Genomic DNA, 121896 nt, shown 5'->3' with positions numbered 1-121896 from the left:
AGTGGGGTGACTAGTTGGACGGGCTCTGGATGGACTCCTGATAAAAAGGCAGTACCCGGTAATTTGACAAATACCAGCATCCAGCGCGGCACGCTAGGTGGAGCCATTACCAATAGACGTAACCCTCTTATGCTCTCCATGCACGTTGACTGCACTCAACCCTCTGTAGAGTATTTTACTCTTGCAGTATGGCAGTCAGGAACAGACACATGGGGACCAATAAAAGTTAATTTTCAAACACCGTCTGTGCACCAGGACAACACAATTACCGTCCCACCGACAGTTAGGCCAAAAAATAAACCCCACGTGATGGAACTTGATTATTCCACATTGAAACCTATAGAGGTAATCCAAATGGCCACAGGATATACCAAAGATAACCTTTGGCTTCAGTGGATAACACAAACAGCAAAAGAACAAAGCAAAGCTGAGTGTGTGGCCTGTGCCTCGGCCCGACCACATCTTACCACCGATCCCGCCCCTCTGTATCCAGAGGACACGTGGGGTTACAATTGTATGATACAACTAACTAAAGAGGCCACAACAGCTAACTGCACCACACTAGCCAGCATTTTTCCTCCCATCCCCAATAACACCAAAACAGGACCATTTACCCCACCCGAAAAAGAATGGCACTTATACTTGTTTTAATTTTACTGCTCAAAACCCTAAAATCAATGTGGGACAGATCCCCTTAGATTGGTGTAATAGGACCGCTTCAGGCGGGGGCATTGGACGTTGGGCAAGGTCAGGACCCTACTATTATTGCGGAGACCATAGACTGCTCACTAATATCCCACAAAGGACAGTAGAATTGTGTGCCATGGTTAGGCTACAGGCACCACTGGTCCTGATAGGACCTAATCTAACATCTGCTATGACCACTCATGATAAGACCAGGGCGTTAACACGTAGAAGAAGAAGGCACATCATGAAAAGGAGCGCAGGAACCTTTGACCTGAGTCAGGGCTCCCCCACTTACATTGATGCCATAGGACTACCTCGGGGAGTGCCAAATGAATATAAAATCGCAGATCAAGTCTCAGCAGGTTCTGAAAATATCCCCATAATTGCAGCCTTTTTCCCGGTGACCCCAAATAAGAATGTTGACAGCATCAACTACATCCATTATAATGTTTTACGTCTAGCTAATCTAACAAGAGATGCAGTAGAAGGTCTGTGTGAACAATTGGCACCAACCTCCCTCATGGCTGTGCAAAACCGAATGGCATTAGATATGTTGTTAGCACAGAAAGGGGGCGTCTGTGCGATGTTTGGAGATATGTGTTGCACTTTTATTCCTAACAACACTGCACCGGATGGTTCAGTGTCAAAGGCTTTAGAGGGACTTAAGACCCTCTCCGCAACCATGCATGAACATTCTGGAATTGATAATCCCTTTGAAGATTGGATGACGGGCATGTTTGGACAATGGAAGGGTTTGATATTGTCTTTGTTCATTTCTATTGCTGTGTTTGTAGCTATTATGGTGACGTGTGGGTGTTGCTGCGTGCCATGTATCTGATCTCTGGTTGTAAGATTTATCACCTCCGCTATTGAAGGGAAGGCTTCTCAGCATCCCACCATGATGCCACTGTTAGAGGTAGACGTTGATGATGAGGAGCAGGAAGGCATGCTGAAGATTTAAAGTTGCTTCCAATATAATCTGTGGGCATTTTAAGGTGAAGTCTTATTGACTTCAAAAAGGGGAAATGTTGGAAAATATTTAAAATACTTAATAGGGTCTGCATTGCTATGCTCAAGTTAAGTTTAATAATGTGTGAAATGAAATGTACTGTGTAACTTAGTGGATTGCTCAAAACAGGTGTGTGTGTGTGTCTGACTTGGCTGTGGTCAGCCCGGCACCAGTGAAGATATTTCTGTACATGTCTCAGATAACAGCCAAACGTAGAATAACAGGAATGTTGTGAAGGTCTGAACAGACAGCTGAATGCCAGGTGTAAGAGTTCAACCAGACACTCAGCTAAAAATATGTGTTTTTTCTTTGTAATTGTACACGCCTTGCTTTTAAATAAAAACCCTGTCTTTGGGGAGGAAAAGTCAGAAGTGCTCTGGTGACTCAGCTGACACGTCTCCCCGGCCGCACGAAAGAAACTGTGTTTCCATTTATTATTTAGTTTTACTAAAACAGTATAGCATAGGACTTAGCTTTACCAAAACAAACGAGCACGCAGGAGTTTCTGGGAATAACTCCATCAGTCCCCGGACCCAGGAGTTGGTCCCCTTCCCTCCAGGGGTGGAGACAGGCAGACCGCCCCAGCACCTGAACCTGGTCCGAGCTTGCCCAGGCTCGTGCCTGAACCTGAGCGACCCTGGCCCGGACCCCAACCACCCGCCCTGACCCCAGTCCCCAATGACCTCCATCCTTATCTGGAGAGGGGGCCGTGTACAAAAAATGGGTCTACATGGTCCAAACTAGCCCGCTTACCAGAGCCGCCACAGAATGAAATAGTCCCAACTCCACAATGAATTCTGATCCAAACCCCATGAGCACCCAACACCCAATGAACCCCAACACGAATATTCCCACAGGGCCACCCCCAACCAGGACACAGATATCGAACACATGCCCCCGAACCCAAACGCCATGAATCCCGTCTCTACAGCACATGGGCACACCCCTATAGATGAGCTTCATCCCCGAAAAGCTGTCGAAGCGACACCCACACAGTGCAAGCTCCACACACAGCCCTTCTCCAAGCACCCCCGCCGCTTCCTGCCCCCACACAGAGGGCCGGGCCGATATGGCAAGGCAAGGGCCGGTGCAACGCTACCCCAGCTCCAGCCCACAGGCGCAACTGGGCTGACACCACCGAGCACCACGCCTACAACGGAACCCCTGACCCCACACCAAGATGGGACAAACTCACCGTGCCGCTGGCCAGGGACCTCTTGTGGCATTTTTTATGGCTACCAGCACATATTGGGATACATGGAAAGGAGATGGCAGACAAAACAGCAAAGGACGCTACAAAGCATAGTAATACTGATATAGAAATTAATAGTAGAGCGGAAATTAAAAGCAGCATCAAAGAGCAAAAAGGGCAAAGGTTTTATAAGATACAGAGCAATGTGGGGGAGATGGGGGGGATGCTTATTTTGTTTTAATCTTGAGAAGATTAAAACAAAATACAAATGAACAGAGGTCTTAGGAAACAAGAAACCTATTAATTGTTACCTATTAATATTACAGTTTCTTCGGAATTCTGGCTTAATTGAGAGGATTTCGTTTATTAAAGTATTTATTTATTATTTTTTGTTATTTGTTTTTAAATCCTGATCCACACTCCTTACAGTTGCTGGCGGTAATGCACTATTAAGTTATTTGTCAACCGAAAATGAACAACACAAGAAGAAGAAGTAGCGCTGTGATTGGATGACCGCCGGTCTGTTTCAAACATGGCGGAACCAACAGCGCCGGAACCGCAGAGTAAAGCATATTTTCAGAAAGAGCGAAAAAAATACACCCCGGAGGAAGAGACCAGGCTGGAAAGGCAGCATTTCTGGAGAATAATCGATGCCTTCAGGTTTTATAGGTACAATAAATGTATTTTGCAAAGTACAAGACGAGACGGGTGTAGTATTATGTGTCGATACATCATAATGTTAATCTTGGCGTTTTGCTAACAATAAAAGACTCGGGAACCACACAGAAACCGTTGTGCTACATTTACATCGCAGTTTAGATTCTGAGCACTTGGCGTTGTGTTTTTGTTGTTCTCCCACCAGGTCTCATGTCCAGGAGCAGGTCAAGCGGGCTGAGCGTCAGTTTCAGAGCCTCTCACAAAGACACAAAAGACTGCTGCCCGGTGTTATATCCAACCTGGACCGGGTCAGACGGTGCGCCGAACACAACCAAGAGGTTCTGGACGCAATCGTTCACAACGGACTTCACATGTTCGAGAACGTGGAGTATGGGGAAAGGGTAAGCTATAACAATCAGGATTGTTAAATTGAGGATTCTCAGAAAACGGTCGATCTAAGAGCAGCAGTCTTGTGGATTTTAAAAACTGCGGTCACGCCAGCCAACACCAGCTCTCTTAAAGATTAGCTTCGCACATTACGGTAATGGAGCAGAAAGGACCCGATCCTGGCAACGGTTGAGAAAATAAGAGGAAAACAGAAAAGTAACCTACAGAACATTTATATTAATTACATTTTTACAACTTTCACATTTATGTTTTATATAAAAGAAAAAATATTTAATATTTTATTGTACAGTTATGGAGAAAGAACGGATCAAAGTACCTCAAAATGTTCAACCATTATATGCATATGTCCCACTTTCAGGAATTTATTTCTGCAAAACCATGAGAGGTGACAACACAATCTCTTTAGATTATAGTAAAGGGTCATCTATACTATAACCAGAATAAATATTTCATAATTTTACTGTACAGTTATGGAGAAAGAACGGATCAAAATATCTCAAAATGCTCAACCATTATATGCATATGTCCCACTTTCAGGAATTTATTTCTGCAGAACCATGAGAGGTGACAACACAATCTCTTTAGATTATAGTAAAGGGTCATCTATACTATAACCAGAATAAATATTTCATAATTTTACTGTACAGTTTTCGAGAAATACACAACTTAAAGTACCTCAAAATGCTCAACCATTATATGCATTTGTCCCACTTTCAGGAATTTATTTCTCCAAACCATAAGAGGTGACAACACAATCTCTTTAGATTATGTTAGAGGGTCATCTATACTATAACCAGAATAAGTATTTCATAATTTTACTGTAGATTTCTGGAGAAATACACAACTACCCCAACAAAGTACCACAAACGCTTCTTTGTGGTGAGGTCGATGAGGTCCAACATCTGAAACAGTGGCGGTCAGTGGATTACTGGAGGTCCAGGACGACTGAACACGCTCTTCTCTATGTATGCTGTGGGAAGTGGTGGAGGGTCTGGACAGCTTAAAGTGCAAGAGCATCCACATCTGCTGCTAAAATCTCTGCAGACCCCACACAACCTGCACATAAACTGTTCAGAACTTTACTTTCAGGCCACCGCTACAGAGCACTGTTCACTAAAACCAGCCGCCACAGAGACAGTTTCTTCCCCCAGGCTGTTTCTCTGTTGAACATTTAATAGAGTACAGAACAACAGCATACAGATGCTGCAAATGCACCTTTTTATTATATATGTGTATATTGTACATTGTAAATTTGTATATTCTGTAATGCAAAAACAAAACCAAAGAGCAAAGTGTACCGGAGTCAAATTCCTTGTTTGTATGTACGAACTTGGCAATAAAGCTGATTCTGATTCTGATCTAGTCTGACCTCTCCTGGACTGGACACGCCCCTCGCCTGTTGAAGAAGGTACAACAACGGGTCTTCTTCTTCATCAGGAAATGAAAACAGACTGTTCTCTGTCCTCAGCTGCTTACAAATGTCTACAGGTGAAAAGCACTCTGTGTCTCAGCATGACAGTGTGGTGTGGGAACTGCACAGGAGAGGAAGGAAGTATCACGGGTGGTGAGGACAACACACAGGATTATGGGATGCCACCTGCCCGACATGGACTCTGTTTTATACTACACAATTTCCGCGGAAGGCCAGGCGCATCGCAGAAGACCCCTCCCCTCCAATGCTACAAGCTGGTTGTCCCACTTCCATCAGGAAAATTGAACAGCTGCATTAAATACAGACCAAACACCCTTAAAACAGTTTCATTCACAAAACTATGAAGGCAATTGCCCCTCTGGAGACAATCAATAGTCCAACCATGTCCAATGTTCATTGCTACGGCACGAGCTACACTTTATGCAAATGGATCTTGCTTGTTTTACTGCTGCTTTGTGCTCCAACATTTCTCTCATGTTCCTTAAATTCATATCTTAGGCTGTTTTGACCCATTACTTTTTTATTGTTTTTAATCTTTGACTTTTAAAGATGCTTATTCCTTTGTTAAATGTTCTCAATTTGAGTTTTGTTTTTACATTGCTTTCTAAAGACTCTAAGAACTCCATAAAAGCTCCTTCTATTTTAGTGGGTTTTTTTTGGTTATCAAAAATAAGCTTTTGTTCCATGTTTATGATTTTATTTGTCAAAACCTTTAAGAGGGTTAGTGTTATTCTTTTAGTGGTTTACTTTTTAAATTGTGTAGTATAAACAGAGTCCATGTCGGGCAGGTGGCATCCCATAATCCTGTGTGTTGTCCTCACCACCCGTGATACTTCCTTTCTCTCTTGTGCAGTTCCCACACCACACTGTCATGCTGAGACACAGAGTGCTTTCTACCTGTAGACATTTGTAAACAGCTGAGGACAGAGAACAGTCTGTTTTCATTTCCTGATGAAGAAGAGCCGTTGTTGTACCTTCTTCAACAGGCGAGGGGCGTTTCCAGTCCAGGAGAGGTCAGAGGAGATGTGGATGCTCTTGCACTTTAAGCTGTCCAGACCCTCCACCACTTCCCACAGCATACATAGAGAAGAGCGTGTTCAGTCGTCCTGGACCTCCAGTAATCCACTGACCACCACTGTTTCAGATGTTGGACCTCATCGACCTCACCAAAAAGAAGCGTTTGTGGTACTTTGTTGAGGTAGTTGTGTATTTCTCCAAAACTGTACAGTGCAATTATGAAATATTTATTCTGGTTATAGTATAGATGACCTTTTACTATAATCTGAGGAGATTGTGTTGTCACCTCTCATGGTTTTAGAGAAATAAATTCTTGAAAGTGGGACATATGCATATAATGGTTGAGCATTTTGAGGTACTTTGATCCGTTATTTCTCCAAAACTGTACAGTAAAATATAAAATATGTATTCTTTTATATAAAACATGTATGTGAAAGTTGTGAAAATGTAATTAATATAAATGTTCTGTAGGTTACTTTTCTGTTTTCCTCTTATTTTCTCAACCGTTGCCAGGATCGGGTCCTTTCTGCTCCATTACCGTAATGTGCGGAGCTAATCTTTAAGAGAGCTGGTGTTGGCTGGCGTGACCGCGTATTTCTAAGACTTGTCGGCTCACTTGACCGCAGTTTTTAAACATAGTGGTCAAACACCAGTCTTGAAGCTCCATTGAGGAGATAGGTGTGTTTGATGTTCCCTGACTCACAAATCGCGAGCACATTTTTTTTTTGCGCTTGTTCATACAATTGAACCTGAGTGCACTTTTATCACTTTACGTTCAACAAACAGACAAAAACTAAACTTGAATGTGTCTCATTGTGTGACAGTATGGCTTGATTGTAATACAGCAGGATCCCCCCCAACCATCCCCTATATTTTCACATTTTTTCTGGTCTCAAATTTACTTCAAAGTGACATTAGAAAGGTCTTAAAAAGTCTGAAATTTAAGTTGTTGAAACCTGCAGATACCCTGGTTGCATCTGGGCCAGTATCAACAAGTGGGAATAGCGAATTTAAGGCAGAAAAGCACAAAAGAGGACATGACAAACACTGCTAGATTTGTCACATTGATATATTTAAGATAACTGAATAATGAGCAGCCAACGATCTGTTTTTGTGTGTGTGTAGTTTACATGTCTGGTAGAATTTACATATGAACAAGTTTACAACACTTCTAAAAGATTGTAGCTTGTTTTGTTGTGATTGAAGGTTTAGGCAGTGTATGAAGGGTTACATAAATTCTTGTTTTATTCACATCATTAGTATTTATTTTAAGTAAATAAACGATTGTCTTAACTTTGCAAATTCATCTTCCTCTTTTAATAATAATAATATAAATGTTATTGATCTCACAATGGAGAAATTGTACTCTGTATTTAACCCACCCCTCAGGGAGCAGTGGGCTGCCATTGTGCAGTGCCTGGGGGAGCATTCAGGGGCTAAGGGTTTGCCCAGGGACCCAGAGTGGCAGGCTGTGGGATTCAAACCAGGGTACTGCTATTTTGGATATTAGGCTCTGATCAATCAAAAATAAGTTCCATCACAAACTAGTAATTGTTACAATCTTATATGTCAACTCTGTACATGCACACATTGCCCTTTGGGACTTTTAAAGTGGTAATCTTCTAAATTGCTGTCAAGTAACTAAATTGCCAAAGGGTTTAGAATGACCAATCACAAACAGCATTTTGGGGAAGAAATTGTTGTTTGTTTGAGGGCAGGCGCTATAATTATCTGGATGGAGATTTGTTGGGGCAGAGTGAGAAATAGAGGAAATGCTTCAGTCTCACTCAAGAAGATTGAGTGTTGAACTGTTAATCAAAGAGCACTCAGAGTTTACACAGTCACACACTGCTTATTGTCTCTTTCTGACATGTCGTCGTATGTCCAATGTTCTCTTCCCTTAAAGTTTTCTGCGGCCATTTCCCCCTCATTTTACCAGGAGGATCCGAGGAAGGCGCGCACATCCTCGACGTTTGACATGGACAAACTGAAATCCACCATAAAGCAGTTTGTCAGAGACTGGAGTGAAGCAGGACAGCCTGAGAGGGAATCTTGCTACAAACCCATAATCCAAGAGATCCAGAGGCTCTTCCCAAGTGACCAATAGTAGGATTTTTACCTGCTCACTTTTCTAGTTGCCATTTCAGCTAGGGCACACCAATTTAACTTTAGTGTAATTTAGTTTTCACAGACCATGTTTTAAAAAAACATGTCAGTGTTTTCTGTGTGATGTGTGCATTTTGTGCCCTTATTATATCAGTGATGTGTCTAAGGTGAGCGTGCTGGTTCCTGGTGCTGGGCTTGGTCGACTTGCCTGGGAGATAGCTCGGCTGGGGTACGCGTGCCAGGGCAACGAATGGAGCTTCTTCATGCTTTTCTCTTCAAACTTTGTTCTCAACAGGTAACACACAAAAATGCATTCAGCCTTCTTTGACTTCAGCAAACATCATTGGACTGTTATACATTCCTTGCATTTATTTCTGCACGGAGTTTTGCCTGTCTTCAGCAGGCATTTGGCAAGAGGCGAGGTAGACCCTAGATATTTCACCAGGGCTACACAGAGACAAACAAGACAAATAACCATGTGTGCAGACACTAAGACTCATTAGGGCAATTTAGTGAGACCAATTAACCTAAAATGGATATTCTTTGAACTGGGAGGAAGCCAGATTAACCGGAGAAAACACTTAAACTCCATGCTGAAAGACCCCAGGCTGCATGGAAACAGTGCTAACAATGGCACCAGCATGTAGCACTTTCAATAGTTGGCTAAAACCTTTTGTCAATCACCGTTACAAAGCTCACTGTACTCTGGAAGAAGGTTGGCTAGGTGCAAAAGCAATAAACAAACATACAAAAGCTCTGATTTAAGTTAACAGAGTTATATTTTACTTAAGTAAATTTAAAAAGCTTATTAAGTGCAGTTATCTTATTTTTTGTTATTTACGTATGTCTTAAATTTAAATGATCCTAAACCTAAAAAGCTGTAAAAAGTCTTACATTTAACTTACAGAAACCTTGATTATTGCTATATCCAGCATTTACTGACAAGTTTACACTTTTTCATTCAGATGTGAGGAAGAGAATGCTCTCACCCTGTATCCCTGGATCCACCAGTTCAGCAACAACAAGAAATCTTCCGACCAAACGCGACCAATCAGATTCCCCGACGTTAACCCTCAGAGTCTGCCGCTGAATACAGATTTCTCCATGGTGGCAGGGGACTTTATGGAGGTTTACAGTGAATCAGGTATGCTAAAGCTAACAGGGATTGAGTTTGATTTCAACATCTATTTGGTTTGCAAGGCGTATTCCAGTAGAGTTTCTCTTACATCCAACTGTTTACCTGGATCAATCAAAAGTGAATTTCTTTCATGGTTAGTAAATATTGGGAAAATATGTATCTAAGTTGTACAGGTCATCACCTTGTGACATCATGTGTTCCTCTCAGAGTGCTGGGACTGTGTGGCAACCTGCTTCTTTATTGACACTGCTAATAATGTCTTGGAGTATGTGGATACAATCTGGAATATTCTTAAGCCTGGAGGAGTATGGATCAACCTCGGTGAGTCTAGTTTGGAAAAGAAAACATCGGTAGACTTGAACCATTCAGAAACGCTAGATTTTATGTTTAATGAGCATATTTATAACATCTCAACCTAAATTAGCAACTGTAAAACCTGGTAAAATACCAACATTTGTTAAACAAAATCAATGCCATAATACAAGAGCAGTGTTTGAAAAACAATGGGAAGATTTTAGCGAAACAGAGAAGTATCACTGTATTAAAGGAGGATTTGAAGAATCTTGGTTTGACGGAGTACATGTTAGCGATATGGTGAGATTTAGGCAGATCATCATCTGCAGCGATCCCTGAAGGGAACAGCCGATAGAAAATGAGGAGTTTTTTTGTTATCCTGATATAGAATTTAATAAAATCCAAACAGGATGCACTTGCTTTTGCTATATCTGTATGTCTGTTTTAAAAAATGCCTGTTTAAATAAAGACCTTTACTCTCACTGCTTGTTTCAAGTAATTCAAGTTGAACTTAAATCTGTGACTCTTACTAACAAATTGTTGTAAAAATTAATTTGTTTTCGTTTCTTTTGTCTTTAAGGCCCGCTGCTCTATCACTTTGAGAGTATAGCCAACGAGCTCTCTATTGAACTTAGCTATGAAGACATTCGGACAGCGATGATAAAATATGGGTTCCTCTTTGAGGTAAATTCACATTATTTTAATTTGATGACATTCTGCTTGTCTTCAAATTCATCATTAGAGTAGAAAAGCAGTGTTATTTCTGTTACAGGTGGAGAAAGAGTCGATGCAGACAACCTACACTGAGAATGCGTGCTCTATGCTAAGATACGTTTACGATTGTGTCTTCTTTGTCGCTCGAAAACCTTCAGAGTTGCAGTTTAATGGTCAAGAAGATGAAAAACACCAACACAATTCTCCACCAGCTGCTAAGTCATCCAGGCGAGAGGGCAGCAACAGACTAACGTGACACGAAATCCTCGTATAAACACGGCTAACTTAGAGACGTTTAACCACCAAGACACAAGAAATGTGGACTTATTTTTATTGTTCTCCTTAAAACAGCCTTTTAAATTGATTCTCTCTTTAAAAAGTGCTTAACGGGGTTTTTGGAGAACTCAAGCACATAAATACAGCAGAAAACAAGGGTTGTGTGAAGCAGGCATGGGCGGGTATGTTATTCTCATGCCATGATAACCTTGAGCAAAAAAACATGGTTTTTACCATATCAGAATATTGACACAGAAATTGAAAACAGAAATGCATCACACAAATTTTCCTTTTTATTTTAAACAGCCAAATTAGTCTTTCTTGTAAATGATGGAAAGGTCTAGTGGCATTTGAGGCAGCAGGTGGGAGAGACACTGTACAGCAGTATAGGAAAACTCTGCTCATTCTGGCACTATTCAGGCATCTCATTCAAAGAAGACGCCTGTTAAGTGACTGATCATTTTAGCGGTTTTTGAAACCATAATTTGATACCACGAACTTTGATACTAGTAACAGGCTCCTGCATAGTATCAGGAATTGTGGGACTGCGGTATCAGCTTTAAAATGTCTGATCTTAGCATTTTTTGATTTTGAAGTTGGAGGTAATTGAGTTACCAGAAGCTACAAATGTTTGTTTTTATTGGTTTGTGAGTTGCGAGCCATATGGAGTTGACTGTGTTTGGCTATTATGCCTCAGTCTTAATTTACTTCACTGACTTCCTTTGCCACAGTTTGTAAGCATTCACTTGTGCCTCTGTAACTGAATTATACATGATTGAAACATTTATTTTTACTTTCATGCGCTTATTTGCATTGGTCACTGTCACCTTTATTTTCTTTGAAATAAAGCCAGTCATTTTGGAAAAAAAAAGAAAAAGGTCTGAACACTTTTTGGACGTTACATCAAGCCAGTGGCGCCGGATTCGTTTCACTCTGTCAGGAGTATGTAGGCTACCTTGACTGTCAAGTGCTCAATGCTCAGTTTTGTCACAAGGCAGTGTTGGTGTGTAACCCAGTGTTCTTACACGGCAGATGATGTGTAAAGAAAATGATTCAAGTAATGAAGTTAACAACAAATGTTGCTTTTAGAGGGTGGCAGGAGTGGTACATCTTCAAAGTTTGCCTGAAGAAGTTAATATTTTGGGTTTTGAGGGAGTTTTTGTCTTAGCCATGGCAATAACCAGGACAATTACTTTAAGGCGCAAAACGGCAGGCTTTTGACCACGATGCAGGTAGTTTTAGGTTGGATATTAGTTGTGAGTGAACAACTGATTTTATGTGATCAGCTAATTTAGGATGTTATTAAATACAGCGCACAGTCTGCTGTGATTCAGAAAGCTGACACGTTTTTTCTTTTCTTACAGCCTTCAGGCATGGTTTCTGATTTGTAAATAGTAAAATTATATTTGGGTTTGACCCGCTCTTACTCCTGGAGAACCTTCGCCACCTGCCCCGCAGATAAGAACACTTAAAGACTTTCCAAAGAAGACACAGCCCTGGTATATATATATATATATATATATATACCAGGAGAAGCCCCAAAGAAGCGTACCACCCAGACTGTTGCATGCCCAGAGTGAAGCATGGGGGTGGATCAGTGATGGTTTGGGCTGCCATATCATGACATTCCCTTGGCCATCTAGCAATACTTGTGCTAGATGGGCGTGTCACTGCCAAGGACTACCGAACCATTCTTGAGGACCATGTGCATCCAATGGTTCAAACATTGTATCCTGAAGGCGGTGCCGTGTATCAGGATGACAATGCACCAATACACACATCAAGACTGGTGAAAGATTGGTTTGATGAACATGAAAGTGAAGTTGAACATCTCCCATGGCCTGCACAGTCACCAGATCTAAATATTATTGAGCCACTTTGGGGTGTTTTGGAGGAGCGAGTCAGGAAACGTTTTCCTCCACCAGTATCACGTAGTGACCTGGCCACTATCCTGCAAGAAGAATGGCTTAAAATCCCTCTGACCACTGTGCAAGACTTGTATATGTCATTCCCAAGACGAATTGACACTGTATTGGCTGCAAAAGGAGGCCCTACACCATACTAATAAATTATTGTGGTCTAAAACCAGGTGTTTCAGTTTCATTGTCCAACCCCTGTATATATCAGCTTGGATTTGAATATTTGTACATCTGACACGAGAGGATTCAGGGCTTCACCAGTCATGGACCACAACGTAGGTCACTGAACTGAGATCAACTATAGGCTTGGAAATATCAAATATTATTGTACGTGCATGTTTTAGGCCTTTTAAAGGAGAGACTGTGGACAGTAGCATCACTTTTTGCATTTGACATTCAGAGATGGTTTGGAATCAAATCAAATTTTTAATACAATAAACTTACATCTGTTAATAGTCAAAACCATTTAAAGCTGATTAAAGAAATTTTTCACAATTTGCATCTATAAATGCTAAGTATTTAGCAACTTTTATTTTTGTCTTGCCCTTCGTACTCGTGTCCTTGGGCAAGGATCTGGTGGCGCCGATTGTATGGCAGCCTCGCTATTGTCAGTGTTTCTACACTGCTAGCTTAACACTGAATGTGTGTATCAATGGGTGGATGACTGTAGTGTAAAGGGCTTTGGAGTCTCTGGGGACTTGATAAAGCACTATACAAGTGCAGGCCATTTACCACCATTGCACTGATTTGCTGTACTAAATTGTATTTCTCAAAGATTGAAAAACGTATTTAGCAGCTTTATTAAAAGCAAGCGGAGCAATATAAATCTGCCCGCCAAAGGAAGAGGAAGGTCAGGGAGGTTGGTTGAACCCGGAAAAGGATTGGTTGGAGGCAGGATCTTGGCGCGAAACTTCGATCTGAAAACGTTGGTCTACTAAGAACCCCACAGTGGTAGAAATTATTTACTTTTGGAAGTGGCAGTAAAAGGCATAAACTGGTATGTGAATGGTTCAGAATGGATACACCGGAGGATAATATGGACTTTGATGAATGGACGCCAGTAAGTAGAGGGAGAGGACGCGGAAGAGGTAAAGCAGAAGAAGGAAAAATGTTAGACAGCCAAAGGAATAAAAGAGAGTTGGAAGAAAACAGTTCTGAAGAAGAGAGAGAAGTTAGGAGGAAAATCGGAAGGGAAGAATGTAAAATAATATTAAAGATAAAAAATGAAGAAGAAAAAGAGAACCTGAGTCCTATTTCACTATCTAGAGAAATTAAAAAAAAGATAGGAGATGTTGAAATGGTGAAGGTCTTGAGAGATGGAAATATACTGGTGGTGTGTAAAACTGAAGAACAAAGAAGAAAGGCTTTACAAGTGGAAAACATTTGCAAGAAAACAGTGACAGAGAGGAAGATTATAGGAGAAGATAAAATCATTCGGGGGGTAATTTATGACATTCCTATGGAAGAAGATATAGACAAGTTAAAAAAAAGCATTGTTGGTGCAAAGGTAAAAAATCTCAAAAGACTGACAAAAAATGTAAATGGTGAAAGAGTAGGAAGCCTGTCAATTTTAATAGATTTTGAAGAAAAGGTGTTGCCACAAAATGTTAAAATAGGATATCTGAGTTTTTCTGTGAGGCCTTTCATTCCTCCACCACTAAGATGTTTTAAATGTCAGAGATATGGTCACATAGCAGCTGTCTGTAAAGGAAAACAAAGATGTCCAAAGTGTGGAGAAGATCACAGAATTGAAGATTGTGGGGAAGAAGTGCAGGAAAAATGTTGCAATTGTGGAGGGCAACATAGAGTTACATTCGGGGGATGTGAGGTAAGGAAGAAAGCAAAAGAAATCCAACAAATTAAAATGACTAAAAACATAAGCTATGCCGAAGCAGTCAAAAATGTACAGAAAGAAAGATCAAGGGATGAAGGTCAAATTAGGATTCAAGATTATCAACAAAGAAAAGTAGAATCAGAGGAAAATGTTACAATGTCTGTGGAAAAACTGATATTATTCATAGCTTATGTCATTAACTGCACTGAACAGGCTAAACACAAAACAGAAAAGATTAAAATAATAGTCAGAGGAGCAGAAAAGTTCTTAGGGTTTAAAGAAGGATCTTGGGAAAACATTAATAAAAAGTTGGAAACAGATGGAAGGCAAGGAGGAACCCCAGCTGATAGAAATATATGATAATATTACAGTGGAATGAAAGAAGTTTAATCGCTATTGGACAGGAATTTAAAGGGTATATAGATGGAATTGAAGAAAAACCAGAAATTATATGTATACAGGAGACATGGTTAAAGCCAAACCTAGATTTTGTGTTTAAAGGGTATAATAGTATCAGAAGGGATAGAATAGAAGGAAGTGGAGGAGGATGTGGAATATTTATAAAAGAAGGGATACAATATCAGATATTAGGAAAAGGCAAAGAGTTAGAATATATAGTAGTTGAAATTTACAATAAAAAGGAAAAGTGTAAAATAATAAATTTTTATAATCCATGTAAAATATTATCATTTGAGTTGATGGATGAATTAATGGGATACTTAGAAGGAAAAGTAATCTGGTGTGGAGATTTTAATGCTAACAGCACATTATGGGGAAAATGTAATGATACAAATTGACAAGTTATTGAAGAAATAATGGAAATAAAAAATTTGGTATGTATAAATGATGGAAAAGGAACAAGAATTAATGTAAAAACAGGTACAGAGTCTGTGATTGATTTAACAATAGTATCAAATTGTTTAGCTAATAACTGTGAGTGGGACATTGACAAAGATACAACAGTAGGCAGTGATCATTACCCCATTAAAATCATAACAGGAATATTAATAAATAACAGGAATACAGGATTATATAAAAGATGGAACTTTAATAAGGCTGATTGGGAAAAATTTAAATATTTAAGTCAAAAGAAATTGGAAGAAATAGATGAGTCAATTGATATAAATAGTTTAAATATAAATATCTGTAAAAAAATATTACAGGCTGCGGAAGAATCAATAAAAAAAGGAGGAAGAAAGAACGATAAAAAAATTGTGCCATGGTGGACAAAAGAATGTAGTGAAGTAATAAAATTAAGAAATAAAGCATTTAAAATGTTAAAAAGTAACCCAATTTATCAGAATTTAATTGAGTACAAAAGAAAGCAGGCAAAGGTAAGAAAGATCATTAAACATACAAAAAGAGAATATTGGAGAAACTTTTGTAATACCGTAGGGAGAGAAACAAAAATTGATCAAATTTGGAAAACGATTAAAAGAATGAAGGGTATTAGAAAAGAATATGGATATCCTATATTAAAAATAGATAATATAACTATAACGGAAGATAAAGAAAAAGCAGAAATATTAGCTAAAACATTTAGTAAAATTCATAGTTCAAATAATATTAGTGAAGAGGGAAAGAAAGGTAGGGAAATCACAAAGATGAAATATAAAGAATTAATGCAAAATAATGTAGATACAAATAAATTAATAAATGAACCATTTACACAAGGAGAATTGAACTTTGTAACCAGGAAAACAAAAAATACATCACCTGGAAAAGATCAAATTTACTATACGATGATAGAACATCTTAATGACAAAGCAAAAGACAAAATATTAGAATTATACAATAAAGTCTGGGAGGAGGGAGAGCTGCCACAGAGCTGGAAGGAAGCAATAATTATTCCAATAGCTAAACCAGGAAAAGATAACACAAAACCAGAAAATTATAGACCAATCGCATTAACATCAAATATTTGTAAAATAATGGAAAAAATGATTAATAATAGATTAACATATTATTTAAATATTAATGGATATATATCTAGAAATAAAAATGGGTTTAGAAAAGGGAGAAGCAAAAATGACTCTGCATTATGTTTAGAATATGAAATTAGGAGAGCACAAATAAACAAAGAAAATGTAGTAGCTGTATTTTTTGATATAGAAAAAGCATATGACATGATGTGGGTTGAAGGATTATTAATTAAATTAAATAAAATGGGTATTACTGGAAAAATGTTTAACTGGATTAAAGATTTTTTATCAAATAGAACAATACAAGTAAGAATTGGTCAAGAATTGTCAGGTAAATATATAATAGATAATGGTACTCCTCAAGGAAGTATTATAAGTCCGTTATTGTTTTCTATAATGATAAATGATGTATTTAAAAATATTGGTAAGGACGTCGGTTGCTCACTATTTGCAGATGATGGAGCTATATGGAAAAGGGGTCGTAATATCAAATTTATTGAAAAGAAAATACAGGATGAGATTATTAGAATAGAACAATGGGCAAATCAATGGGGATTTAAATTCTCAGTGGAAAAAACAAAACTAATGGTGTTTACACAGAAACGGAAAAGAGAAAATATCAAACTAAAATTATACAATCAAGTTTTAGAACAAGTAAAAAATATAAAATTTTTAGGTATATGGTTTGATGAAAAAATTATATGGAAAGTACATATAGAAAAAATCATAGATAAATGCAAAAGAATATTAAACATTATGAGATGTATGGCTGGTATTGATTGGGGAGCAGATCGAACATCATTAAAAAGAATTTATACAGGATTAATTAGATCAAATATTGATTATGGAAGTATAATTTATGGATCAGCAGCAAACACTCATCTTATAAAATTAGACAATATACAACATCAAGCTTTAAGAATTTGTACAGGAGCAATCAGAACCAGTCCAATAGCAGCACTTCAGGTAGAGATGGGAGAGATGCCATTAGATTTAAGAAGGAAACAGTTAGCAATAAATTACTGGATAAACTTACAAAGCAATAATCCGGATCATCCCACACGTGATATTTTAAAACCATGCTGGGAAAAAGAAAAAAAACAAGTTAAGAGTTTTGGTTGGATTATCAATAATATAGCAGAAAAATTTCAAATATATGAAAAAGAAATAAGTTTAATGTTGCCTTTGCCAGTAGTGCCACCGTGGCTGTTACCAGAAGCAGTGGTGGATATGGCGTTGATGGAAAAGAAAAAGGATCCAAAATGTAGATTAGATTCAAGTATAATACAAGAATATATAAACAATTACTATCATTATGTCCAGATTTACACAGACGCATCAAAAACAGATGAAAAAATAGGAGTAGCATTTGTAATACCAGAATTTAAAATAAAAGTAGGAAAAAGAATTACAGATGGATTATCAGTATATTCAGGAGAATTATTAGCAATATTGTTAGCAGTGCAGTGGGTGGAGGATATAAAACCATTAAAAACAATCATTTGTTCAGACTCAAGTTCAGCATTATTAAGTTTAAAACATAATCATTCAGAGGGTAGACCAGACATTTTGTTGGAAATAAAACTTACTTTATTTAGAATACAAAGAATGGGATTAATATTAGTGTTTTTATGGGTACCGGTACACGTAGGAGTTGGAGGGAATGAGAAGGCGGACAGGATAGCAAAGAAGGCAACACAAAACAACATTAGCTTTATAATAAATATTAGTAGGTCAGAGGCAAGAAATATAATTAAACAGAGAATCAGGAAAGAGTGGCAAAAAAGGTGGGATGAAGAAAAGAAAGGAAGATGGTTTTACAGAATCAACAAGATAGTAGGAGAAGTAAGAACAGGAAGAAGGAGTAGAAAAGAGGAAAGATTAATTACAAGATTAAGACTAGGACATACAGGACTTAATTCTACATTGTTCAAGATAAAGAAACATAATACAGGAAAATGTGATTATTGTGGAGAGGAGGAAACAATAGAACATGTAATATTGAAGTGTCAGAAATATGAACAAGAAAGAACAATTTTAAGGAGAGAATTTGTAGGTATTAAAGAAAATTTTATATTGAGAGATACTTTGCAAAGAAGTTTAGGTAGCAAACATATTCAAATTATAATTAGATTTTTCAAAAGCACTAAATTAATAAATAAAATTTGATTGTTGTAATAGTAAATAAGATTTAAAACCATGAAGAACCACACTCCATACCAGTTGGTGGCGGTAATGCACATCTTCAAGTTATTTGCCAACTGCCAAAAAACAACACAGAAGAAGAAGAAGAAGAGGAAGGTCAGTGGGCGGGCATTAACCAGCAAAGCTGTCCTCTGATTGGTCTTTTTCACTTCCGCTGTTGAATAACACTACCGGTGCAGTGTTTTTGCTAGCTGGTCTTGCACGCATTTGTGTAAAACATTTAAAAGGAAGGTGACTTTGCTTTGCTACTTTGTACCACCGGTCCTCTGATGACTTTTTGATGGCCAAAAGACGTGCTGAAGAAACTGTGTTCCTCGACTCTCCCAGTAAAAGAAAATACTTACCTCCGCTCTGCGGTGTTGACATGCAGCTGGAGAGCATGGCCCAAGCCGGGGGTGTGAGCCCCCAGTCCCTGCTGACTTTGTTGGGGAGTCGCTGCAGAAAAAGGCCTTGTTGTTTCGAGAACGAAGAAGCAGATTTTGGTCCAAAGATTTTACTCTCGGGATCTGGAAAGCATGCAAAGGATGTTTTGAAGGAGACGTCTTCTGGAAGTTTCCAGGACGAGAGGATGTCCTGCTCACTTTCAAGAAATAAGCGACCCCGAGAGGACAGTGTTGGTTCAGACTCTGTTACACCGACAGGAAATGCTAAAGTATGTCAACATTGCTTGTTACTTCATTAGAAAGCATGTGGTGATGCAGTAAGGGTAAATATCCGCTAGATGTCACAATTTGCTCAGTCTTGAATACCGAAATCAACTATAATGGCCAAGTTTGGGTTTATAAACAGGGAATTTGACTTCGGTTTCCATCGCCACAGTGCGTAAAAAAAAAAAACAAACGTACAAAATAAGGACAAGGAGCAATATGCATGTGTGTGTGTCCGTTTAAAAAATAAATACAAAAAGAGGGAAGGCCGGTTGTGATGGGGCAGCATGCTTATGTTTCCAGTAGAGTAGCTGCTACCCAGGTTGTGAGGTGATCACTGTTCAACAGAAAGACATCCTGGGGAAAGAAATTGTCTCTGTGGCGGAATACTGTTTACTCAACAGTTTGTGTCACCAAATCTGGGGCAATATGAATGGGATGTTTTGACAGGTGAATGTTATCAGTAGCTCAGTTTAAAAATGTCAAGCTTGTATATTACACAGATTCAGTACAGTGTTTTCATTTGATTTTAAAGAACCCCAACAACCTGTTTCTCAAAATAAAATTACAATTACAGTATAGGAGAAATAAAAAAGCTTTAATTTAATGCAGAAATATGTTTTCTGCACAATCATGGGGAAGACTGCTCACTCAACTGTTGTCCAGCAGACTGTCAATAATGACACATTTTCCAGAGATCCATTAATATGCTGTATCCAAGCATATTAATTGCAGTTCATGCTTCCTTCTCCTGACAAGCTGTATGGAGATGCTGATTTCATTTTCCATCATGACTTTGCAGTTGCCCACACTGACAAAACTACCAAAACCAGCTGTTATCACCATGGTTTCAGTGCCCACGATTAGCCTGCAAACCAGCCTGACGAAAACACCATAGAGAAACTTTGGAGTATTGTCAAAAATAAGATGAGAGACACCAGAGCCAACAATACAGACGAGCTGAAGTCCGCTATTAAAGCAACCTGGGCTTCTTAAAGACCTCAGCAGAGCTACAGGTTTATCGCCTCCATGCCAGTCTGAATTGATGCAGTAATTCATGCAAAAGGAGCCCACACCAATTAATGTGTGCATATAATGTATTCAAAATCCTTTTCTGTTGGTCTTTGCAACGTGGTAACTTTGGAAGAAATGGAACATGTTGTTCATTAGCTGTAAAACAGTCAGAAAAATAAACGGAGATAAACATTTGAAATTGATCACTCTTTGTAATGAAGATAGTTTCACTTTTAAAATAAATTGATGAATGAGATTAACTTTCAATGATTTTCTAATTTATTAAGATTAATGTTAATCAGGTTTTCTTGCATATTTGGTTTTACAAAGTGGTTCAATCTGAGGTGTTCTGGATGCTCACTTGCCTTTTTTTTTTTTTCTTCCTTTCAGACAGTAGAGGACTCGCCTGATGAAGATGACACTTTTAACTCCTTTCAGTACTGGAGGGTCCCCTTACCTGAACTTGACCTTTCACTGGTAGAAGACGCTAGGGACCATTCCCAAACAAAAGACAAGTCCAAAGAAAATTACACAACTGCGGATGCAATGGAGAGCTGAAGATGTTGAACGCTTTAGGTCTTTTACTACCTGAGCAAAGTATGATGCTGTTAAGCATATAGATGTGTCAGAACACATTTAGGTGTAAAGGAGATTAAAGGTGTCTCCTACAGTGAAACAGTCTCTTGCATGGTGTAGGGTCTCAGTGACTTTAGGAGAACCTTTGTGAAGCAGCTCTTGGCCCTCCTGAACCTTTAGGTACAACAGGTTTATAAAAGCTGTGCCAGACTGTTCTTTATTTACACATACTCCCCTTTTTGTTGCATAATCTGTTCTGCCAATCTGCAGCAGAACCTGTGAAAAAGTTAGCTTGAGCATCAAATAAGAGCTGTCTCACCAATCAATGCATCACTCTTGAGTGGGTTCTGGACATTTTGCCTCTTTGCCATTTTTTTTTGGCTTTGCAGCTTTGGTCGTATCATACCCAACTATATACCCATAAAAAAACATCTCTCTGCAGGGGGGTCGCTCAGAGTTTCCTCTATATGGGGATCTGAACCACAGTCAGTGGTAACAGGGGTGATAAAGTCTTAAGTAAAAAAAACAATACAGATAAATTTAATATGTGAGATTTTAGTAATTGATTATAAAGAAAATTTTGATATACATGTGAACAGTTTTTTTTATTGGTGAAGAAAAGAGATAGGTTGGGATTAGGTGTGGCCAGTGAACGGATTCAAGATATACTGAGATTTTGAGACGTTATGTCAAAACAGCTCACATTTTCTCTCCTATGGTCATTATGATATGCTTGAGAAAGTGCCATACTAACTAGCAGTATGCAACATAGGCTTAGGTCACATTACTCCTCAGCCTGTTGCTGCACACTGACCACCAGATGGCTGAAACTAGCCTACTACCTACAGGGTGAAAAAACAGCCGGGGTGTTTAGAAATATTTAGAATCCCAAACTGCAAGGACAGACATGGTGTGGAAACGTCCCGCCCATCAATCTTGTTAAGGAATTTTAAACTTGCAGTACAGTCGGGTCAGTTAGAAGCTGTTTTAAATAAGCTACTAGATCATTCTTTACATTTTAGTTTTTAATAATAAGATGTAAAGAAGACATCTTATTTTTACCCGAGGTCAAACTGTGAGAATCTAGTTTAAATAGTCCTAAAGTTCCCTGAGTTGTTGACAAAGGATCTCACTTTTCAATGCTGAATTTAGGAACTTGTGTATAACTTACTGAAGGATGCAGTGCAGGACTGGGTTGTCAGTCCTTGTTGTAAATAAAAACTATTTTCAGTGCCCAAGTGAATTTATTTTTCTGTGACTGGGGTATAAGATGCAGGGTTTTGACCGGAAGCACGCTTGTTGATGTACAGCTGGTCTCTGCGCCTGCAGTCGGTCCTCTGCTGCTGCGAAGCATGTTTGTGGTCTGAAAGGGGACAGAGCTGCTCTGCTCCGGAGGTGAAACGGGGCTGGCCGTGCAGGAAGGAGGAGACCTCAAGGATTCTTGGAAAAGCTCGGTGCCCTTTGGACCTGCAGCTGAATAAGCCCAGCCGACAAGGGTAATGATAAAGAGGTGGGATGTGAAAGAAGGTCTCCGTTTGACTTAAGCATTTTGTTTATGTTTTACCCGCAGAGCGCAGCAATGGTAAGTTATGCAGAGGAAACTAAATCAACCTATGAAATTCTGCTTTCTGCAGCTGGAGTCCAGAAAAAGCAGTTTAGAACCCGTTCAAGGTCTGACCCAGTTGGTTTCGTTAGTGGATAGCTTTCGTTATTTCAGCTAAGTTTAACCTGTTGGCTAAACATGGTAAAATGAGATGGGATTTGCAGTCTTAGGGAACTTGTAAAGTCAAATCTTTGTTAGACCTTGTGTTTATTTTCAAACTACATGTTTGGCTGCAGAAAGAGGCTTAAGGGTAAAGTTGTAATCTTTCACATCAATGAACCACTGAAAATATATTGACACGTTTAATGATGTTTTATAAAAATTGTTAAAAGTAAAAAAAACATTTATACAATACATTTTGTAAACATACTAAGGTCATGCTTTATAGCGAGGGCATCAGTTTGTTTTATCATCCATTAGACCAGGGATCTGTAACCTTTTCAATCAATTTCTTCTCTCAGTTCAGCAACATAAAACCCGTTTAGAGCCACAAAACAACTTATAAGTATTTATAAATATCTACTAATGGAGGTTTGTTGTCATGTTTAAAGAACCACCATTTTATTTCTGTACTAAGGTTTTACAATAAAAAATAAAAATCTAACTTTTGCAAAAAGAGAATGGATACATTTTCTTCTATGGGATATTTGTAGAAAATAATATAAATATATATATATTTTTTCCAAACAAATGGCAAAAAATATTGATCTAAAACAATATTACTGGTACTTTCAGTGTCATTCTGTTGTGGAAATTCAAAGCAATTGTTCCAAGAAAAAATCTGAAATACTGCTAAAACCTGCTGTTGTTATATCCATTAGTTGGTTATAGCCAAAATTATTAAAAGCCATTGTGGAAGGTCCTAAGAGCCACTTGCTGCTCCGGAGCCGCATGTTGTAGACCCCTGCCTTGGACCATCTCCTGATGAAGAAAAAAAGTACAATTCAGGAATAAAATCTAATTCTAATAAAGGTAAAACGATAACCACACAGAGAAAAGCTGTAGAGTATAGTGTGAAATAAACATGGGTCAGTTTTGGTTCTGATCCCTGTTTGAGCCATTTTCATAACCTTCATATGGCTTAAATGGCTTTTAATGAGATCCCAGAGAAGGTACCAGAGTGACTGTACTGGCTGTATGGCGCTTAGAGTAGTGAAGTATCAGCTGATAATATGTGCATTTTGTGCTTGAGATTTCTATTTTATTTTCCATTTCATTCTCTAAATAGTAAAACAATGTAAAAATAGTTTCAGTTAAAAATAAAATGATAGTAATTTCTTCTGTTGTTTGATTCTATTGAAAAAGACTACTGTCAAAGATTATTTATACCCTTCTTAATAATGTTGCACAAGAGAAGTCCTTCAGTACAGGGACTCCCGAGACCAGAAGGTGTCAGCAGCCGGCATTGAGGTGAGAACAGGGAGGAAGTGGAAAGCAGAAAGAACGGTGGAGGTGGCAGATTCATGCCTTAGGCAGAAGGAGCTGGTTGGGACTTTGGCCATCTGGAGAGCTGTTTTTTTTTTTTTTTTTTCCAAAGTCCCAAGCGGGCGAAGCCCGTGGGAAAGCGAGACATAAGCAAATGCAGGAGGAGGACAGCTCAGGTGTTGAGGAAGAGCAAGTGAGCAGAACAGTGGGGCTCAGGCAGTACAAGGCATAGATGAAATGGGGAAGTACCCTAGAGGGAAAGGTCACCTGGGGAAGCAGCTGAAGTTGCCACAGTTTTGCAGGACGTTCACTCTGCAAAGTCTGTAGTCAACTGGACCTGACATGAGTGGCTGAGAAGAGGGTCACGCGATCTGTATGTGAAGCCGCAGAGAAGGCCACAAGGTTGCTGTGGATAAAGAAGGCTGATCCATGGGTGGTTGCTGCTGGGATGCAAGCAGTGGTCTAATCAACCTCAGCTGGGTCACCTGGGTGAGAGTTTCTGATATTGAAAGACCCAAAACCACCCAAAAGACCCAAAATCACTGGATGTATCCTGCACACAACTGAAAAAAAAATTCACATTATAGCAATCAAACTTCCTCATTTCTGTGCAGCTTTTTGCATGTTTCCACTGGTATTTTGACGATTTATCTCTTACCTTTGAGGTTGGAAGGCCTCCTCATCATCACCCTAATTTTTAGCTCACACAAATGCAGTCATCTGTGTACAGGGAGAAGAGGAGTGGGGATAGAACACACCCCTGGGGGGCACCAGTACTTATTGATCTGCTGCGGGAGAAGATACTACCCAGTCTCACCTGCAGCTGCCGGTCCGTCAGGAAGCTGTTGATCCACTGACAGGTGGAGGCTGGGACGTTGAGCTGGGTGAGCTTCTGGTGGAGGATGTCTGGTATGATAGTGTTGAAGGCCGAGCTGAAGTCTATAAACAGGATCCTGGCGTACGTCCCTGGACGGTCGAGGTCTTGCAGGATAAAGTGTAGACCTAAGATAACAGCATCATCTGCCGACCTGTTTGCTCGGTAAGCAAACTGCAGGAGGTCCAGCAGGGGCCTGTGATGTCTTTCAGGTGCTTCAACACCAGCCGCTCAAAGGATTTTGTGACCTCAGACATCAGGGCTACAGACCCGTAGTCATTTAATCCTAGGATGGTGGGTTTCTTGGGAACCGGGATGATGGTGGATCATTTGAAGCAGGAGGGGACCTCACACGTCTGCAGTGACTTGTTGAAGATCCTTGGGAAGATCAGAGCGAGTTGATTTGCACAGGCTTTCAGGCATGATGGGGAGATGTTATCAGATCCTCCAGCTTTCTTTGTTTTCATGCGCTGAACGAGCCTATTTACATCTTCCTCAGAGATCTTTAGTGCAGGCAGAGGATCTGATGGTGCGGGGTTGGTTGCTTTATGGGAGGAATTTGTTCCTGAATTGGATGTGGAGGAGATGATTTGAGGTGTGAATGGCTTCTTGTCATGTCTGCAGTAGAAGCCATTCAGACGGTTCGCCAGGAGACGACTCTGTTCAGGATGGGTGGGGGGGCTCCTATAGGCAGTCAGGTTTCTCAGACCGGTCCATACAGCTGAAGTGTCACCAGTAGAAAGGTTGTTCTTAAGCTTCTCACTGTAGCTTCTCTCAGCTGCTTTGATCTCTTTTGTTAGTTTGTTCCTGGCCTGCCTGTACCGCGCCCAATCTCCACTGCTGTGAGCTTCTTCCTTTTCCCTGCGCAGGTTCCTGAGGTGTGGAGTAAACCATGGCTTGTTGTTCCCAAAGGTGCAGAAGGTCTTGGTCTGCACACACATGTCCTCAAAGAAACTGATGTATGATGTCACCACATCAGTTTGTTGGTTTAAGTCAGTGGCTTAAGTTTCAAAAACAGTCCAGTCTGTGCATTCAAAGCAGGCCTGTAGCATCTGCTTTGATTCCTCAGTCCACTTCTTAACAGTGTGAACCGTGGGTTTGGAAGCTCTTAGTCTCTGTCTGTAGGTTGGGATGAGGTGGATTAGATAATGATCCGAAAAACCCAGAGCAGTCCTGGTAACAGCATGATATGAGTCCTTTAAAGCTGTGTAACAATGGTCCAGTGTGTTTTTGTCTCTGGTGGGACACTTAATATGTTGTCTGTATTTGGGGAGTTCATTGGAGAGGTTTGCTCTGTTAAAATCTACCAGTATTATGATGAAAGAGTCCGTGTATTTTTTCTCCACGTCTGTAATCAGCTCAGCGAGATGTTTTTCAGTGGCAGAAGTGCAGCCATGCGGTGGAAAATATGAACCGATTATTATAAACAAGGAAAACTCTCTCGGTGAATAAAACGGTTTACAGATTATGGAAAATGACTCCAGATCAGGACTAAATGTTTTCTCCAGCACTTTTACGTCTCTGCACCAACCTTCATTTATATAAAAGCAGATTCCGTCTCCTCTCCTCTTCCCCGATAGCTTCGTGCTGCGATCTGCTCTGAACAGCTGGAAGCCCGGCATCAGCAGTGCGTGGTCCGTGGAGGTCCGTGTTTTTACTGGTGAGAAGAAGCAGCTCGTCAATCTTGTTACTTAGAGAGCGGACATTTGCCAGATGGATTGAAGGCAGTGGTGTGCGAAGTCCTCTTTGGCGAAGCTTTACCAGCGTACCAGCGCGCTTTCCCTGCCGACGTTTTTGTCGCAGTATCCCATAGAGTGCTGCGGCTCTGCTCGTCAGGAGTTCGGTGAAGCTCGGATTGATGAATGATAGTGAAAAAATCCTGAGAGAGGACTCTCTGATGTTGAGAAGTTCCTCTCTGCTGAATGAGACCACAGTGCTGTGGCTCGAGAAACATAAAAACACACAAAATACACAAAGAAAGAGAGAGCGAAGCTCCGAGGCTGCCATCGTCGTCGCCATCTTGATGTACGTGTGTACATCATGTGTAGATGTGTATGTTGAAGACTCCTCGTACTTGTCGTCTTCCGCTTCATCTGAAACCAGGTCGTGGGGGCAACAGACTCAGTAGAGACACCCAGATGTCCCTCTCCCCAGACACCTCCTCCAGCTCTTTCGGGGGGAGCTCAAGGCCTGCTGAGAGACATAGTCCCTCCAGCGTGTCCCCAGCCTCCCTTTTCCGGTTGAGAACCATGGGCTCGGACTTGGAGGAGCGATTTTCATCCCAGCTGCTTCCCAGTCATCTGCGGACCACCCCAGTGCATGCTGTAGGTCTTGGCTAGAGGGGGCCAGCAGGACCATGTCATCTGCAAAAGAAGAGACAAAATCCACTGGTCCCCAGCCAGACCTCCTCCGGCCCTTGGCTGCTCCTCGAAATCCTGTCCATAAAAGTTATGAACAGGACCGGTGACATAGGGCAGCCCTGCCGTAGTCCAACATGCACCGGGAACAGGTCTGACTTAGTGCTGGCAATGCTGACCAAACTCCTACTCTGCTTGTACAGAGACCAGATGGCCCCTAAAAAAGGGACCCCGACTCCGTACTCCTGGCGCATCCCCAGAGGGCACAACGAGGGACAGTATGTGCTTGGACCTGCCAAATCTGTCTGGCTTTCTCATCTTCCAGCGGATGCAACTCACCACCAGGTGTGTCTAAGACATGTAGCCGAAGGTCTGAAGACACGACAACAAAGTTGATCATCGACCTCCTGCCTAGGGTGTCCTGGTGCCAAGTGCACTGACAAATACCCTTAAGCTTGAACATGGTGTTCATTATGGACAATGTGTGACTAGAACAGAGGTCCAATAATGAAACACCACTCTGATTCAGATCGGGGAGGTCATTCCTCCTGATCACGTCTCTTCAGGTGTCATTGTCGTTTCCCACATGGGCGTTGAAGTCCCCTGGCAGAATAATGGAGTCCCCATAGGGGCACTATGCAGCACCCCTGACAGGGATAGCAAGAAGGCTGGGTACTCCGCACTACCGCTCAGCCCGTAGGCCGAAACGACAATCAGAGACCTGTCCCCAACCCAAAGGCGCAGGGATGCGCGCCTCTCATCCGCTGAGGTAAACGAGATGGCTGAGCTGGGGGGCAACAAGCAAACCTGACACCAGCCCGCAGCATCTCCCTGCAGACCACTCCAGAGTAGAAGAAAGTCCAGTCTCTCTCTCTCTCTTGGAGATGGGTTCCTCAGCCCACGCTGTATGTGGAGGTGCGCCCGACTATTTGATATCTCTCGAACTCTCGCACAAACTCAGGCTCCTTCGCCCCCAGCAAGGTGACATTCCACGTTCCTAAAGTCAGCCTAAGCATCCAGAGATCGGGCCGTCGAGGTCTCCACCTTCGTCTGCTGTTTATACTCTTTGCATCAGTCCCTCATGGTTCCCCCTGCAGGTGATGGGCCCACTGGGGGATGGCCTCTCATCTCTCGTTCGGGGTTGGCCCTACCGGGTCCTGCAAGGAGCAATCCCATCACCAGGCGCTCTCTGACAAGTCCCGACCCCAGGCCCGGCTCCATGGTGGGACCCTGGCTCCGCCTTACCGGGCGAAATCATGTGCCTTGGTTGTGTGGTCCGCATGAAGGTGTCTTGAACCGCTCTTTGTCTGACCCGTCACCCAGAGCCTGTTTGCCATTGGACATCCTACCAGGGGCATTTAAGCCCCAGACAACATAGCCTCTAGGATCATTTGAGCACTCAAACCCCTCTACTTCATGCATTTCTAGTTCATGCAATATTTGCTCCAAATGGTTGAGAATTTGTTTGCTTTTGCTGAATTGTATCCTCAAATTCCGATTTAATATAAAGAGCTGTGGTTTTATCTTGAGCACATTGATACAAATCCCTGGTCTAAATCATTTAGTGCTTCAGTGAATTCTTTGAGTTCTCTTGTGATGTTAGTATATGTAAAACTGCAGCCTGTGGTTAACTACTAAGGTTTTTTTTATCTATTGGAGAATCTTTCTCTGAGTCACAGCCACGCTTCAGGGCTTGCTAAGTAAGACTCTGTTTTGGGTGAGTGTAAACCAGCTTCCCAGCCATGTGGCCTAATCTCAGGAAGGGGATATTTGTGTTTCCTCCAAACACAGCTCTGCTGCTTGCGGCTATTGTTATCTGTCGGGAAACAGGGCAAAAGCTTTTAAAAAACAAAGTATAGTAAGGGGTTACTGCTCACATGCCTTCAGTTTTTCACTGTTGGTAGGAGTGAAGCTGAGAAAACTGCCGGTGAAGGACCTAAAGCTTGACTTCAGCATGTAGACTTCTGCTTTGTCACAATGAACTTCATTAAAAAGGTTTTTGTTTTGTTTTTTCCTAAAGAGAGAAGCTTGTTTTCTCTTGGAATCAGTTAATGAGGAAAGATGAGAATGCTGCTACAGACCTTTTATATGTTTTATATTAACTTGATTGAATATTTTCTAATTTCAGAAAGGAAAATCTTGGATCGAGGAGACCTTCTTCAGAAGGGAGTGCATAAAGTTCATTCCTTCCTCTTGGGACCAGCACAGGTGAACAATGAACCGGGTGTTTCATGATTCCTAGAAGACTGTATGTAGTTTAATGTTTCCAGCGGTGGCTGGAAATAAAAATGTTCTCAGAACAGAACCATTTGGCAGTCAGTCCGTTTTTTCCGGGAACCATGTTGATTCTTTAATAACGTGTCATTTCCTGTTTCTCTCAGATGCATTCCAGTATGTCAAGTGTGCCAAAGCCTGATCAGGTATTATTTATGAATTGTTGTTATTTTCTATGTCTGTTGTCACACACTGACATCACCACCTTACTGTCTACATGTCAATGACATTCTTGTTTATTGTTGTGTAGAATTCGCTGTCTTCTTTTTATCTTTACTATTTCCCCTGTTTGGTTTCTTTGTTCTGCTCCCACATTGTTTCCCGTTCACTGGTGCTCTATTTTTAAAATGCCCAAACTGCAGTTAGTCAGTAAGTTATTAACTGTACAAGAGATGTGTAAATGAATGAGAGAATGGGTGTGTTTGAAAAAAATTGTTAGCAACATGATAAACATAATGAAACAGAAATATGTAGACTCAAGGACGAAGGGAGGGGAAGAGGAAGGGTGGGAGATAGGAAAGGGGGAGGACGTGTTGCAGTCTAGCTTAGTCAGTTGGGCTTTTAAAATTATATGCAAACAATCCTTCTTCATTCTGGCACAATTTCAATGAAATAATATAGACAAAGAAAAGATTGGTTGAGAACAGCAATATGTAAATTAAATTATACATTTTGGGAAGCAGCCTAAATAAAATAAACAATTAGAAAACCTTGAACATTTCAGGGTATGAATCCCCAAAACAGTACATAATTTTTTCTTGTTAGGTTCCAGTAAAACCTTGAAACTAGCATTTAAATTCGTAAGCTCTGTCTAGGTATACTATTTTTATAGCTTTAGCTACACAATATATCAAAAATATATCATCATCACATTATTGGTGTGGACAGTATCAGTGTTGCAACATGTTGTTTCGAATGATGCATGTAATAATATATTCAGCCTGTCGGCTGGAGTCTCAATGGTGTAGATGACCACACCTGACAAAGATGTCCAAGTGTTGGAAACATGATATGACCGATGAGAAACAAACGGGTGGTGAAGAAAGGGGAATGTATATCAACTTATATCATCATTACATGCCCAGAAATAATATTGCAGTCGCATGGTTTCCTGATATTGTGTAGCACCATTGTTTTATGTTTCTGATCCAAGCTATTATACTGTTTAATTTATGGTTATTCTAAGAAGTGCACATTCTTTCCAAACCTAGCTTTAAGCCTCAGAGAAAAATCTAGTTACTTATCAGATTTTAAGACAAGGTGAATATAAACAAGAACATGTGACATTACAATGTAATTTAACAAAAAGTAACCTGCAAAACCTAATCGTCAGGACAACCTCTGCATGTCTAAGATCACTGTGGCTTTGGTTTGTAAAGTTACATAAACATCAAGTCTTGTGTCACTCCGCCCTTTGACCCAGTCACACCTTTGGTACCCATAAAAAATCATTACTTATCTATGTACCTGAAGCAACATGTGTCAGTTATATTATCCATATAAGTATATTTATGGAATATGGAGATAATCTTAAAACATTTCAAATCCCAAGTATATTTAAATTCAATGTTTTTTGAAAACTTTGTTACACTCCATTTCCTTTTATTTTGGTACTGACCCCTGATTGAACTAATTAACTCTTACTATGACCCGGGTTAAGCTCATTACCAAGTGGTCTACTGCTGTTAGATTGTTTTTGTGAAAAAAAAACATGTATGTAAACGACCAAATCTGTGAAAGGGGTTGAAGATAAATGCTTGTTTTTCAGTCACAGGAAATTGGCACTTTGCATAAACCACAACACTCTCTTGGAATATCAAACTAATTCAAATTGAAATATTTTCCATCTTTCTAGAAGCTGAAGATCATCTCAGAATGGCACACAATGCAACAGAATAATGATCTCAGCCACAGAAGCAAATCTGCAAAAGAATGGTTGAGAAATAAAGAAATCAAATTGTAGCAATGGCCCAGTCAAAGTCCAGACCCTTCAAGTGATTTTAAATACTATGGAGACCTTAAGAGTTGTCCACTTAATTTAGTGAACAGAGGCAATGTTGTAAGGAAGACTGGGCCGGATCTCCTCAACAACAATGTGAAGAACTGATACAATTATTCAGAAGAAGTTAGTTACCTTCATACTTAACTACCGAGAGAAAACAACTGTTATGCGATGGTTTAGGTGTATGAGTATGAAATGGTATGTTTTAGAGTGTGATGTGGAGGTAGGTTGGGACAAAATGGCAAAACCCAGAGCTGGTCAAAACAATTTCTCTTGCACTGAATTTAGGATTTAAAGAAAATAAATCACGAAATTGTGAAATGTCTCAAGTGAGGATGATTGTGTACCTTCTGTTTATCAGGACAGTAGCTGCTCAGATGAAATTTTGTAATGTAAAAGCCTTGTTTCTCAAACAGAATATCTGTCAAATCTAGCTAAAAAGTGTTCTGACACATCCAATAACTTGTATCCATTGATTAGATGTTGCTGTGGCCGCTTGATGGGGGAACACTCTTGGCAGGAGTCCTGTCCTCTGACATCCCTCTATCCCAGTCCTGGACAGGGCATGGAGGAGGAGTGGTCCATGGAGGCTCATACAAGAGCCAGTCCCACCGACGCCTATGGGATTGTAGACTTTCAAGATACCGCCACACGTGTCTGTCGGGCAAAGGTTTGTAAATCCATTAACTCAATGGTTTTCTGTGCCCAAATTTGCTAAATTTACACAATAAGATTGCTGATGGTTGTATAAACTTTGGTTTGGTATGATGAAAGCAGATTTAAGATGTTTTGTGAAAGCAAAGATGCTATCTGCAGTAGTGACGACAGTTTTATCAGAAGCACTTGGGAAATGCAGCAGGATCTCGAGCATTGCCATGTTCTTCCAGTATGTACGCGTGGGCATGGACTCCAAGCCAGAGGCGCTGCTCCAGCTGATGCTGAGGGAATGGCAGATGGAGAGACCAAAGCTACTGCTGACTGTCCACGGAGGGTCAGAAAATTTTATCCTGCCCCCTAAAGTGAAGCAGGCCTTCAGTAAGGGGCTCATTACGGCTGCCATAAGCACAGGAGCATGGATACTTACTGATGGGATTAATACAGGCAAGTACAGGAAAGATTTCCTCTAAAACAATGATATAAACACTTAGAAGGCCTTACAAATGTAGTCATGACCCTTTAACGTTTTCACAGTTAAACTTCAATGTATTTTATAGGGGTTTTAAATGGTAGTCCAACATGAAGTAGTGCTTAATTGTGAAGTAGAAGAAAAAGATGCCTGGTTTTCAAATATTTGTACGATTATGTATGGCGTGTATTTGTAGTCAGCCCCTGAGTCTACAGCTGCACGTCTTTTGGGGTATGTATAATATCTCTTTACCAGCTTTGCACATCCGCAGCCTGAAACATTTGCTCATCTTCTTTGTAAAACTGCAAAAGCTCAGTCAGATGGGATGGATAGTGTGTATGAATATCAGCTTTTGATATTTGTAATTTTTAAAAATTGATTTAGTTTTTTAATACTTAAAATTGTTTGATCTAAACCTTTCCCTTAGAGCTCTGGCCTTATGTTTAGGGTTGTTTTCCTGCTGGGAGGTCAATTTCTGTCCCAGTCTTCTACTAGTATTGTCCTGTTGAGCTCTCTCCATCTTCCCATCAACTCTAATCAGCTTCCTTGTCTGCTGAAGAAAAGCATCCCCACAACGTGATGGTTCCACCACCACATTTATAGTGCAGATGATGCTCTCAGAGTGAGGTGAGGTGCAGTGTTAGCTGTGTTCCACACAAAGTTTGCATGTAGGCCAGAAAAATGATTTTGGTCTCATATGACCAGAGCACCTTGTTGCATCTGTTTGCTGTGTCCTCTACAAGGCTTGTGGTAACCTGCAAAAGGGACTTCTTACCATTGTTCTTTTAGCAACGGTTTTCTTCTTGCCCCTCTTCCATAATCAGAATCAGCTTTATTGGCCAAGACTGCATACGCAAGGCATTTGACTTGATAGTCAAATTTGAATTTGACAAACATGAAATACATAAACTTTAGACGAAATAAAATAAAGTTAAGAAACAATATGTACATATGTCTGTATGTACACCCAATTTGTATTCCTATTTATTAAAACGGCCAGTTGCGATAGTGCAAATAAGCTTATTTTGTTATTTTAATCATCAGAGAGAAAGGAGACGGAACTGTTTCTGTGGCAACTGTTTTTCAGGGTCTAGACAGTTTGTGTCCAGAATATGTGGGGTAAGGGCCAGCCTTGTGGATTGTATGACTAAAAGTTATCCTATCTCTCTCTTGAGCTGTTGACTTCTACAGCTCCTCCAGAGCTACCAGGGGCCTCTTTGCTCTTTCTCTGAATAATGCTCTCCTCACTGTTGTCAATTTAGGTGAAGGGACATGTCTTGGTAGGTTTGCATACCTTTTCTACTTCTGGACTTTGGATTGAACAGCACACAGTTTATGATATTTTTTTTATAACCTAACCCTGTTTTAAACTTCTCTACAACTTTCTCCATGACCTGCCTGCCGTGTTCCTTGCTCTTCATGATGCTGTTTGTTCACTTATGTTCTCTAACAAACCTCCGAGGCCTTCACAGAACAGCTGGAATAAATGTCATGCAGGGGAGCCTATTTACTAATTAAGTGACTTCTGAAGGTGATTGTTTGCAGTTGACTTAATTCATGTTGTCTGGAAATGCACACCACACTTTTCAGAAGTTAATCTGAAAAAAAAAAAAAAACCTTTGAAAACCTGGCATAATTTTTATTTCAGTTCCTAATTTTGTGCTACTTTATATTCTATATCTTAAATCCATATGAAGTTCATAAAAATAGATGATTATAATTTGGCACAGTGTGGAAGGGGTGTGAATATTTTTGCAAGGCACTGCATCTGATGCTCTTTATACACTCTCTAGGTGTGTCTAAGTATGTGGGCGAGGCAGTGAAGTTATTTGGAGGCCACAACCTGAGGAAGAGAAACACGATTGGCATCACACCATGGGGAATGATTGACAACAACATGGACCTCATAGGCAGAGATGTTAGTAACTCTTTTTCAAGCCTCCTAATGTAGAAGCAGTGAAAACATGTTTCAAACGTACTCTATGTTTGTTCATATACTCAGCATGATGTTTGTCTCTTTGTGACACATTCACTCAACATCTGCTCAGGTATTCAGACCCTACCAACCACTGGGAAACCCTTTAAGCAAGCGAGCCTGTCTTAATGGCTTCCATTCCCACTTTCTGTTGGTGGATGATGGGACGTTGGGAAAACCTGGTGGTCAGCAAGGCCTCAGGAGAAAACTGGAGAAACATATTCAGCTGCTGAAGATACACCCCCGTGAGTCAGTGTCTTTGTGTTGTTAAATTTGCACAGATGGTACACAATCATTCTGTTTAGAGGCTCATTTATAATTTAGAATGGCTAAATGAACAGTAGCACATTTGCATTGGTGGTAATATTGTTAATTTGTATTTGCCTCATTTGATTACTTAGTAAGAAAAATAGTTTGAAATATCTTGGCTAATCCTCAGAACCAAAATAGTTGGCCTTATATTTTACCATCAGTATTTATTCTTCCCTCCTTCCTCCCAGGACTGAACCAGGGAGTGCCTGCACTGTGTGTGGTGGTGGAAGGAGGCCCTGCCATTGTATCAACAGTGTTGGATTATGTTAGCAATGTGCCCCCTGTGCCAGTGTTTGTATTTGAGGGGTCGGGCAAGGCTGCCGACCTCATCGCCTTCTTACACAAGCAGACTGCTAATGATAGGTATGTTGGTAGTTGTCATCTCTATGTTGTTTATCTCAGGGGGAAGGTCATATAGCTTAACTTGCTTGTGTAAAACGAAACCAAGCACAGTTTTGGGTTGACAGTTAGAGGTGCATCTATCAGGCTTTTACTGGCTGATAATGATTTCCTGTTTTGGCTCATGCTACAGAACTGTAAGACCTATTTTTTTATTTTTATTGAACCTCTAAGTGCAACAAACTTTTACCTTAAAAGACAAAAAAACTTATTCAGGTTCCTTAATGGAGCTGGAGGTTTTGAATTGAAAATAAAGAACTGGAAGTAATTACAAGATTATACACATGCATCAAGCTAATGTCTCTTTTCAACCTTTTTCTGATTTTAAAGCATAAAAGAACAATCTGTCTATGCATTCAGACACCAATAAAATGAGGTGGTTTTCAGTTTTGACACATTTAATAAACAGGAAATGAAGAGAGAATCAAGTGAAAATTGGACCATTTCACTGATTGATTATTGCCATAAATGTCTAAAGTTAGTTGGAAAATATGCAATTTTCAGTAATGTGAAAAAAGCAATGTCAAATTTTGCCAGCATTTTATACCGAGGAATAATAAATATGGAATTAACATTTTCAATAATGTTTCTAAAGATGGAATTATATAACAGTTCCTTATGTTCCAACAAATTAATAGGAAGAGCAAGAAATGGGATAATTATTTTAATATGTTGAACCTTTTCACATTTTGTCTCCTTATAACCATAAACATCAGGGTTTTTGTTGGTAATTTACAGGCCCTTCTCAAAATATTAGCATATTGTGATAAAGTTCATTATTTCCCATAATGTCATGATGAAAATTTAACATTCATACATTTTAGAGTCATTGCACACTAACTGAAATATATCAGGTCTTTTATTGTCTTAATACGGATGATTGTGGCATACAGCTCATGAAAACCCAAAATTCCTATCTCACAAAATTAGCATATTTCATCCGACCAATAAAAGAAACGTGTTTTTAATACAAAAAACGTCAACCTTCAAATAATCATGTACAGTTATGCACTCAATACTTGGTCGGGAATCCTTTTGCAGAAATGACTGCTTCAATGCGGCGTGGCATGGAGGCAATCAGCCTGTGGCACTGCTGAGGTCTTATGGAGGCCCAGGATGCTTCGATAGCGGCCTTTAGCTCATCCAGAGTGTTGGGTCTTGAGTCTCTCAACGTTCTCTTCACAATATCCCACAGATTCTCTATAGGGTTCAGGTCAGGAGAGTTGGCAGGCCAATTGAGCACAGTGATGCCATGGTCAGTAAACCATTTACCAGTGGTTTTGGCACTGTGAGCAGGTGCCAGGTTGTGCTGAAAAATGAAATCTTCATCTCCATAAAGCTTTTCAGCAGATGGAAGCTTGAAGTGCTCCAAAATCTCCTGAAAGCTAGCTGCATTGACCCTGCCCTTGATAAAACACAGTGGACCGACACCAGCAGCTGACACGGCACCCCAGACCATCACTGACTGTGGGTACTTGACACTGGACTTCTGGCATTTTTGGCATTTCCTTCTCCCCAGTGTTCCTCCAGACTCTGGCACCTTGATTTCCGAATGACATGCAGAATTTGCTTTCATCCGAAAAAAAGTACTTTGGACCACTGAGCAACAGTCCAGTGCTGCTTCTCTGTAGCCCAGGTCAGGCGCTTCTGCCGCTGTTTCTGGTTCAAAAGTGGCTTGACCTGGGGAATGCGGCACCTGTAGCCCATTTCCTGCACACGCCTGTGCACGGTGGCTCTGGATGTTTCTACTCCAGACTCAGTCCACTGCTTCCGCAGGTCCCCCAAGGTCTGGAATCGGCCCTTCTCCACAATCTTCCTCAGGGTCCGGTCACCTCTTCTCGTTGTGCAGCGTTTTCTGCCACACTTTTTCCTTCCCACAGACTTCCCACTGAGGTGCCTTGATACAGCACTCTGGGAACAGCCTATTCGTTCAGAAATGTGTTTCTGTGTCTTACCCTCTTGCTTGAGGGTGTCAATAGTGGCCTTCTGGACAGCAGTCAGGTCGGCAGTCTTACCCATGATTGGGGTTTTGAGTGATGAACCAGGCTGGGAGTTTTAAAGGCCTCAGGAATCTTTTGCAGGTGTTTAGAGTTAACTTGTTGATTCAGATGATTAGGTTCATAGCTTGTTTAGAGACCCTTTTAATGATATGCTAATTTTGTGAGATAGGAATTTTGGGTTTTCATGAGCTGTATGCCACAATCATCCGTATTAAGACAATAAAAGATCTGAAATATTTCAGTTAGTGTGCAATGAATCTAAAATATATGAATGTTAAATTTTCATCATGACATTATGGAAAATAATGAACTTTATCACAATATGCTAATATTTTGAGAAGGACCTGTATATGATAGACCAAATTTCACTGCAGTTACAGCTGTAACTCTTTTTGAAGACTGTCATTAAGAGACTGAAAATTTGTATCAAAAAGCTCAAGTTCATGAGGGACGATGTGTGCGATCATTTGTACAGATCATTTAGCCCTGAATTTAGACTGTCATTTCTACAGCATTGTATCTCTGAGTATATGTCAAGGATTATTGTCCTGCTTAAAGATGAACCTCCACTCATGTTTCAAGTCTTTTTCAGAAGAACAGGTTTTGTTTTAGAATTGCCCTGCATTGGTCTCCATTCTTCTTCTTTTCAACTTGCCAAAAACTTATTTTTCTAATCTGACTAGAGCACCTTCTTTCACAATTGTTTTTTTTTTTATATTGGTGTTTTAGAAGCTGTAAATAAGACATCCTGTAGATTTCTTGTAACCCATTTTTCTTGCAAGTCTAGCATAACGGCCATATTTGGGGAGTGCACACTGATTGTGCTTAGTAGCACTGGCTTTTATTAAGGGGTATCAGAGTAAAGGAGATTAAGCACAAATTCAAGCCATACATTTTAGATGTTGATTTTAGTTTAAAAATCATGCATGCTTTTTCCTGCCCTTTACAAGTGTGCTCTATTATGTTTGTCTTTTACACCGCACTGTAATTTGACTTTTAAACACAAACCCCCTTTAAGGCAGTTGGATGCTGATATTAAAGAAGACTTCCTGGGTAGGATAGGAGATGTGTTTGGAGTTGAGGGGACTGAAGCTGCTCACCTGTACACTCTTCTCCAGCAATGTATGGATCACAGACATTCAGTGAGTAGGGCGTTCTACAGAGAGAGGTTTGGTGTGGTTTATGACACAAACAACAACAAACATCGTCTCTTTGACCAACAGATCACCATCTTCGACTCTGAGTCAGACGAGCAGATGGCAACTGATGCAGCCATTTTGAATTCTGTTCTTAAGGGTACATGCTTTCTCTCTTTGGTTGCTAATAGACTTGCCTCTTTAAGGAAATCAAAACTTTTAGCAACAATAATCACAGCTTTGTATGTTTCTAGTTCCTGGCGTATTAAAATGGTAATCCATGTTAGATTGAGACTTTTTCTTTCCTGAAAGGTCAATATTAGGAAAAATGTGTCAAATAAAAATGCAGAGAAATGGGTCCTGCTGGATGTTTATTTTTTTATTGAATGGGAAATAGGAACCAAAGCCAGTCCATCAGAGCAGCTGAGTATGGCCCTGGCCTGGGACCGGGCTGACGTTGCACAGAAAGACATCCTGGTGTATGGTCAGCACTGGCAGGTGAGAGCAGCAGAGGGCAGGAGTTTCCGCTTCAGTTTGACCTTAATCAGGTTTCATTCTTGATCGTATTGATTATATCCATATCATTTGCTTTGTGTAGGTGGGTTCTTTGGAACAAGCAATGCTGGACTCTCTGGTGATGGACCGTGTCAGTTTTGTGAAATTGCTGATTGACAACGGCATGACAATGAGCCGCTTCCTCACTGTGGACCGCCTGGAGGAGCTCTACAACTCAGTAATTCTACTATATCTATGCCTTTTTAATCTTAATGATAGTCCTTTTTCTTTTTATCTTTTTGTCTTCCTGATATGGTGGCTTGATTATGGAAAAAAAAATCATTGTAAATATTTTGCTCAATACTGAAATCATCAATTTATTATACAAATGTAATTAACTAAACTTAACTATATTTGCTGTCTTTAAACAATTTTAATAATCATCATTTTTGGTTGATTACATTGTTTTTGTGATGTTTGGAACCAAAATTGAGGCTAAAATATAAAATTGCTTAATCCTATTCCCTAATCAAAAATAATAGAAAAACATTACTGGCATAAATGTCAAAATCTAATGTCAAGAGATTTTTTTCTTTAAAAGTAAAAACATCACCCCACAGTTTCATTGTTGCCTTACTGTTCTGGTTTTTTCTTCAGTTTTCCCAGAGCTCCCTTTGGTTTAAAACAGAACAAATGCAGTCTGTATTCTTTGACTAAAACACAGATTTGAAAATATCAGCTCTGATTGACATCACAGCAATGCACTAGAAGTGTTTGTTTGGTGAGCGGCATGGTCAGCAGCATCCAGGGTGTTTTCCCAGTTGTTGATTTCGGATGCTTGTTTGCAGATGATTTACACTTTTTTTCTGATTTTTCTCCACTCAGTCTTTATCTTATGTATTTTATAGCCTGTCAATTATTCACAACTTTTCATCCATTTATGAAACATGAATATCCAGAGAGCTGCTGCTGTCTTGTTTTGTTTGATTATTTTTGGCTTTCATTTCTAAGCTCATATTTTTCTGCTCCTTTTTATAACATAAAAAATGTCTTTTTCCAGCCCCAGGGTCAGACTCGGCGCTTCTTGCAGCACCTTGTTGAAGATGCAAAACAGGTGAGTGACAATAATATTAATACATGTAAGCCATAGATATCTACAGCTCTTGTATACAAGTACATTTCAAAACATTTTGATTTTATCGTAAAAGAAGTTCATTTCAAATTAAATTAATGTGAAACACATATATTAATTCATTACACACAAAGTGATATATTCCATTTACTGTTTGTTTTTATTATTATGATTTAAATGTAAAATCTGACTCAGAAAATGATTACATTTATAAATATTGCATTAAACCAATGCAAAGGATTTTTCACACAGATATGTTGTGGCCTACACAATCATGGGGATGACTGCAGACATGGAAGTTTTCCAGCAGGCGGTCATGAATGCCCTCCAAAAGCAGGGAATGCCTGAATGTTCATAGAATGCTGTTTCTAATTATATTACTGGAAAGTTGAGTGGAAACATGTGCACTGGCAATAGGGTTTAAAGGGATTGTGAAGCAATGTCCTTTTAAGAGTTTGGAGGAAGTTCATAAGACATTTTAATACATTTCAGTTGACATTTCTGTCTTCTTCTTAATTTGACCTTATGCAATAATCAAATTTTCAGAGAAACTGAAGTTTTGGGCTTCTTTAGCTCTAAGCCATAATTATCAAACTTAACAAAAATGCTGTAGATGCTCGAAATATACGCTATGTGTTAAGCTATGAAAGTTTCACTTTTTGAGTTGAATTACTGAAATAAATAAACTTTTCAAAGGTATTTTACTTACAGACAGGCCTCTGTGTTTATATTCATTGTTCATTTTGTGTGCGTAGACCTCTCTTCCTATAGGTTACCGTCTGTCTCTCATTGACATGGGGTTGGTTATAGAGTACCTCATCGGAGGCGCGTATCGAAGCACCTACACTCGGAAAAACTTCAGAGCTGCCTACAGCCGCATGCAGGGCAAAGTGAGCAAAAACGCGTAGTTTTTGGCATTCTTTTTATTATGTCCTGTAAAAAGATTACCTTCCAAGTACTTTGTGAGATATTTAAAAGAGCTTTCCTTCTTGTTTGTAGGACAGTAGATGTGACAGCTCAGGTTCCTTTAGTGAACAAAGACAAAGGATGAGCTTGAATAATGGTAGAAGTCAACAAGATCTGCATTTCTTCAGAACTGCCCAACCCTACAAAAGCAAAGTTGGTGAATCTACTTGGTCTGACCACGTGCTTTATTTTATGAGGAGTTTAACTTCAGTCTAAAAGACTTTCACTTTTCAGGATCAGACTGTGTCGACTAGGACCAGTCATCAGGTGGGATTGAGTTCAGGCCTTGGCGGCGCCCTGCCGCCCTGTCCTTTCAACTTCAACGACCTGTTTGTGTGGGCTGTGCTCCAGCAACGCCAGCAGATGGCGCTGTTCTTGTGGCAACATGGGGAGGAAGCATTGGCAAGAGCCATTGTGGGCTGTAAGCTTTATCGCTCGATGGCCTTTGAGGTACGGCAGAGTAACATGGACGACATTATTGCAGAGCGATTCAAGGCATATTCAATGTAAGTATACGCAGCAAAGTGAAAGGGAACCACACCCTATGCAATTTACCACATCTAAAATGGAAAGTCTGGATTCCCTAGTGATTCTTATTTCAATCAACCAAAAGATTTATCCCCACATTGACACATTAAAGAATAACTTGCAGTTGTTTGTGTTGAACTACATGGATCTTTTCAAAGAAACAGCTCAATTTGACCCTGCAAATAAGGCCTGACAGAAAAAATGTATTTTGTTCTACAAACAATGCATTAAAGGAGAGCTACAGTTTGTCAGAGCAAATGTACTGTTGTTGTAACATTAGCAGAAACTGTTTGTCTTTCTTAAACATTCTGGCCCAGAATGTGGATTGTTTAGTTTGAAGAACATTATATGATTTATACTGATTAAAGTCCTCTATAATCAAGCTGGCTTCAAACTCTGCTGGATATTTTTCTGAAGCCATGTGTCAGAGCTTGCTTCTAAATGGAAAAAAAAACATGACTGATGATTTTTAAACCATTTCCCTGCTTCATTCAGTCTGAATCAGCTGATCGGTTTGGTTCGTTAGGCAGAACTTAAAAGCATTAAGCGAAACAAATGTATTTGGGATGGAAGAAACTGGACTCCCGCTTGGGTACTGTCAATAGTTTTGGAGGTTGCTGTGTATTTAAACGTAAAGAACACAGACAGAAGTTGGAAACACGACTGTGACGGTGCGTGTGTGTATGTGCAAACAGCCCGACGTGCTGATTGTGTGTGTTCATCTGAGGCAGTGGAGAGATGTGTGTGCATTGGTTCAAAATAGGGCTGAAACAATGAATCGGATTAATTGGGATTAATCAATTGTTGAAACAATCTTCATATCTGGCATAATTTTTGCTTCACCTAAGCATTGTTCATGTTTTTACAAATAATTTCTACAATTGCACCTAGCAACATGCAACAAAATGCACTTCTTCTTTTTTTTATTTAAAGACTATTATTAAAATGCCATGTTCTTAGCATTGAATCGATTTTTTTTAAGCTTCTGCCATTTACAATGCATTTAAAATGGTTAATAAATGGTTGTTTTTTAAGTTCAAAACACTTGTTTATTTAAGTATGATAATTTACTAAGAGATGAATTGAGATGAACTAAGAGATGAATTAATCCAAAAATTAATCACTAGATCAATCGATTACTAAAGTTACCTATAGGTGCAGCCCTAGTTCATAAGGTTCATAGATTCATAAAGCCTCATTTGGCCATCACTAGTCATTTCTTTAGGTGAACAGTCCTAAAATACAGGTCCTTCTCAAAATATTAGCATATTGTGATGAAGTTCATTATTTTCCATAATGTAATGATGAAAATGTAACATTCATATATTTTAGATTCATTGCACACTAACTGAAATATTTCAGATCTTTTATTGTCTTAATACGGATGATTTTGGCATACAGCTCATGAAAACCCAAAATTCCTATCTCACAAAATTAGCATATCATTAAAAGGGTCTCTAAACGAGCTATGAACCTAATCATCTGAATCAACAAGTTAACTCTAAACACCTGCAAAAGATTCCTGAGGCCTTTAAAACTCCCAGCCTGGTTCATCACTCAAAACCCCAATCATGGGCAAGACTGCCGACCTGACTGCTGTCCAGAAGGCCACTATTGACACCCTCAAGCAAGAGGGTAAGACACAGAAAGAAATTTCTGAACGAATAGGCTGTTCCCAGAGTGCTGTATCAAGGCACCTCAGTGGGAAGTCTGTGGGAAGGGAAAAGTGTGGCAGAAAACGCTGCACAACGAGAAGAGGTGACCGGACCCTGAGGAAGATTGTGGAGAAGGGCCGATTCCAGACCTTGGGGGACCTGCGGAAGCAGTGGACTGAGTCTGGAGTAGAAACATCCAGAGCCACCGTGCACAGGCGTGTGCAGGAAATGGGCTACAGGTGCCGCATTCCCCAGGTCAAGCCACTTTTGAACCAGAAACAGCGGCAGAAGCGCCTGACCTGGGCTACAGAGAAGCAGAACTGGACTGTTGCTCAGTGGTCCAAAGTACTTTTTTCGGATGAAAGCAAATTCTGCATGTCATTCGGAAATCAAGGTGCCAGAGTCTGGAGGAAGACTGGGAAGAAGGAAATGCCAAAATGCCAGAAGTCCAGTGTCAAGTACCCACAGTCAGTGATGGTCTGGGGTGCCGTGTCAGCTGCTGGTGTTGGTCCACTGTGTTTTATCAAGGGCAGGGTCAATGCAGCTAGCTATCAGGAGATTTTGGAGCACTTCATGCTTCCATCTGCTGAAAAGCTTTATGGAGATGAAGATTTCATTTTTCAGCACAACCTGGCACCTGCTCACAGTGCCAAAACCACTGGTAAATGGTTTACTGACCATGGTATCACTGTGCTCAATTGGCCTGCCAACTCTCCTGACCTGAACCCCATAGAGAATCTGTGGGATATTGTGAAGAGAACGTTGAGAGACTCAAGACCCAACACTCTGGATGAGCTAAAGGCCGCTATCGAAGCATCCTGGGCCTCCATAAGACCTCAGCAGTGCCACAGGCTGATTGCCTCCATGCCACGCCGCATTGAAGCAGTCATTTCTGCAAAAGGATTCCCGACCAAGTATTGATTGCATAACTGTACATGATTATTTGAAGGTTGACGTTTTTTGTATTAAAAACACTTTTCTTTTATTGGTCGGATGAAATATGCTAATTTTGTGAGATAGGAATTTTGGGTTTTCATGAGCTGTATGCCAAAATCATCCGTATTAAGACAATAAAAGACCTGATATATTTCAGTTAGTGTGCAATGAATCTAAAATATATAAATGTTAAATTTTCATCATGACATTATGGAAAATAATGAACTTTATCACAATATGCTAATATTTTGAGAAGGACCTGTACATGATGTGGAAAGTGTAACAGCTTTGCATTGGTTTCCTGTTTCTTGAACACGAGTTGTCTGGTGTTTGTTTGATCTGTTTGTTTGGGTCCTGTACATTTAAAAACATGTACCCTTTTCTTGGATATTACAAAATCATTTGAAAATCTTTTTTAGTCTTTTTTTCTCAGGCTCAGTCCAGTTTTTTAATTTTAGATATTTGTATTTATTTATTTAGATTTGAGGGCATTTGCTATGCATTTTTACAACATCAACAACGATCTATTACAGGACTACATGTATTGTTTCACTTATAACCTGCTTTTTTGTCCTCTCTCTGTACCAGTGAGTTTGGTCAGCTGGCAGTGGATGTGCTAGATTGTGCATTTCAGCAGAACGAGCAAATGGCCATGAAACTGTTAACCTCTGAGATGGAGGCATGGAGTCACTTCACATGTCTGCAGCTGGCTGTCTCCTCATGTCATAGAGCATTTGTGTCCCACTCCTGCACTCAGACCCTGCTCACAGATCTCTGGACCGGCCCACTCAACATGAGAAAAAACTCTTTTCTGAAGGTAAACGGTTATACTCAGCCTCATTTACTCTGATATCCCTCAATAAAACCCAGTATAGCCAATTGTCTTGAGAAGTTACCTAAACAGTATATAGAGTCCAGCTGTGTGTAATTTCATTTCTGTATAATTCGGCTGTTCTGTGAAGGCATCAGAGGTTTGTAAGAGAACATTTGTGCATCATGAAGACCAAGGATAACAGCAGACAGGTCAGGGATAGAGTTGTGGAAAAATTTAAAGCAAGATTAGGCGATAAGACAAAATTTTCACCTTATCTGCAGAGATCCACATCACAAAAAGGAGAGTCTGTTGACAGGACAACCTATTTGTGCACACCAGATCTGGTCCTTAAAGAAGAAAACAATGATTGAAAGTCCTGCCACAAGCCATATAGGGACTTACTCCAAAAGACCCTCTGCTGTAATTGAAGCGAAAGGTGACTCTGCAATGTATTGACTCAGGGGTACTGAATACAGATGCACACCACATTATTTAGATTTTTTAGAAAAATTATTTTTGAAAACTATTGATGACTTTCCTTCTACTTCAAAATTATGCACTACTATGTCTTGGTCTGTCACTTAAAATCCCTAAAGAATACATTTAAGTGTTTGATTGTAATGTGACGACTAAAAAAGTTACAGAGGTATGAATACTTTTGCAAGGCCCTGTAAGTTTCACAAATTGTAGGTTACCCCTCACTGAAGTAAGTCTATTGGCATTTTAGTTAAAACACATTGCTTTGTTAATCTTCCTGAGTTTCTCCTGATAGTTGCCTGGTGATCATAATGCACATATTGTTTCTGTTTTAGATTATTTTGAGCCTTCTCCTGCCTCCTGCCATCTTGCTTCTGGAGTTTAAAAGCAAAGCTGAGATGTGCCACGTACCACAGAGCCATGAAACAATGCTGTTTGGGCTCGAGTCTGCCAAATCACCGCCAGTCCCTGAGGGATCCAATCAGATGGTAGGATGCGTATGCAACACTTTTTAACTAAAGGTTTGGATTACTAGATACTTCTCTCAGACTTCTCATCACTTGCCATCTTTTCTCTTGTCTTAATATCTCACAGGACAGTCTAGATGCAGAGCGAGGCCTCCCATTTTATAATAAAACTCTCTGTTGTGCTTCGGAAACCGTGTCCACTGTATTTGTGCAGTGTCTGTCCTGGATCACAAAACTCTATGATTTTTACACCGCTCCTGTTGTTAAGTTCTGGTTTCACACGGTGGGTTGTGTGCATTGTTTTTCTTTATGTTTGCTGTGTTTGATTCATTGTAAAGAACAAATCTCTGAATAATTTTGTCTCCTTTTAGATGTCCTACTTGGGCTTTCTAATGCTGTTCTCCTACGTCATCCTGGTGAAGATGGAGGATCAGCCAAGTGTTAAGGAGTGGTTAGTTATTGCCTACATCATATCAACAGCCATTGAGAAAACCAGAGAGGTGAGCTATCCTCCATTGTTTCTCATTTGACGTTTTAAGCTATTTTTGTGAATTGGTGAGTGGCTTAGTAGCTACAGTACAATGAAAGTTGTTGTCACAGTACTAAAACAAAACTGTAATAAAATCTTTTCTTTAGGTTTTAATGTCTGAACCGAGGAAGCTGAGGCAGAAGCTGAAGATTTGGTTCTCAGAGTACTGGAACATATCAGACTTTGTTGCCATCCTCCTGTTCCTGGCTGGGCTTTCGATGCGTTTGCATGGTGATCCATACCGGACTGCAGGGCGCACTGCTTACTGTCTGGACATCATTTTCTGGTTTATCAGAGTTTTGGATCTTCTGGCTGTCAATCAGCATGCTGGACCTTACATCACCATGATCACCAAGATGGTGAGTAGCGACCACTTCTTCCTATAGAAGGATAATGCTGTAGTGGAAAAATCAGTGAACCTCTTCTCTTTTCTCTCCTATGTGTGTACCCAGACCACTAACATGTTCTTCATTGTGGTAATGATGGCTATTGTGCTGCTGAGCTTTGGGGTGTCCAGGAAGTCCATCTTGTCGCCAGATCAAGAGCCATCGTGGAGTCTAGCTCGAGATGTAGTCTTTCAGCCCTACTGGATGATCTTTGGCGAAGTTTACGCAGGAGAAATTGATCGTAGGTGGATCATTAGAAAATGTAGCAGTTATGATTAAAATATAGAAAGTGCACCCACTCTTCTGAAGACAGTAAATATTAAATAAAAACTACCCAGTCTATAAGAGGGCTTAAAATAGATCTGAAATGAACAACACATCAGACGTTATTAATTTCTGCGGTGGATTTGATGATGCACATCAACCCCACATCATCAGTCTTCCACTGCTGTGCTTAATAATTATTACCAGAAATCTATAAACTGTTCTCTATGACCAAACATCTATTTCGGTCAGTACTAGAAACACTGATTAAAAATGTTTGTCACTGTGTTCTCAGGTTTATTGTAGACTAACCCCATTTCATCAGTGTTGTAAGTAGTTGCCATTGATGATTCTGGACACTTGTCTCTCTTGTTTGTCTTTCCTGGCAGATAAGATATTTTTTCTCTTCTGGAGATTCTGCTGGGTGGCTGTGATATGCAGGCTAGGAAAGCCCTTATTTTCTGTTGCCTGTTTTGTCACATGAAACAGGCATGCATGGAGCTAAAGCAGCAAATATAGTTTATCTTTCACTGTGCTCTTCATTGTGAAGGCTTCACTTATTAACCGTAATTTGACACCGTTTATCTTTTTTTTTTTTTCCTGTCCAGCAGAGTATGGCTCAGAATTGTTGTTTGAGTGCCAAGAAGCCCAACAGATTTACTTTCACAGGTGGAGCATTACGGCTAATGCTTTAATGCACCACTTGATACGTATATATGAAAAAAACGTTATTAGAAACTGCTTTGGGATTATTTTAATTGCAATGTACACGGAAATGGAAATAAAAAGGAAAACAAGAAGCAAGCAGTCTACAGGCTTCTTATCAAAACATTTCTCCTGGATGTTCTGTAAATACGACGCTCTGCCCCAGCAACCCCCCTCGTCTGTGAACTGAACTGTATGGACATTTGATAAAACTTCCATCTCTTCTTCAAGGACAATGGCCCCTTCGTCAGTGTTGACAGTCTAATTCTTTGCACACATGATCATACTTAAATATTGGCATCCTCACGAGTCCACCATGCCCCTGCAAAATCTTTGCTTATGTGTGTTGCTCTCCCATGCTCCTTATTTTTACCTAAATGTGGATTTCATTTCTTCTCCTTTTCTTAGATTTTTAGATTTACCAGTGAAAGGAAAATAATACTCATTTCTTAAAAATTTGAACAAAAGCTGTTTGTACACCAGTGACTCAGCTTCCTTAGTCAGAACTCAGTGATTGCTTAGTTAAATTTCAATGGATGCGAATGACTGTTATTATGGGACTACAACTGCATTGTATCAGCAAACCCAAGGATCATTCTCTCTTAGCACAAGATGCTTTCCCCTACATAGAGGACTTAATGATATAATTACCTCTTTAGAAAGATTGGTTTAGAACCAGCTCTTACCAGTAAAACCCAAAGGATTATTAATGTTATCTGTATCATTGTAATGTTGGCCAGAGATTTTTAGATTTCTCAGAAGGATTCATAGATTTTTAGATTTCTTAGAAGGATTGTAGTATCATTTGATTTGTTTTTCTGTGTCTGTATCTGTGTTTATTTTCTTTGTGATTGTATTGTAATTGTATGTACAGCGCTTTGAGTGTCTCGTTACTGAAAAGCGCTATATAAATAAACTTACCTTACCTTACCCTAAGAAAGAAAGCGATGTTGGGCGAAAAGGAAAAATGGAGAGAAGGAGTAAAGAATAGAGGAGAGAAAGAAGGATGTAGAAAATACAAGATAACACTCTAGAAGACTGCTTCTACACCTGCAAAAACACATATATAACAACAGCAATGTTACAGAAAAGTGCACAGTAATATTGAAAGCAAGACATATTTAGTGACAACAGTGGCTCGATATTGAGTATATCTCTGCATCTGTTAACACTTGAACAGATGTGGGTGAAAGTGTGACCGCGCATGTGTATATAAGGTTTCTCCATAAAAATATGCAATAGCGAGTGTGAGGAGCCAAAGACCTGCTCCCCTGGACCTAAACCACAGACATCCAAAGGCCCCCAAGGGCACGGGCACCCCGGGAGGACCACCGCGGGGACAACAATTTACTTTGGGGGTCATGTGTTGCCGTAAGACATTAGTCAGTGACTTCAGCGTAATTCAACCAGTAACTGAAATGTTACCCTATTGGTTTTTTGTGTATTTTCAGTTACCATGCTGATTCCCTTGAGTGTAAAATCTATGTGTTTGTGTGTTGACAGCATGTGCTGAGGGTGGTTCGTGTCCTCCTGCATCTTTCCTACCACCGCTTCTCCAGGCTGTCTACATGTTCTTCCAGTACATCATCATGGTCAACATTCTCATTGCATTTTTTAAGTGAGCTCCCTTTAGTATGACAAAGAAATAGGTTGCTGAAAAGAGCATTGTGTAAATTGATGTCATTTTATCCCTAACAGCAACATCTATTTTGATATGGCCTCAATATCCAACAAACTGTGGAAGTACAATCGTTACCGCTACATAAGAACCTACCAGGATAGGCCGTGGCTGCCCCCGCCCCTCATCCTTTTCAGTCATGTGGTTCTTGCAGTGAGAAGCATCTACAGGAGATTTTGTGGAGATGCTGAGCAAGATGAGAGGCGCTCTGGGCTAAGTGAGTACCGAACATAAATGTGGTGTTGAGGAAAAAACAATTTGGAGTGATTTTGTTTTTGTTAAATACATCTGGGTTCTCCAACTCCAGTCGTCGAGAGCTACTATCCTTCACCTTTTAGATACATCCCAGCTCCAACACAGTTGAATCAAATGATTGAATTACCTCTTCAGCATGCCATGAAGTTTGCCAGAGGCCTTCAGTTTGACTGAAGTGGGTTGGAGCAGGGATTCATCTAAAAGTTGCAGGACAGTAGCTCTCAAGGACTGGAGGTGAAGACCCCTGCACTAAGTAAAGGCATTTCTTCTGTTTTTTATTTTGTTTTACCAGAACTATATCTGGGCCTGAAAGATAGAAAGAAGCTCTATGAGTTTGAGGAGAAATGTGTCGAAGTCTACTTTCGTGAGAAGAATGAAGATCTCCACAACACTGAAATAAACAGAATCAGAGCCACAGCTGAGAGGTTTGTTGGATATTGGACTGGATACTAGCATAAAAAGAGTTTTTTGTTTTTTTGGGAGTTGGTTTGAGCAGGAGTAGTTGTTTAGAAATGGCAGAAACCTTATTACATTGTCGCTGACAAGTATCAACATTTGTCTTTGTTGTTGTACCACTAGAGCTGATGAGCTGTGTGGGATGGTGGGGGAGGTCTCAGAGAAGGTCCACTTCATTCAGGACAGCCTGTCGGAGTTGGATGGTCAGCTTGGTCAGCTTCAGGACCTTTCTGCATTGGCTGTGGACACCATCGCTCTGCTTCTTGCCTCTGACAGCCTTCAACAGGAAGAGGCCCGTCTGGCTCAGTGTCGCCGTGTCAAAGAAGCACACCGTCACGTCCTTCCTCACAGCTGGACCCTCCCACACAGGGGAAGAGGAGACTGTGATGTTTCTAATGCGCGCCTCCTGAAGATTGAAGCCTGTAAAAGCACCCCGCCCTCTTTGCTGAAGGGCTTTGCTCTCGAGGCCAGTCAGCGAGCATTGCAGGAGCCCTACGTCGGAATCAAAGAAGGCAAAGAAGGAAAAAAGGGACACACTGAGGCAGGAGAGGAAACATCAAAAGAGGTGGCTACAAAAATGCAGTTTTTCAAGAGACTGAAGTATTGTCTCTATCTTAGTTGTTTATCTCTGAAACAGTCAAATTATCACATACTGACATGTTAAGTGTGATTTAAATAAACTCATATTTTCTGCAGGATTTCAAGCCTGCTCCTGTTGAAGATCCCAGTGAGAACTGGTTTAAAGGCTTTAGACATGGATCACATGCTTCCACCTCTCAGTTTAAGTTTGGTGGTGCAAGGAATAAGACACCTTCTGGGTCCCCTGAATCATCCCGCTGTGGGTCTCCTATTTCTCCCAAAGCCTTTGGGATGCCACATAACAGAGCCTGGACATATGACCTATATTTGTATCCCAGTCAGGAGGAAGCTTCAATGGAAGAAGGAGAAGAGGATGCTGAAAGGGAAGAGGAAGAAGAAGAAATGACACAAGAAGATCTATCCCATATGGAGGTATTTGTGGCCTGTGGTAATGGTTTTACTTTGTCTGGCCCTGATATTCATGATGTTCTGTGTTTTCTCAGGATGTAAGTGAACCAAGTTTTCCATCCAGACATTCCAGCAATTGGAGAAAACCCCCATTATCCCCCAGGTGGGCGTGTATGCACAGAGAACGTCCATTTGGATTCTGCAGGTCTCTTTCATCCAGCATGGAGAACATGACTTTTTCTGGTGCACCCCTCAGTCCAACAAGGGGATCTTTTCCATCTCTTAATGAAACGATGAACAAGGCGTGCATGTTTGACAGAAGAGGCTTTAGGGATGATACGTCTTTACAGTGCAGCAAGAGCCAAGGTAAAGCTCCTTGTACCACTTTTATGTCCTGGGTTATTATGTTGTCATAGATTAAGAGTCCCCAGTACATGGTTATATCTTTGTTTTTGCAGAATGGGCAAAGTCCCCAGACTCCTCTCAAGACCTAGACAGCAGAGGCAAAAACCACAACAGGAAGACAGTAAAGATAAAAGAGAGCTCTGCAGATCCAGTAATGTGATCCAGAACACACTACTGACGTTTACTCTTTTCACGACAAAAGAAAAAGGATGCTGAACATGCATTAATCAAAAAATCTCAAGTCTCTGCTTTTTAATTTCCTGTTTCCATCTCTTGCATGTTTTGCAAAAAAGGAGAGCTTAGAGTCCCGCTTGTCTGATGCCTTGTGGAGAAGACGCCGAAGGTTTATTGGAGAACCTTTATGTTGGTCAGCTTCAACCAGCCTCAGTCAGCTCAGTAAGGATCTCCATTTACCAACACAACCAGCACAAAGTAATGGTTTATTGTGATCTGGAGGAGAAGTGAGACATACGTTTGGATAGTATTTTTTTCTTGTGATGTGTATTCAGCCCTATTTAGTCTAATACCCATAAATAAAATGCAGTCCAACCAATAATTTAAAGCAGTCACCTAATTAGTAAATACAGTCTACCTGTGTGTAATGGGTTTCTGGGTTTAATTTTTTTTCCAAATATACTTCTGAAAAGTGTGGTGTTCAACTGTGTGCAGGTCTCTCTAAATAATCCCACTGAATAAAATCCAGAGAAACTAATTACTTTCAGAGGTTGTACGCAGTAAACAGCCCACCTGTGTGCAATGTTTTCTCAGTATTAATCCAGCTGTTCTGCAAAGGCCGTAGAGGTTTGTTAGAAAACCTTAGTGAACAAACAGTACCACGAAGAACAAGGAACCCAACAGACAGGTTGGGGGAAAGTTGTAGAAAAGTTTAAAGCAGGGTTGGGTTATAAATCAGTATCCTAAAGTTTTAATATCCTATAGATTTCTGTTCATTCCATCATCTGTAAAGGGTAAGCTGCAAACCCACCAAGAGATAACATCCACCTAAACCAACAGCTAGGGGAGGGAGTAGAGAAGCAGCCAGGAGAACCATGTTACCTGTGGAGTAGCTGCAAAGATCCACACCTGTGGTAAAATCTCCACTCATTTTTTCAAGAGGACAGCTATTACTAGTGCATTCTACTAATCTGCCCTTTAGAGAGGTAAGAAGAAAGTTGTTACTGAAAGAAATCCATAAGAAAAAAAAAGGTGGAAGAGGGTGTTGTGGATGGATGAGACGAAAACTGTCAAAATATTGTACACTGTATGGTAGCCTTTATATACATTATAGTCCAGCTTTATTTTGGAAAAAAAATTATAATAATGAGCACTGATATTAATATTTTTTCAGATTTTGATCCCACTGATTTGATGCAGAAGCAAGCATTTTCCCATCAGGTTTGTTTTGGCTGAACTTTTGGTTTATGAGGTGTTTATTGGAAGTATCAGTAAAATGTCTGAAGAATATTGTGGGGTATTCTGATTCTCAGGAGATGTGGAGCCCCACTCATTCAGCATGGAACAGCTGGGCCAGATCAATGAGCCGCAAGTCTTCGTAAGTCACTCCTTTGGCTTATCCTTCATAGTTAACTGGAATATGTAATTATTCTAAGGACGGTTTTTTTTTTCCATTTGTGTCCCAGTGTGCAGAGCGGATTTGCTCCCGAAGGTATTTTTTAACATTCAATACATATTATATAATGTGCTGGTTAGTTAATTTATGAACTCCTCTGAGACTTACATTTTAGTATTTTAAATGTACTTTTTTTTTTTTGCTGCAGCCAAGAGCTCCTCCTTCCAGTCCAGTGACAATCTATACCCACACTTTTCAGGTATTGACCTTATAAAGAAAATACATTTTTTATTTAATCAGATACAGCAACACTTTTTATGTATAAAGTTCTAAAGATGCTTTCTATGGACTTTTTCTAGTTGTGCACCGTTTTTGGTTCATTTTCTTTGTTACTGTATTGTTGTTGTGATAGTACTGTGCCTATCTCTGTTTTATAAGCCATGGAGCGAAACAATCTGATGAGACTGGCTCACAGCATTCCCTTTACTCCTGTTTCCATTTTGGGTAACATGCTTTCTTGTTGTTGAACTCCTCTTTTTGATAAACAAAAACAAAACAGACAAACAAAAATCTTAATATCTTTTAATGTTTTTATTTTCTACATTTCCAGACTATTGAGCTTTTTTCTCACTGTCTGCAGGAGGTGAAAAAGTGAGTGTCTTCTCTCTGGAGGAAGTACACATTGAAGCTGAGTCCAGCTCAGTCTCTAGCTGGTCCTCCAGAGGTCTGTCTGCGCTGCTTAAGCCGCTCTCTAGTGAGGAGGGTTCCCTGGACGGGGGTCTCCGGCAGGGCTGCAGAATGCTGTGTACCTGGGCAGAACAGGACGTGCTCAAGCTTGGTCAGATATATGTGGTGAAAGCCTTTAAGCCGGAGGTGATTCGTGCTTGGCAGAGGTACTTCCATGGGTGCACCGCACTGCAGCTTTGTTTAAGGGTATGTTTCCAAAACCATCTAAAGTGCATTTAAGGAAGACATTGCCGAAAGATCACCTGTTTAATAGAAAAATACCCCTTATATATAAATATATACAGGGGTTGGACAATGAAACTGAAACACCTGGTTTTAGACCACAATCATTTATTAGTATGGTGTAGAGCCTCCTTTTGCGGCCAATACAGCGTCAATTCATCTTGGGAATGACATACACAAGTCCTGCACAGTGGTCAGAGGGATTTTAAGCCATTCTTCTTGCAGGATAGTGGCCAGGTCACTATGTGATACTGGTGGAGGAAAACGTTTACTGACTCGCTCCTCCAAAACACCCCAAAGTGGCTCAATAATATTTAGATCTGGTGACTGTGCAGGCCATGGGAGATGTTCAACTTCACTTTCATGTTCATCAAACCAATCTTTCACCAGTCTTGCTGTGTGTATTGGTGCATTGTCATCCTGATACACGGCACCGCCTTCAGGATACAATGTTTGAACCATTGGATGCACATCGTCCTCAAGAATGGTTCGGTAGTCCTTGGCAGTGACGCGCCCATCTAGCACAAGTATTGGGCCAAGGGAATGCCATGATATGGCAGCCCAAACCATCACTGATCCACCCCCATGCTTCACTCTGGGCATGCAACAGTCTGGGTGGTACGCTTCTTTGGGGCTTCTCCACACCATACCTTTCCTGGATGTGGGGAAAACAGTAAAGGTGGACTCATCAGAGAACAATACATGTTTCACATTGTCCACAGCCCAAGATTTGCGCTCCTTGCACCATTGAAACCGACGTTTGGCATTGGCATGAGTGACCAAAAGTTTGGCTATAGCAGTCCGGCCGTGTATATTGACCCTGTGGAGCTCCCAACGGACAGTTCTGGTGGAAACAGGAGAGTTGAGGTGCACATTTAATTCTGTCGTGATTTGGGCAGCCGTGGTTTTATGTTTTTTGGATACAATCCGGGTTAGCACCTGAACATCCCTTTCAGACAGCTTCCTCTTGCATCCACAGTTAATCCTGTTGGATGTGGTTCGTCCTTCTTGGTGGTATGCTGACATTACCCTGGATACCGTGGCTCTTGATACATCACAAAGACTTGCTGTCTTGGTCACAGATGCGCCAGCAAGACGTGCACCAACAATTTGTCCTCTTTTGAACTCTGGTATGTCACCCATAATGTTGTGTACATTTCAATATTTTGAGCAAAACTGTGCTCTTACCCTGCTAATTGAACCTTCACACTCTGCTCTTACTGGTGCAATGTGCAATCAATGAAGACTGGCTACCAGGCTGGTCCAGTTTAGCCATGAAACCTCCCACACTAAAATGACAGGTGTTTCAGTTTCATTGTCCAACCCCTGTATATATATATACATCCTTAAACTTTGTAATATGTAACTCTGTGATCAACATCTTTGACACCCTGCAGGAGATCCAGCAGCAGAGAGCAGCTCAGAAAATGATGCAAGTGTTTAACCAGATCAAACCTGATGATATGCATCACTCACCAAGGTGTGTGTGTTTCTTCTCTGAATGCTACCCGTAGGTGCTTGTGTCTGGATGTGCTGACCTTGCTTCCTTTGTACTAGATTTCTAGATGTTTCCCTGGCCCTCTGGCATACTAATGGCCAGTGGCTGACTATTGAGAGAAATCTGAATGGCAACTTCAGGAAATACAACAACAACACAGGGGAAGAGATCGCCCCCTGCTGTTCACTGGAGGACATGCTGTTGGCGTTTTCCCACTGGACATACGAGTACACACGCAGAGAAATGCTGGTGCTTGACATACAAGGTAAGGGTTTCACTATTTTTGTATTTGTGACATGTATTTGTATCTTTGTGTAAGTGTTTGCATTTATTTTTTTATTATTTACTCTGGTTATATCTCTCCTTTATGCCGTTGACAGGAGTAGGAGACGAGCTGACTGATCCGACAGTCATTATGGGTGATGACCAAAGGTATACAAATCTAAAATAACCACACACAGTTTAACACAGTGTTTAACTATGCATTTAGAGCTTCCTAATTCTGTCAAGAACTGAAAGGCACATATCAGTTAAGAGAGAACTTTCATGCTCCCCTTTTGCAGCTGTAACAGGGGTGAAATGCTCTTTGGTCCTGATAACCTTGGAGACGTTGCCATTAGTGCCTTCCTGCAGAAACACTCCTGCAACTTCTGCTGCCGCAGACTGGGTCTGAAAGGTCAGAAATGTCACAAATTTTCAAAACCAGTAACCATGTGCAAGATAAAGGAAATGTCAGAAAATACAATGCCTTGCAAAAGTATTCAGACCACTTGAACATTGTCAAAATTTAGTCAAGTTACAAACAACACCCCTAAGCACCCCTAAATAAAATCCAGTGCAACTGTATGCCATTTAAATTTAGTATAAATCCAACTGTCCTGTGAAGGCTTCAGAGGTTTGTCAGAGAACATTAGAGGAACAAAAAGCATCATGAAGACCAAGGAACACAGCAGACAGGTCAGGGAGGAAGATTAAACCAGGGCTAGTTCATAAAAACAATATCCTGATTCATGAACATCTCATAGAGCACTGTTTAATCCATCATCTGAAAATGGAAGAGTATGTTACAAAATACTAAGACATGGCTGTTCACCTAAACTGACATGGAAAAAGCACTTTAATGAGGTAACCGAGAGGTCCATGGTAACTTTAGAGGAGGTGCAGAGATCCACAGCACAGTTGGAAGAATCTGCTGACAGGACAATACAAAGATATTGAAAAATGACAAGAAGAATGCCATTTTGGAAAGAAAGCAATGAGAAACCCCGTTTAAAATTAGCTCAAAGGCTAAAACTAACACTGCACATCACCCTTAAAACCATCCCTAGAGTGAAACATGATGGCGCCATCAAGCTATGTGAATGCTTTTTTTAAGCAAGGGCAGGGAACCTGGTCAGGGTTGATGGGAGAATAGATGGAGCAAAGCATAGGACAATACTGGAATAAAAACCAGTTAGAGGCAGAAAAAGACTCGCCAATTTGACAGAAGTGTAACTTCCAGCAGAACAGCCCTAAACACTCACCCAGAGCTACAGTGTTTGATTTTAATCAAAGCAAATGGGTGTATTAGAAGGCTCTAATCAAAGTTTCTTTCCATCCAAATGTCACAATCTAGCAAAGAAGAATGGGCAAAAGTAATTGTATCTAAATGGAGCATTAATATTTTTTTAAGATCCTGTATTGTTTTAGTGATGTTTGAAAAAAATTCATTATGTAGTTTTATGTCACTCTGTTGATTCCTCTTGAATACCTGTGCATTTGCATTTATTTGAATGTCACCTCTGTGTCGTCACTCATGAGGCCAGGTTGCCTCTGAGAGAAATCCCCGACAACTTCAAATGAAGTCGGCGCGCACCAGCAGCCAGCTAATTAAGCAACGAGTCTTCGTTTATTTCTCAAACAACAGTAGCGTTTGAGGCATGGGGGTGGGCCCTGCTTTGTGCGTTGTGCTGTGCGGCCTTTGATTACGTATTAATCATGTCTTTGTGCTGGCAATGTGCTGCTGAGACATTAGCTTTGATTAGCTATTAATTAATGTCTCTGGGTAGACACGATACCAGCATCTAGAGGATAACTGCGCGGAAAGAAACTGCACTCGAAAACAAACAAGCCCACCAAACAAACACATGAACGCAAACACTCAGACACAGTTGTTTTGATATTTCAAAGGTGCGTCGTGTTTGCTCTTCCTTTTCTTGTGTCCTCTCCAAGATCTCTCCCAACAAATCAAACCAAATTATTTATGCTGGATGCGTGGACTTCCTCCCAGGCCTGTCAGTATTCTCTTTCTTGTGATAATGACTGTGTTATTGGAGTGGCGTGTCGCTAACTGATGTTTCTGTTGTTCAGATTTAAGGAGGCACCCAGACAGCTGCGAGAACAGCAGCGAGGCAGAGCTGATGTCGGGGAAAGAAGAACGAGACAGCGATGGAAACGCGATGTAACGTTTGACCGAGGAAGGATGAAGCAGGAACAAAAAAAAAAGACACACGCACTTTATCTAAAAAATGTTTTTTTGAAACCATATCAGCCCTTATTTGTTTACAGTGTAAACTGCCTGATAGGATTATTGGATTTTCTGAATTTGAACTAAAATTACTAATATTCACATATGAATATAAAGCGAATAGAGAGACAACCAAAAAGGGTAATAACATTTAATGACATTTTCTGTATTTTTTTTAAATACATAACTGAATTATTGTAAACTTGCACACTATTTGTTGTTGTATCTTGAATCAATAATAAAAAACTGTTTAAATAAAAAATAGAAAAAGGCAGAAATGCACCCATAAAATTTCTTTTATTTATTTTTTTTCTTCCCACAACAAAATGTCTACAAAAGCGATAAAATATAGAATTTAACAAAAATCACTTCAGACCTTCACATTGTATGTACATCTCAAAGGAGGACTCACTGAGGTCTCTGCAAAGCTCTGAACCTCTCCCCAGTCTGGTCCTTCACTTCTGGGTGTGTGGGACTCCCTTTAAATAATATATGCATGCAAATGCACTCTTTTTCTCAAGTTCAAATGGAGGCTCTAACAGTGGAGCCCGATGTTCAGAGTCCAGCAGAGTCCCCAACAAGTGAAAAGAAAAGCATAAAATGTAAAAACAGTTCATCTGTGTAATCAAATACACATTTTCCTTTGAGTTTCCTCCTATTTTTTTTGTTGGTTTCTCATGTAAACCCGCATAGTAAAGCATCTATGCCCCATACTGCCAATCCTTTCTCTCCTCGCTAACTATGGCACTTTGAAAACCAAAAAAATGTTTTAATTGTATTTTTTACATTTTTTTATCTTTTGTTAGTCCTGTGTAAAAGAGGTTCTGCAGCCCGGATACCTTTTAGCTTCCAGACACAGATTGCTACATTTTTGTTTTATTTGCTCTTGCTGGGACACAAAAACATTCTGAAAAATAAATTAACAATTTTAAATCTACTCCAATTGCACAGACATTATAATGCATCAAGAAAGTTCACAAAGCATTGGTAGAGCAAACATTGTCGCACTCGCTTCAGTTTCTCTCGCGCACGCACACAAGCTCACACATGTTTTCTTCATAAAAGAGAGAAGGAGGTTTGGAGTGGGTTGTATGAAATGTGGTTTTTAAATCAGCTGTAATAAAATGTCTGTGCCGCTTGCAGCGGCTGCTGTTGTGTGCTCAGTGATGTCATTCTGTGTTGATGGAGCAGTAAAAGGCGCATGTGTTCAGCCCCCCTCATGCTGAACAGGCTACTCCATAACATTCAGAATAGATAACCCCTAACCCCATCCCACGTTGTCCCCCCACAGCGAGTGAAGGTTTTCCAAAAGGCCGGTTTAGAAAAGGTCGTTCTAACTGATTTGTTGAAATCCACACATTCAGAGGGTAGGAAAAACACTTAATTTCCAATGACAAATTTCAAATTGCTCCCATATAAATTAGAAATTTTATTTAAAAAGAAAAGCTAATTCAGCTTGTGAAAAAATTTGTTTTGAACTGACTAAAGTGATGTGAACTCTGCCCTAAACCCGTAACCCACCATTTCAAACGTCTCCCTCACATCATCATTAGAGGAAACACAAATAAGCCCCAAATATTTCATTGCAATGAAACGCCATGCAAATAGAACAGAACAACAATAGGCTAATAGTAATAGAAGAATAGTAGTCATAATAAGAACAATAATAATAGTAAATAGAAATAACATAAAAATAATCTTACAATGCAAACATGACAGTAGTAAATGCCTCCAGTTCTTATTGCTACAGTACCTTACTTACAGTGTTGGTTACCACTTGTTCCTGCCAGCACATCACCATCCCTCCCACCCCACCTCATAAATCCCCGTTCCACCCCTTTGATTCACAGTCTAATGAGGGAAAACAAAACAACAAAAAAAACTCACACAAAAGCTCAATTTTTAGAGGTCTAATTCACTGTCCCAGAATTGATGTCCCTCCAGTGGACTTCACTCACTGTCCTGAGACCCATAAACAAGAGCTTACAATAATAACGAGCACAGTCACATGTTTTTACTTTTTTTTTCATTTATGGTGTAAAAATTGCTCATAAACTCTTGGTCTCTACAAAGATACTGACAGTGAACTCATCCTCTACACACATACATACAAACATACATATATAGACATAAGTCTATCAAAGCCTTGTCTGGGCAGAATTTTTTAAAATCCTAAAAAGTAATTATTTTTAAAGTTATTTTTTTCAGTAAATTTTCAAAAATATTAAACCCTCTTTTAATGCAAAGTGAGAAAAAGAGCTGCTCCCTGAGAGATGCTGTGTAGTGCATCGAATCTTTACGAGCAAGTGATTGTCTTCTAGAGTGACTGTCCTCTGATCTGGTGTGTCATCGTGGGGGTTCAAGGAAAGCTGCTGTGCTTTAAAGGAATAACATTAATGCTGAAAAACACTGATGTTGATTGACACACGTTTCACCATTTTTTCCCACTACACTGGAAACAAATGCACAGAAGGATAACAATGCAATGATTTCTGGTGTTACTCATGCTAATGGATGGATTGAAAGTTTGACTGTGTCCCTGGTTTTATCCGATGAAGGATCTGGGAACTGTGCAAAAAAACATTTTCAAGCAGGAGAAACCCTAAGATCCATTGAGAGTGCTTCATAACAGTAGATCACAGCCTGCTAATCATGGAATCTAAAGATGAGGTAAAATAATAAAAGTTGAGCTATATTGTTATTTTGTCCGACATATATAGAGGAGACAGGCATTAAATGTAGCATCAGGTGGATAGAGCCAAAGTTTTCATTTTTCAACCCACAAAGTAGCAAAAAATGGACTATAAGTTGAGTAGGGGAATCGTTACTGGTCGGTTAATTTAGCCTTTTTTATCTGTTGTATTTTTACTATAAACATGGTACGATTTTTGATCTTAAGACTCCAAACATGATAATGTGCAACCCTGACTTTGGGAAGACTCCTGATGTAAAGGCTGCCTCATTTAGCTCATTTTGATGTTGCTGAGGTGTCATACATACTGTTTTTTTTCTTTGCTTAAAGTGATGTGAGCAGTTGATGTGGTCCCCTAAAACATGTAGGAATGGCTTTTCAGAAGACAAAAAACATCAATATGCTCTGATGGGAAAAAGGCTAACTCAAACCCAGTGTGATTTTACACAGTGTCCAAACACTAAATAATAAAAAAGTATAGTGCTTAAGTGCTAACAGTTATTGGAATGACTCAGTGGAAAAAAGTGATTGTCTAATACAACTTTCTACATAGATGGCCAAAGTTAAAGCTCAGCTACGTCTGGTGGAGAAATCATTGGCGGCTGCATTTGCTTATATTTTCATGATGAGATTGTGCCACACTGAAAACGCATCAGAGTTAGCAGGGGAATGTCTATCATCTGTCAAGATGATTTTGAGACATAATCAGTGATTAAGAGCAAAGAATATAGTGCATCCTCAGTTAGAGCTTCTACCCTGTTTTGAACAGCTGAGAGAAAGGTGGGGCAGGGTGGGAAAGGAGACCAGATATGCTGTGTGGAAGTTATTGCTTTCTACAGAAAAAAGGGTCCTTCATATTCACAGCACAGGTGAACTGATATCCATGGGCTGGATTGTGCAAATTGGACGGTGAGGGCATACAACACCCATATAGATTTCAGTGATTGAAAAGTGTTTTTAATTCAAGTCTGTGTGGATTCTTTTCACATTTTTAAGGATCATCAGTACATGTGTGACACATCTCTGACTCTCTCCCAAAAGCTACTGAGAAAGTCCTGATATTTATGCGTGTTTAAGAGCAGATTAAGTTAAGAGGCTCAGTGGGCTTCAATGTGAGGTCCTGGTTTCTGATTGGTTCATTGTGGTTGATTGTTCCACAGCAATCTAGCTAGTATTGGACATAATTATTGCAGCTAGAAATAAACAACTGATAGGACGGCAAATTCTGCCAGATTCTTTTCCTTGCAAAATAGAACATTTATGTATATATCTTCACCTTGAAAAGTAGTAGCCATTATTTTCTGTTTAAATCCTTCATATCCTCTCTTTACATTTCAATAAATTTTGATCAGAAGGGCGGTAACACCTTCTATACATATGAATAAAATCCAGACAAGGCTTCTGCATATCAACAAACCCAAAATTGGCTCCCAGTTTTTGCCCAGTTTTCATTTACGAGTCTCAACTTTACAAATTCTGTACACAACAATCTACCAAATAAAATAAGAACACATAGACAAAGTATCATCAGCCACTTTGGGCTGCTGTATATTTAAATTAGGACTAACTTATTTTAACAGAACAAGAAATAATACTGGAATCCGCTCTCAACTAGAAGAATATCTACAATAGCTTCTCTAAATCCACGGTTCCCTCCCGCATCCAGCTTCTCCCAATTCACAATGTCTTCATTGGGGGAAAAAAACAACAAAAAGCTTTTTTCTTTCAAGAATAAATCAATTTAACTTACCCACCTTTTAAAAAAATGATTGACAGCTTCAAATTGTTTCTAGTTGTCTTAAAAGTCTGTACATTTCTGGTCAGTTAATTTCAGGAGACACCTGGATGCCCCTCTGAAGTTGTGGCTTGGCGCACGGTTCACTTGTATATACATTCTTCAGACTGTATCGGTGAACAAGATGGGATAAGTGCAGGACATTCCTCTCATTGTTGGCGGTAACTCTTAAGTCTAGTAGATGAATCCTCACCCACCAGCCTGAAACGAGCCTGGCGCAGCTCAAAAATTTGTGGTTACCAGAATGACGCGGTCGACATGGCTGCGAGAGTCTTGTCAAACGACAGCTGACATCATTTCTTGGTCCTCTTTTTGCAGCTGTTCATTGCATTTGGACTGCAGGCAGTCACTTAGGCATGGCCATGGCAGAATTTGGGTCTGGGTTAAACAGTTCCTTGTAGAGAGGAGGGAAGAGGATGTTCACTGTTTCTGGGTGGAGTTGCTGGAATGCCTGGAGCTCCTCGGTGTGGAGTGTACACAGGGCCGATAATGTTGGGATCCGGCTGATCAGCTGCCAAACAAAAAGAAATAATCAAGGTCACGGGAATTAAGAATCTTCTTGTGTTTTTACATTACTCCAACTGTTCTGATGCCAGAGGAGCTATTGTCTGGGTTCAAATTGACTACTGTTGTACAAATTATATATTATACATTTTTCAGCCCACCTTGGCTAGTGCATCTTCATCCATGTGATTCTTCTGCATAATGTGCTGCAGAGCAAAGTATATCTTCTCTTGGAGCTTCTGGACTTTTCGAGGCTCCATCAGCCATGGCCGATCTGCGAAGAGATGATTGATTCATTCAGTGCAGAAGATATAGAATTGATGCACACTTACAGAGTTGGTTTGCCACTCTCCACAAAGGCAGAACTGAATAAACATAAATTTTTCTAACCGTAAACATCACCATTGCAGACAAGTAAGCATGGGCTGTTTAGAGTTTATAATAATATAGTATAAATATCACAGCCATTTTAGAACGCTGTTACCTTAATAGGAATTACTGGTGACATTCTGTTAGTTTGAATGCAATGACTGTCTTTGTTTCCCATCAACATAAATATTTCAGCAGAATTTGTCCTTTGTTTAAGTGAGGATAAAGTGTAGTAGCCTTCTTTCAGCCAGCTGACTGGCAGTGATCCGCAACAGAGGGTGGAGAGGAAAGGCAAACAAAGCCGGTCATTTCAACATTTTCTCTGATGTCTCTTTAAAAGGACGTTTAATCATACTGTAGGAGTAGTATGATGGAAAATCTTTACAGTTTTTAAAACTGTAACTTTTCTAAAACCTTGATTTACGTCGATACTGGCCCATGCCTACACACCGGTATCAACAGAGTAAAAATGTTGTTTTGCTTTTTTGTGAATTAGCTCAAGTCATGCCTTATTGTAAAAGCTGTGGATGAACACTAACCTGTGGAAATGAGTACAGCTGCTGAGAAAAGAGCAATCTCCTCCTCTGTTAGCTGCAGTGAACACAAACTCTTGGCAAAGTCGAACACTGCACTAACTAACTCGTCACAACCTTTAAGACACATAGAGAAGAGCAGACAAACAGGTATATTATTACACTCATTCTGCTTTGTCATTTAAAAAAAACAATGCATAAATATAAACGTGGTACCTAGAGATTTGAACATCTGCATGCCTCCGTACTTCCCCTCAAAGAGCACAGTGTTGTTAAGAGGATTGAAGGCTCTACACATTCGCACCAAAACCACCTCCAAACAACCTGAAAGAATTATTCAGACATTACAAAACATGATAGTAATAGAGATTGTTTTCTGAATTGCACAGGGAAATAGTCTGTTTAATGGGATTGGCCAAACTCATGGTGATGTTAACTTTTCTCAATAAAAATACCCTCACTGAAATGTTATGTATGCATATAAATTAATTTAGCATAAATTGAATATATGAACAGGTATATAAAACATATTTACATATAAGTATGCCCGTATATCAAATCTTTTATATACTGGAACAGTTCCATATAGAACATCCCCTAAAACATGTAAACATGTTTAAATATAGAATATTCAGCTATGTACATTTGCAAAAATAAAAACTGGGAAAATGTTTTCTCAGATAAAATCCAGAAAATGTTTAAATGTTCAACACTTTAGATAAAAATGTGTTTCCACCCACCAGTACAGAACAAATATTTATATATTTTCATATTTACCATCCTTCTCTCAATTTTTCAGCTATAAATTAATTAGATAAATTTCCATTTTCCAAACATTGATATTATCCCAATATCACTAGATGAAATTTGATTTCATTTTGTGCTTTCTTGTATTTCTGTGTGATTTATAGTTTACTCATTATCCTTGTGGACTTTCCCTTTACTTATATGGGATAAATAAATAAATCTTTAAGGTCCAAATGGCTCTGACTAAATGCTGTCTTATGAAAACAAAATAACTGCGTCTACATTGAAGTCTTTCTATGTAAATTAGCCACAAAATTCAGATGAGCAAAAACGTTTGACGTGTGATAAAAAAAAAACAGACATTTAGTCAACCTAGCAACAGCTAGACCTTCATCTCACCTGACTTGAGAAGGAGGATCTGGTCATTCTGGCACAGCTCCATGAACCCTGAGATGCGCTTGGCAAACTCCACCACATACTGGATGGCGTGGGTTATCTGGATGGCACATTGCTGCCACAGCACGTCCCTGGGCTGCAAGCACCCAAACCCCAGTTTAGGTATGTGTGCTTTATTTTGAAGTAGTTTCATTCATACCAAATTTATTTCAACATGTTCTTGTCTGTTTTTGTTCTTCTCTGTCTTTAGAATAGAACTGCTAACATTGCAGATGTGCTATCCCATGTGTGAGACTGCTGACATGACCTGAAAGCTCACCTTGCTCTGGTACATCTTGACCTCTTCGTAGGAGTGGGTCTGCCAGGCTAGCTGCTGTAGCTCCTCTGTCGTGTACTGACATGTTTCCAAGTGCGACTTGATGATATTCTGAGCGATACGGTCTGAAAGAGAGGATAAGTCATTTAATGTTTTCCATACACCACACTTGTGTATTTAAATATTTTTGTTTACAGTAACGTGATGCAGGAGCTTCTTGCATGTAATTCTGCAGCTGGAGTTTGGACATTTAAAGAAAGAGACTCAAAGTATTTAAAGAGCTGTAATTCTAGTGCATAATTCAAAACTTCTTTGATTTGCTGTAAAGTGCTTCCTTTTGACTAAATATGTGCTATCTGCGGAGGTATTCACACACTAATACGACACATTTTCAGCTAGCCACATAAGCCGGCCTGATCTCCTGTTGTGCTTTCAGATTAGAACACTGACTCACACTTTCTTCCGTACTTACTTTGTAGGTAACGATTGATTTCCTACGAGAAAAGTCCCTAAAGTTTTTTGATGAATAAAACCATTTATACTGTATCTGCAACCCTTGTAGTTTAAATTTGTTCCTTACCAAGCTCTCCCATGCTGACATTATGTGTTCCAAACTGGCTGTCCTGGTAGCCTCCATAACTGAATAGGTTTGGCACAGGCGTCAAGTCGTAAACGGGCTCCTGCTTAATGTGCTTCATGCCTGACATGTCCAAACCTGACTGGTCAGGAGATGGCTGGGTAGAATCCATCCCATAGTAGCCTCCGGGGACTCCACCACCGTTGACGTGGCCACCTTTGGGTAGCTCTATGACGTGTCCATTGGCGTAGGTGCCCCCTATTTCATGATTGAGGGTGGACAGTCCATTGGTTAGGCTGGATGAGTAAACACGCGCCAGGGCTTCAGCTTCTCCAGTTTGCTGCTGCCGCTGCTCCTGCAGTCGCGCCTGGTGCTTCTGGACCTCTGCGTACAGGCTATCGCGCTGCTTCTTGGACATGCGACCAAATTTAACCGCTGTAGGGGCAGAAAGTAAAAGTTAGGGTTGCAAAAATACTACAAATAAAAGTAAAGGAATGCCACCAAATATATTTATGGAGATAAACAGGGTCTCACCATCTCTGGACATTCCTAGAGCGAGACATTTCTGCAGTCGGCAGTGTTGGCAGCGGTTGCGGTTCGTTCTGTCGATGAGGCAGTTCCTCTGGCGGGGGCAGGAGTAGGAGGCATTGTTTTGCTGACTTCGTCTGAAGAAACCCTGGTTACAAGTCACCAAAAACAAAAAAATATAAACACTCAGCTACCTGTAGAGCACATACGCTCTATAATTTAGTGTAAAATGTCTTGACCCCTTAAGATATTAGATCTCACCTTACAGCCTTCACATGTAATGACTCCATAGTGGATACCTGATGATTTGTCTCCACAGATTTTGCATGGTATAACTTCGATTTGGGCTGTGAAGAAAACAAAAGTGACAGAAAAGATTTCCATTAAAAATTACATTCTGGACTTAACACAGACTTTTGCTCCCCTGAACTCCACCTTGTTCAGTCAGCAGTCCAGCAACCCAGCTGGTGGTGTCATTTACAGTTTCCAGGTGTACCTGATTGAGCTCACAACACGTCCCTGGATACTATTTGTGTGACTTCAAATTCACAAGGGCACTGTGACATATGGACATTTATTATGTCTTTGCAGGAGTTTTCTGCTAACTGGGGTGCTTAGGGCTGCATACGTGCACACTAAACGCACACACACACCAGTACATGACCAGACTCTGTGTGGATTCTATGTGGGTGGACTGAAGTACAAAGAGACCCCTGCAGGTTAAAAGGCGTGTAACATAATGAGAAAACTGGTTACATCACTGAAGCACAACACTTTCTTTTCATGTTCATCTTTTCTGTTCTCTCTCACAACTTTTATTGTTATTCTGCAGATGCACTCATCAGCTACGTCATCTTACTTACTGTGAAGAGGCAGCTCCATGTACACTCCCAAGTAAAGGCACAGAATATGCACAGAAACTACTTCAGCTCAGAGAAACACCTAATGTGGCTTCCTGTGAGCATGCCATCCATAATACATGAAAAGAGCGCACCACCGTTCCCCATGAAATGATGGATGTACGTGGATGTGGAGGTAGGCAGGTATGCTGCTGAGATGGCACAGACTCTATAAAGAGATTAGACAGTCTAACTAATCCTAAATTATTTCCTTACAAGCTGGTTCCCTCCTCTGCTGAGTGCTGCCTTACCCTCAGCTGAAACAGCCGTTCACGTGTTAATCTCCTTGTACAGTCCTACCTGTGGGAAATTCCTGCATGAATTTAAGAATTTCCTGAAAGGTTTACAAACAGATGAGGTCAGCCCATGTGTCTGTGCATGCATTTGTTTTGGCTAACTGCTCACTCATTGATGCACATACAACACTTTCCATTGCATTGTGTGTGTGTGTATTTAAACACACAACACACATTGAGTATTGGTGTGTATATGTGAGCGTCTGTGGTAGAATGAGTCTGCAGTATACATAATTGGATGATGACTGATGAGGATCAATGGAGTCATTTCTGTCTGTCTAGCAACTGAGCAGGTACAGCCAATCACTGCTATCTATAAACTCTAATGACAAGTAGTACATTCAGTAATATGGGAAAATAAAATGAGAAACAAAAGCAGATTTTTTATTTTCTTTGTTTCAGTTCGTTGGTATGCTGGGTTATTGGGAAATTCAGATCAAATATGTATATTTTCCAAGTACTGGATAAAATAACCTGCTTTTGTCATTTTAAGAGTTTTTTTCAGTTATTTTCATTCATCCAATAGGTTTGTTTCTAATAGTAAAAGAGAAAAAAATATCTGTTTTTATATAAATTGTAATAAGAAATTTGAATAATGTGTGGGGAACTATATAAGCCCAAATCTGGTTAGCCAAGATCTGGTCTACATCTGCAGTTTTATCGTGCCCAGCTCGACACATTTAGGTTGCATATTAAATATCAAAATAGTAGTTGCCTTATTTATTATTAAAACTAAGATTTTTTTGTACCTACATTAAATAATGCTCTTGAGTTTTTTTGTGGCCCATGATGTGACCCATTTCCACCAGTTCTCGGCCATCCAGCGGTAAACTGGGTCAGAGCGGAGCACTGGACTTGGACAGCACACAGAGTCTAAACAGAACTGTCAATGAACGTGATTTGCACAATTAATAGGCTGCAAAACAGGTCAGTTCCACCTGAGATACGGATGATGTCAACAGCCCAAACGTGAGCAGCAGACTGGACAGTAATGACATGAGCATAAGCAAGATATTGCCTTTATTTCTGATAACCTTCATTTAAAAACACAAACATTTTTAAAGTTTGAAATAAAATGTATTAACATGATCTATTTGCATTTATTTTAAACAGAGAAGTAACAATAGTTTTTAGTACTACAAATATAATATTTAGATTACATATATCATATAGTTCTAATAACCATTTATTTATTATTTTGATTTTTAAACATAAACCAAAGCAACAATAAATAATCAACACTAGATAATCGCTCCTTTAGCTTCCACCCCATGACCACTGATATTTTTCACATCCAGTAATATTTCCAAACAACCTAATTTGTCTTACTGGTAAGCAAGAAGCCTTCTTTCAGCCAGCTGAATACCGATGTGCAGCAACAAATGGGGGAGGGGCAGCGATATGCTAATCCTGTCTGGCTTCTCATTGAGGGGCTTTAAAATATAAGTGGTATGAAGGAAATAAGCTGTGAATTGGAAACTAACTTTTTTCAACTTTGTTTTACCTTGATACCAGTAGTCAGTCCATGACTATAATGAAGTAAATAGTTTTCTGTATGTTATCTTCATCCTTTGTTATTATTATCTCACTCTGTATTAATTCTCTAGTTATTTTTTATTCTTTGGCGCAACGTTGTTGGTTAATATCTGCAGCTGAGCGAAGGTCTCTGAGTTTAAGCAGTTTGTGTTTAGCCCACACCTACAGGTGTGTGATGTTCATGCAATTTCATACATAATTAATGATGATTGTCAAAGCAAGCTCTTCACATTTTTCCAGCAGATCTTTGTCGTTTAAATCACATCTTCACCATATTTTGGCAAATTATACTCCTCTTTGTATCACATAACAAGGCCCGAAAGAGCATGGGCGTGTGGGCATGTGCATGTGCAAGAATGTGTTATGGAGACGTTTTTGAGCAAGCGTTTAACTTCTAAAAAGACTCTGGAAATAGTAATGCATGTTTCTGTGCATGTGTGTGTTTGACAATCTGTATTTGTTTGCATATGTGGGAGGGTAGCTTTGTGGAGCATGTGTGAGAGTGTATGTGTGTGTTATATGCTTATAGCCAGTGGCGACTGTCAGGTGGGATACATAGAGACAGTTATGACAGCATTGCTGTTGCCAGGGTGACCGCCCACTTGCCGCACTCGTCTAGATGTCAAAGCAATGATGTGCTAAGCCGTCACACATTTAAAGGAAGTGATGTCATCTGTGTGTGGAGCCACCGCGATATGTCATCAGTGATCGTTTGTCTGCTCTATCTCAGCAGCGGAGGCTTTGTAAATGCTTTATGAAAAGACTCCCACTTGTACATCAACACAGTTTGAACTTCACCAGTGTTTTATACATGTGACAGAATCAAGGCATTTTTATTTGTTAGGCTTAAAGGCGAGCCACTGATAATGCTTTGTTACGTGAGACATGATTTTACATTACAGAAGCAAACCTGGAGGTTCAAGGCAGCCGTAGAAAACAGAACTGAAAGAAATCTAATGCAGATACTTCACGTGCCTTTCTTGACAGACATCCCGTTGCAAAGAAAACATGAGCGGAAGAAGCTACACATTTTTGTTTGTCCTCAAGCTACATGTTATTTATGAGGGGTGGGAGGGGACTTCTTTCTGACCTAAGCCGACCCAGTCAGAGTGGAGTGACTGACAGCATCCTTACCCAGTAGGAGAGTGAGCTTTATCCTGAGGTTATTATGTAAGAGAAGGACTGCAGTGCTGGCGATATCTTAGGTAAGAGGAGGATCAGGTGCGTCAAACAATTGAGACAGAACCTACTAGAGGTGAATTTGGCTACAAAGACGACAAAGATATTAATGAGAGAGTTGCACACATGCACATATTTGCATATGCATGTGTGTGCGTGTAGCACACTGTGGCCATGAGGGTTGTATTGAGCTGGCACGTGTGTTGTGATAATTGATTTTTAATGAAGTGAGGATCTCCTGTGTATTTCCAAGGCTGCCCCTTTCCCTAAATAGAGTCCTAATTATCTACATCAGTTCACACCAAAAAGCAGCCGCCTTGCACTAATGTCTTTGCCATTCTTTACTCTGAAGCATACAAGTGTTCACACACGCTGCGTTGTCGGACTCTTAGAACAAGCAGGAGACTTAAAAGGACAGTGTCCTTATTTATTTGGACAATGCAACAGCAGTGAAGGGCCACTAGATGTTGCTATAAATGTTTGCTCTCCATGTGTGAGTGTTTGCCAAAGGGCCAGGCTGGACATGCATCTTTCATGCATTGTGCCTGCAGGGATATACAGCAGAAATATACCCAGAGAAAAACACAATGTCATGCCGCAACAATACCAGGGTGCGCAGTAGAGGTTTGTGTTTTAGTGTCGCAGTATATAGAACAGTTTAAATCACTTTCTGATAAAGTGACTTCTGCCAGTGTCAGCCTCTTCAGAAATACAAACACAACTCCCACTGTAGTCTCGGGGGTTGATTTGATGGATGAATGTGGGTGGTATCTCCTCTTCATTAAAAAACATGTATAGCTGCTTCCCAGCTAACTAGATATCTTTGGGGAAAATGAGAGGATCGGTATTTTACCCCCCACCACCCCCTTGTTAAATTCGAACAGCTGCGGCACTGATCTAAGATGCCTATATGCCGTTGAATTATGCGATCATCCCCTTCACTTGAGTCTGTTTGACTTTACTTGTGTCTGAGTGTTCCGCCTCGCTATAAGTGGCTGTGTGACTGGGAAATCATTTCAGTTTCTCTGTTTTATGATCTATTTCCATCTCTCAGGGAAAACCTTGTTCCAGTCATCTCACCGAGCTTAGAGAGAGAAACAAGCTCTTTCTCTACCCTCTGTCTCGCAGTAGATGATGAAAAACATGGAGAAAAGTTCTGGTGACGCGATTGCCGAGTGGGGTTAATGCACACTGCTGGGAATAGCTTACAACAGCTCTTACTTGGGTTATCTCCCATGTGTGTCCTGTTATGTTTCCACATCATACTGTCCTATTAAAATCAATGAAAAACTGCAACGGCGTTTGGTCTGCTGTGTGCTGTTTTACTCTTATTTTCCTTTGCTGCCTGTCTGAAACATTGAGAACTTACTACAGGGAGTGGTGAACTCTCAGCTTACCATAAAGACATAAATAACACGAGAAACATTTCAATTATTTTTATTCATACTGAAAATCCACTTCTGTGCCAGAGATGCCAACCTACAGTGTCACTTATGTTTTGGCTAGGATTACACATGTTTAAGACACATTCTTCTGCTACATTTCAGCAAATCTGATTTATGAAATGTCAGGTTTGTCTCCTTCTGTTTGTTATTTATGTTATTTACTGCTTTGCCAATTTTTACACCCTCTAGTACCCATGTCTCCATTTTCTCCTCTCTGACTGCCACTTCATGCCCATATTCTAAAACAATTGCATATCAGTTTCTTTACCGTCATAAAAATGCTTAAATGCTTAAATGTCAGATTTTGACCCCTTAACAAACTGAAACAACCCTGAGCAACATCCTGCTGGTAGATAATATTAACTGGAGTCATAAAACTACATTTCTTTGCAATTTCTTTGAAATTTGTAAAATTACAAAGCAGAGAAGAATTGAGAGTTTTGTTTGTTTTATGCCAAATGTTCATATGCACGAAATGAGGAAAGGACAAAATGACCAGCACCTTGTTAAGGCAATAGAAAACTGGGGATTTATTTGGACTGCTAAAGTTCTGTCCAGTTGTTGGTTATGTAGCCTCTTCACCATTTTGTAATTTCGGCTTTTTTGCCCCAAAATGTTGGTCACAAAATGACCAAAACTACATAAAACCACATTTTCTTACAGTAAGCAACAAGTAGAGTTCAGAAAGTTACTTTAAAACATTAGTTATTACAGTGAGTAAGAACTGATTGTCAGCATGAAATATCCTGTGGGAGGTGGCGTCATATCATATGTAATGACGCAAAGGTCCAACATAGAAAAGAGAAAAAATGTGCAGCACCCAATTTACTCAACAGAAAATTGTGATTTATTTGGACTGCTTGAAGACACGAAAAACATGTTTAATCCTTAAATAATAATAGCAAATATCTAACTATTTGAATTTAACTGAAAACCCAGTTGGTGGATGAATAAGTAATGAACACAACTAGTCTAGTTGTTTTTTGACATTTTTTAAATTACTGACCTGAGATGAGTTAAGAATCACGTGCTAGGCATTTTGGTCCTTTGCCATTTCATATTGTAGTTTTGGTCGTTTCGTACCTGGTACGAAATGACCAATGACCTGGCTGGGTTATCTCCCCTGTGGCTGCTATTCCACGGAATATGGTGCAAACATAAACTGACACAATAGTTCAAGTACATGGGTATGCAACAATTTGTTTATGGGTGTGATATGTCTGACGGAAGAGATTAACTACAATGTGTAGGTACATACTGACAAAGGGGGTCAGTTGACCCAGAGTTGTTTAGACCATGGCCTGTACTCATTGGTAACACAGTGCCAACATACTGTCCTAAACCTTCTTTTTTTCCTACAAGTTCACACATCCTTTCAATGTACAATCTGATGTCCAATAAGTTATGATACTAATCCTAATGATTAGACCCTCCAACTAACCCACTAAATTTTAATGATTGTCCACAACCGAGTCTTCATCCATCTTATAATTTTGACAGTCACACTGTTGCTATATGAACATACATGTACTAACGTAATCCGTCAACTTCACCCCCCTCTACTCCTCCTCATACGTGGGTACACTTTAGTCACTCTTAACCCCCCAACACACAGACACGCACACACAAACGCACGCACACACACACAGACGCGCGCGCACAAACACACACACAGACACACCAACGCTGTATGTCAGAGGGCATGAGCTTGTCCAGCTTGCCATGCAGCCCCAAAGCACTCTGGGTAATTGCTCAGATATCAGGTCTGGGATCAGCTGTAGTTTGCACTGAGAATATTGTGCCACTGTGTGATTGGACGCCATGGAGAGGGAACAGAAGGGGGCCACTGGCTGTCATCCAGTGCATCGATTCACATGCACGCACGCACGCACGCACACACACACACACACACACACACGCACGCACACACACACACACACACACACACACACACACACACACACACTCACAGAGACATGTACAGCCAGACTGAAGTACACTTTCAGACATGCTCAAATGCATTCATCACTGCAAGCCACTTTCAAACAAAAAAGCAGCAGACTTTACAGTGTGTTTCTCAAACTTGCCCTCCCCCATCTAAACTCTAACACACACACATACACACCTTCTCCGTCCCAGTGCAGCATGTGTCCTTGCACAGATAAGAGAAGACAGAGGCGTGGGAAAAAATCCACAGGGTTAACTCAACCCCTGCTTTGGCAAACACTCCCACATGCATGCATGCATGTATACACACAGTCTGCCCATCTGCCGACTCAGATTTGCCTCTCAAGGCCACTGTACGCAAACACACAGTCTCACACTCCAACCTCCTAGGTGACCTGTAGGACCCTGATGGCCCCTGACCTTTCCTTAAGGACCAAGTAAGTGCATCAGAGTGGAAGGAGCAACTGCAAGTGTGAAAGGCCTGCATCTGGTCATTACCGTATACTGAGGTCTGCTGAAAGAACGCACATAGACTCATGGCAGTACCGAAACGCACGCAGATGGCTGCAAGCTTTCCTGCATCCTATATTACACAGTTTCTTTTCAGTTACCTTCACTTCAACAGGCATGTGTGCACATTAAGCAATTAAAACACTATTCATGCTCTGATTGGTTGAATACAGAATAGAGAAAAACACACTGATTGAGAAAGTGTCAAAAATAATCTGTTGTTGATGGCTGTTCTCCCTCAACCTTGCGCCCCTCTTACTATGGTGTTCCTGTTGAGCTTAATTGCAGATGACAGTGTGAGTGTGTGGGTCTTTGAGGGGGAAGGGAGTGGAAAAGTGGTTGTTCCAGCATACAGAGAAAAATAAAAAAAACAGGGAGGGGTGACAAAAATTCAGGCCTTACTAGAGAAAGGGGAATTTTCCTTTTTCCTTGGTAGAGCCAGCGATCACTCAAACACATCCAGGAGACACGAACATTGGCATAAATCATATTGAATGGACTTTAAAGTATTAATAAAGACAGCTGCACATAGTGGGAACAGCTAACAGAATAAAATGAAAACTGGCCACTTTCTTTTAAAATCTGGCTGCATGATGTGTGTATGCATTTGTGTTCTTGAAAGGCTTTTATGTAGAGTACAGAAAGGCGAAACTTGGAAGAAGAAATAAAAGTTCAGCACTTAGTAAGGGTTTTTATTTGTTAAACTGAATCATCCTATCAGGCTTTCACACATTCTGCCATTTAACACCAAAATTCCTCTTATTTTAAAAGGAAAAAAGTTTCCTTAAACTAAGTATTACTATTATTTTGTCTACATTGTGTTAAATTGTGCTTCTTTAAGTTTAAATTTTTCTGACATTTTTTTCCGTTTGCATCTGTGTGCAGAGTTAAGTTCCCGCAACCTATGTCTGAAAGCATCTCTCTTGCCTTTGAGAGTATTTTTGTTGTGCTTCAGGGTCTTTTTTCTCCTTTAATTACAGATTAATACGCCAATTTATTAGGAGTGGCTAATTTTTCATAGACACACCGATCCAGTTTTTTCCAGTCTATAATAGTTTGTGGTTTTCTTTAAGTACTGTCCTGCAAATGCGGATTTTATGTGTTACATTCCTTACAGGACTCTAACATATAAACCACAAAAAATATGCCCTGGGTTCCTTGGTGAATGTAGCAGTTTTGAATCTAACAGAAAATACAAGGAATTAAAAGGTTATCCCCATTTATGCATTGAAGCATATCATTTGAATCATTTCTGACTTTTATTAAACTGAGAAAATGTGCATAAAAGGGAGTGTTGGTTTATAGAGTGAAACTGGTGGAAGTTCTTGGTTTTCATGCATGTAATAAATAGAGGCAAAAAAATCTGTTTTTTTAGTATTGCAAGTGATCAAATGGTGCATTTCTTTAAATTTTTGTTTATAGGCATTCTCATAACACCTTTAATGAACAGAAAAAGCACAAACAGGATCTTCTTTAGAGTAAATATAGATATGAAAGATTTTTATTTAGCTTTATGGTTGTTTTTAATAGACTTTAATTCATGTGTGTTTCATTGTGACGGTTAAAGCGAGTAGTGTGTGAGCGCACACATCTGCGGCCGAGTGTGTGCGCGTCCTCTCCCAGGGATGGCCGCTAATAGCTCGCCTCAGGCAACAATTTAACTCAGTCTAACAAGGTTCTCCCCAAAGTGGCCCCCAGGGGCATCTCTCACAGAGGCAAATTGATCACAAAGATTATCAAACGGCTCGGCTCGGCTCAGTCTGACTCGACCCGGCCTGTTCCTCTCTTCACCTGCTCCCTGCCTCCAGAGGGAGGATTTAACAGAACGTCTTGTGAACATTAAATCTGAGCCTAGAGAGCAGCAAAGGCAGCAGTAGTCTATGTTTCCTAATTACATTCTCTTTGTGAATGACGGCAGACCTAATGTCAACAGTCTCTCTCGCACACACAAGCACAGATTTAAGAGTTGCAGCCCGGAAAGGGGAGAGAAAGGAAGGTAGACCAAAAAAAGAGTCCCCTCAATGAGATTACCAGCACTGAAACAGTTTTAATCTTCGCCATTAAGAAAAGATGCCAACTGTAGGCTAAATCATATAATAGGCTTATTGTAGACGGTGCGTGTTATTCACTTGCAATCATAGAACACCTTAACAGAGGATTTACTGTGGCTACTTTTAGAGATAATTTGTGAAGTCAAACTTCATCTATCATTTTATTCCTTTAAAGTCACTATGGTGCTATTGTTGGTGGAAAAAATATTGTTTTTTGGTCCTTATCTTGAGGACAAAAACCTTTTGGAGAATGATAAAACTGACCTATGCAGAAGCAAAGAAAAGGATGCATAATTGTGTTTTGGCACCAAATTAAGTAGAAATACAAAGGCTGGAGTGTTAAACACACCGTCGCTCCCTCAGTATATAGACTAATCTGCTTTCAGGGTTAGCTAAAGTCTAATAGGTGGTTTGCAAGCATGGACTTTGGATGCAGCTATTGCAGGCACTCGCGTTATTCATTGCACAGGGAGGCTGCAGTGTGGAAGTGCAATCCGAGGACGTGAATGTTTGCTTCTGTCTGTCTGTGTCTCTGCGCACAGAGTGTCCTGCCGTGCACGTAGATAAACACAAATTGGGCCTTTAGGGCACCCTCCCTTGTTGTTCTGCATGAGGCACAGGTTCTTGCACAAGCAGACGTATGCACATGACCACAGTTGTATCATTATATAACTCCTAAGTCTCTCTTGTACTCACCCTCTTTTCTTATCTCACTCATTCACTTCCTCACATTCTCCTTTCTTTGCTTTCTCTCAGACTGTTTTCATTTACAGCTTATAAGGCTTAGGGATTCCCATTCAGATTCCTTATTATGAGTAAAGTGATGTTTTTAATTACAGTAAAATATCGACTTTGAATGAAAGCAGTTAAGTGTTGAAGTTTATTTGACCTTGCTCTGTGACCTTGGACCAATGTTTGTCTTGCTCTTCATCTTTACTTTGTCTCCGTGCTCACTAAGCATTATCAGCCCCCACCCCTTCTCAGTTTTATTTCAATCTAAATCAGGGAAAAATGTGAATATTGAATATTACTGTGCCCTCTGAGAGACGCTGCCTTTATTGATGAGTGGAACTGACATAAACAGAAGGAGCTGTCAGAGGACTCGGTGACTAAAAGACAGATTTTTAGTCAAGGAGCAGTTCAGGCTGGTATCCCTCCAGGCGAAGATAAAGCAGAGGCGCAAAGCAATGTGTGTTATATAGCATGTGCTTTGTGTGTATTAAGATTTAACAAAGAGGAGAAAATTGACTGAAGCAAAAAAACGCAAAAAAACAATCACTTGTAGACCCACTAGACTGCCACAGAGTGATAAATCCAACACGGGGTGCATGCTAAGCCCATGTTAAACAAACACGGACCATGATAGCAACTCAGTGGAATTCACATCTAGGCCACACAGGCGGCAAGTTTTCTGCCGACGTCTCAGAAAAGGTCAGGAAGACGTGCTAGACAGGGACTTGAGAGTTGATATCTGGAGTCAGGTGTGGAGACAGCGAAGAGTGACTCCTGAGTGTGTGTTAGAGCAGCTCTCTGGTTGTACCTCAGTCAGTCAGTAGGGCTGAGTTGAAGGCTTAACAGTGTAGCCTGCATGGGCTCGGGGTAATCTCTCCTCTCTTCTTACATAACACTGGGCCATTAGTCAGCACAAAAAAACAATAAACAACAGAAACAACAATCCTCGGCCTGAGAGCCGACCACAAACACAGCGATGTAACGCTGCCAGCCAGAGCTGCTCAGGCCAGGTGCCCACTATTGTGTGCAACAACTGACTTGATGGCAACAGTGGAAAACAACAATTTGCTTAAAATAACATACCGCTAACCAGTTTCCAAACTGATTCTGCATTGTGTCTTTAAGAGAGCTGTCTTAATAGCAACTACGAAATGTTTCAGTTCATTCGTAATTATTTGTAGCTGTTAGCAGACACACAGATAACTGTTTAATTAGAGATGCACCAATAAATCAACCAGAGATCAGAATTGGCCAATTAATGGCAGCGCAAATGCTGAAAAATCAGATTTTTCTCCTATTCATTAAATACATCAAAACTAAGAAATCCCAGTTTGCATTTTAGAAATGCATCAACCATCATTGTTTAATTCTGATGCAGTTTTGTTTTAGTTTATATAACATGAGATAATGGTTAGGGACATATGCTTCAACTTATAAATGGGAATGATTGCAATTCCCTGATTTCCATTTGGATTGAAAGCCACTTTCTTTACCAAACAAACTGCTGCACATTTTTTTATGTTTTACAGTCCTTCAAATGAAAACAAAAAAGACTTCAAAGATAACAAAAAATATGGTATCAGCCAGAAATTCTTGACTGTTGCATCTCTACTAATTAATAAAGCACACTAAACTGTAAGCAGTTTGAACTTCTCATGCACAGTAAGGAGTATTTCCTCCAAACACTGGACTTCTATGGAAAGCTTTTTATATTGCTATTAATGCTGTCGGTCCTTGTTTTTATTTAGCAGAGAAACATTTGTCGTAAATCTGACTTTTGTAGGCCATAGATACCATACATATTGAGCCTAAACACAAAGTCAGATTAGGCTAAGCATTTTATCAGCCCAACCATCCTACAGCCACGTTTAGACGTTAGCAGACGTCATTATATAGAATTGTTTTCACCTTTCACTTTTCAACAACAGTTTCTCATTGTTTCGACACAAGGTAACAATGTGTCAAACATTTTCTATATTTTGTTCTACTAACATTTGCTCAGAGTGTGTTAGTTGGTAATAAATACAAAACTAAAGCTTGTGGTTGGGTGGCTATCTCTTATACCAATTAATTAAAGCAATCATTACACATGCAGAGAACTGTTCTTTATTGCCTTAAATTTGAATTTTTAACATTAAACATAATCAAAAGCCATCCAGGTTTCATGTATCAAGGACGTATCTAGACAGACTGTCTCTGTTGGCTTTGACTAAAAATTGATCAGCCGGACGCTTTGGAGCTGTACAAATCGATGCTCGCACAAGCCTCCAAAGCGAAGCAGGATGGGACTAATTCTATTGGCATGAGGCCGTCATGCGTAGTGCAGCAGCTTTTTTTGTTCCTGAGTGTGTTTTTTGGTGCTCTCTGTGATACACAAGTTCCAGATGAAAATTTCAGTCTCCCAGTTTCTAAAAACAGGCAAAGTGTAGCGGAGACTGTGATTTACAGGAATCACTCATGAAAATTAAATGACGGTACCCATCAACACCCTCCTCCACCCCCGCCCTCCCTTACCTGTTGCTATGACTGTGACTAAACTCGCTTGACCCCAAAGCATCTAAAGTGCTGAAAAGTTCTCATAGACAAAAACTAAAGCAATCCCAGAGAGTAACGAGATATTAGGTGCTAATGTAAGCCTCTCTCAGACAGTAATAAACTATTGATATGCAGAATGCATGTGCACATAGTTGATTCATGTTTTGCAGTACCCTGAATGTAAGCAAATCATCAACTCCTTAACCTTAGCTAAAATCTCTCTTTAGGCCCTGAGCACAAATTAAGTTGAACCTTTTGAAAGATTTGCTGGGACAAGACAGAAGTGGGGTTAATGGACTCAAGTTAGGGTCAGACAGAAACTTTTTTGGGAGTTTTGAACATTTGTAATTGCACTTAGTTATAGTATGATAATTAATAATAAATGCAATGGTTTTGCTTTTATTAAACACTTAAAATTATTTGGCATTGTTAAAAGCGTTTCTAATAACATCACTATCATGTTGCAAATCAACATACAAACACAATTACCCAGTGTACCCAATGCTGACCCTTCTTAAAGGAACAAACATGCTGATTGCCTTTCCCGATGGTATTGTGTCAGTTATTTTTCCCGGCTGCTCCAAGCCAGGCGATGTGGTGACATCATCTTCAGTCGGGGGCTTCAGGAGTTGTAGCTTTTGTTAAATGTTAATTACCACAGCTCATGAGAGGCCTCTATTTTTCATAACCTTGGTTGTGAACAAATTTCTGTGTAAGGGCAGCCCAGACTCCAATTACACACATACACCCACTCAGACACACACGCAGACACAGGTTGGGAGCAGGGGCCGCACAACCCACACTGATTTAATTCTATCTGACAAAACCCTTTGGGGCGTGCAGAGGGAGAGAGGAAGATGGAGAGGAAAGAGAGAGAGAGAGGTTGGAGGGAGGGGCCATGTTGAAAGAGGGGAGAGAGAGATGCTTCAGGGGCCTCTTCTGCCTAGCATGGCTATAAAGTGAAAGCAGGAGCTTTCGGTATGCCTGCCCCCCCATCCCAAAAAGCCTCTGCGCACGAGAGTGGACGCAAGACCCATTAGAATGTGTACAAAATACAAGGTGGATAAGAGAGGAGCTTGCCATGGGATTACAGAGAGAGGCGGTGAGAGTTGGGGGGGCATCTCATGGTTTACCCGGTTCAAGGCTTGACGGCCTGAAGGAATTGTATCTTTAGAAGACATCAGGATGTATAGGGAAATTTTTATTTGCATGCTTGAGCAGCTATTTTAATTAAATACCAGAATAACATTTCAAAATTTACAAGCACTTTGAAAATATGTTTGGTTAATTTTTTTTATCATAATTATCTACAAATGTACCAATCAGTCATCCAGAAATCTGACAATTTTAAATCGATTGGCTCCTATCAGTGGTCAGCAGATCAAATGGTTAAAAATCTGAAAATTATAGAGGAGGCTTCATTTCAATTAAATGCATAAAACCCAAGAACTCACTATTTTTATTCTATAAACACCAACAGCAGGTACTTTGATGCACTTTTCTGAGTTGAATAAAAATCAGATAAAGATTAGGCACACCTGCTTCGATGCATAAATGGGGAAAACCTTGAAATTCCTTTATTTTGTTAGATGGTTTCTACTATCTCTATCAAAGAAACTGAACCACATTCTTTCCTCTTTTTGTGTTACAGAAATAAGAAAAATAAAATGGAACCGGCCGGTCAGACTGCAAAGAGAATTGGCATTGATTAAGGAAATACCAGATTGGTACATCTCTATTAATATCCAAAGTTATAATAAGAATATTGCTACCAGACTGGTTAGTTTTTACTTATAAATATGCAATGACATTTTTGCCAATTGCACACACACCTGTATAATAATGTAACTAAAATGTTGCAACAAAGTTCAAAGTCTGTGTGGTTTTCCCTCCAATGGCTACAGTCGTTTTTTAAAGGCACATAAATCATTACAGTATATTATGAGTCAGTTTTATGAGAAGTTTAGACAGTTTGCAGGTGGATAAATATCATCTGAATAAATTCCATGCTCAGACATCCAAGTATTTAGAGATGTTTTCAGAAATAATTTGCCTTTGCCATTTGTAATTTGACAAATGACAACTTTGCATAAGAATTAACTGCACAAAGCGAAAAATAACAAGTAATCTCCAAAAAAGTTTAATACTGATGCGATCTTGTTAAACTTGAAATGATAAACTGGATAAAAATGTTCAGAGAAACGAAAAAAAAAAAAAGCCTATTCTGATTTAAATCTGATTTCCTTGCAAGGAATTGCTTACAGACTGTGTTAACCCGTGGGTAAGTGTGTTATCTCTGCGTTAAACACAGGGCGTGAATTTGTGCGTGTAGACCACGAGTGTGCACACAGGACGACCTTGATATTGGAGTTGAACATCCACGGCGCGGTGCGCATACAGCGTTGGGGGGAAATGGGTTAGTGGAGCGCCTGAAAAGTTTCCTATAATCCCCAGTACAGTTCAATAAAGTTGATCACCCGAAAACCGACCCATTACAATAAATTCCTCCTTCTGCATATAACCCGACTGGGTCCGGCGGTACTTTACGTGCAAATCCTGCCACTTTTAATTTGTAATCACAAATCCAAGTGGATTTAGGGGTCGATTTGCATTCCAGAATAAACACGCATGGAAATAAAGTTATTTTTTACATTGCAAGGAAGCTCTGGCAGGTGTAAGATACAAGTGACAAATAAAAGAGAGTTTTCTTCCCCAGTCAATTCAGAAATAAAGCGTGTCGCTCGGTGTGTGTGCGTGTATGTCCACGGAGATGACGGTCTTACCTCGCATCGTGTTGGCGCTGCTGGAGCTGGTGCTGAGGCTCGCTTCCCAAAGCTGCAGTCATGAAGAAACAAAAATAAACACTTAAAATCAGGGGGGGGCTGCAGTGCTGTGCTGGGTGCGGGGTGGCAAAAATCCTTGGTTAAAAATAACAGCGACGACAAAAAGAGCGTGGATGATCTGCGTCAGCGTCCACTGGCTGCTGCTGCCCTGAGTGCAAGCGTGTCTGCGCTAAAAAAGCATCCCAGACCGGGGCGCAGGGAGGCGGGCTGAGGTCGTTCGGTGTGCTCTGGTCGTGTGGCCGCTTTTCTCGTGACATCTGCGCTCTCACCTCAATGGGAGGGTTTCACTGTTTTCTGCGGGCCGAGGGAGGGGAGAGCGCAGAGGAGAGGCTTTACCCGGCGGCCCGGATTGGACTAGAGGACTTTCCGCTCCTCCCACTCTCTCCTTGCAATCTGCCCGCAGCCCGGTGCTTTACCACACACACACACACACACACACACACACACACACACACACACACACACATACACACACACACGCTACACTATCCACAGTCTGAGAACAGTAAAGTTTCTACATCCACTCAGGATTGTGCAATTAGGGTGCAGGGCCAGATCCAGACAGTTTTCCAAGCAGCGGTTTGATGGGGTGCACCATTAACCTTGGGGAGGGAGACCAAATCAGAATTTCAGCTTCACTGTGCGGTGTACACAGATAAGGCATAACATTATTACCACTGACAGGTGAAGTCAATAGCTGATTATCTTTTCTTCATGTATCTGGGATACATATGAGCATTTTCTATGCAAAGTTGACGTGTTAGAAGCAAACAAATGGATGACTGAGTCAGATTATCTCCAAAACTGCAGCTCTTGTATGTTTCTGGTCTTCAGTGGTCAGTATATCAAAGGTTGTCTGTAGGATGGACCTGGGGTAAACCAGTGACAGGGTCATGGGTAGCATAGAGACCTACGGATGTATGAGGAGATTAAAGGTTTCCCCATCTGCCCTGATCCACTAGATAAGCCGATGTACCTCAAATTACAGAGGAAGGGCCAAATAACCATAGACCAGTCAGGGTGCCCATATTGATTCCATCCAGAACCAGCAATGGTAAGGTGAGTATCATAACTGGACCACAGAGCAGTGCAAATTGTCATCCTGGTTTGATGAATCACTTTCCTTTCACATTATGTGGGCCTCAAGATACACCTCGCTAACATGGACCACGTGGGACCAGGATGCATTATGGGGAAAAGGCAAACTGGCAGAATTCATGTGATGCTTTGGACCATTTTATGCAGAAAAACTTTGAGTGCTTGTGGATGTTACTACCTGCCTAAAGATTGTTACAGACAAGACAAAAACAAGAGGCGTTCAGGAGTGGACCGGAGGGGCCATCACATCCATTAATTGGGTGTCATGCTGTGTTAATGTAGGACCCAAATGCAGAGCGTAGCATAGTAGATGAAAAGGATTTAATGGCAAACAAGCTTGCAATTTGACCAGGTACAGGAACACAGGCAGGTGAATGACATGAGCAGAATGATAACAGGAGGATGGAAACAGAGGACGTAGAATCAGGCAGCAAGCAGGGTTGACATCAGGTAGAAATCCGGTGGAACCAGTTGCAAACAATGAAAACCAGAGAGGATAAATACTAAGGGAAGTGGAGAATGGACCAATGAACTGAGGAGGCTAATCAGGGAGAGAATCAGGAGCAGCTGGAGGAAGGGAGCCTAAAGAATACCGAGGGAGAGTGACTAATTAACACAAATGAGCAGGGCAGGGAGGTAACAGAAAAACATCTAGGAACTGAAGCAAATAAACAATGAGACTAACTAAAGAACTCTGACATTAATCTAACAAACCTGAATGAACTAAAATAAAGTAAGTGCAGAAACTGGCAGTGAAGAGAAACAAACAGAACTCAAAATTCAAAACACAGGTACATCATGACAGTCAGAGCTGTTTTAGTAGGAAAAAGAGGACAGACACTGGCAGCTGGTCAAAATGTTATGTCCTATTAGGATACATAGGGCCAGGAGTAAGTGGCCCATTCCAAAGTACAAAAATAAACATACATGTAAAAAAAAAATCTTGCAACTCACTGACTTGTTGTGTCAAGTTTTAAATTTATAGAATTATTATGCATCTAAGACTGTCTGGACATGGGTAGTGCTGTATATGGCCCACCCCTGGTAACATCACTGTTAGTTTTCTTTGTGACTGCACTTTTCTATGGTCTTTTAGTAACTTAGACAAGCAAGCTTTATTTTGATTGCAACATTCATGCAAAAACAATTGTAAAATTAAACTAAAAACAATTCTGTTAAACATTATTGTATTTGAATGACTGTGGTCAAATATTAAGTGTGCAAAAGACATGACATGATTTCTACATGACAGGAATGACGCAAATAAATTCATTCACAGAGAAAACATATTGATCATTTTGATAAACCAGGAAACATTGGGTAACATTTTAGAAATTTTTTTTATATGTTGCTGATGTTCTTAGTTTTCGATTTGTTCAATCAATCAGTGAAAGTTTGCTACTTTGCAAGAACCACAGTATGACATATGTAAACTCCAAAGTCAGAGCTAGCCCAAGCCAGCCCAGCCATAAGCAAACTTAGCAGCTGTCGAGGACCCTAAAATCAGCTGTGGGCCCTTAAGAATACTAGAACTGACTCATAGGTCTGGCTTAGAAATGTATTTTTTTGTAAGTTTTTGCTCTATGGGTTTATACTGTAAAAGTAGCCAAGTTGTCAGTTTACCTTTCTATGTGGTAAAACACCTCAAATACAGAAGTATATAAAAGCATTTATAATAATGGTTGCAATATTTGTACAATGCATGAACAGTTGAACACACGATATAAAAAATAAAGTAATTTTCAACAAATTAGGATATTCATTTTGACGAGCCTTGTTTTTCAAATTAAAACCCCCTTTAGAAAATAACAACCTTTAAGGAGGCATTGAACATAGTTAGCTTTGAAATGGCCCTGGTGATGTTATCTAAATAAATATAAAGTTTTAAAAAACCACCATAGTATGTTTGTTTCCTGTAAAAGTGGAAACAGAGAAAAACTGCTATAAACAGGATGTGTGAAACCCCAAACAGAACATGATTTGTGGCAGTTTTAACTACCAGTGATCACCACATCCAACTAATGCAGCCATACTCTATAAATTTAAATATTAATGAAAATGGTCATTTATTTCAATAACTCAACTCATACAATATATAGATTACTTACAACACAGACTGATGTTTTAAAGCCTTTATTTTTGTTAGTCATAATTTTCCACATTTAAATCTTTGCATTGTATAACCAATACTAATAAGCTACAACTAGACGTAATATCAGCCCCACAATAACCAATACATAAACTGTGTATGCTATATATTTGAAGGAGCATTCCTAAAATCTAAAGAAAAACTGATCCATGGTTTTATAGTAAACATAAAGTTAAAACAAAAACACGCAACATGACCGGCATTTATAAAATCAACAAACAAACAACAGTTATTGCATTGCTGCTATTAAAGTACTTATCACTACAAGACATTTTTTTTATTGTTACTTTGATTTTGATTTTGATCTATAGGTACATTTGCAGAGCGAGAAAACCCATTGTTGACAGTCACAGTGTTTAAAATAAGAATTAGCTACTTCACTTAATCATGACAATGATTTACAAATAGGTTTTCTCAGCAATATATTTAGAAAAAATCAGACATACATTTTACTACAGTTACTATAGGGAGAAAAATGTCTTGGTCGGGCTCTGCCCATGATTAAAAACTTTATCTTTACAAAGGTCGTGTAGTCAGGTTAGTAGATCTTATGTCACAGAAAGTAGAGCCCCTCAGGTGGCACAATCGGTCTCAGGCGTTGTCGGGATGGTTTTCAGGGTGGGGTCCTTTCCTTTTTCTGGGAATCGCTGAAAATAATGACTCGGAAACTAAACAGTGGTTACATGTTACAGTATGGACCACCACGGCACTGTGCAAAGAGGTGTGGGTTCAAAGGACATAAAATGTGTGAAAAGTATAAAACATGTGATCTAAAATGTAAACAGAAAATGATTTAGATAGCTTTGTTTATAATAGGCGGACAACTGTTTCAGTATATTCCTGCTTTTTAGAGCCCTCTTATTCCTCTGTATTGTAGGGGAATATCTTTAGCATGAAATAAGTTCCTATCACAACCATAAAACTGGAGTAGTTATGATACCAGATAGAAAACAGTGAGTTTGTGTTTGTTAGGGGGTAAACATTAAAAATGAAGCAGATTACTGCTGTCACCAAACCCAAATTTTCACTTAAAATATTATTGATGAAATCAGTTTTATCTTCGGTAAACAGAGATGTAAAATAACCGAGTGCCTCATTTTTTAGTCTGTTTACATAAAGTTTAAACTTAAAAAATGAGAAATAAGTTTGTCAGTCTGCTTTAGCTTGAGAGTTTACCTGAGACAGTTTTTTTCCCTCTGTTATAATCTGCCTAGGGAAATATGAACAAATTATTAATAAAAAAATTCTATCAAAAACATATTAGAGTAGCTCTGCTAAAAAGGGCCACTCCTGTCACTCGGTGTCAGCCTCAGAGACTGTTCAGCGTCTGTCATCGGAGTGGATTTTGATGCGAAAGTCTGCCAGTCTGTGCAAGGTGGAGCTGTGGAGTGGCAGGTGTGGGTGAGACGCACTTTTGCCCGTGGTTCGTTTAGCCTCTTTTGCTGTGGCCCTGGGTGGGAGACGAGCAGAGGGAAACAGAGAGAGAAACTGCCCCGAGCACATCTCCACTGACCTACATTTCATCTGTCGCACCCCCCCATTTTTCCTCATCCTTTATTTCCTGTACCAACAACTCAATGATTGTGATGTAATGACCAAAGCAAGCATGAGCAAATCGCAGACTGGTCAGTGCGCAGCAGCTCTCTTTAAGGAGAGGCAGGGAGAGGGAAGAATGAGTTAAGGAGAAAGTAAAGGATGGAGACTAGTAAAATGGAGCGAGGTAAAATAAGAGAATGGGGGTTGGATAGTGAGTTCTATAGAAGACAAGGTTCCCTCTCTTTTGGACCGAGCAAAGAGCGGTGTTTTTATATGATCGTTGTCTGCTGTATGGACTTCCATCAATCTGAGGATTGGGGACTCCATGAAGGAGGATTACCTCTCATTGCCACTCATTCACTCACCTTCCAAGGCCACTGAGATTGCAAAATAATTACATGATTACTTTCACATGACCAAATATGTACATCATTTGTTGAGGGAGAAGGAACCGAGAGGCTGTGTTTGACGAGATATACTGGCATGGAGGCTGCTCTGTCCATATGGTGATAAGAGGGAGGAAGAGAGCAGACTGGGCCATGCCTAAGGGCTCAACTTGGAGAAGGAGAGAGCAGCACTGCACTCTGAGATGGGATCTCATGTCCTTCTGTCTTCATGCCTCATGGTCTGGTTCTACTAAATGCCTCATTACTTGCTACAGCTCTGTCGTATATCTTTCTGACTGAGCATTTCTGACATTTGTTAAGTTTACATTAATGGGATGATAGATGATAAGTCTATAATGTGACCAATACACCTTTTAATATTGTTGAATTTTTTGGTTATAGCTATAAACATGATTAACTTTTCTCTTGGTTTTATTTTCTCTGCAACGTCCTGTACGCGGCACTATAGGAAGGCAGCCTTTTTGATGCAACTTTTGTGGTTTTAGTGATTTATCTCACTAAATATTAGATGGTTTACAACACATGTTTTATGTAAAGGCTTGAATGTTGACCGTAAGTCATCATGTATGTATATCATGGAGAGACAGAATGAAGCATGAAAAACTTACACCATACTTGATGGATGGCTGGATGGATGAATAGATGGATGAATGGATGGATGGTACATTGTGGTGGCTCAAGTGTTGGCTCCAGGGCTGGGGCCAGTTTTGGTTCCCTCATATGGCAAAATGTATTTCACTTATGCAAATTACAGAATATTGATAGTAAGACCTCCTCATTGGGGGGAACCAATCGATGAATGGTTGGTTTAAAGAGTCAGACAGATGGCTCCATGTTGTTATACTATTCATGTTGATGTACTATAACTTCAGATTTTTCTAATTCTATTAATTTAATTGTATTCTTTATAATGCTTACATTCATAAAAAATCCAACAATATTAAAACACCTCAACTTATATAGTCATTGACAAGCTTGTTGTTAATGACTAAATCAACATCAGATTGATACATTTTTAACCTCTTGGCAATGTAGTGAAACGATCCAAAGAAATACTGTACTTTAGGCAATTTGCATCAAATAAAATACAATCCTTTGCAAATTATGGCGACCTGTCCAGGGTGTACCCCGCCTCTCGCCCATAGACTGCTGGAGAAAGGCACCAGCTTCCCCACAACCCACTATGGAATAAAGCGGTAGAAAATGACTGACTGACTGACCATTGCAAATTATATAATATATGTTTAAACACCTCAACATTTTTAACAGATTACAACCAGAAGCTATACTTATTTTTCTGGGATTTCATGTAATAAACAACATAAAATATAACATTGTTGTGCAAGAAGAAGGTTATATGCTTTTTAACATTTTGATAAATGAAGAAATCCAAAAGGGTTCTGTGCATTTAATCCCACACAGTCAATATTTTATAGACCCACATTTCATCAGGTTACCACCCACAATCCAATGGTCAGATCAAACGCATGAACCAGGAATTCGAGTCAACCCTCAGATGCCTTATATCCGTTAACCCTTCAGATTGGAACAAATATTTAATTTGGGTGGAATATGCTCACAATTCTCACATCTCCTCTGCTACTGGATTTTCACCTTTTGAAATCTCTCTAGGTTACCAGTCTCCTCTGTTTCCTGCCGATGAAAAGGACATAGCTGTCACCTCTGTAAATCATCACATCCGCCGTTGTAAACAGGTCTGGCAATCAACCATTCAAGCACTCCACTGCACAGCCCAGCAAAACAAGGTATACGCAGACAGAAAACGTTCATGTCCAGAAAATTGTGACTCAGATTCATTGGTCCTTACGAAATTGAGTTCATAGTCAGTCCCACCTCAGTAAGTCTCCATCTCCCTGCCAGCCTCTGCATTCATCCAACCTTTCATGTCTCCAAGTTGAAACCTGTCCTCACCAGCACTTTGTGCCCTCCAGCTGAGCCTCCTCCACCCGCCCGGGACTTCCAGCGGCATCCTATCTACATGGTCCTTCGGATCATAGACTCCCGTCGGCGGGGTAGGGGCTGGCAATACCTTGTCAATTGGGAGGGCTACGATGTGGAGGACCGTACTTGGGTCCCCAAGTTGTTCATTTGCGACCCTTCTTTAATCATTGATTATCTTGCTTCTCTGCCTTCTTCCTCTTCTCGGCCGCCAGGAGGCGACTGTTGAGGGGGGGGGGATGATGTTGGAGTTTGGGATTGTTCATGTATTGTTTTTTGCCTGCTGCTAACACTTACTCACCACTAGATGCCGCCAAGATCCTCTGGTGTGGAGGGTAGCAGGAGTTCCTGATTTCCATTAACCTGGAGGAGTATGAGAAGGTGGAGCTTTCAGCACTCCAGTGCCTGAGTGTTAACCTCTGTGGTAACTCCAAATGGCCAAACTATGAGATCTCAGTCTAAAGTTAAAGTTCATAGTCTCTTACCTCTCTTGTGCTCCATCCTAGGAAACCTCAAGTCCTGGTCTCAAGTCCCTGCGACCTTCAGCTCTGGCTCTAAGTCCTCAGTTTGGATCCTGCCTCAGCCTAAGTATTCAAGCCCCAAAAGAAACCCATTTTGGATCAAGCTCTGGCTGACAGCTCAATACCGACATCTCCAGGCAAACAAACCCTGCTCACCCTTCACCAAGTGCTTCACAGAATCCTCACCAGGTAACCTCAAATCAGTAATATTGATCTGGATAATTCAACTGCCAAATACTCACCCAAAGCCTCAGCAGAGTACTCACCATCTTCCTGGATAACGCACCGTTTCCGCAGCAGCGTCTATTCAGTCCTCCCACGCTCCGTGTCATTCCTCCGCTCCAACCACCTTTCATCAAACAGTAAGCAAAGATCTTGATCCAGTTCCCAGTAATCCCCATTTGTCTCCAGAGTATGTACCTGTCCTCCTTTCCCGTACAGTGCTGTGCTTCCAGTCCCGGTTCCAGTTCAATATCCACTACCTGTCAAAATAAACTTGTTAAACTTTTCTCTTGCCTCCTGAGTGTCATTCTGCATGTGGGTCAAATCAGTGAACGTTTCCTGTGCTCTTCTAACATAAAGGTGATTTGAGAAACTTTCCATTGTAGCTCTGGCTGTATATTTAGGGTCAGTATCCTTCTAAAACGTGAACTTCCACCTGCGTTTCATGTCTTTTGCAGCCTCTACAGTTTCTTTCTGGACTGCCCTGTAATTAGTTCCATCTACTTCTAATTAACTCTGCCAGCTTCCAGATCCCCACCAAAGAAAATAATCCCTTCAAAATAATGCCACCACCATGTTATACCACAGAATTCAGGTGCTCAGGCTGAAGTGCAATGCTCGTCTTCCACCACACAACGTGTTTTTGGTTTCTTGTGAACGGAACACATTGGACTACATGTTTGTTTTTTCTCTTACATGGCTTTTGGTTAACTGCAAACGGGATTATGTTTCTCTTTAAGCAATGGCTTTCTTCTTGCCATTTTTCCCTTAAAGGTCAGATTTATCCTGTCCTGTCAACAGATTCTTCAACCTGAGCTCTGGATCTCTGCAACTCTTAAGGGCTTTTGTGGAAGTTGTGTACACAACATGAAAAGTGGTTACACTTTGCTCTTAATGTAGACATTTTAAATATAAATATATAAAAATGGAAAATGGAAATAAAAATATTTCTGTGTACATATGTATATTTACAATGTTTTTACTTTTGCCCTTTTGGGTTGCCAGAAGTGTTTGTCTTTCTTCTTTTACATGAACATGAACTTTGATGTCATCTTATTCTTAATCTATAAGGTCCAATTTAGTGATGGACCCACTGTTGCAATCAATAGCAACTTTAACTATTCTGTAAACATCTTCAACAAGGTTTATGAGTGTGTTGATAGTTAGAAAAACTAAATTGCAGCCTCCGCTGAAATTCATCCAAAATATGTTCAAGGGGGTTGAGGTCACTCTGTTCAGGCCAGTCAAGTTTCTCCACACCAGACTTTATACACATGGAAGTGCTTGGAACACTGCAATTCATTGGTTTGGTGGTGTGACCCAATATTTTTAGCACCGTATTTCTGCAGCTCCTTCGCAGTAACCCTGGGCCTTTTTGCTGTTTCTCAGATCAAGGCTCTTCTTAGAGTGAACAGTCATTTCCTGGTAGGTGTGCACATACTTTTTCCATTTTTGCATCATGAACGGAACAGTGCTCCATGATATTTTATAACCTCACGCTACTTGAAAAGTCTCCACATCTTTATCTCTGAAGTGTCTGGTGTGTCTTGATTTTTATGGTGCTACCTGTTCATTAATGTTTTCTAACAAACCTCAGAGACCTTCACAGAACAGTTGAATTTATACTCAGATTAAATTACATAAATGTGGATTAAGGAGATCAGTTCTGAAGCCAAATGGTTGCTGTGGATTTATTTAGAGATATGAGAGTAAAGAGCATTGAATACATACATTATGCACAACACACAACAGTGTTTAAATTTTTTTTTTCATTTGAAAACCATGGACCATTTTCTATCCACTTTAAAATCCTGCACTATCCAAGAAGAGATGCTATTATAAATAAGCCTTTATCTCCTTATTCTCCCATATCATGATAGTAAAACACAAAAACTGAATCCTGCACAGAAATACTGAACAACTCTCACCTATCTGTTCTCTTTTAACGTACCTGTTGGGCTGAGTATTTGTTTTGCTGCAGGAGGTGTCACATGAGTTGAGAACACACAAACTCACGCTCCAGCTGCCATTATGGTTAAACAGAACCTCAGTTCAGAAAATGACTGTTTGTGAAATGAGAGGAGGTTGTGATCGTCGTGTTTCCGTTAAGGCACTAACCATCAGTCACACCACTGAGTGCTGCCCTTGAATCGACCACTAGGAAGTTAACTTATGTATAATTAGATAAGTTTCCTCTTGAAAATAAGGAATTAGGCCACAGGTCTCAGAGGAATCTCCCTCTCCGATCTGACGACATGTTTCACACCGCGTCTTATTTTCCCCTGAAACAAGCAGGTGATTTTTCACTTTAACATAATACTATGAGGTGTGTATGTGTGTGTATATGTGTGTGTGTGTGTGTGTGTGTGTGTGTGTGTGTGTGTGTATGTGTGTGTGTCTGGTGTGGTGGTTGTTGCACAGTATACTCCTGTGAATTTGCATGGAGATGTTTTAAGCCTTTTATTTTTTTCTATATATTACCCACAAACATATGCGTTTGAGCCGAACCAAAAACCTCCAAGTGAGCTGTTTTGCAGCAAAATAAAGAAGCTGTTCATATATTTTTCCCTGTCAGCCCATGTGTCAAGTTGTTACATATATTGCCTCCGTGTAATGTGACATTGACACATTGATATGTCAAGTGAGTGCAAGGAAAAGGAAAAAAAAAAAACGCCAAAAGTAGGAGATGAGGGATAGAGGGATACACTTGAGAAATTTGCCAACAGATACCACAAGTGACATAGGCAATTTCTGTGGAAAAATTACTTCATCATAATTTCAATCCCAAAAAGAATTGAAAGAAAAGCCCTGAAGGAGGGAGGCCGAGTCACCTTGAGAGGCATTAGGGGAAACTCTTAGCCGCCACACACACGTGCACAAAGCCAATATGGCTCAGTGTAATTTCAACTCTTCATCCAAATCTAAAAACGTTTTCTTCCTTTCCTAATGTGGTGAATATACTTTTGTCATTTGTATTCTGCTATTTTGCCTGTGTCCTTTTTAATGTTAGTGCCACACATCTGTGTTAAGTGCTCAGAGCCTGTGGTATAACTGAGTTAAAAATATAGAGCCTATTAGTCTGGCTGCTGCTATTACTAGCATCATCTAATCAAAGCTTTATATAGAGCCAGTGGTGCAGACAAACAGTTTCATGTCTCTACCTCACAGTGCCAATCATCAGGTTTTAATTGGATTTCTCTATTATCATTTTTTTTCCACACAAAGCCATTAAGATATTAAATCTACTTTAACTTTGAATCTTTTTTCTCTTCTCTCTCCTTTCCTTGTTCTGCCTAATATATATATATATATATATATATTTAATAATTTTTTTTGTAGGCATATCAAATATGCCTCGGTTGCCTGAGGCCCTCTCTCAAAATAATTTAGTCGTCGTTGATTTCTCTGGGAGAGCTTAATAAATGTTGATGTAGAAATGGGGAGGAAAGTGCTAACTGGGACTTATGAGGCTTTTCAAGTTCAGTGCTGCTTAATAGTTGTGTAGATTTTCTGAAGTGGTTCTTAATGATATAAACCAGCTCTGTGGATGACAGAGTGGGCCAAACAGGAAAACACTTGCCAACACGAGTCTTTACAAATCTTTGTAGTCTATGTGTGAGTGAAAGCTGCACAAAATATTCCAGTGTTGCATTCTGTCTTTTTGCTTATGTGGGATATTAAAATAAATAGTTTGGGATGTATAAAGGGTGGTTCTATTATAATGTAAGGAGCTGATATCTTACCTGCTGAAGATAACTCTCTTGGTGTCTCTTTTGTATAAATCTGGATTTTTTGGGTCCAGAAGCTAAGACTAATGATACTGAAGTGGATTGTCTTCTGGCTCCAGAACAACATTATTTCTTTGTTGCATAAAACAAGATGTCATAAACATTTCTCAGAGATTTTGTTCCCTATTGACATGTTAGCATCAAGGATTGGCTGCAGATTTGTTGGCTGAACATCTGTGATGTGAATCACCCACCATCACATCCCTGTTGTGCTCTAACAGTGTACACTGAACTAACTGTCATGTTTAAGAAACCAGCTTGAGATGATTTGAACTTTGCGACATGGTGCCTTACTCTGTTGGAAGTTGCCATGAGAAGATGGGTATACCATGTTCACACGGGGATGATGAACATGGCCAGCAGCAATACTCAGGTAGGCTGTGGTGTTTTGAATGGTGCTCAAATGATACTAAGGGACCCAATGTTTGCTGGAAAATACTCCCCACATCATTATACCACCACCACCAGTCTGAAAGGCAGGATTGGCCTAGGCTTTCATGTTGTTTACGCCAAATTCTGACCCTGCGATCTGAATATCAGAGCTGGAATTGGAACTCAACAGATCAGGTAAAATTTGTCAGATCGTTTATTACCATAGTTTACTTACCTTTATTTTGTTTTCTGTTCTCGTGCATTCAGAGAAGGCATACCGTAGTTGTAATGATGCCTTTCTTGCTTTTTTTCTATTATCTTAAACTAGACTGCCCATTATATACACCCAGAGGGTATTTTCCCTTTTTAGAGCTATTCTCTGTAAAAATGAGAAAGGGTCGTACGTTAAAATCCCAGCAGCTCAGCAGTTTCTTAAATACTCAGCCTAGCTCATCTGGCACCAAACACGTTTGAAGATGCTTATATCCCCATTCTTCCACATTCTGATGGTTGGGCTGAACTTCACCACATGTAGAAAGTTTAAATGCACTGAGTCTCTGCCATGTAAATGGCAAGTCCCGTGCTTTATTCTATTGAAACCTAAATGTTGGGGCCCACAAAAATAAATAAATAAATGCTTGTCTGATTCATGTACCAGAAGACCCCTAACGGTGGCATCCTGTCTCAGAACTACATGTGTTTATTTAAATGGTATGAACCTCTGTCAGAAAACGCCTGGCTTAAAAAAAGAACAAGATTTATTTTTATTATTTTTGAGAAACTAAGGTTCAACATTTGTTAAAGCCAAAAGTAAAACAATTGGCACACTGGTAAATCGCTTTACTCGGTTTTTTTATCTGTTTGATTCTGTTTATACAGACGTGCAAATTTCACCGTATCAGATCCTTATGAAATGCATAAAATATACCATGACTGCATTTTAAGTTTTTTACATATTGTTTAACTTTTTAAAAATGGTATATTTACTTTGCTTGCATTTGTTTCAGTCGAAATACTCAAAATCTGGGTTAAAATTCAACAAAGCAGATCCATGCCTGAGTTTCTAGATAAACTTGAAACTGTTGTTCACCTAAAATGAGGCTTAATTTGTCATATATCTCGTAATTTATGTGAGATCGAAATGAGAATTGAATTGAAGCATCATGTGAAATTGCCCTTCCTGCTCAAAGTAGTTTTTGGTGCTTCGGGTGTGTCGTGTCACCACTTTTAACAGAACTGCGCTATAAAAGATGATCCCCTTTAAAATGTAAATAGAATTCCAATAATTTCTTTTGCTTCCTATCACATTCTCTGGGGGCATCATTGGGTTGATTCCCAATAATCCCTGTCATCAAAACAAATTAATGTATCTTTTATAAACACTTAATTTTATGCTCCACCTAATACCCTTGCTCCTTGACCTCTGACCCCTATCCTGTCAGTGGGTGTCCAGAAGCGAGGGGGGATTCTCCAGAAGACCAATGACAGAGGCCTGAGGGACGCCACCCAAAGATCCTCTTACTGTCTGTCGCACAGGGGTAGTACTAAGCATTATAATCTGTAGGGAGCAGGGGAAAGCGATTATGTGTGTGTATGTGCGATGATGATGATGTGGCGGGGGGTGGGTCTAGGTCTGATCGGCATGTTATTTTTTAACCCCTCCCTCAGATACCCATCCCCTCTTGTTAATCTGGAGTCTAGCATTTGGATTAGCGGATGCTCCGCAGCACCACTGTTTGACACAGCACTGAGCTTCCTACAGAGCATATAAGATTATGTGTTTAAGCAGTTAACATTCACAGCTCCAGGAGAATATTGGAGTTAGCACACTGGCTAATGACATCCTATGCAATCAGAGTGCAGGCACCTCCTGTAAATGCGGGGGCCTCAGGCTTCTATGTATAAACAAGTGTGCAGTGTTTGCCATGTTGTTTCTGCGATGTTTGTTGAATGCTCACAACAGGTCTTTTATGCCTATTTGTGTATTTTCTTTCCAGTCGGATGCCTGCCGCCACACCCTGCCCCCTACCAACATGTACAGGTTCACATCATATTAACACAATCATCAACTTCAGCTTGGGGTGGATGATTTGACATCTCTTTTTGTTTGGGCTGAGGTAAAATGAGTCTTTTAGTGTGTTAATCCAGCAGGATTAAGAAACAACAACAATCCCTAGATGAGTGTGTGCTGTGCGAGAGTGAGAGAGTGCTCTCTAGGTAGGTGTGCGACTTCATGTCTAATATTCACCTCTAAATTTTGGAATCAGTCTCCAAACCAGATTTAAGAAGTCTATTGAAAGTTCAATGTAGCAGCACAGTGGAGGGATGATGGTGAAGATAATGATGGTGAGTACGAGGAGGAGAAGAATTGAAGTTGAGGGAGGGGTGGAGGGTAGAAGAGTGTAGGGATTAGTTGATATTTCCCTGGCATTACGTACGCTTTGGCGAACATCTACTTAAGTCCTGCCTTATGTGCCACTGTCTGGAACACACACACAAAAAGCCCTCTGTCCCATTCACACACACAATGACTATTAGTACAGTCCAGCTCATCCTCTCAATGCACAGAAGAAAAGAGAGAAAAACATGTAAAGTCTTTGTCCTGCTCTGTCTGGGCCTATTCATTCTCCCATACACGGGAGGAAGAGTAATGGGGGAAAGAGAAGGAAAGAATAGAAAAGACATAAATGATGATTTGTCCAGTGAGGTTTATGGTTGAGATGGTAAACATTAAGTCACTAGTTCTTTAAAAGTAAGTGTGTTTAAAAGTATGTGTATTGTGATAAAAGGATGTATGCAGTGGCTAAACCAAAAACAAATGATACTTGAATAATTAACAATACATTAACTACAAAATAACTGTGTTTAGCTCTGACACCTTCCTGGAGGGGGACATCGGCTGAGCTGCTGGTGCCAACAACTTTATGTTCTCCTTCTACAGATGGAAAAACTTGGCCCTGTTTTTCAGTGTTTAGCCTCTTCTAGACAGTTTTATTTATATAGCGCCAATTTACAATACGTCTTCTCAAGGCACTTTACAAAGTCAATTTAGGCGAATCATACAGATTTCAAGTTGCGTACCTACGTTCCAATTAACCCTAACAATCAAACAGTGCAGTCAAATTCAGTATATTATTCAAATTGGTAAAAAATAATTTCTCAAACTTTTTTTTTTTTTTTTTACCGCGTCTTGTCCGGCAGAGAAGCACTCAGAACTGTTGTCTGAGTGCCAAGAAAAAGACAACAGATTTACTTTCACAAGTGGAGCATTACAGCTAATGCTTTAAAGCTCTGCTTGATATTCATAAAAAGAAACTTTATTAGAAACTGCTTTGGGATTATTTCAATTGTTACGGACACGGAGACAGAAATGGAAACGGAAAAAAAAGAAGCACAAAAGAGAGAAATGGGGGCAAAAAGGAAAAGGGGAGAGAAGGAGAATAGAATGGAGGAAAGAAAGAAGGATGAAGAGAATACAAGATAACACCCTGCTTGCTTCTACACCTGTAGAAATGTTCGTTATCAGCCTTTTTACCAAAAGGTGCACGATACCAATGAATGCAAGATGTATTTAGTTGTAAATACAGCTCAATATAGAACATTTGTGTATCTGTTAACACCTGAATTTAAACAAAAATCTTTCTAAGGAAACCCAGCAGATTGCATCGAGTCAGTGACTTGGAGCAGTCACTCATCATGGATGAGCATGCAGCAACAGTGGACAGTCGCTTGCATTGACTTTGCAGCAATCCCTCATACTGAGCATGCATGTAGCGACAGTGGAGAGGAATACTCCCTTTTAACAGGAAGAAACCTCCAGCAGAACCAGGCTCAGTGTGAGCGGCTACCTGCCACGACCGACAGGGGGTTTGAGAGAACAGAGCAGAGACACAAAGAAAACACAGAAGCACTGATCCAGTGGTGGGAAAGAACAGTGAAACATTAATTGTTGTAGCTCCTTTAGTGGCTTCATCTATGAGAGAAAGATAGCTAAGTAGATTAACTCCAAGCCAGTTTTCAAGTCTAGATTATGAAAGAGAGCACATACGGTTAGTCACAGTAGAAGCTCAGCCAGTAGCTATGTTTAGGAGAGACAGGGTTAAACACTGAAAGACAGGGCCAAGCGACTGTCCACTGTAGCTACGTGCTCATCCATGAGGGGTGAAGGAAGTCAATGACTCAATGCAATGTGTTGGGTTTCCTTAGACAGAAAACGTTTTGAACAATTTGAATGATAAACTGAATTTTATTGCAATGTTTGATGACTGGGATCAACGGGAATCTATGTACTTGACTTGGAATCTGTATAATTCCATTGACTTGATTTTGTAAAGTGCCATATGTTGTGAATTGGTGCTATATAAATATACTGACTTGAATTGCATTGAATAATGATTCGTTAATAACTACAGATTCAGGTGATTTTGCTGTCCTTGTTGCTTTAGATCTCACAACTGCTTTTTGAGACAGTAAATCATTCTGTACCTTTAGAGAACTGTGCTGATGTTAAAGGTTCTGCACTACAGGAGCATCTCAATAAATTACAAAATTATGGAATAGTTCATTTGTTTTTTATGTGTTTCATTTAATTCACAAAGTGAGACACATTACACAGATTAATTACACAAAGACTGATGTTTTCAAGCCTTTTTTTGTTAATTATGATGATTTTCAGCTAAAAAAAACCACAACATTTAAGATCAGAATATTACATTAGGCCAATTAAAACATTTTAATATGGAAATATGGGCTTAATGGTAAAGTATGTTTAATACCTGCTTAAAGGTTGTTTTTTTAAAGTCGACAAAAGAGCCTAATTGTACATCTTGGGAAGAGTGTCTCCTCTTCTGCCTCAGTCTCTTGTGGAGTGTTTCAAGGCTGTAGTCTCAGGCCCAAACTATTAAAAAACAACAACATTACATCTCTTTTCATAGTTAGCAGATGACACTCATATCTGTACACAATTAAAGCATATCAGTACATTTTCTCTAGAACCACTGCTGGTATGTCTTGATGAAATCAAATCCTAAATTATGCTTAATGCCCCTAATTTCAATGAACACAAACCCAAAATAATCATCTTTGGTCCTAGTGGTATTGCAAAACTGCCTCTTGTGATGTAGGTAGCCTGAAGCCTTTCATGAAAGTGCAGGTCAACAATGCAGGTAGATATACATTTTTTCTTTAGTGATTTTGCTATTTTTTTGGCTTTTGGACTTCACAGCTGTAGATCACAATACTGTGCTTTCCTGTCAGGAGAATAATGTCAGACTTAAAGGTTGTGCACCAGTATGGTTCAGATCTTAAAACAGAAATAACCGTCTCTGGTCATAGTAACTGCCTCTCCAGGATCTGGGTAGGAAGGAGTGTTTAATGAAGTTGCTTGCCAAAAGTCTGAGTGTTTCAATGACATTGTAATAGTGATCCAATGTTTTTAATATTTACCAACTTTCATGTTAATATTAAGCCAGTCTCCTTATTTAGCTCCAGTTGGTCCAGAATAATGTGGCTCATCCATTAACACAAAAAAGAAAGCGTAAGCATATCTCTCCTGTACTCACTTGTCCATTATTACGATTTTATTGCTTACTTAGATATCAGGCAGATCACTTACAGTCATTAGTGCCCTAAAGATCACTTAAGATGGTAGTTTGCACCTAGTTATACCTAAGTCTAAACTTGTACACATATTGTGGAATCAACTGGCCTAACATTTTACACTCTTGTCAATAACTGTTAAACCCATTTTTATTCACTGGCTTTTAAATCAGTTTAGGTGTGAAATGTTATTATTATCATTATTATTAACAATAGTTGTTTTATAATCTGTATAAATAATTGTATAGTGTTTTAATGTGTGCTCAAGTTTCCTTTGCCATTTAATGTACAGCATTTTGTCAACAGCTGTTGTTTTGAAACTTATTTCCCTGATTTGACTAGATTCTTCTTGCTGTTTTCGGGATCATTAAAGTTGCTATCCTTCTACTTTGAGGATTTTAAAATGCATTTTCATTTTTGTTCCATCTTTTACAACTCAGTCATCTCTCTTTTTACTTTAGTGGCTGCCACTTCCAATCTCTCCTCTCCTCTCTTCCCTTCCCCCTTTTAACTCATCCTGAATTATCCATAGCTGCATCACTCCCTCGTTTTTTCTCTTTTCCTCACTCCATCCCCCTCTTTCCTGTCTACATGTTCGCTTACTCTCTATCTCTTAGTATCACCCCCCCCTCCCCAACTCTCAATTTGCTCTATTACTTCATCGCAGCCTTTCACTTTCTGCAACCTCCATTCATGCCCCCCACCCCCCACGTCTTTTCCCTTGCTCTTCTCTATTTCTCTTCCTCTCTCATTTCTCCCACTTCCTCCGTTTCTCTATGTCTCTCACTTAGTGTAACTGTAGGATATAGGTCAGCAGGGCGGCTTGGCTGACTCGTGTCTAGACTCAGCCTTAGTCTTGGGGGCATGCAGTCACACAGCAGAGCACATTGACCAGCACAATCATCGCACCACGGTGGAGCTCCATTGACTGCCTGACTGTGGAATGTGTGTCTGTGCAAAGCAAATGCAAACATTCGCATTGGGGGGGCAAAAAAAGCTGAGGGGCAAAGTTCTTGTATGGAAGCTTTGTTGCAGTCCTGCTCATTAGCAAAAGCAATGCTAATGTTTTCTGTGAAGAGAGAGGAGAGTGGAAGAAATGCCAACATAAATGTCATTTGTTAAGAACTGATATTTACAACAGGACAAACATGACCACAGGGTGTCTTTTTAAATAGATCTTAAATGTTCAGCTGTGCATACAAACACATCCATTGCTATTGTGACATTGTGTAGTTTCCTCTATTAAACATACTATTTGTTACATAGGTTTTATAGAATATCTGTGTGGCTGAGTGTGTGTGAGCTAAATGGCGTGTTAACCATTTGCGAGCATTGACAGCTGAACGGCACTATGAGCTGCAGGGTGAAAGCTGTTGCAGAGAAGGCTAACATGGCTATGCTGTGCATGTGTTTGTGATACATGCTTTGTGGAGAAGTAAGGCACTTTACATTTAGCAACAAAACACAATCTAGAATGCAGTTTAGATTAAGGTTAAGAAAGTATTTTCAAGTTTACCCAAAAAGGAAATTCTCTAATAAATGTAGATGAGCCAGTCCAACGCACTCTGAAGTGATGTAAATATGATTGTATGTGTGTGTTTGTTAGGGCAATGATTCATTTAAATGAATGTATGTCCTCCCCCTCCTCCCACTGCTGCTCTTTTTTGTCTGCAGTCCAGATGTGTTCCTCTTTTCCCTGGATACTAAGTCAGTCTCTTCATCCTCTACACATCCCTATCATCTATCTATCTATCTATCTATCTATCTATCTATCTATCTATCTATCTATCTATCTATCTATCTATCTATCTATCTATCTATCTATCTATCTATCTATCTATCTATCTATCTATCTATCTATCTATCTATCTATCTATCTATCTATCTATCTATCTATCTATCTATCTATCTATCTATCTATCTATCTATCTATCTATCTATCTATCTATCTATCTATCTATCTATCTATCTATCTATCTATCTATCTATCTATCTATCTATCTATCTATCTATCTATCTATCTATCTATCTATCTATCTATCTATCTATCTATCTATCTATCTATCTATCTATCTATCTATCTATCTATCTATCTATCTATCTATCTATCTATCTATCTATCTATCTATCTATCTATCTATCTATCTATCTATCTATCTATCTATCTATCTATCTATCTATCTATCTATCCAGGTTTTCTTGGAATTTTTTCAACTTATATCTTGTTTTTTAGTCTGCCTGGTAACAGTGATGTCCTTACTTTTACCACTCTTAAATATTGATACATGAAAAGGATTAGAGGTGTTGGACTGTATGCATGAATATGATGTGCATGTGCATTGTCAGCATCCACGAATTCTTTATATTACGTACGAGACTTAGAGTGGAAGAAAAGTGAATTTTCACATGGCTTTTCAGAAGCCTGTATTGTAGCTTCGTGTTCCCCTTACTCTCAGCCCATAAATAATGTCAGCCCTGTCTACCTCCTTTACCCCCATCCTCAATAGGGTAACCTCCTGTTTCAGATCTGTGCATTTATACCAGGTTTCTTTTTTCTTTAGATTTAAAAACTTCTGAAATCACTCAGCAAGTAAATCACAGCCTTTTCTTCATGGTTCCTGTCTGTCTTCACCTTTATATATTTAAATCTGTAGGTTAAAAACATGAAAAAAGGGGATTTTTTAATTCACTAATGGGAAAACCTGCTGGGAGCTTCAACTCTTCTCTAGCATGAGACGTACAGGAAGAAAGCAGACTGCACAGGTGTGAACACACAAAATTACTGAAAATGGTTAATGCTGCGCAATTGAATTATTAGAGAGCTTGCACTCACAAAAGACATGCAAACCAAAACATGTTGAGTTAATGCATCTAATTCACCAACTCTTAAAAAGGAAGAATTGCACCTCCAATAACACTGCCAATTGATATAACATTTGTCTGTTCAAACATGCATTTGAATGAGGCCTAATCCTTGAATTTACGTAAAAATCTGACTATGTATGTTTATATTTAACCATCTGATTCTTAAAAACCAGCTCTGTTTGTGAAACAGTCAGTTGTGTGAGGTATTTCTTATTGTCGCCTAAAGCAGGTGGTAATTTTGTGACACAGGAGAGGAAAACAGAAATTAATGCCAATGCACTGCTGCACTACTGGCTATGCAAAAAGAGGGCAGAATTGTTACAGAGGGCATAAGTTAATCCTCTCCTCCAGTTTGACAACTAAATTGTCAAAACAATGCATAAAACTGTGCTGTTGTTTTAAAACTTGAGAAATACAGTCCTTGTGAAATTACAGAACGTTGCTCACAAACCAAGCTTTGCATCTAGAGTTTGAAAACATAGTTTGAATAACTTTACTCTGTAAATCAGACTTGATCTTATTACACAGAACTTTGTCTGTTTGTGGGGTTTGTTTTGGCACCTGCACATTAATGCTGTGGCTATGTAACAGTCGGGTAGTTGGCTAACACAGCCAGGCCACCTCTAACACAACAATCACCACAACTTTATGTGACAAAGGCTGAGAATAGCACACTGTTGACTAAACAGATGTGTAGGTGGAGGAGCAGCGGCTCTACTCCGAGCTTCTCCCGGTGCCCGGCCACCCTACAGAGGAAGCTCATTTCAGCTGCTTGTATCTGGGATCTCGTTCTTTCAGTCATGACCCAAAGTTCATGGCCATAGGTGAGGGTAGGAAGGTAGACCGACCGAGAAATCGAGAGCTTCGCTTTTCGGCTCAGCTCTCTCTTCACCACTACGGACCGGCACATCGCCGCCATTACTGCGGCAGCTGCACCGCTCCGTCTGTCGATCTCCCGCTCCATTCTTCCCCACTCGTGAACAAGACCCTGAGATACTTAAACTCCACTTGAGGCAGGAACTCCCCTCCAACCTGAAGAGGACAAGCCACTCTTTTCCGGTCGAGAACCATGGCGTCGGACTTGGAGGAGCTGATCTTCAACCCAGCTGCTTCACACTCGGCTGCGAACCGCCACAGCGCATGCTGTAGGTCTTGGCTAGAGGGTGCCAGCAGGACCACATCATCTGCAAAAGAAGAGACAAAATCCAATGGTCCCCAAACCAGAACCCCTCTGGCCCTTGGCTGTGCCTAGAAATCCTGTCCATAAAAGTTATGAACAGGACCAGTGACAAAGGTTTACAAAAACTACACTTGTACACCTGCACTAAACCCTCTTCATGCTAATGTGTATCTGACTCACATTTCTATACCATGTAAAGATATGGGGTTTTCAGAAAATACTGCACTAGCATTTCCTATTTAAGTTTACTCTAGGTTATTCTAGCATCCATAATCTTAACTACAGTTAAGTCGGGCTGTTACATATTTTTTTTTATACACATCAAAAAATGTCTTTGCTTGACCTTTGAAACTCAGAGCTGCCACATAAACCGACACCGGTATGGAAGATACATCCACTCTACATAAATGTAGCAATAACTCGTTACTTAATGTCTTATGATTTGGTATGCAGATACTCTATCTGCACAGAAGATAATTTCTATAACCTCAGCATGCCAAATGCTTTAAGTGGCTAATCTGAAAGTCCTAAATAAAAATAAAAAATAAACCAAGATGGCGCCGACGATGGCAGCCTCAGAGCTTCGCTCTCTCTTTGTTTTTGTATTTTGTGTTTTTTTATGTTTTTCGAGCCACAATCCTGTGGTCTCATTCAGTAGAGAGGAACTTCTCAACATCACAGAGTCCTCTCTTGGGATTTTTTCACCATCTTTCATCGATCCGAGGTTCACTGAGCTCCTGGCAAGCGGAGCTGCGGCACTATACGGGATACTGCGGCGAAAGCGCCGGAGGGGGAAACGTGCTGGCGCGCTGGTAAAACTCCGCAAAAGAGGACTTCGCACACCACTGCCTTCATTCCACCTGGCAAATGTCCGCTCTCTAAACAACAAGATGGACGAGCTGCTTCTCCTCACCGGTAAAAACACGGACATCCGCAGAAAAGCGATTCTGTGCTTCACCGAGACATGGCTGAGTGAAAACATCCCGGACTACGCACTGCTGATGCTGGACTTCCAGCTGTTCAGAGCGGATCGCAGCGCGGAGCTATCGGGGAAGAAGCCAGGAGGCGGAATCTGCTTTTATATAAATGAAGGTTGGTGCAGAGACATAAAAGTGCTGGAAAAAACATGATGTCCTGATCTGGAGTCATTTTCCATCATCTGTAAACCTTTTTATTCACCGAGAGAGTTTTCCTCGTTTATAATAATTGGCTCATATTTTCCACCGCATGGCTGCACTTCTGCCACGGAAAAACATCTTGCTGAGCTGATTACAGACGTGGAGAAAAAATACACGGACTCTTTCATCATAATACTGGGAGATTTTAACAGAGCAAACCTCTCCAATGAACTCCCCAAATACAGACAACATATGAAGTGTCCCATCAGAGACAAAAACACACTGGACCATTGTTACACAGCTTTAAAGGACTCATATCATGCTGTTACCAGGGCTGCTCTGGGTTTTTCGGATCATTATCTAATCCACCTCATCCCAACCTACAGACAGAGACTAAGAGCTTCCAAACCCAAGGTTCACACTGTTAAGAAGTGGACTGAGGAATCAAAATAAACGCTACAGGCCTGCTTTGAATGCACAGACTGGACTGTTTTTGAAATTTAAGCCACTGACTTAAACCAACAAACTGATGTGGTTACATCATACATCAGTTTCTTTGAGGACATGTGTGTGCAGACCAAGACCTTCTGCACCTTTGGGAACAAAAGCCGTGGTTTACTCCACACCTCAGGAATCTGCGCAGGGAAAAGGAAGAAGCTCACAGCAGTGGAGATTGGGCACGGTACAGACAGGCCAGGAACAGACTAACAAAAGAGATCAAAGCAGCTGAGAGAAGCTACAGTGAGAAGCTTAAGAACAACCTTTCTACTGGTGACACTTCAGCTGTATGGACCGGTCTGAGAAACCTGACTGCCTATAGGAGCCCCCCCCCACCCATCCTGAACAGAATCCTCGCCTGGCGAACCGTCTGAATGGCTTCTACAGCAGACATGACAAGAAGCCATTCACACCTCAAATCATCTCCTCCACATCCCATTCAGGAACAAATTTGACCCGTAAAACAACCAACCCCCTACATTCAGATCCTCTGCCTTCACTAAAGATCTCTGAGGAAGATGTAAATAGGCTCTTTCAGCGCATGAAAACAAAGAAAGCTGGAGGATCTGATAACGTCTCCCCATCATGCCTGAAAGCCTGTGCAGATCAACTCGCTCCGATCTTCATCCGGATCTTCAACAAGTCACTGGAGAAGTGTGAGGTCCCCTCCTGCCTCAAACGATCCACCATCATCCCGGTTCCCAAGAAACCCACCATGCTAGGATTAAATGACTACAAGTCTGTAGCCCTGACGTCTGTGGTCATGAAATCCTTTGAGCAGCTGGTGTTGAAGCACCTGAAAGACATCACAGGCCCCCTGCTGGACCCCCTGCAGTTTGCTTACCGAGCAAACAGGTCGGCAGATGATGCTGTTAACTTAGGTCTACACTTCATCCTGCAACACCTCGACCGTCCAGGGACGTACGCCAGGATCCTGTTTATAGACTTCAGCTCGGCCTTCAACACCATCATACCAGAAATCCTCCACCAGAAGCTCATCCAGCTCAAAGTCCCAGCCTCCACCTGTCAGTGGATCAACAGCTTCCTGACAGACCGACAGCAGCAAGTGAGACTTCGGAGCATCTTCTCCCGCAGCAGATCTATAAGTGCTGGTGCCCCCCAGGGGTGTGTTCTATCCCCACTCCTCTTCTCTCTGTACACAAATGACTGCAACTCAGCGGACCCGTCCGTGGAACTCCGTAAGTTTACAGATGACACCACTGTCATTGGACTGATCCAGGACGGTGATGAGTCTGCATATAGACAGCAGGTGGATTGGCTGATACACTGGTGTTGTCAGAACTACCTTGAACTCAACTCACTCAAGACTGTGGTCATCTTCTACACTGCCATCATTCAATCTGTCCTGTCTTCATCCATCTCAGTGTGGTTTGGCTCATCCACAAAACAGGACAGGTCCAGACTGCAACGAATAATCAGGACTGCAGAGAGAATAAGCAGGGCTGACCTTCCCTCCATCCAGGACTTATACAGGTCTAGGGTCAGGAAAAGAGCTGCTAAAATCTCTGCAGACCCCACACACCCTGCACATAAACTGTTTAGAGCTTTACCTTCAGGTCGCCGCTACAGAGCACTGTTTACTAAAACCAGCCGCCACAGAGACAGTTTCTTCCCCCAGGCTGTTTCTCTGATGAACATTTAATAGAGTACAAAACAACAGCATTCAGATGTTGCAAATGCACCTTTTTATTTATATATGTGTATATTGTACATTGTAAATATGTATATTCTGTAATGCAAAAACAAAACCAAAGAGCAAAGTGTACCGGAGTCAAATTCCTTGTTTGTATGTACGAACTTGGCAATAAAGCTGATTCTGATTCTGATTCTTATTATCTGACTAATCCAGTTAATATTTATTTGGTCATTTGGAGGCACCAGGAGACTTCCAGAGGTTCAAGTAATCACTAAGAACATTAAAAAAAAGAGAGAAAATTATTTTTAATGTATTCAGTAGCACACAAATTTTTTTTTTTTTTCAAATTTCCTCCAATCAGCACAGAACACACTTCGTATTTTGTATGCATAATTTTTTTCCTTATAGAGTTTCATCATATAATTAAAATTGTAACAGATGGAAGGATGTTTGTGCCTTTTCCTTTATGTGTATGTATTTATGTGTGTGCAAATATCAGACGTGTGCTTTGGAAAATAAACACACCTCATACTGGTATTATTACGTCATTATTTAATAATAATTTTAAATAGGTAATATCGGGTGAAATGACACAGTCTAATTCTCTCGGAATCCTTTTTACGACGTCTTAGAGCTGAAAACCATTTTATCCTCAATCTGTTTGGAGGGAGTTGAGCTGTGAATTGAGATCTTATTACAAGGCATTATGTGGGAGATATGCTGTTATGATCTCTCTGCAACATTACCTTTGGAGGCACATGTAAGAATGATGGAGTTTGATCCTACTTGGCACGATATAATCCATCGCATGTATCCTCTTGGTAAAGGAACAAACAACTTGACTTTCAGAGTTTAATATGGGATTTATTTTGTACTTCAACTTTAATGGATACAGGATGGTAGAGATGATTACTAGGTTTTTCACTAGGCTAAGCAGTATTTTATTGAGAACCTGTATTCAGAAGTCTTGAAGGTCCATGTTAGTATTTTTGCATAGTTATGTTTCCTCAACAAAGACTTTATAACACCTTTAGGGGAATTCTAACTAAAGTCTAAAGAAACTTATTTAATTATTGATATTTCTTTTCTTTGAAAGCTTAGTTAATTTAAACTGTTTCGATTTTCATCAACCTATAACATCTGTCAACCAATTGAATGGTTACTGATAAGAAGGTCTCAAAAATCATTCCATGAAATTATTTACATCAGTGTAACACTTAATAATTTCCTATACAAGAAGCATTAACTGTGATCTATAATATGTTTTAACATTGACTGCTGTAATTTTTGTGAACTGTCATTTTGTGTGTGTACAGTGCCAAGAAAAGTTATTTTCCTCTTTAAGGATTTTTCTGTTTTGCTTTTTTGTGACACTGAAATATTTAAAATAATCAAGCAATGTTAATGTAAGACCTAAACAAAATAATTTTCAAATAATTATGTATTATTTATAAAGTCATTAAGGGTATCCAAACCAACATGGTCCTATGTGAAAATATAATTGCCCTTAAATCAAATAAGTGCTTGTGCCACCCTCGGTCTCAATAACTGCCATCAAGTATTTGTATTGAGTGGCAATGAGGCATTTGCATCACTATGAGGGAATTTGGGACAACCCTTCTTTGGACTTTGACTACACCACTCCAAACCCTTTATCAGAGGTGATCTTGATGGTGTGCTTTAGATCCTTGTCCTGCTGTCGAACCCCGCTTGAGTTTACGGGCAGACACTTATGGCTGAGCAATGTCCTTCATAATTTTCTGTTGGAGAGCAGAATTCATGGCTCATTCAATTTCAGTTCCTGAAGTAGCAAAGCCCCACCAGAGCAGGACACTACCACCACCATGTTTTACTGTTCTTTTTTAAAAAATGTGTTGGTTTTAAATTAGATGTAAGAAGACCCATGCCTTCCTGAGAATTCCACTTTTGTCTCATCAGTCAACAGAATATTTTCCCAAAGGTCTTTAAGATCATCAAAACGTTTTGGGGAAGTGTAAGATGCTCCTTTGTGCATGTTGTCAGACAGTTTCTATGTAGTTCATCACATTTGATTTCTAATTTAACAAGGGGAGCAACACTTTCACATTGGGCCATGTTAGCTTGGGCATCTTTTTCTCTTTAATAAATGATCACTTGAAACCAACATTTTAAATTTGCTCAGATTATCTTAGAAGAAATCTCATCAGGGCTAAATACAGTTACACATCAGTGTAATAAGACTGGTCAAAGACGTGGAGCAGCACTTTCAGACAAAAAGCTTTGCCAACTATTTCTAAAACCTAATCCTGCCAACTGAGGTCTATCATACCATGGTCTTCAGATTTGTAGTGTCTTGTCATATTAATTTTGGCTGCCGGGGAGGCCATTGCTTCTTCAAATTGTGTCTGTGTAAGATATTAAGTTTAGCTTCATCTGTTCAAATGGATAACCCCTCCAGTGTTTATAGATATACTCTGTAGTTTTTGGCTGGATTAGAGATGGACAAGAATCTGAGAACAGACAGCTTGTGGATTTCATTGTGACATGTTTTGGGAACAATCATCTAGTCTTGAATGTGAACAAAACAAAGGATATAATTGAATTGTGATTTCAGAAGAAACAGAATTATGTCACTAACACTACTAAACATGAAGGAGGTGGAGGAAAAACTAACCCTATATTCATCTGCACAACACACAAGACTGGAGATGCAACAGTGAAGCTACATTACAAGAAAGGACTAAACATATGTGCTTGTTGAAGAAGCCTAGGTCCTTCAGTGTTTGCAGTAAGATACTGCAAATCATTAATAAGTCTGTTGTAGAAAGTGCAATCAGCTGAACAAGCTGATAAAGAAGGCTGGCTCTGTTATGGGGACTGCTCTGGAACCCCTGGAGGTCATTGTGCAAAGAAGGATTCTTCATAAAATGAAGAACATAATGGGCAACCCTAAGCATCGACCTCATGACAGGGACATACAACAACAGAATGTCTACAGTCAGAGGTTTCTTCAGAACCAATGTAAGACAGACCTATACCCCTTCCTGCCAGCAGTCTTCAGCATCTACAACAACTCTTTAAAGTAACCTGGATAATATGGACAACAACAACATTTAATTTCCCTTTGGCTTTGATAAAGTAGTTTTGAATTAAATAAAATAAAATGTAATTGAATATGTTAAGCTGGAGGGAGCAGGCAGTTTTCCTACCTAAGAGAAAACACAGACCACTTCGGGAAAACAGGTAGTGACAGTTCATTTTTAATCAAAACTAAAGCTTCCTAATTGAAATTCCTCTCCTTTGTATGACCCGAAAAGTTACAAACCCACCAGCTCTATTCTAATACTCTTATTTGCTGAAAAGAAAAATCGGACCAGTAGATGGCCTGTCCTACTGACCTCGTGCTTCTGTGGTATAATTTATATGTGTGTACATTTCACTGATGTAATAGCATTGCTCACCCCTGCTTTCTGTTTCTCCATTTATTCTGTTCTCCCATTTTGCCCCAGGCACCACTGTCACTTCCCATCATCCCTTGTTCTTGCAGTAAAATAGATGCTACACGGTTTTATGGTGAATTATTATCCACATTTTCTCTGCTTGAAAACTATTTTACTAAACATAGTTAACAAATCATCATTGCCTTTCTCAGATGTGTGCATTGTCTTTGTCAGGTGCATCGTCCTCTTCATGCCAAGGCATCATGAAAATAAAAACGAACAAAACACATGTTTAACTTAGAAGCCAGCTATATATTCCAGCCCTAATTTCTGCAGAGCAGCAGATACTGTATGATATACTATTGATTACAAAAAACAACTACATCTCACTTAAATCTGTTTAAAATCATTATTAACATGTTATTTATCTCTCTATTACTGCTGTCTGTGAAGGTGACTTCATTATTTATATGATATATATCAATTTATTGTTTGTATGATTATTGGTTATTTTTAAGTTGTGGCTTTTTGTGTTGTTAAAGCATAAGAGACAAGGGCTCAGCATGAAACCTGTGTGATGCTTCAGTGAATGACTACTCTTCCCATTGAGCCACAAGCAAAGTTTTTGATTCCCCGCCATTCTGGAAATATCTTTCACTGAGGTTTCCCAAAGTCTTTCTTCAAAATCTCTTATCTCGTCTCACCAAAAGAATGCCTTAAAAGCCTGTATGAAAAAGAAGAATGACCACCAATGACTCTCTAAGCTTCTTTGTATATGTGGAACATATAAAATGTAGCCAACAGTTGCCTAAGAGTGACAACTACGTGCAGAACATCAAACTCAGGCCCAACTCAAAAAATATTTAGCAGCTTGCAAGGAGATGTTCACAAACAACATCAACAGTCACCTTAGTGGTCTGGCTGGTAACTTACTGCTTGAATCATCTGTTATGTCAGATTCTACTCATGCATCGCTCTTGTGCAGCAAGGCACCTTATGCAACAAAACCTTACATTTTGTCACCTAAATTGAAGTAATTTCATATTTTAGACCATTTAGCCTTTGAAAGCTGTTATAAACCGGTTCATTTGGCTGGGATCAAAACTTTCATCTCACTATGTTTGTTTTGAAATAGTAGCACAGACAGAGCCGGTAAATGACTGGTGTCACACTCGGCTGAGCTGTCCTGGATGCACACACACACACACACACACACACGCGCACACACACACACACACACACACACACGTGCACACACACACACGCACACACAAACAAAACATAATCATCATTCTATGTAGCATTATAACCAAATTATAACCAAATTCATGCTATGTGTATTTGATGTAACAGTTTGCAAACCATAAATGAATTAGCTTTGCTGTGCAAGAAGGCATTAGTTTTACATCAGCACATCAGTGTGCTCTTTGTTGGGGTTTCAGAATGTTTGTAATACATAAAAGGGGGACATGGGCATCCACCCCATAACCAAATACTAGTTGTTGCTTCATTGGTAAAAATAAATATTTTCCTACTTGTGCTTTGAAGCAGAATGTAATTCCCAGTTCATATTTGCTACTTCTAATGATTTTATAACTGCACCCTGTTTCCTTCAAGAAATAATTTTTATTTAGTATTTAGTATTGAACTCTATCCTCCCAAATGAACAAAAAGGAAGTTTTAAATGGAATAATTAAATAGAATAGAAGCTCACTGTATCCAGTGCTTTTATACACAATCCTGTAACCTTCTTTGATCATAAGTAGACTTACAGGGATTTCCTAAGGTTTCTGGATAGCATGTTTAGAAAATCCTGCTTTTTCAATTTTCCTTATAAAATGTTATTCCTAAATTGTTGAACTGTTTTCCCACAGATAAGGACTGCTTTGTTGAAGATCTTTTCAACTTCCATTGCAAAAGGTTCTGACTCTTTTTTTTAATGGCATTTCTAAACCTTTCCATGCTATTGCCACTCTATCTGTAGATTCAATGCAGTGCTATGTTTGTACTCAGAACTCAGATTGAACTAATTCCCAGTTGGAAATACAACATCCTATGAAGTTGGAATGCTGACTTGAACAGTCGGAGGTCTCCATGCAGCCCTGAATTCAATATCCAATATGACTGCCATGCCTATAAAACATAGTTAAGGTTGCAGGCATAAACTACTTATTAGCACTTCTGGCTGTTTTCATCTACTTATACAACCTCTATTCATGGACGTCTTCTTCTAGTGTTTGAACACATGAAATAGGGAGAAATGCATTCATATAAGCTTGTACCGCTATTAGTAGGTAGCCCCATAAGAATTGGCAATTCACAATGTTTTCCGTCCTAAAGCTAGAATGCTGGTGTGTTGTCATTCCCAGATCCAGTTTGTGTCTTCCAAAGAAAATTTAATTTATTTAAATGTGTTGGTTTTCTTCTTTTTGCTTTCAAAATTTATACATGTAGCCAAGAATCTTACAATTATTTTAGATTTTTAAAGTATTTTAAGGATTTAAGTTTCAATATAATTTTTGTGATTAATAATAAGACTGATTTCCTCCTGCCAAACCTCCCATGTTCCTTTGCTGTGGAAACTCTATTGTTTTTTTCTACAGTTAGACAATGTCCCAAAATTTTTGAAAATCCGTTTTAACGTGTGTGCAAATTCTACTTTGCTGTGTTTGTGTGTGTGATCATTAGGTTTGTCCACTTCAAGTATTAATGAAAGCTCTGCTGTGTCTCTCAAAAAAACGTAACATTGATACACTTGCAGAGCTCCCCACTCATGTGTCCTCAGCCATTATCACTCCCATAAAGACTTGCTTATATAATATGTCCAGCCATTAATGGAAAATAACACTCGGCTCTAACAAAGAACAGAAATGCAATTACTGTTCTGAATAGCGGTGCTGCTCCTTATTCTTAACCAGAGAGGAGAAAGAGAGAGTCAGGCAGAGTTACTAAGAAGGACAGAAAGCAAGAGAAGGAGTGAGAAGACTGACTGTCATTTAGTGAAAGAGAAAATTGTGGAGGGGTGAAGGGAGTGTGAGTTATAAGAACAAAGAAAGGATGAAAGGTTATAGTGGAGAAAGGGTCATTATTAGCTTTTTTGTTGTTCCATAATCCATGATGATCTGTGGTTGCTATGTCATGTAGATCTCTTTGTGAACTTGCTGGACTTTGGGGCAGTAGGTCGGTGAATTTACTTTGTCCACATCCCATTTGCTCATTGTTATCCCCATGCTAACACCTACACCAACCCTATTTCCTAGGACTTGATTTAAAAGTCATAAAGGGTAGCAGTCTGTCCTTCTTTCCTTCCTTCCTTCCTTCCTTCCTTGCAAGGCTGATGTTAGTGTGTTTCCTCAGTTTGGAAAAACGCACAGAAAAAAGTGGTCATCCAGCTTTGTAGGCTATGCAAATTCAAAGTTTTCATCATGAAATATCATAAACAGATGTGTCATCAATATGCATCTTGTTTTTATAAGCTCATTAAGGAAGCAACAGTGCTCAATGTAATATTTTGGAAAACAAACTTCACAGGAACATATTTTAAAGAAAACAACCCTGTTTTTCACATTTTCTATGGTTGTAAAAATTGTACCCGTACTTGTACTCGCCATCTTCTGCTTCATCCGGAACCGGTTCGCAGGGAGCAGCAGACTAAGTGACACCCAGACTTCCCTCTCCCCAGACACCTGCTTCAGCTCCTCCAGGGTGAGCCCAAGATGTTCCCAGGCCAGCCAAGAGACATAGTCCCTCCTGTGTGTCCTTGTCTGTCCCCTGGGCCTCCTCACGGTGAGTCGTGCCTGGAACACCTTCTGAGGGAGGTGTCCAGGAGGCATCCAGTATAGCCACCTCAACTGGCTCCTCTCGATGTGGAGGGCTCTACTCCGAGCCCCTCCCGGATGGCCGAGTTCCTCACCCTATCTCTTAGGGAGTGCTCGCCCACCCCAGGTTCATGGCCACAGGTGAGGGTAGGAACGTAGACCAACCGGTAAATCGAGAGCTTTGTTTTTCGGCTCAGCTCTCTCTTCACCACAACATACCGGCACAGTGCCCCCATTACTGCGACAGCCGCATCGATCCGTCTGTCAATCTCCTGCTCCATTCCCCCGTCACTCGTGAACAAGACCCCAAGATACTTGAACTCCTCCACTTGAGGCAGGAACTCCACTCCAATCTAAGGAGGACAAGCCACCCTTTTTTGGTCAAGAACCATGGCCTCAGACTCGGAGGAGCTGATCTTCATCCCAGCCGCTTTACACTCGGCTGCGAACCGCCCCAGTGAATGCTGTAGGTCTTGGCTAGAGGGGGCCAGCAGGACCACGTCATCTGCAAAAAGAAGAGATGAAATCCTCTGGTCCCCAAACCAAACCCCCTCTGGCCATTGGCTGCGCCTAGAAATACTGTCCATAAAAGTTATGAACAGGACCGATGACAAAGGTTTACAAAAACTACACTAGTTACAATGTTACAATGGGTGTTGTAACCACAAAATATTTCTGACTGAGGAAACATTGTTTTTGTTATTCTTTGTTTGTTAAAGATAATAGACAGTGATACTAATGTCATTTACTGAAAGATTTCAAACAGGCAACACTTTAAAGATATTACAATGGAAAGAACTGAGAAAATATGAACATTTCTGATGGTATTTAATAGCGCAGCTCAGAAGCCCTTTCTAGCCATGGGCACTCCTGTACAATTAGTATTTTGGTAGAAAGTCCTGTTTGTATTTGGGATGTTCTTCCATTGGCATGCATGAATAAAAGTTAAAGTTAAACAAAGTAAATTGGTTCAGCCTACTTATTTTCCCACAAAGAGGTTGAAACCTGTATTAACAACCTTTAAAGAAGAGTAAGAGATTTCTATATTCACGAATTATGCAAATGAAAAAATTGACCTGATGAAACACAATTCAAGTGATGCTCCTCCGTACCAACCCATTTCACCATCAACATCTTACTCAACCATGAGAAATATGTTGGTTCAGTGGAGTTAAATAAACACAACCAGCTCTGGCCCAGGTTCTTGTGACACGCATGGTGTCAGGAGAGCTTGTCGTCACATTTGTCAGATTCATGTTACGTGCCAAACGTGCTGAGGGCAAAGACGCACAGAGGGACTATGGGTGTTCATCCATGTGCGTCTATGATGTTTATGTTTAAGCATTGAACTGAGTGTGTATGTACTGTATGAGTAAATATGCTTACAGCAAAGACAGGAACACACACTGTTAACTATTTTCAAAGAGACAGATTACTAAAATATTGTCACTGCTTGGGTGTACAGGTGTATGTAAAGATTTGACTTGAAAATTTGCACATTGCTCTCTGTGTCCACTTAATTTCAAATATTTTTTGTTACTTGCACACCTCTGAATACTTATTATGTAGAACAACTGTTTGCATGGCTGCATTATGAATCATCTCTGTGTCGCAAATCACCCCCTAAATACATCTAACCTTCACAGTTCAGCTTCTGGGTGAGCTCATGTGTTAGTCAACGTGCAAATGTGGGTTAACGTGAGTGATTCGGTAGAGGGGGAAGCTCCTTCTGCAGCAGCACAACACATGGTTGCTTCGCCCCTAAAACGTTCTGAAATACTTAATCTGAATCTATAAAAGTCATATGTTGCACTTTATTTGGGGGGGTAAAAATTGAGGAGGTTTTTTTTCCTTCAATGTAGCCTGTGCAGATTATTTTTCTTTAAAATAACTACTTTACTTAGATAACCTTGACAAAATACTTTTAATTCTCTCCTCGGACCAATTGTCCTCCCGTTTCCCTTTTCCTCAATGGGAAGACGAAACGGTGGCGATTAAAAATGTAAGCTCCTCATTTTTTGTGAATAATTTATCAGTGAGTGGCATATGTTAAATATGTGTTGAAAGCATACATTAGATTTATTTTGTATACAAATGAGCTCCAGGCATGCACCCTTAGGGGGGAGATTGTAGCCTGAGAGATTTGGCATATACCGATGTGTGTATTATTTAGATGTGCATAGATTTCCAGTCCGGTTCCTGCTGTTGCTTTTGTTAACTGGGCCTGATTAGACCAAAGATTATTTCAAGTGAAGAGTGGAAGGAAGCGAAGCTTATTCAGACATGCACATGTACATCCAAGACAATAACTGCAGTACAACAAAATATTACAGTTTCTATGCAGTCCTGAAAAAACAACAGAATGTTGAGTATGGAAAAACATTTGTATTTTTACTTCACTTTATTCCCTGTCCTATTGTCTGCATAATAAATATCTAAATTTCTAAAAAAGTAAATTACTCCAGCCAGTATACTGTTAAGGTTGGTTTTATGCAAAATATGGACATATGCACCATAATGTCAGCTTTTTTTGTTTATCTTGTCTTTAACTTGGGTCTCAGTTTATAACTTGAGGTATTGCTTTCTTGGTTTGCTTTTGATTCTAGTTAAAAAATTAGTAATGTATGGTGAATCATACGCCTCTAAAGGTTTCAAAACCAGCTGTTTTTCAGATCATTGAACACAAATGACAATGAGGAATCCGGATTGTTTTTTGCACAATAAATGTATTAATAAAACAGGTAAAAATTTTATTAGAAGTATTCTGGTAGTCTATTCATCCATGTCCATACAGTCTGAGTTCCTGTGGTGATTTAGGTTTCTATATTTAAAGCCTGACTATAGAAATATCTGCATTCAATTTCATGTGAACTGTTGAATTTATACATTAAAATGGGTCAAAATAAAATGTTAAATTTTGAGTCTATAAAAGTGTGGCTTTTAGAAATTAAAAATGTTCAGGGACTCAGATACCTATATTGCTGTTGCTTTCTGTGTGATTTTAGATGTTCATAATTGAAACAAGTTATCGGTTGCTAGTATATATTTTAGACTGAGCATAATTTTCTAGTAAAAAATATTTTCAATTTAATATTAATTAATGCACTCTCTGGTAGATTTTTGAAGATTGCAACCCCATTCAACGAGAGACTACACATATATTATGCGTACTGTATTGTTGCATTTGGAAAACATGTCTCAAATCTTGGGATGGTTAAACTTTCTTTAATTTCTTTTTTTTTATTTTTGTCTGTTTTTATTTACAAATGCAAAGGAATATTTGTTATTTACAGGTCAAATCTCACCAGATTGATAAAAACTAGACAAATTCCGATAAAAAAAGGTTTTAAATTGTTCATCAACAAAAGCAACATCAGTATCTTAATTGTCAAAAGAATGCTAATTTGACTCTGTCACACAAACAATGCCTGGCAAATGTACATTTTCACATTTTGTCACATTATAACCACAAACTTCAACGTCTTTTATTGAGAGTGAAATGGAAGAAAAATGGTACATGGTTTTCTAACTTCTTTTACAAATAAAATTTAGAAAAATGTGACAGGCATCCGTATTCAGTCAACACTTCGTTAAATCTCTTTTTGCTTCAAAACCTGCTAGTCTGTAGGGGTTTGTCTTTATCCAGCTTTAGTCATCTTGAGGCTGACATTTTTGCTCGTTCTTCTTTAAAAATGTTCAGTCTTATTGGATGGAGACTGTCTTTGAAGAATTCCAAGATTCTTGTAGAGATTTAGTTCTGAACTTTGAGTGACCCATTTTACAACATAAATATTAAAAAAAGAAAATATTTTTGGTTTAAACCATTCCATTCTAGCTCTGGCAGCATGTTAACGGTCATAGTACTAGAACGGGAACATCCACCCCCGTCTCAAGTCTTTTGCAGCCTCCAACGGGTTTTCTTCAAGGATTGAACTGTATTTAAGTCCATCCATCTTCCCATCAACTCTGGCTAGCTGTACCAGTTTTTAATAAAGAAAAGTATCCCTAAAGCATAATGCTGCCACCACCATATATCACTGTGGGGTTGCTTGGGGTGTGGTGTGGTGTGAGTCTTTTCTCTGACAAATTTTTCTTAAGAGACAGGTTTGTGGAGTGCATAACTAGTAGCAGTATCATATCTCTGCAGCTCCTCCACAGGCCTCTTGGTTGCTTCTCTGATTAATTCTCTCATTATCACTTTAGGTGGAAGGCCATATCCTGGAACGTCTACAGTAGTACTATACTTTTCCATTTTTAGATAATGGATTGAACGTTGCTCTGTGAGACATCAAAAGCTGGGAATGTTGCTTCTTAATCTAATTCTGCTTTAAACTTCTCTACATCTTTCTCCCTGACCTGTCTGCTGTTTATCAGCGCTATGAGATGAGTGAGGCCGGAAACTTTACGGTACAGCTAAAGGCAAGGACAGAAAATGGGAAACAGTGACAGAACGAACAATGGTGTGTGAGTGTGTGTGTGTGTGTGTGTGTGTGTGTGTGTGTGTGTGGGAGTGAGTAAATGTGAATAGTTAAAATGTGTGCGTGTGTGTTGGGAGGTTGAAGTGTCTCACGCTAACACATATCATGATCATCATGTTGGCAGGATCTGAAAGATTAGACACATCAATAGTTTATGAATCTCCAAAGAATTGTGCTCAATTCCCCCCTTCTATAAATTACTAAATAAGGGCATTTACATCATAGCAACACTGCAAACTTTCCCCCCCTTTCTTTACAGCTTCTTTTCATCTTTTATTTTTCAAGCCGAAACTTGGACACAGTCCATTTGACCCTCCCAAACTCAAAAATCAGAGAGAGATCAGTCAGGAAAATGCTGCAAAATCTTTATTTCTGTTGTGATTCAGAAGAGAAGATAAAGAGAGAGTCTGTGAGAGAGAGAGAGGAAGAAAGAGGGGTGGAATAAAGGGAAAAGAAGATGTGGTAAAGACGCAAGCACCTTAAAGACAGACATAATTAATAGATGCGGCCCGCCGATACACATGAATTATGCAACTTTTATATTCAAGAAAATTACAAACACAACCCATTGGGAGAGAATGGAAAGGAATCATTATCTGCAGACTTCAACCTTTGTAAAATGCACCAAATTTTTAATAATTAATATGCATAAACAAATAACACATGAATAAAGAACACAATGAGAAGCCACCCAAGCCACGGGAGTTGGGCGAACTTCCTCTGTAACTTTCCTCATGCATGGAGAGGAAGAGAGCACAGAGTCGAGGCAGTGAGGATGATTAGGCATAGGAAAACCCATTATACAAGATAATGTTAAATATAATTGGTTAAAGCACCTCGTTAAATTAATTTGCACTATTTCTTGCTTGCATTTAAATCAAGCTTTTACAGTGCATATAAAGAGTTCAGGGGAAGGGCATTTAACAGTGAGATAGTAGTATGTTGACCACAACATGCATTCTGTTGTTCTTTATGAAACCTTAGAGCACTTTTTAAAAAAAGCTGTAAATGAGCACAGCAGTCAGACACTTCCCAGGATGAAGATTAATTGCCTGTCTTGGTGTGCCGTGTCACCACAAGTAAATTAAACCACTGCTGCTAACTTTAGGCATAGCAGACACAGCAGCAGCTTTTAGACTTTCAAACAACATGCCCCTCTGCACATTCACTGAACGTAAGCATGTACTCGCCTAACAATGTGTGCATGCCAGCAACTCAGAGTTAAATGTTAAAAGAGGACATTTTTGCTAAAAACAAAACAAGATTAGTTCTCAACCCTGTCATTCCAAGTCACAGTATCTCATTTAAAGCAAGAATTTAAAGACAAAATAAGTGAGAAAGAAAACAAATAACCTACAAGTAAGGCCAAAATAATTTTAACACTGGCAGATTTAAAGCTAAAATATTTCTTTATTCATCTGAGAAGTTTGCAGCAGCACAGTATGAAACTGGAAAATTATAAAACCCTTGACTTGAGTTCCTCTATTTAGTGGGGTTAGGAAAGTCCTATGTTAAGTTTTTTTTAAAGGTTTTTGTTTTTAACAAAATCAGTAGTAGCACAACTAATAGTACTCCCGAAAAAATGAATCAGGAGCACATTAATTAATACATTTCTTTAAAAGTGATGAGGCTAGGATCTTTTACTTAGTAATCCATGATTTTCTGTTTCTAGAGGTAAAAAATGTGACAACTCAGAGGCCCATTTCCTCGAGCCATTGGCCACTAGACCAAATGAGGACATATCTATCTTGCCACCACTCACAATGAGAAGGATGGTGAAAGTGAAGGTAAAAATCCTTCAAGTTCGTTGTTCTCTTGGGGTCACTAAAGGCTCAGTTTATAGTCGTGCTTCAAAGCGTCACACAGGACTCCTCTGTGATGGTGCCTGAACCTGAACACGCTGTAAACGTTTATACTTAACACTGATGTTGGTGAGGTATTATACGCAAAGACAGGTGTAATGTAGTAAAAAGCAGAAGAATCGCTTGACGTCACATAACAAAAATGGCTCCGTGCAGTACTACAAACATGGAGTTTATTGCTGCTAAGAAGCATTTGTTTGATCCCTCATATAAATATGAAATATGTAGTTCCCCCAAGTGACTTTGGTAAGGAAAGAGCAAATACCTTCACATTCACAGGAATAGTTGTGTGTAATGAGTGTAATAAATGAAGTTACTTCAATAATACAGGTCCTTCTCAAAATATTAGCATATTGTGATAAAGTTCATTATTTTCCATAATGTAATGATGAAAATTTAACATTCATATATTTTAGATTCATTGCACACTAACTGAAATATTTCAGGTCTTTTATTGTCTTAATACGGATGATTTTGGCATACAGCTCATGAAAACCCAAAATTCCTATCTCACAAAATTAGCATATTTCATCCGACCAATAAAAGAAAAGTATTTTTAATACAAAAAACGTCAATCTTCAAATAATCATGTACAGTTATGCACTCAATACTTGGTCGGGAATCCTTTTGCAGAAAAGACTGCTTCAATGCGGCGTGGCATGGAGGCAATCAGCCTGTGGCACTGCTGAGGTCTTATGGAGGCCCAGGATGCT

At 39.9% G+C, this 121896-nt stretch overlaps 3 protein-coding genes and 1 long non-coding RNA gene across 10 annotated transcripts; 2 read left to right on the top strand and 2 right to left on the bottom strand.

Annotated features, from left to right (window-relative positions):
• Positions 1-3396: 3396 nt before the first annotated feature.
• Positions 3397-11807, top strand: carnmt1 (carnosine N-methyltransferase 1). Of its 2 annotated transcripts, none has more exons than XM_047380559.1 (8): positions 3397-3557; positions 3751-3946; positions 8342-8508; positions 8663-8803; positions 9474-9652; positions 9854-9967; positions 10521-10624; positions 10713-11807. In XM_047380559.1, the coding sequence occupies exons 1-8, from the start codon at positions 3421-3423 to the stop codon at positions 10908-10910; spliced, it is 1236 nt and encodes a 411-aa protein (XP_047236515.1). In that variant the 5' UTR covers positions 3397-3420; the 3' UTR covers positions 10911-11807. The 2 variants fall into 2 exon arrangements, with proteins under 2 accessions (XP_047236515.1, XP_047236514.1); XM_047380558.1 differs by having other exon boundaries at positions 8309-8508.
• A 7114-nt stretch (positions 11808-18921) lies between these two features.
• On the top strand, positions 18922-58482 carry trpm6 (transient receptor potential cation channel, subfamily M, member 6). Of its 6 annotated transcripts, XM_047382452.1 has the most exons (43): positions 18922-19462; positions 20862-22629; positions 29435-29514; positions 29688-29726; positions 32063-32252; positions 32470-32683; positions 34502-34626; positions 34757-34928; positions 35184-35358; positions 38413-38536; positions 38618-38690; positions 38928-39028; positions 39129-39263; positions 40086-40139; positions 40913-41047; positions 41157-41276; positions 41358-41629; positions 44831-45059; positions 45869-46021; positions 46128-46283; positions 46372-46500; positions 46637-46888; positions 46982-47156; positions 49388-49502; positions 49583-49779; positions 50110-50242; positions 50397-50838; positions 50970-51284; positions 51356-51423; positions 51517-51626; positions 51719-51816; positions 51959-52061; positions 53014-53060; positions 53153-53217; positions 53306-53331; positions 53444-53494; positions 53674-53739; positions 53876-54168; positions 55602-55684; positions 55762-55967; positions 56083-56134; positions 56266-56378; positions 58052-58482. In XM_047382452.1, exons 2-43 carry the CDS (start codon positions 22603-22605, stop codon positions 58144-58146), a joined length of 5808 nt encoding a protein of 1935 aa, XP_047238408.1. In that variant the 5' UTR covers positions 18922-19462; positions 20862-22602; the 3' UTR covers positions 58147-58482. The 6 variants fall into 6 exon arrangements, 5 of the variants coding, with proteins under 5 accessions (XP_047238408.1, XP_047238406.1, XP_047238409.1 ...); XM_047382450.1 differs by having other exon boundaries at positions 51356-51626; XM_047382451.1 differs by lacking the exons at positions 18922-19462; positions 20862-22629 and adding an exon at positions 29223-29301 and having other exon boundaries at positions 51356-51626.
• Positions 21346-24838, bottom strand: LOC124878492. Its single transcript, XR_007040790.1, has 3 exons — positions 24734-24838; positions 24343-24638; positions 21346-23571 (listed from the first exon to the last, which is right to left on the bottom strand). It is a non-coding gene; the product is annotated as an uncharacterized LOC124878492 (long non-coding RNA).
• A 4-nt stretch (positions 58483-58486) lies between the features above and the next one.
• rorb (RAR-related orphan receptor B) lies at positions 58487-82919 on the bottom strand. The gene is made up of 10 exons (XM_047382455.1): positions 82579-82919; positions 66927-67012; positions 66672-66813; positions 66141-66572; positions 65564-65685; positions 65248-65380; positions 64318-64425; positions 64108-64218; positions 63361-63473; positions 58487-63206 (listed from the first exon to the last, which is right to left on the bottom strand). The coding sequence occupies exons 1-10, from the start codon at positions 82583-82585 to the stop codon at positions 63042-63044; spliced, it is 1419 nt and encodes a 472-aa protein (XP_047238411.1). The 5' UTR covers positions 82586-82919; the 3' UTR covers positions 58487-63041.
• Positions 82920-121896: the final 38977 nt, after the last annotated feature.

This window comes from Girardinichthys multiradiatus, chromosome 12 (assembly GCF_021462225.1).
Source record: "Girardinichthys multiradiatus isolate DD_20200921_A chromosome 12, DD_fGirMul_XY1, whole genome shotgun sequence".
In the NCBI taxonomy this organism is placed as follows: domain Eukaryota; kingdom Metazoa; phylum Chordata; class Actinopteri; order Cyprinodontiformes; family Goodeidae; genus Girardinichthys; species Girardinichthys multiradiatus.
Note: the sequence above shows the minus strand (reverse complement) of the source record. Positions and strands in the feature narration are given on the sequence as shown.

What these genes read in the sequence shown, in the direction of transcription:
- rorb (XM_047382455.1), bottom strand. An exon ending in TCTAGGAATGTCCAGAGATG is followed by an intron (nt 66,573 to 66,671) that starts GTGAGACCCTGT and finishes CTGCCCCTACAG; the next exon opens with CGGTTAAATTTGGTCGCATG. An exon ending in ATGAAGATGCACTAGCCAAG is followed by an intron (nt 63,207 to 63,360) that starts GTGGGCTGAAAA and finishes TTTGTTTGGCAG; the next exon opens with CTGATCAGCCGGATCCCAAC.
- carnmt1 (XM_047380558.1), top strand. Translation starts at nt 3,421, where the DNA reads ATGGCGGAACCAACAGCGCCGGAACCGCAGAGTAAAGCATATTTTCAG. An exon ending in TCAAACTTTGTTCTCAACAG is followed by an intron (nt 8,804 to 9,473) that starts GTAACACACAAA and finishes TTTTTCATTCAG; the next exon opens with ATGTGAGGAAGAGAATGCTC. An exon ending in AGGAGTATGGATCAACCTCG is followed by an intron (nt 9,968 to 10,520) that starts GTGAGTCTAGTT and finishes TTTGTCTTTAAG; the next exon opens with GCCCGCTGCTCTATCACTTT.
- trpm6 (XM_047382450.1), top strand. Translation starts at nt 22,603, where the DNA reads ATGTTTTACCCGCAGAGCGCAGCAATG. An exon ending in ACCCGCAGAGCGCAGCAATG is followed by an intron (nt 22,630 to 29,434) that starts GTAAGTTATGCA and finishes TTCTAATTTCAG; the next exon opens with AAAGGAAAATCTTGGATCGA. An exon ending in TCAATGAGCCGCAAGTCTTC is followed by an intron (nt 53,218 to 53,305) that starts GTAAGTCACTCC and finishes TTTGTGTCCCAG; the next exon opens with TGTGCAGAGCGGATTTGCTC.